This window comes from Manacus candei, unplaced genomic scaffold (assembly GCF_025592945.1).
Source record: "Manacus candei isolate 608988 ecotype Guabito, Panama unplaced genomic scaffold, ASM2559294v1 h1tg000028l, whole genome shotgun sequence".
Taxonomy (NCBI): Eukaryota; Metazoa; Chordata; class Aves; order Passeriformes; family Pipridae; genus Manacus; species Manacus candei.
The window spans coordinates 29589573-29733751 of NW_026138076.1; the positions used below are offsets into that span (position 1 = coordinate 29589573).

At 40.8% G+C, this 144179-nt stretch overlaps 3 protein-coding genes across 10 annotated transcripts; 2 read left to right on the forward strand and 1 right to left on the reverse strand.

The window, feature by feature from the left end:
• Nucleotides 1-206: 206 nt before the first annotated feature.
• SMIM19 (small integral membrane protein 19) lies at nucleotides 207-2743 on the forward strand. The gene is made up of 3 exons (XM_051789715.1): nucleotides 207-405; nucleotides 562-686; nucleotides 1833-2743. The coding sequence occupies exons 1-3, from the start codon at nucleotides 233-235 to the stop codon at nucleotides 1898-1900; spliced, it is 366 nt and encodes a 121-aa protein (XP_051645675.1). The 5' UTR covers nucleotides 207-232; the 3' UTR covers nucleotides 1901-2743.
• A 593-nt stretch (nucleotides 2744-3336) lies between these two features.
• SLC20A2 (solute carrier family 20 member 2) lies at nucleotides 3337-60558 on the forward strand. Of its 8 annotated transcripts, none has more exons than XR_007904846.1 (12): nucleotides 21461-22169; nucleotides 27950-28500; nucleotides 33310-33450; nucleotides 34685-34770; nucleotides 36698-36794; nucleotides 38828-38944; nucleotides 39644-39847; nucleotides 41240-41828; nucleotides 52805-52990; nucleotides 53687-53771; nucleotides 54271-54355; nucleotides 59343-59461. XR_007904846.1 is itself a non-coding variant. In XM_051789648.1 (12 exons), exons 2-11 carry the CDS (start codon nucleotides 28212-28214, stop codon nucleotides 54283-54285), a joined length of 1809 nt encoding a protein of 602 aa, XP_051645608.1. In that variant the 5' UTR covers nucleotides 21461-22169; nucleotides 27950-28211; the 3' UTR covers nucleotides 54286-54322; nucleotides 59343-59425. The 8 variants fall into 8 exon arrangements, 7 of the variants coding, with proteins under 7 accessions (XP_051645603.1, XP_051645608.1, XP_051645606.1 ...); XM_051789648.1 differs by having other exon boundaries at nucleotides 54271-54322; nucleotides 59343-59425; XM_051789645.1 differs by lacking the exon at nucleotides 54271-54355 and adding an exon at nucleotides 22252-22335 and having other exon boundaries at nucleotides 21473-22169; nucleotides 59343-60558.
• Nucleotides 60559-80822: 20264 nt separating this feature from the next.
• On the reverse strand, nucleotides 80823-97387 carry FAM241A (family with sequence similarity 241 member A). The gene is made up of 2 exons (XM_051789716.1): nucleotides 97225-97387; nucleotides 80823-84606 (listed from the first exon to the last, which is right to left on the reverse strand). The coding sequence occupies exons 1-2, from the start codon at nucleotides 97333-97335 to the stop codon at nucleotides 84361-84363; spliced, it is 357 nt and encodes a 118-aa protein (XP_051645676.1). The 5' UTR covers nucleotides 97336-97387; the 3' UTR covers nucleotides 80823-84360.
• Between the last annotated feature and the right edge of the window lie 46792 nt (nucleotides 97388-144179).

The window sequence follows — 144179 nt, forward strand, 5'->3', positions numbered from 1 at the left end:
ATCCCACGAATCAGGCACGCCAACTACCAAAACTTTTTACTATTCATACAATTTTAGCAAACAGAGGCATTGATGTTCACCGGCTGCCAGTTACACAGTTAACGATTAGCATTAATTAGTATTAATTAGCATCGACGGCGCCCCTCGGGGCCCCCCGCGATGGTGCCTCACACCGCCCTGACGTCACTTCCCGGGGCGGCCGCAGGGCCGCCCCTGCCGGCCGCGCTCCCCCATGGCGGCCGTGGCGGGGGCCGGGGGTGCGGGCGGCGGCGGCGGCGGCTCATCGGCTGCGCTGGGCGACGGCGGCGCCATCGACTACTCGGTGCACGAGGCGTGGAATGAGGCCACCAACGTGTACCTGCTGGTGGTGCTGGCCAGCCTCGCCCTGCTTGTCTACGCGCGGCGGTGAGGGGAGGCCCGGGCGGGGCGGGGCGGGGCGGGGCGGGGCGGGGCGGGGGCTCCCTGCGGGCAGCGGGGGCTCCCTGCGGGGGAAGCGGCCGCGCCGGCCCCACGTGCAAGGGGCACAGCTCTCACAGCCTTGCCCCCCAACCCCCGTCGCAGGAACAAGAGGAGAATTATGCGCATCTTCACCCTGCCCCCAGCCGCCGAGACGCCGCCCGAGCCCAACTTTTACGACAGCATGAAGAAGATCCGCCTGCGGCAGCAGCTGGAGATGTACTCCATCGGTAAGTCGGAGGGAAGAGGGGGTTCCCTCGGGCCTGTGGGCGCTACTGGGGTCCGTTCTTAAAGGGCTGGCCTCGAGCTTGCGATGCGGACAGCAGAGCAGAGCCGCGGCACCATGTGGGCAGGGTTTCTGCAGCAGCCAGGGCTGTAAGGACTGAGGTGTGAGGAAGTGTGGAGGGAGAGAGTGGCTGTGCAGTTCTCTGAAAGCAAATGTCAAAACGAATCCCATGTTTAACTGTGAAAGAGCCTGGAATGTCAGAATGTTGTCAAAACGTGGATGGATTTGTAGATGTTGAGAGGACTGTGGAATCATGAGTAACTCAACCACATATATTGAAAATAAATGAGAATTTTACTGTACCAACAAGTGTTGCCACACTCATCTTAATGTTAAAGGTCAGGATGGAGGCAGGAAAGAGCCCCTTGCCCTTCTTATTCCAGAGGCCCAATTCAGAGAAACACGTGGCCTTCCTTTACATCTGCCATATGTGCATACCTAGAGGGAATGTGGGAAAAAACACTTAATGAGCTGAAACCACCTTTTAAATGCAAAGACTGTTTTAAAGATTCTTAGACCAGGCCATTGCATTCTGTAGGAACAAGATAGGATGTTCTTCCTGTGTAGAGATGCCTGCTGTCATTTTTTGATGGTGCTTATACCACTGCACACAACTCTTTCATCTCCCTTTGCTTTGATAACCAGTTTAATTTTGAAGTAAGTGTAATTGTTAGCTTGTGGCCTGTGTATTGTGGAGGAGATGAGCAATGTGGAGGTCAACCGTGTGACTAATGAGTTGTTCAGGTCATTTGTAATAGTATCTCTGAAGCCATAGTCTTTAATTTTACTTATTTTAATGAAAGGACCTGAATGGAATCATAGTTCCCTGCCATTTATTTACTGACATTTTGCTATGACCCTACTGTTCAGCATTTTCAAGGCCAAACACTAAAGGAGAGACGTTCCAAATGGTGACTGAAACTTCCCCATGTGTGGCTGTGGTGAAACTACGTTCTCTGATATTACGTCTCTTTCTATTGTCATATTTACACATATATATTTGCAGATATCTATACATGCATAAACATATATATATACATGTATAAAATAAATTATATAACTGGTGTTGATTGGTGTTTCTTTTTTTCAGCGAGGAAGTATGAACAGCAGCAGCAGCCACCAAAACAGACTGAAAGCGTACAGCTCTCAGTGGAATGAAGCCCACAATTATAGGAACTCAGGATATGTATCCAGTGCTGATTATAAGAGTCAGTGCGGAGCTATATTCAATGCCTCTTGATTGATACATATGTGTAGGCAAGGGGGAAAAGAAGGGGACTCTTCCTAAAACTTTGTTCTTAGTAGCTGTTTGCTGAGTCCTCATGAGGTAAACTGAGTGCCTACTGAAAAATTCAGCATGAAGGTACCCAAAACAGGGCAGACCTGCTCAGAGAAGCCTCTGAGGGTAGAGAAGTGTAGTCTTACCAGTGATTAAATTATTTCTCTCTCTGCTAGCACTGTGGAAATCAGCACCTACCTTCTCTGGCAACAGCACCCTAGAGAAAGCAAGGCAGTATCTATCTGCCTGGAAACCCTTGTGTTCCTTGATAATGGATTGTTGAATTTGTTGAATGCAGTCAGTAAGTGTGAAGACACTGTGGCCTTACTGCTTGAAGGCGAACAGCTTTGAGAGCCCTGAGTGTCGCTGGTGGTAGTGCAAAAAGGTTCTGCTCTCTGTTTATTTGGAGGTTGCGTATGCAATACTGTGAACCTTTCCTGGAGAAACTTCGAGAAGTACACAGAGAGCTACACATCTAGATAACTCTTAAAGCCATTACTATAATGTTAATAGCAAAGGTGATTAGATTAATTTAGTCAAATTGTTTTAAAGAATGGGTTTGTCTGTAAAAATCTGTATAAACAGGTCACAGCTTATCCAGGAGAGACTTCATGCTGCAGTTACTTTTTCTTTCTAGGTAAATCACAAAATCAGTCAATTTAAAGAATGCTGCGGAAATTACTTCTTAATAAAAGCATCTAATCATGATAACTACTTGAAAATGTATCATGCTGTAATTCCTAAGGTTACATGACTTGAGTTGGCCAAATGGTGAACAAACAGCGCAGAGTTGGGAGTGTAAATCCAGACGTTTTTTTCCTATTCCATGCTGAAATAAATATTAAGTGTTGAAGCAGTGGTGAGCAGCACTGAGGTTCCATTTGGATATCAGGAAACTTGGCTTTGTGCACCGAATCTTACTAGACTGAAATTATCTGTACTTTCGTGTCTGTAGGGACTGTAAAACATGAACTGGGCCGAACTGACAGTGGCAGAAGGTGTGCCCCAAGAAAAGGCTCGTTTGGGTGAAGCATGGCCCGCTGTGACAGCTTTCTCACGTATCACCACGGGAAACAGCACCGGCGTCACTCCGCGGTGCCGGGGGGAGGTGGCCAAGGGGAGTGGGGAGGACGCGGGAGCCCCGGGGCTGCCGGTGCCATGTCCTTCCCACGTGCGAAGTCCGGCTCCGCACCTCCTCCCCGTCCCTCGGCGGGGTTTATGAGGCACAGAGAGCTCCCCGGTGCGCTCTGCCCTCGTCCCCATCCACCCCCCGGAAGCGCCGCCGTCTCCTCTCCGCGCGACCTCACTTCCTCCCGCACTTCCGTCTCCGGGACGCGCCGGCTGCTGCAGCTGCATCTGCCGCCGCTGGTGCTGCCGCCGGTGCCGCCGCCGCTGCCGCCGCTGCTGCTCGGAGGCCGGAGGCTCCCGCCGGGCGGTGAGTGGGGCCGCACCGCCCTCGCCGTCCCCCGCGCCCCGTCTGCGCCGAGGGGAGGGGAGGGGGCGCCTCGCCGGGGGCCGGGGCGAGGCGGGAAGGGGCCGCCCGAGGAGAAAGCGCGGTCGGGGGCGGGGAAGGGGTGTCCGAGTCCGTCTTCATCCCCGCGGGCGGGCTGCGAGCCGCCGCGGGGCCGGGCGGACTCTCCCTTGCATCCCCCGCGGGAGCGCTCGCAGCACGTCCCGCGCCCGGGATCGCCCCGAGGGCGCCGTAGCGATGTCCCGGCGCGGGGCTCGTGCCTGTCCGGAGAGCTGAGCCCTCCCTCCTTCCCACCGGCCCTGCCCACCCGGGCGGGCAGGCAGGGAGCGAAGCCTTTCCAATGGCGCATCTCCGCCGGGGCAGTTGCCCGCCCCGCACACCCAGTGCGGCTCCAGTCGCTTTAGTGAAGCAGCATGTCAGAATGGACTCGTGCCTTCTAGTTTACCCAGCCCAGCCGTCTTTCAGGCTGCAGACTATAATTTTACAGTTTGTCTCTCAGCGGCACCGAAAGCACCGTGAAACGCTTGGAAATCTGGAGAGGCATGCAGCTTCGTTTGTATTCATGGACCTGAGGTAGTGGCACGAGCATCTCACAAAATTGCTTGTTCAGATAAAAGGCTTCTAAGGAGGAGCAACAAAAGCAAAAGCTTTTCCAGGTCCCCAGCCTTTTGTGTGTGCCAGGGTGTTCGAAGAATGCTGCTTGAGCCATGAGCGAAGGGCAGATTGTGGTTTGTTTTCCTGGCAATTGCAGCCATTGAAGTTCTGTCCCAGTGAAACTAAACACTGTTCTGCAGGGGGTTTTATATTTCAGTTTTACAGTACAAGTATGCGTTGGGATGGAAGGTGCAGTCAGCTTTCGAAATTTTACCTCAGATTTCTGCAGTGATTTTTACCCAGTAAACCATAATCCTGTGTGTAGTTAAAAATCAGCGCCTAAAATCAAAGGTAGATAGGGTAGAGAGACGACAGATTTTTTTTTTTTTTTTTTTTTTTGCATCCATTCTTAGTAGTCAGGCTTGTAGACGTACACTGGAGCAGATTCTTAAGCTCTCGTGAAACTTTGTTCATACATTAGATGTCTTGGATGGGGAAAGTTTGTGACCTTTAAAAAAATCATGCCAAAGTTATCTTCAGTTTTGTTTATTTTTGAGAATGCTGTACAGGGGGAAGTCTTTCTATCTTACCCAATCCTGTTTAAAAAGCTATTATGATGTGTAGATTTAGTGGTGTCTGATAACATGAAGCATGTGAGGGAACACTTTCTAAGCAGTTAAAACTTTACTTCTATAAGGTACCGCAAAAAAGTGTTAACAAGTTGTTCTCACTTATAACAGATGTTTTTAAGAATCTGACCTCTCTATTGTCTCCATGTGAGCTGCTGAGCAGTCAGATCTTTGTAACTGCAGCCTTCAGATGGAGTTACAACCATGACACTATAATCTTACATGAAAACTATAATCTTCTGTTAAGTGGTGGAAAAGTCATCTCTCCTCATAACCAAAATGTGGCTGGCTAGGGTTTGTGCTCAGTGCTGTACAGAAGATCAAAGCATTTTGGATAGAGCTGTATAAATTCTGTGACGAGGCTCAAGAGCGTCTTAAATTTTTAAACTATGAGTGTGTCTGTGTTTAAAGCTGAAGACATCGTAAACTCTGTGGGCCTTGTAGTGAAAATATCTTCCTCCATGCCACGAGCATTTTGAGTTTCAGTCCAGTGCTACATACCCAGATAGTGTGAACTGGTATGTGCCGGCTGAGCCCAGATGGGAGCATAGCCTGCAGCAGCTGCTGTGGTGCTTTATAGCTAACCATCAGAGTTAGGAATCTCAGCAGTGTGATGTTTGAGTGGTCCTAAACTTGCACTCAAACTTCCCTTCCAAAAGTGCCTGATCCATTGAGAAGACCCGTGGAGGAAGCCTTTGCTATACCACTTGTACTGCTGATGTCAGTAGAAGCTCTGAAAATGGGGAGAAGATCCCAGTGCTTTTGTCTAAGGATATTTTGCAGGGGAAGCTTCTTCAGCACAATACAACATTATTCATTGAGAATATTCTAACCTGTGGTGAATCTTTCTGTAATTTATGTTTTGCGTATATGATTAAGCAGCATTGGCCAAAAGCCTGGTGACAGCACAGGGCTCTGGAATGTCTCCCTGTTGCCTGGGCAGTTTATTCACGTTAGCTTACTTCCGTGAGCATAATCACTCCTTTTAAAGTCCTCCTGAATTCGGGAGTGCCACTGCTATTGAGCAAGCTGAAATTATACACGCTACACAGAGCAAGGTGGATATGTTGCAACTTAACATCTCGTTCGGAGGAATTGAAAAGATTTTGCCCCAGCCCTAATTTCTACATTAAAGAGATTGAAGAAGGCACGTAATGACAGTTTTCAACGGGGAAGCAGCACCTTGTTAGAAAATGTATAATTAAATCCATGATGTCTTTGGCCTGCTATGCCTAAAGAGCAGCAGTGTTTGGAGGAGGCTTGCTGACAAAGTGGAGTCTTCAGTCTTGGTTGCTTATGGTCCAAATTGGAAGTAGTGATCAAAAGGTGTTCCTTTTCCCCTCCAAACACTTAAACTGTGTTTTAGTCATGGTAAGGAACCTGAATGTTGTTTATTAACATAGCCACTCAAACAAAAAGGCAACACTTGATTTTGTCCTTGAGACAGAGCTGCCAGTGAAGAACAGAAGGTTTCAGTGCCTCAGGCCCCCCGAGAATGGAGGTAAGATCCTTTACATTGCAGCCCCGTTTCTGTTGTGGCATAAGAGTTAAGGGCGACAAACCAGTTTTTTGTAGTCTTAACAAGCTCCATCAGAAACTGACATTGCCTGGGTCAGTGGGACTCCCTGCTGGCTGAGGGACAGATACTGAGCGTGAGCAGAGATACCGCATATACTGACTGCTGGCAGAGCACCCCAAAGGCAGCAGAAATGTCTCATGAGAAATCTGACATCAGGGAGTAGAAATCAGTTCTAATTCTTCCATAACAGAGGGCAAGAAGCGAGGAAGATAAAAACCATGCATTGTGTGAAGAGCAAAAGGCTAAGGATTTTTTTCTGGCAAGAAGAATCCGACTTTCATAACTTTTTTCCCAGTTTTCTGGTTAAAAATGGCTGATGAAACTTCTCAGTGCTCAGTTGTATCTGTGAAATCTGTGTTTGCGTTGAAAAGACTAAGAACCTTTTTAAGAATGAAGGTGCTTTGCCTCATTTTTGCAAAGAATGTCTAAGCTTTGGGTGTTACTTTAATAAAAATAATTCCTGATCTTTTTGCGGAATATCTAAACTCTGGGCGTTACTGTAATAAAAATAACTTCAAACTCCAAGATTAACAAAACTGCTAAAAGGAGTTAGTTCTTAATAAGAAAAACAATAAACTGAATTTGGAATTTCTGAACCAAGCCCTCGAAGGCAATTCATGGCAAAACTCCAGAAAAAGAAAAAAAAAATCTCATTTTTGTAAAATAGCTATATATTTTCTTTCTTAGTTATATCTAGACACTGCTTTGAAAAGTGATTCTCTCCTTGCAGAGGCCTAGGAATGAGATTTTTTAGGAGAATTTGGTTTAATTTTAATCTAGCAGTAAAATGAATTAATCCTAAAAAGGAGCTGCTCAGATTTGGCATTTATTGAAATTGGAGACTGAGAAAATACTTTACATTAGCATATCTGAAGAAGAACTTAGATCCTTAGTCTGCGAAGGAGTAGCCCCCTTCAGTTTCTGCCAGGCTGTCAGACTTGCCGGAACTGGTTTTGGTCATCCATGATGTTTAAAAGGCACATGTGGGTCTATAGCTTGCTCTTGAGAAAGACCGTGGTTTTGATAAGATTATAGACATATTTGTCTTTTTTGTAATGGAGTAGAAGGAGTATTTTGAGAAGACTTGGCCAACAGGAGGGCTGTATTACTTTCCGAAGTATCCTCTGGGTCATATTGGAAACATAGTTTGTAACATGCTCTTGACTGACAGTGAAGAGTGTGAGGCATAAATTCCTGAGCAGGAAAGATGTACGTGGGTTGTGCAATGGGAGACTCCATGTGATGTCGTTATTTATGGTGCTTCTCTCAGATGTCTTTCTGGGACTCAAAACAGCTGCTGTGAACTTTACCCAGCACAGAGCACCAGGTGTGCTTGAACGACTTTTTTGCTGTTGCTTGGATCATGGTGTACACTCCGATTAGGCAATACAGAACCAACTGGGTGAATCCTTTTACTGATTGATGAAAAGCTTGCAGGAGAAAAAAACAAAGTAAGAATATAATCTTCTGTAGCTTTACTTGTTTGACATCAAGGAGTGATAGTTGAAGGCAGCCCATTTCTTTATGCTGTAATATGGAAGGAAGGGTGGACTGACAGAAGAGGAAGACTAGCTTTTTCTTTTCAGAGAGAAGATCTGAAGGATAGAGACAGAGGTGCAGGTTTTTCAGTCTTACCTTTTTTCTTCCTGACTCTTTTGTTAAATGGTAGCAACCATTGTTTGTAGGAACTTTTCCTTGCTTTGGTAAAGGGCTGTGGCTGGTCATGCATTTTGATACGTGGCAGTGCCATTGTTAAACATATCCAAATCTACAGTCAGATAAGGCTTGGGATAATTGATGTTTTTAGCTCAACTGAATAACTGAGTTCACATGATCTGTAAATGGCCAGTGGATTTTTTTCTTAGGCAAAGAATGTACTGCTTTTATTGCACATTTATTTTAGGCTAATTTTATCACAACAGATTGAAAATTCTAGCAACCAAAAATGCCTTAGTCGAGTCCGTTAAAAAAATTTTCTTACCCAGATTCTGTTTCTGTGTCCGACAAACAGAAAATATCACATATTTTTGACTTCATAGTCACTAACAACCCAAAAGCGGTGAAAGCATTGCACTCCATGCCTCCGAGATTACTTTTGCCACTGCTTATGGGAGAATTGTTCTGTATCATTACTGTCTTCTCTTTCAACCTCAGCACATTTTGAAATGCCAAAGGCAAACCACTTGATGGCTGATCAGAGGTCCCAGAGATGCTGGTATGGCAGTGTTCTGAAACTTGTGGCTTGGACCACTGTTTTAGCATTGCCTAAGAGCATTGTATAAGTACCCAGCTCAGGATTTTGTCTTTGCACACGTGAGACAGAAGAACAGGAAAGTGTTTATGGCCTCTTAGAAAGTGTCATCGCTCTGAAACAGGATTTCTAAGACTGCTGTAACTATTAAAAAGCATGGACAGGTCCGTGCCAATTTAACTGCCATTTTGAGACCTGTCATTTTATTGACTAATCAGTCTATGATACTCAAATAGAGAAAAAAGTTGCATGTGTTTGTATTACTTAATGAGGTAACTGTTGGCAAAGTGGTACCTATTACCAGTTCTGTTGGTGCTATTTTGATCATTAAAGAGCTTAATTTGTTTATGGACCATAAGCTGGAATAGATGTTTTCTCTTGTCCTCTTGCTTGCCTGAAGATCATTCTGAAGAGGGATGAAGTGGTGTGATTTTCATTTTGGTTGAGGCAAAGAAGTATTCTTTTGCCATAATTCACCAGTTCCAAGCCCATAATCACATTTGTGGTAAAACAGTGATGGCTGTGTGGTATTTCTCACAGATGCTGTTAAAACTCTCTCATCTCCTTGGGGGGCCATCTTCCCATGAGATACTAGCCTTTCTCACTTTCTCTCCTAAAGAGTTTGGGATTAAGAACCTGTGGCCTGGAGTCCAAAGTTTTAGCTCCAGGGACTGGGAGAAGAAAATGCAGCCCAAGTAATAACTGAAAGCAGGACTGTGTTTTGGGGAGATTGAGAGGATCCAGAACTTGAAGTTTGCTTTAAGAGTCTCCCTCTCTTGTCTGCTGCTTGCATACATTTTTTTTTTCGACCAAACTTTTGTTGAATGAAGGTGTGGCTTTATGCCTTGATGCATCTTGCAAATGTATGAGCAGAAACAGCAGTGATTAATCACACTGGAGCTTTAGTAAGTACTTGGCATAATAATCATGGTGAATATATCATGAGCTCATCCATAAGGAAAAAAGTAACAACATAGACTGAAGTTATTGCACAGGGGAACCTGCAGCCCACAGAACATCAGCCCAACAGCAAATTGGTGTCGCATGGTTGGACCATGTTGTTCTTTATTCAGGCATGGAGATGAGAGGGCAGTTCTTTGCTCAGAGGGAGAGAGGTTCCTGTACAGACCTGGAAAAGACAAGAAGCGTGGTATGCTTCTTATCTGTTTTTTCGTAACTAAATTTATGAGAGTCTTGGGCAGGGTTCGAAGAGCACAACATAGGGCAAAGCAGTTTGCTTGTAAGGGTGGCAGCTCTGGAGTGGAAAACACGAGAAGAGTGAGCTTGCAAGATCTAGAAGAGGGTAGGACCTGCTGAAATCCTGATGAAACTGCCAACTTTCCTGCAGATCCCAGAAATTTAGGTTAAAGAAATGTTGCTAGATATGTGATAGAGGTTGCTCAGTTGTTGCCTTAAAGGCCCTCAGATTATGCTCCTGCTCTGTAACAAAGCATATAGCATAGTCTTGGAAGTTTATGGTGCAAGCCAGACTGGAGCTCTTGGAAGGGCAACAGGGGCGGTTAATAGCTGTGCTATTTCCAATAGTGCAAGAACAAAGGGATATTTAAGAGAAATTGAAAATCAGTACATTTGAAACTGGGCATAATTACACCACACAATATTACCGAGGGCAAAAGTTTAGTTCGGTTCCAAGCAGACCTGGGCATTTATATATATTAAAGACAATGTCCAGAGTTGCAGTAAATAGGATTAAAAATAAATTAAGCATATAAACCTTCATGCTAATTGATGAGGTCAGGAAGGAATTTCCCTTTTGGGTGAATTACATCATCGTTCACTACCTGAGCTGTTCTACCTTTTGAAGCATCTGGTCCTGATCACAGGAGGCAGGATTCTCAAACAGATGGACCAGCAATCTGACCTGTTGTGGCAGTGCTTAGCTTATCCTGCCTGGGTAGGATCTTGTGAAAAGGGTTGGAGAAGCATATAGTTTTTTAGGGTTTTCTGAGACCACCTGTGCTGCAATATGTCTACTTTTCCAGTTTCTCACTAGTGAAACAGGTCAACTGTTGTCCAAGTTGTCCTGAGAAGTGCCTGCTGACATGTCCCACTTAGAGATGGAAGATGTAATGGGCACATAAGGCATTGCGGTGTCGCTCCATAGATTCAAAAGTAGTTCTGTGAGTAGCTGCACTAGTGAAGATGAGACTTCCCTGTAGGTTTCTTGGTTTTGGTGGCACTGTGGTGCCTTAAACATCTTTCCTTCTTTTTTTCCTTCCAGTATACAGCAGTACTGTTAGCATCCCTGATTTCCCAACAGTACACAGTGCCTGAGCAGCTTCTCGCTGCCTTATAGTTCTTGGGTATATTTAGTCAAAACATGATGTTTTGACTAAAACATGATGTTTTGACATGTCTCCATGTCATGGAGACATGATTTAGTCTCCATGATGTTTGTGAACCAGACATGTTGCTCAGGGGCTACCTTGGTTACTTATTTTGCAAGTCTGTTGTAGGAATTGAGTACCTGTGAATTTCTGTCCTTTTGCATGAGATTAGGTTGAATTTGGCCTTAAAAATTACATTTTTGTGTATGGGACAGTCATTGTGGTTATATAAACAGTATTTCCTTGGGAAACAAAGAACAATTTCAGTCTTGCGAGCAACTTGCCATAGAATATTTTTTCTCTCAATGCAATTAGGTGCATGAACAGTTACGCCAAATAATTGAGGCATGTGTGCCTTTAAAACATGCACTGTTTAATCTCTTAAGACTTTCCCCAAGGTATAAGGGGAAGGCTTCCTTGCCAAAATACTATAATCGAGTTAACATTCTGGGAGGTGTCTGTGTTTTGTTACTGAGCTACAAAGCTTCAGTTTCTGTTACTGAGCTTCTGCTGGTGTTGGCTGCTAGGAAGATCAAAGTTAGAAATACCAGCCTGACAGTAAATTGTCTCTTCAAAAGAAAACTGAAAATTCCTTGGTTGTTTCAGGTGGCAGTCAGCATCAGATCTTTTTGACAATTATTAATCTTTTTCTGCGGTTCTCTTTCTGCATGCAACAGTGAACAGACTGCATGCCTTGTAATCTGTATGGTGTGTGTGCTGACTGTAGACATCTGATTAATGAGTGAGGATGTAAATAATAAATTGAATTACTTATCCTCAGTTAATTTCTACTACTCTGAGAGAATATGGAGTTATGATGACTATGGAACAGTAAAATTCTGGTTTCTGTTACTTGTATACAGTGATCATCATGATAAAAGATTAAGAATCACTGTGGTATAAAATAATTGGATGGTATATGGACATGTTCTGGGTGTCCTGACAGCAAGACAAGTGTGGCTGCCTCAGCTTTTGTGCTTTTGGAAGCTTGTAAACTCTTGAAATCTGTGGTAGTTTCCTTTCCTGAGTAGGCAGTAGCGTGTCTCAATTGCAGGCATGATCACCGAGGTACAAGCTTTCGGGACTATTTGCCTTCTAAGCACTTTTGTGGGTAAGGATTCAAGAGTTCAGAATTGAGAGAGTATGTATTTTTCTTTGACATGTAATACCAGCATAGCAAATACATTTCTGTCCAGTTACTTAAAAGCTATTGTTTCTGCAATACCCAGAGCACTGTGAAAGGGTTTCTTGCTTTGACTGTCCAAGGCTCAGCTATCTTCTTGATTGCAATGTGCAAGAACCAAAGCCAAGACTTTTTGTACTCCGATGGGACTCTGTCCCTACAGCTGTCCCTCTTTTCTAGTGTAAGAGAGCCAAAATGACCCGTTGTTTCACAGGGAGGAGTTGGTGAAGGACTACACTGTTTTTCTGATTCACTGTCTTTCTGACTCACAGTCTTTGGAGCATGCTGTTGTCAAGTGCTTTTGCAGAAGAAAGGAGGATTTTAGATGGGAGGTGGAATTCTGAGAAGTTTAGATGGTAGCTGATAAGATGTAGGGTCTGCACTGCTTCTCCTACCAAGATGTTTTGATGCTAATGTTTATTTAAAGATGGCCTTAACCCTAAAAGGGAGAGATAAAATTGCTTTCATGCTTCTGTTTCACAGAGAGCTGGCTGGCAGAATAGTTTTGGTGCCTGTTTATCTGTCCTAAAGGCTGCAGAAATAATTTCTCCTGCACCCCCCCATTCAACATTCAGGCAAAACTGTAAGGCAGGCAAATGGTTTAGGCTGCTTATTTGGACGCAAGATGGCTGTGTCTCCATTTTGCAGATGAGTCATTCCTCTGCCTTTTTGTTGTTAGACTCTAAACAGTGCTGCTCTTGGCTTTGGGCCTGTTTGATCCCAAGTTTTGGGTGGCAGAAACAGGTAGGCAAGTGCCCTCCACTGCAGTCCCAAATTTTATGACATGTTGAAAATACCTTTGACCTTCGTCACCTTGTTAAGCTGCTGTAACGCCGAGAAGGCATCTCCTGTGGTACCTGATAAGTGTGTAAAAATGCAAACATACTATGGAGGTTGTGTGGATGAAGGGGCAATGGGAAAAGTGGAGAAGAGACTTACTTACATGTTTGTTTTTCATCTCAGATGTGGGCTAGAGCTCTACTTACTTGGACAAATGGGTCCTGGGTAAAGATAACTGGCATTGTTTTCAGTGGTGGGTAAGTCAGCAGATGGGTCAGCAGTTTCTTTTAGTTGAGCTGCCTGCCGCAGACTAGTTCTGCAAGCTTGGCACCTGATAGTATTTTCCACAGTATGTAAGGCTAGTTGGTACAGGATTTCTCCTGCTCATCATGTCAGAATTAGAGGTACAGATTGGGAAGTTCCATTGGTTACCCCAATTTTGGCATGCAATGTTTTGCCAAGCTAGGTTTGTAAACTTTGCACTTGTGAAAGGAACTCTGATTTCCTAAAAGGAACTTGAATGAAAGTTGGGATTTTATTAAAGACACAGAGGCATATTATTATTCATCTTTCATTGCTTCATCCCTGTGATGTTTCCTGTTTTGCTTCTTGAGATACAGGTGTCATGATGAGGAGCTTCTCAGAAACAGAAGTGGATGATGAGTGGAGATGAAGAAATCATACATTTAAGAAGTTGGCTCAAGTTTCCGTTACAGGCATGGAAAGTTTCTGAGACCAAGCCATGCGAGAAGAACATGAGTAAAGAAGAGGGAGATGTAGACCCAGACTTTCTAGAAGGGATTGCAGGATTTGAGAGGACGCTGCACAGACGTCACGTAGTTTTCTGGTTTATTCATTTGCCTGCGCCCCTGGATTGTAATACTTTGTTTGCATGTCTCTTTCGAAGTTGAAAAATTCCCTCCCATCTGTGTCTTTAATATAATCATGACTTCAAGCTTGTTTTAGGAAGAGCAGAACATCACTGTAGCTTTTATTTGTGGATTAGATAGCTGCTGCTTTGTATTTGAAATCAGTTTTGGTTTTTTTGTAGAAACATACATTGAATATGGAAAAGATCAGACCATGGCCATGACCATTACGATATAGGAAGTCAGGGGTTTTGCTTGCATTTGATAAACAGCCTTTGCATAAAAGGTGTGACAGGTGCATAGGTAAAAGAAAAAAAAGACAGTGCTAGCCCTCTACTTTGAATAACCTTATAATGTATTGTTCTTACGCTGTCCTTAGACAGATGTCAGAATCAAATATTAATCAGTTCAATCTTTTTTATTTGACTGTTGATCATAAAAGTGTTTTAGACAGATTTCTTGTCAGGGCTGTGGGGTTTTAAGTGCATATTACATAGTATATATAGAGAGAGAGTTAGGGGAGAGTTTTTTGGAGAGGTAGTTTTTTAAACATCTTGGCTGTTATGTGAAGTATCTCCAAGGACATACTATCCATGCAGTCCAACAACTTAACGGTGCTGTGAACGGACTTAATTGTAGTAATTCAAAAATTTAAATTTATGCATATTTTCCTTTATTGAACAGTATTGCTCATAGAGACAAAGAACAGCTTTATTTTTCTTACAAACGCCTATCTGGTGTTTTATCCTTAAAAAAAGCTTTGGTTATTTTTGTATACTGACTGAATATTTGGCCTCTAATAGTATATAATTAGATGGAAGAGTAAAAGCAGTTGTTAAAGAACTGTTTTTCTAATGAAAATAGTTTGAAATCATATAATTTTAGTTTCTTCTGAATAGATGTGACTAGTGTGTTGGAAATAATTTTATAGTGGATATAAAGGGAACAACTGAGAGACAGTGGCTGAGAATGTGTCCAGCTATTTTTGTAGCTAACAGTTACATTTTTTCAGTCTTTTTACTTATATATTTCCATATAGTTAAACGGCTAAATCACAGTGGGATACAAAAACTATTTGCACATAGTAATATTTATATTTTAAAATAAGTTTTATTTACCAATTTATAAGTAAATTGCAATGCCTGTGAGAAAATCCTAGCCTATATTATTACTTTGATAGAAAATTGAATATGGGATAGTATTGTCTGTATCATATAAAAATGTTTTTATGGATTTTTAGCTGCTGAAACTGAAATCAATAAACTTTAGCTACTGTTGTTGACTGGAACAAGTAAATCTGCACATTTCTGTTTTCTTCGTGTTACCTCTGCTTCTATGTTCACTTAGTGTTTCTTCCAGCATTACTCCTTTCATGGTATTTGCCTGTAAGGCACACTGAGTGTGGGGTTTTGCATGTTCTTGTGGAAGACTTTCTTCACGGAGAACTGTGCCTCTGAGTTTGTGCAATTACTCTATTTTCTGAATAAACCCTCGAGAATCTCAGTCAAAGTAGAATCCCAGGATTAGAGTAGCCAGTGGATCAGTTTGTAATTTTTTTCATATTTTAAATAGATTTGTCAGTAACTGATGATTGTGCTTAAATTAGATACAGAATAGTCTTCTGCACCCCTGAATTTCACATTAGGTTAACATGCCAGTGTATCCCAGAATAGATGTACATTAGTGAACAATATGGTCCATGTTCTGCATTACTGTAGAGAACAGAAAATACTTTTTGCTTGGTTGAGAAATTTTTAAAATTGGAAAGGATTATTCTTCTTTTAAAAATATAGTACTTCAGATTTGAAAGAAATAAGCTTGTAATATAGCCCAAATTTATTGTAATCTGTTTAGTTATTTGTATTAAATGAAGCGATTAAAAGGTGTTCATGTCTGCTGAAGTTTTAAAGAAAAAATCAAATTGTGGGAGATAACTGGTTAAACACTTGAAGACAGTGTTGATTGAAATATTAAGCCCATTTGGGGAGTAATGTATTCCACTGTTTCAAGGCAACTGTTTTCCTCACATAATTTTATTAATTTGATTTAATTAAATATATGCTTAATTCAAGGCTGAAGAACTGACTGATAGTTGAAGAAATGGCATAATTAATCTTCCCTATTTTAATTTATGTGTAGAAGAGATGGAAGAAAAAACAACTTCTGTGACTTCAGAAGGTCTTGGTGACCAGAAACAACCAGTTGTTTATTAATTATAGACTCCTTGATTACTTCTTTAAAAGAAAAAATATTTTCTATACTTTTTTCCTGAGTATTCAGTGTTCTTTATTTACATGATGATCCATTTGCTCATTTTTTTATGGATAACAGTGAGTAAATTTTCCTTATTAGTATGACAGAGGTAGACCTTAGTGCCTTCCAGGTCTTGCAAGAAGTATGCTCTGCATGTGTTTCCATATTCCAGAGCACTCTCAGATAGTTGTCATGTGTGGCTACCGTAGAAGACTTAATTTTTTTTAGTGTTATTTTCTCTTTTTTTGCTTGATTTTTTTTTTGATACTTGCAGAATTTGCACTCTTCCTTGAAGTGGTGTGGTTCTTCTCTCTCTCAGTGCTGATATGGAGTGGAGACATCTGCGTCAGTGCTGTGCCATTCCCATTGTTGGGTTGGCCATTTTCTACAAGGGAAATGTGTAGGTTCAGAGAAGTCCCAGTTCAAGCTGTGGTGGGCATAGCAGGGTCCTGGCATGACTAGCTCTGATTCTAACACCAGAAGGCAGGGAAGAGGGGAGGGTTCCTCACGGAATCCCCTTTGCTATTCCTGACCTCTCGGCAGCATCCATTCTATCTTTTCTCCACTGAGCAACCATCGAGCTGCTGTGACGCGTCAGGATCATCATCACGGCTTAGCTATAAACATGCTTTTCAGAGGATGAGGCACATTGGGCACTGGCGCTGTTTGCTGTACCACGTACTCAAATATATCCTGCTTCCCTTCTCTGTAGGCTCTTTGTCAAGCAGAGGACTTCTATCTGTTTCAGCTCTTTCTGCAGATAAATATGGTGGTCAGTCCTGTTATCCTGCCCATACCTTTAGGAAGACTCTTTGTGCTCCGCCTGGACATCAGCATTGGACCACTGGGTTTCCTCCCCGGCTAGGAAAAGCCCAGATAAAACATAGAGCCATCTCTCCATAAGCGATAAAACCTAACTTCCCTTGACCTGCTTCACAAGACCACATACCCTTCATAAGTCCTCTTGGATGTGTTTGCTAAGCCAAATACCCAACTACGGGACGTTCTTTGGCATGCTGCATTGACAGTGATTTAATGCCAAGCCGTTGTGACAAGTCTGTTGGCCACTTGTTTGCTTCAGTAGTATCATAAGCCTACAGTGAAGCAACTGGCACGTTAATGCTGCCTTGTGGGTGGAACTCAAGGTTTTTGCTTCGCCATCATGCTCCTCATGTCTGTAGCAGCAAAGGCTCCAGGAGATAGGTGTGGACTATTACATGAACTCAGAAGAACAGAGATCAGCAGCTATTGGACTTTGTGGGGGAAACAGGCCTAGTAGTTGGCAGATGCCATTCTTTGCATGGTCTCCAGGCAGCATTACCAGCCTCTTAGTGTAATATTTGGCTCCTGTTCCTGTGAAATGAAGCCAAGGTCACAGATTTCATTGCTGTTTCCCCTTTCATATCTTTATTACTGCAATCCTCATATGAAAGAAAATACACTGCATTGCCACAGTGTGTTGGCCTCATCTGCTTCCACTTACTCCCATACCCCTGGTTGACACCTCTGAGTGTCATTGTCCCTCCTTTCTTTGGCTATACTCCTGGTCCTTCTTTTGACATTCAGCTAGCTCATTTCAGCAGTGCTTGGTCTTCTGTCCTGCTGGTCACACTGATTTTGAAGTTTGTCAGTGAGAGCCAGCCGGTGTGGTTTGGCATGTTGGTAGCTACTCGCTCACTCCAGCTCTGTTCGAAGAGAGGGGGTTGCTGGACCCAGGGGAGCTCCAGCCATCTCTCTGGCTCAAACAGAAGACTCCACAGTGGTTATGCTCTGAAACCCAAACTGAAATGGAAATGGTAGGCAGTCTGAAGCTGGAGGTGTCAGGTTTCCTTTATTTGAAAAATTTGCATTGTTGACTTTTGGCAACCACGCTCTGGCTTTTTACCAAGGGCATCTCTGCATAAGCCTCTGAATTTGCAAAATGCATATTTTTGGATTGCCACAGGAGTGTTTCATGGGCAGTTGTCAGCAGTAGCCAGGGCTTTTAGAATACTGTGCCCATGCTGATTGTTTTCCTTGGTTAGGGCACTGGGGAGGGGAAGTGACGGATTAAGTCCAGGGTGGCTCAGAGCAGCAGTACACCCCTTTCCTTGGACTTAGTATGGACACAGGTACACTCAGTCTCCGGTCAATCAGCCAGAGTCACAGGTGATACAGGTCCAGTTCCCTGAATTAGCTGGAGCACTGCTTGAATCAGTGTTGGCCAAAGCCTTGTCCTTCAGAATTGGTTTGCTGCCTTCAGACTCCTGACTTGCCAAGGGCTTGTGCTGTGGCAGGGATTGGAGTCAGCATGGCTCTCCCAGGCCACATAAGACCCAGGGCCTGTGTCATCTGTTGTGCCAGCCTTGGCGCCCAGCAATTCCAGTTGTGGGTTTCTGCCTTTCATTTTCCCAGGGCTTACTCACTCAATAGAGAAGTGTGATCTCAAGCAGTCACATGCTGTAACATGGCAACTCTCCCTGCATGCCTGTGCAAGCACAGCTAATTCACCTCAACCATTGGAAGTCTCCTAGTTGGGGTGTTGTCTTTGAGAGCCCACAGGCTTGCTGGAAAAAAAAAACAACATATGGATGACAGGGTGACAGTTCAGAGCCATCAAGAAAGCGCATCCAAGTGATTTGATTCCTCAGAGCAGAGGAGTTGCTCCATCCCTGAATGCTAAATGACTTTTAAATTTTTATGTCTACCACATTAAACTTTCCAGACAGTCTCTGGGATGGTTTTTCTTGCAGTGAAGTGCAGATGCATCCGCTTTGGAGATTATCCTGATAGAACATGTTGGACCTTGCTACCCAATATGCAGAAGCAAAAGTACTTTTATTGGTTGGAGCTGGCTCTTTACAATTTGAACTGTGTTTGCAGCTCTCTGCAGAGCAGATACTCAGAGTTTTGTTGTCATTTGTCAGGCATCATGGAGTTACCAAAGCACCCCGAAGAGCTGCTGTGTTTGTTAGAGCTGTGTTAAATCTGTTAGACTCAAGGACCTCAGGGCTAATTTCCAGGTAATGATTGGCATGTGGTGTCCTGCTTCAAGCCCCCTGTGGTGGAGGTGTTCACAGGGGCCTTCAATGCCAGAAAGAAGAGGGTATTGCAAGAGCTGGATTTCTTCAAGATGCTGTGTGATACCTGTGTAGCCATCTGCTACCGATTTTCATTCCTCCTCATTAATTTTGTTGTCTTTGTTTGTAGATTGAGGGGAAATAAGGGTTCCCAGGCAGGGTTAGGGTCCCCAGTTCCAACTGCTTATGGCTCCCAATTTTAAAGTACCAGCAGGTATATGAAAGCCCAAAAGCTCATGTGGCTGGTCAGTAACCTTATTTAAGCTGGCACAATGTAACTGGAACAACATCCTGAACCTTTTGGATGTTTTTATCGTATTTCTGTTTCTGACTGAGTGCAATTTACAGGCATTCAGGTTCCAATTCTAACAGGTTTTTATGTTAGAAAATTATACTCATCCCCCATTATCTTCTACTCAAAATGTGTGTACTTCAAAATACATATAATCGCTTAAATATGTTGCCTCTGACCTGAATGGCAAAAAAGGCCAGTTACATTCGATATAAAAGTTACATTAAGTTACAAATTCATTTTGTTTTAGTGGTCACTGGGAAATGAGAACCTGGGCATCTTTCAGAAAATAGCTGATGCAGAAATACAAAACCAAGGGTGTTTAAAATTAATTATTTAAATTGGCATGTCCTATTACATTATTTAAGCCAGAATATAAGTCTGCCTAGCACGGTTTTGTTGAATCAAACAGGGTTCTATCAACTGTGGATTTACCAGAATAAATGACAATTAAAACCAAATTATGGTATCTGATTGAGATTGTAATATATGATATTTGTCATTTCTACAGATACTTGATTTGATGGGAACCAAACTGGTGCTTCCATTGCCAAAACCCAATCCTTGCAATTTATTTTGTGGTCTTATAAATTTTCCTTTGCTTGCTTCTTTAGTGGTATCCCAAATTATAACTCTTTTTAATGGTCAGCCTATCTTGGCTTGAATTTTCCCATGCCTGAAGTCCGCAATGCTGATTTAGCAGAACAAAAACTTTGAAGATATTTCCTTTTCTTTGTGCTGTTTATTATATCTTTTGCTTTGCGTGTAGACTGAGCTCTGAAGCTTAGGTCAACAAGAAACCACTGTTGTGGCCAGGCTGGCTCTTGGGAAGTGGCACTCAAATAGTTCCAGTTTGTAGTTCTCCTGCGTCTGAGATGATTCCCACAGGTCAGGCTGGCAGCTTCTGGGGTTTGAAATCGATATAGATACCTCTCAAATAACATATCCTCTCAACTGTCTCTTCACCTACATCTGCACGCTGGTAGTGGTTACGCTAAGCTGGGTTAATGGTTCTTTAAGGAGAACTAGGATGGATTTAGTGCTTATTTGGACTGTTTGGATTTGAGACAGACATCAACAACTTGTCAGCTGTAACAAGAACATGAAATAATATTTTGAAATTTTTTTTTTTTTGCTTTATAAAGTTAAATCAGGTCTCTGAGAAGTTTTTGAGTTTGTTTATTCACTTCCTTAAAACTTTGAAATCCAGATCTATAAATACAGTCTGACTTAATGTTTACAATTATTATCACTCTCACTTGAATTGATTGATGCTACTTGTTAAAAAATAGAAAAGGAAAAAAAAGGTATTAAGATATGTTTAGATGTGCAGGAAAAGATTAATGTTCTTGTTGTTCAAATATGTTGCTTTTGTCCATAAGGGAAGGCCAATGTGAAAGTATGAACCTCTTACTTTTCTAAAACTAGGAGGCCTGTTTGCCAGCTATTACAGAAGTAAAAGGAAAGATATTGCAACCAGACTTGAGATGTAGTTTTCCCCAAAAGTAGCAGCTATATTGCAGACTTAATAATAGCTGGGTATCGACCTTAAATAAAGAGTCGGCATTTCTTAAAAATAATCATGGCCTGATACTTATAATTCTTTTTTTTTTGGGGGGGGGGGGGGATTTTAACGTTATTTCTGCATTGCAGATTTCTAGCTGGAGTTTTGCCCTAATTCTTTTTAGAAGGTGATGTAGGCTTGCTAATCCATGTGAGTTTTCAAGAAGTGTAAACCACTTTACAGTTTTACCAAATTATCCCTGCAGATCTGCAGTTGAATTTAAACAAATCAAAAAACTTTTGACTTCTTGTTAAGAAATATCCTTTATTCAAACTTGAAAAAATAAGTGGGAAAAGGACTATGTTTCCAAGTCTGTGTTTACAAATCTAAATAGATGATTTGATTTTTCTCAAATGGCCAGGATGCAGAAAATTTAGAAATTTAGTTTAATTATGTTGGAATATCATTCCGTGGCTTTGGGTGACTCAGAATGGAGTAAAACCTAGCAGATAAATTTAAAACATCATTTATTTATAAACTAGAAATGTGTCCAAATAAATTTTTTTCTGTCAGATATTTAACAGTGACAATGCAGTTTTGATTTACATTCCTTTTTGCTGAATATGGTAGCTTAACTGCATTATATAGTCTTGAAGCAAATGTTTTATATAAAGCTAAACTGGGTGGTTTTAGGCAAAGATTAGTTTTGCCTTGACTTACATGCAGAAATGTTTCCCACTTAAAGGAAAGTGGTTGAAGGAATCTGGATTGGGTAATTTAGGCTGAACTGTTGAAAGTGAAGTTGCTTGCTTAGGCATTGATCCAGTCAAAACTCGTGCACATCTTTAACTTTCTGCAGTCTGCATAGCCTGTGAGACCTCTACTGACATGGATAAAGTAGCAAACATGCAACATCATTCCCAAATTGGACGTATGTATCCTACCCTCACATGTGCTTGAATTAAAAGTGCATTTAAGTGTGCTTGCAAATAGAAGATCTGTGACTCCTCAGAGAGTACCTGATCTCACCAGAATGCTAAGCTGATGGTCAAAAATGAGATTTCCTTTCTTGTCTATGCTTATGCTTGGGGGGGGCAAAAAAAAAAGGAACGTTTTGTTGCTTTTAACATGAGCTTCATTGGATTGGTTTGTCTCACTAGTGCAGTCGTGACGCAGTGTTGTGTTTTATCAGTGCCCACCCCCAGCAGAATTCTTTGCTTAAGAGGAGGCAGATTTTCACCTACTGAATAAGACTCTGGACTCGCATTGATGCTTCTCGGTGTTGTCTTGTGTACTCTCCTGTGCCGGAGTGAATTTTATGCCCGGACTGCCTGGTGTAAGTTATAGCCCTCTTTCTACCCTCTGGAAATTTGCATGTTCAGATGTGACTGTGCTGAATGATAGGATGTCTATTTTAGACTTCAACCTGTATTTACAATCAGGAGGGAAGGTTGCTGAAAGAACTTGGCTCCTTTTCTTTTGAAACAGCTTTTAAATACTGGGTGAGTTTTAAAGATTTCTCTGCATGGTTTTCTTTTGTAAAACATGTTTTTTGTAACCATGAACTCTTGTTTTCTCTGAATGAATCTTGAAAATCTGTACTGTCGAATCATATAAACTACTTGCTTATAAGAAAGACTTCATTCAGTTACTGAAGGATCAAATTGTGCTTTAATTAGAGAAAAAATATTTATCTGCAAATGCACAGTAACTTGTTGATACTTTACCTATCTTACTTGTCTGTAGAACTGCTCTTTAGTGTCTGCTGTCTTGTCTTTTTAGTGAATGTTTTCAGCAACAAATCTCATACTAAATATTTTATATGCATTTTTGACCTTTCAGTGGTGGGAACAAAGGTTGATAGGGACTAAGAAAAGAAAGCATCCTCTGAAAGTTTTGGGAACTGACAGTGACAGTCCTTCTACAATGTTAAAGTGGATGTGAATCCTTGGAAAGCTATCAACTTCAGTCTTGTTTCCATATCAAGTAGTAGTGTGAAGTATGCTTAAACACATTGTGAATGTGTTAAAATAGGAACTGATTGATACAAAACCTGCTTCTGCAGATATGATAATTAATTTTTTTAATAGTAAGTCGAGAGTGCTTTTTGTGTACTGAAGCATTAAACTTGCATAATGCTTGGCCTTGTGCCAAGTCTGTGCATGTAATTTAGAGCCATATAGGGATGTTCTTAGTCTTGAACCACTTGAATTAATACCACCTTTCTTATCATGAATGTAGCATTGGTAATTTAAAGTAAGTAATTTGTGAGCCTTGTGGCCCGAGCATGAACTGGAAATGATAAAGACTATTGATATGAACAATGTTAGTAGCTTTGGTTATAAATCATGTTTGGTTTCTAAGCAGTGCTGTGTTTAGTACCAATAGACTGGAATGCTAGATCTGGTCTGAGTTTATATATAGCCTGACAGATCGGTTTTACATAAAGAACAACATACAGAAATGAGAGAGGTATGGACTAACCTCCTAGAAGCTGCTGTCTGGTAAGCATTTTAGACAGACTTTTCAGCCACGGGTAACTGGAAGTGAACCTGCCTGTCAGTATAAATTCAGTGCCACTGTTGATCATGAAACGTCTGCTGTGTTGAACACGACAGGGGAAAAGAAATTATCCTCCCTTGTCTGCCTTGCCATAATGCAAAGTGGAGTAGTTGTAAGAGTTATCTTGAGAAATGCTGCACTAGCTGCTGTCTTTTGATTTTTCCTTATACTTGGACAACAACAAATCAGTCAAGAGTGAGACCTTGCAGAATCTCTGTCCTGTCCAGAGCAGAGGAAAATTTTCAGCTGCAGCGTGGGGCAACTTCTGAGAGTAGAAGAGCTGCATACAGCATGATTTATATATGGTGTGAGCTGCATACCTTTCAATGTTTCACAAGTGCAGTAGGTTTCTTCCCCAATTTTCTGCAAAGAGAAGATTAAAAGATATTTATGGGATCTCTGTTTGTTTCCTTTATGTCATACAGTTGGATTGCTGGTGGGTAACGCACTCTGATTGCTTCCCAAGACTTTGAACTTAGTCCAGAGCTTTTATTTATCCATTCATCCCTGCTGTTGGATACTTCTGCATTCTCTTTAGCAGCAATTTGTTTAGTAGACTGCCTCCCTCCCAAAAAAAAACCCCTGTCATCTTTGGTTTGCAAATTTAGTATTACTTTTTTCACTAAAATCTTGTCTAGACTCAGAAGTGTACCATGAATAGCTTCCAGAACAGCTGTCTTAGTAAATGTCCATCTATAAACCTGTCCTAAAATGATCTTGTGATTACCATGAGATCCTAACTTTTTCCTGAGGATTCACTTGTCATTGTGCATGAATCAAGGTGCTTCGTTACCTAGGTTTTTTTCTCATCTCTCCCTTAGGGAAGAAATAGCATTCTGTGTTGACAGAGTTATAACAAGCTGTTTAGTTAGCAACAAAATACAGTCCGAGGGGGGTGTCTGGATCATCTGCCAGCAAGGCAGAGGGACGTGCTTAGCATTTCCAAAATTCAAATTTTTCTCACTGAGATGCAAGTTCTGTAAGTTTCTAAGTCCTCTTAAAAAGCTTTCACTCAGACCTCCTAAGTATGGTACACTGATTATGGATCATAAGAAAACTCTATTAGCTAGAAGTCTTGCATTAATGCAGAATTAGCTTCTTACAACTTGAAATGTCATCTTCCTTCACATTTCCCTTCCTTCTAATAGCCATCAGAGATGCACGCTCCAGCCTCAGATCCTGCAGCTCTCCAGTCCTAACACAGTTCCTCTGCCCTGCTAATGCCCAAGTGTGAATTTGCAGCACAGCCACTGCAGAACAGGCTAGGCTGGATCTGGAAGAGTTATCCAAAGCCTAAATAGGAAAACAAACTTTTCCACCCGGAGTCTGCTGCTGTAGCATAGTGCACCTGACTGCAGAGGGGGTATTGGTCCCACAGATAAACAGAAGGGTTTCCCATCATCTAGCGGGTCAGGTTGAATTGCATTTGCGCTACATAAGGGCACATCGATGAAATATAAATGAGCACAGGAGGGAAAGAGGCTAATGACTTCCAGGTGTCACACATAGAACAGATCATCTGCCATTCCCTACTGCATGGTGATTTTTCCATCCCAGTTTCTTTTTCATCCCAATAACAACATGAAATACCACAGGCTCTTCGGTTAGATTAGGTGATGAGGGGCATAGCTCAGCGTGTCTGAGCATGCCAGATGTATTTTGAGCTTTAGAAAGAAGCATGGTACAAGATTTAGTCTGTATTTAGTTACTGGCCTACTTTGCAGGATATTTTGCATTTCTGAAAACTTTCTCAGAGATGTGCCTTTTTTTCGTTCTGTTTCTTTCTTTATAAGCATTTAAAATCTCTTACCGTTTTTTAAGTTTGAAAGTAGTAACACCTAGCCATTCAAAGGCAGCCCGCATATTAGTTTATAAATGTGTGTTTATTCCTCTTTTCCTTTTGATTTTCATCTCCTTAAAAACAAGACTTGTCTGTTGCTGTGCTCTGTTCCTTGTATCAATGCCATGGACATCAAGTTGAGCCTCCCAAGTTTTGGAGGAAGCTCTGTTTTGAACCATCACCTTGATAAAATGACAGGAGAGGTGACTTCTTACTTAAGACATCCTTTTCTCTCGAGGCCATATATCCCATGTTGCAGGGAGGGTGCTTATGTAGCTGCCTCTCTGAGCTGTTTGCCAAAAGCCCCACTGACTTTTGGATACCCTTTGGCCTTCATGAGGCATTTTAGGAGCACAGATACACACACTTGAAGTCTTAATTTCTTTGGGACCATCTGGAGGATTTCTCTCTACCCTTTCCCAGGGAATCTAATAAAGGCAACCTTGTGACTTAGTGGTTTATTTTGGAAGCTCCAGGAACTTACTGTGGCTGGAGGAGCCAGATTTGACAAACATCGTCCCATGAACTCTGTTGCGGTGGGGGAATGTCACAATCCCCCTGCTCTTCCTTATCCCAGAAATTGGGTCACCACAGTAAATTGGTAGGTTGATTGATAAGTACAGAAAAGACAGATCTCTATTGGGAGTATGGGTGTGCTTTCATCTTGCTTGTCCAAAGGGAATGGGTCTCATATAATCACAGAGTCTGTGGATGCATGCATGGATCTCAGTCAGCTTTGCCCATTTTCAGGAGAAGAAGCTGAGGCACCGAGGCTAACTTGGCAAAGGTACTGTGTAAATCCACGCAGGGTGGAAAATTTAATCATTAATCTCCAGGATCAAGAAAGGACCCTACTCCAGAACTTCATCTCCTAGCAAAAGTCTGACATAATAGAATTTTTTTGATGAATGCATTTAGTGGGGTTTTGTCTTCCTTCACGGGCAAACAAGTGCTGACTATAATTGTTTCTTCCAAATATCTTTAGCCTTTTCTGTCTCTGTCAAGTCATTTTCCACTCAATGGGCTGAGTACTCATGAATTATAAAAAGGCAACAAGTCTTCAAACAGCAAACGTGCCTTTGGTGCTTTGTTTTCTCATGTTATCTCATAGTATAAAAATCCTTATACAAATCTTTTTAGCCGTTAAGACCTTTTGAAATGTTATTTTAGAGTGTAAGGCATTCAAGGATTTATGTCTGCTCCATGTCTGGAAAAGACTGGAGCAACAGTTGTTCAGCCAGTTTGGAGCCTGGAAAAAGAAACAGGGACATCTTTTCTGCTGAATATGTATAGGTGGAGAAAGCATCAATCCTTGACATCAGTTTAAGAGTTTTTTAGGAAACACGCATAAATGTGGTATTTTCCTGTTTGTTGTTCTCAAGTATCCAGCATCTCAGGAATATGCAAAATCTCTTTTAATTTTTAATTTTGCCATTATTTCAGAGGACCCTTACTTTTCACTACCGCAGGACCTATATTGCATTTGGGTCATCAAAAGAAATTAAGCATCATCTTGAAACTCTACATATGGGAATACTGCATGAAATTGAAGCAACTGTGAGGAAACTGAGCAAGCAGGAGGTGGGCTCAGGGCTTTTGATCTGATATCCTCTGATCTCTAGAGGTGCTTCTTAAAACGTGTGGAGTTGTCTGATGCATATTTGCATTCATTTCACCCCTTGCCACGCGATGTCTGTGGTGGCTGTGAAGAGAAGAGAATTAGCCCTTGGAGGAGACAGGTGGTTTGGGAAAATTTGCTTCTAGCTTTTGACCATCTTGATGTCACTGTGGGCCTTATCACTCTGTTTAACAGTCTTTTGGATGGTGAAGGTTTTATTTTTTAAATTCCCTTTCTCTTTGTCAATTTTTTGGTTTGAAAGAGCTCACTCTTTTATCAGATTAGACTAATTCAAAATACGGTCATAAATCTGAAGCTATCAAAAAGAAATACTAAAAGGTATCTTTGACAATGGTTTGAATATAATAACAGTAATTGATAAGTATCTGTAGGAAAGAGCAGGGAGCTCAATGTTTTAGTTGTGCTTTTTTTATAGACTTCTCTAAACCAGTAGGGATACATGGAAATATTGAAATTACTGTGCTGTTTCAGTGACTAAAAAGCTGTAACAAAATGGTGTTCTTACTGCATGGGATGTGATAACAGCAACAGATTAATGCTCTTCAGAGTATTTTCAGTGGTGTTTCCTAGACAGACATATATATAAAATAATTTTTCAAAGGAGTGCATCCATGGCTGCATCTGATAAAATGTTGAGAGCTCTGCTGAGATCAGTGAAGCTAGGTGGTATATATCAGCTGGGACTCAGGCTGTGTGGTATGTCTTATATTCACTGGGTACAAAAAGCCAAGAAGAATCCTCCTGCCAGAAAGAGGGCTTATTGCTCTGCTCAGTAAATGCAGCACAAACAAAACTCCCAAACTTTCTAAATCCTTTTAAATTGCTCAAAAGATTTTCTTGGTCAGTGATATTGCAAGAAAAATATTGCTTTGGAGGTGACCTAATTTGAATCTTTTCTGAATTGCTTTATGATTAGAGCAGTCACATGCTGAGGTAGGACCCCATTAGTGGGTTTAAGTCATTTGTTTACTTCTGAAAACGCGCATTGTTATGGGCTCTGCTGAGTATTCTTTTTTTTTTTTAATTTTCTTTTCTTTTTCTTTTTTTCTTTTTCTTTTTTTTTTCTCTGTTGCAGGACAGAACATCGCAGTTGTACCGGTTTGGGAGCAAAATATGGAATGTGTTTCACTGCTGACCGAAGGCAGCCAAATGAACAGTATTTATAGTAGTTTGAAAATCAGCAGTTAGCAGTTTCTTCACATTCTAACACTACCCAGCACTTTCCAGAGAGAACTCATTGTTTACAAGAAATCTGCTTTCCAAATCCGTTGCGGTGCCCTCCAGCCTTGACTATTAACTATTTGCAAAGGGGAAGCTAATCTACGGTTTGGGGAAAGATGGCAATGGATGAGTACCTGTGGATGGTCATTGTGGGGTTTATCATTGCTTTTATTTTAGCTTTTTCGGTTGGTGCAAATGATGTTGCAAATTCTTTCGGCACGGCTGTGGGCTCTGGTGTCGTTACTTTACGCCAGGCTTGCATTTTGGCTTCAGTTTTTGAAACCACTGGCTCAGTATTACTGGGAGCAAAAGTAGGAGAAACAATTCGGAAAGGTATCATTGATGTTAACCTGTACAACGAGTCTGTCCCACTGCTGATGGCAGGAGAAGTGAGTGCAATGGTTGGTAAGTAACACTTTCCTATTCCGAGTAACATTTGTTGTGTATTTGTCATCCTGTTTGTTGTGAATACTGTTAATTAAGTCTTCCCATCTTCTGGATCTGCACATCTGGTCTTGTATGAATGCAGGGGCCTGTACTCCTACTTAAGTCTCCTATGTTTTTTAAATGCTTCTAATAATTTACATTTTTCAGTGGTTCATAACTAATAGACAAAAAGAAATGTTTACGCAATGGATCCTATCTATGTATAGGATACTGAAAAAAATTATTTTGGAGATTTTTGTGATGGTAAATGGAAAATTGGAAAGCATAGCATTTGTGTCTGTACAGAAGATTCTACAGAAACAGCAGTTTGCAGTGAGTATGTACAAGAAGGAGTTGTTTTGAAAAAAACTACAGAAAATCCAAACACATTTACTTAAACTGATTGTCTAACTGAGTGATTGCAATTAGTTGTACACTTCACTCTTGCTCATGGCAAAACTAAGGGAGCAGTAAAGATAAATAATCACACATTTAAGGTCTCTTTAATTTTTCTGACCCAAACCGACAGCAGGTTACTGTACTTTAGAGTCTGTTCCCCTACTTTTGGTGGTAGTTAACTAAATCTCAGTTTAGAACAAATAGCATATTCTGAGGTAAGTAACATTAAGCCACAGTATTTACTCTTTGTTTATATGCAAGAGGCTTTGTGAGCTTTTAGAGAGCTCCCTCAAGGAGCAAACCTGCTTTTAAAGGTCAGGAGGCAGCAGGAAGGAAACCCTTTCACTGTGGGAGAGGCAACCCAGGCAAGGGACCAGCCCTTCCATCCCACCACCACTTTCTTAGTCTGGCAGGTTCGTGGCATCCCATGAGAGGGTGGCGTGATTTATACAAGCATTGCAGCACCCTCTGTTTGAAAGGGATGTTCCACTTAAAAATATTCTTCCTTAAACCTACTTAAACCTGATCTAAATATTATTTCCACCTACCCCTCTAACCTCCTCACAGTTTTTAGGCAGGACCTGCACATGAGATAGGTGAATCTGTGCAGAGGTCTACTGCATGTGATTATTTTCCTGTTTCTTAGGGGAAACTTTAGCTTTTTTTTTATTATTTTTTATTTTAATGGATCAAAATGGACATTGAGTGACAGTTTCTGGAGTTGTCAGAGGTGGCTTTGTGTGCTTGACTGTGGGGAGGTAGTTCCCTTAGTTCTTTGGCTGCTCCTGAACCTCCTGGAGGTTGGCCACCTTTCCTTGCCCAAGGGGAAGAGGGGTTGGTTAGTGAGAAATCACTGCTGGGACTGCAGCCACTTCCCTAGATGGTCCTTCTGGGACATTGCCACCTTAAACCACATCGAGTGCTCTTGGGCACCCCCCATCAGTTCCTCTTTCCTGATATCTTGCAAGGTCAGCTGCAGGTTCCTGGTCTGTCCCTTGGGCTGTAGGGTGTTTTTTTATTACAGAATCACAGAATATTCTGAGCTGGAAGGGACCCACAAGGATCATCGAATCCAACTCTTTAAGTGAATGGCCATATGGGGATCAAACCCACAACCTTCGCATTATTAGCAACATGCTCTAACTATCTGAGCTAATCTCAGACTTCCACTTGCATCATTTAGCCCTCTTCTTACTGAGATAGCTCACTGTCTGAAATGTGACTTGCACATTCTTGATACTCATGATTCCCATTGACGGAAGGGTCCTTTTTCTTTTCTGTATCTATTTCTGGCATCCTGATCCTGGCAGGGCAAAGTTTTAAGTCTCAGATACCCCCTGCAGAGGCAACTGGTCAGAAGCTCAAAGAAAACAACTTATTTGCATGCGTATTTACATAAGCCTGTGTGAACTTCATGACCAGTTGCATTCCCTTCCTCCAGTAAAGGCATTAAGAAGAAATTCCACATTTTAAATCTCAGAATTAATCACAAGTTACAAAAGGCAGATTTCAATTTTTTTTCCCCTCAAATCCATTTACAGCTCTTCTCTGGATGTATGATATTTTTTCTGTGTTTTCTCTGAGCCTTCTTGGATGTTTTCTTTTCCTCTTTCTGTTTTTGCTCTGCATTTTCACCCATCCTGTTCTCTCTTGCCTCATGATCATGTTTTTGCGAATGGATTTAGCTTCTGAATTTCAATGAAGCTTAAATGAGTCAACAGTCTGGGAGAGACCAAAAGTCACTGTATCCTCTTTCCAGATGTTGATGGAAGATCCTTTGATGCTTGCAGCAAACAGCAGATGGTCATTTTCAGGGCAACCTTCTCTCCTAAGAGAGAAGGATGCAGGGAGCAATGGGATTAAAATTTTAAAATGTAGCATTTTGTAATAAGTCATAGCATATTAAAATGTTGTTTATTAGGCAGATCAGAAGTTAGGGACTGTTGCTTTTGGGAGTAAATTGTAGTGCTTCCTTAGCATTAACTAATTGTCAGGTTATTGTCAGGATTTGTCTGGGTGTTGTTGTAGTGGTCCTGGTGTGAGCAGAAGTCAACAGCTGGTGCGACTGAGGAGATGCCACCAACAGAGAGGACATCCCAGCCAGGATTAGCAAAGCAAAGTACTAATCTAGTCTTGCAGGTGACGTGGTGTTTGATTGGGGATTATGGCTGGCACACAGCACTGGAGCCTCAGGAGAATGGATGTGGTGCCTTCAGCACCAGAGGAGCATGAAACACACCCTGGGCCAAAAGCTGGTGCTGGCAACTCTTGGTCAGGGCAGTCTGCAGCCAGCCCTCTCTCTTTAGGGGGTATTAGAGGAAAGGGTGTGCAGCCATGGTGTCAGCAGGCATGAAGAGTCTGAATTTGGGACTCTGTGACAGGTCTAGTGAGCCTCCTGCTTCCTAGGTTAGTTTTGCAAAGGTAAAAACTGGAAACATACATTTTATGTTAAAGAATAGTTAAAGCTTTGGTGTAGGTAGTTAAGGCACTACAAACACTGGAGGAAAGTCCTGCTCTGGCTTGATTTGTATTTTCTTCTGTTCCTTAATATGCTTCCTTAAACTTGTTTAGATCATGCATTGTCCTTCTCAGACCATCCACTTTTCCTCTTGCTCTCATGTTTGTTTTCAATTGAGCAACCTAATCTAGTGGAAGGTGCCCCTGTCCATGGCAGAGGGGTGAAACTGGATGATCTTTAAGGTCTCTTCCAGCCCAAACCATTCTGTGATTCTCTGATTCTGTTGAGTTGTTTAAACATGAAAGAGTTCCATGATCCCTCTATTTGCCCACCAACAAAAAAACCCAGCCCTCACTACACATTTGCAGTGCAGCTGTGGCTTTGTTGTGTTTCCCTTTTTTTCAGACTGAGTATTTTGTAATTACATACCTATGGCTGGCCTGTCTGTTTATTTGACCCCTTACAGATGTAACCATCTGACTTCTCTTTCACCTCACTTCCACTTGCTGGTATCTAAGTTCATGTCAAAGGTATCAAAGTGTATTTATTTTTATTTTAGTACAGGGGAAAATAAGCCAAAAAATTAAAGGGCAAGAGAAGTAACAGTTGTTTTGGGATAGTAACCCAGGAGAGATCAGTTTTACAAACTGGTTGACTTCCAAATGTAGCTGCATATGATACCAGCAAATCACCATTTTCAGATGTCTCTGTTTCAAGACCTTCAAACCAGCTTCTAGCGTTGGAATTGAGGATGGAGGCTGAAATTTTGGGTAACAGCCTATGTTCAGTGACCTTGCTTTATCACCTGTGTCTGCTGCAGATCTGTTAAGAGAGGTGGCATGATCCAGAAAATTCAGGATCTCATGGCAGTCTGATTGCTGCCATTGGTGCCTCTTAACACATGAAGATTTAGTCTTAAGGCCATGAAGTCATAAGATGAAGAAGAGATCTTTCTAAGAATTTTCTAATATTAGGTGAGGTCCACAGAATGCTCGTGTCACTGTCAAAATTATTTTGGTGTCCTGAGGTTAGTGCCACTGCAAGAGGAGTAGGAAACCTGGGTCCTTGCAAAGTGAAAGTGAGTTGAAGCATGGAGCTGCATGCTCAAGGGCTTGGTGGCCAAATGTGGTCTGATCTAACTACTGAAAGTAGTGCTTGGGGTACTTTTTTTTCTTCCCTGCACTCTTGACCACCATCCTTCCTGGACATCTGTAGGGACATCAGACATTGCATTACTTTATAGACCACTAACCACCATCTCTTAGTTATTTCCTTATGCCCAGGATGTCTTTGGCTACTCCATGACTAAGACAAGACCTTTCTGCAGTTCTGAATTTGTCCAGTGCGACAGTGAACTGCAAATAAAAGCAGTTGAGAGAGTCCTTATTCCCTCCTCAGTCTGTTTTTTCTATAGAGGATTCTGAATGGCTGTGCATCACTGAGAAGAGGCATAAAAACTCTCTGCCCCACAATTTGAGTCTTTCTCTGGTAGTATCCAAATTTAGGAGCATGGGTAGTTCACTAGTGAAATGGTGAATACCTTCTCACACTGATCATGTGGAGGCTTCCAGATCCAGCTCTCAAGAATAAAGTTTTCTAAGCTTGATGCAGGCTGGGACCAGTTTGTGTATTTAATCAGACAGGCTGTAAATACTGAGAGCCTTCAAAAAAAAAAAAGGCAGAACTGTTGTGAAGTGTAAAGAGCTGCTAGTTATAAACAGTCATAAGTAAGATGTAGCATTCAAAGCTGCTATTAAACTGTCTTAGTATCTGCTTTTAGAGACAGAACAGGAACAAAACTCTCTTTAGAAGATCTCTGTTATGCATGTGGAGTGTAGGCAGCACTTTTAAAAGAATGTGGGTATGTGGCAAAGAATTTTCTGTATTACATTATTGTTGTTGTTTATACCATATGGTTGGTTTTTTTCTAGGTTCTGCTGTTTGGCAGCTAATTGCATCATTCTTGAAACTCCCAATATCAGGGACCCATTGCATTGTAGGTGCTACGATTGGATTTTCTCTGGTGGCAATTGGCACGCAGGGTGTCCAGTGGATGCAGCTTGTCAAGATTGGTAAGTGCTGTCTCCTTTTATGTGTGACAGGATATGAAATAGTGTGTGCTGCCTGCAAAAAAACATTCCCAGAAATCTGCTTTGTGCTGATAGCAGTACCTCATTAACTTATTTTCCACTCCAGTTGTGTCATTCATAAGATGCACTGATGCCATGTTTATTAAGGGCTGCAGTGTGTCTGCAGTGGAGAAAGGCGTAAGACAAAAGTTACACTTCCCCAGAGGTAAGCTGAGGACACATTGTCCCCTCAGAGACATGCTTCAAGGTGACATTCCTCCTCTTCTAATTCTTTTTGTGGCAGCTCATACTACCCTGTTCTTGCTCTCTAACAATGTGTATGCCATCATGTGAATGCCCACAGTCATGTTTCTCCACCCACCATCTTCAGGGAGGCAAAATCTGGGCATACAGCACATGTTTAACTCACAACATCCCATTGCCAAGATCAGTACATCCAAGAAGGGATGTGATGGATTTTTTTGTTATTGTTTTGGAAGCCTTGTAACCCGAGGTGCAGCCTAAAGCCTGTATTAAAAGGATTTGATTCTGAAAACATGGTAATATATTTGAACTTTAGCAATGCATATATTCTTTTTAATTCTATTGAAAGTAAAAGAGAGTTTACAGTGATAGCAGAATCAATCTGTTCACCATGCTGCAAACAATAAATCACTCGACGAGATTTCCAGAGTGCTGCCCTAATCCAGTTTTATTGGAATCAGTGGGAGTTATGCCACCTACTTCAGTTAAATCAGTCCTGGACATTTGCAGTGTTGGCCTGCAAAAAATTTACACGCATTATACATTACAGTTGGCGCTTCTATGGCATTTTAGAAATTGAGACTTTTCCCCTGCGAGCAGCATGGCATCCTGCTAAATGCAGTTGCTTTCCACTCGCATGCAACACTTGTGGTTGTGGTGATTAGGAAATTACAGGGTTTGCTTGGTGTACTCTGATTCAAACTACAAGAAACTTTTATGATGAATTTGGTTGCTTAACTTGCAAAATGATCATGAGATGCTTTGGCTGATGTTTCTAATGGTGCCTAGCATTACTTTGACTTTAATGAATGTCAGTGGACACTGAGTTGCACCAGTTGTAAGTAAACATACAGAACATTCGTTCCAGTTGTACAAGAACTGTTTTAAATTTATTGCTCATTAACAACTTACTTAACTATTATGCAAGAATACTGTTTATTTCAAGTTTCCTTCTTTCTTTTCTTCAACACAGTTGCCTCTTGGTTTATTTCCCCACTGTTATCTGGCTTAATGTCTGGAGTCCTCTTTGTGCTGATTAGATTCTTCATTTTAAACAAGGTAAAGAAATCTCCCTATTGTAATGAGTGCTTAGTATGAAGGTTGTATTCTAGCCTCCCATTTGAGTGCTGGCATTTCCAGAGTTGAAAGTTTGTGGCTTGCTTTTTGCACAGGAGACCAGTCATTTTTTTAATAGCCATTTGAACTGTACTTGCTTTTAGCAGTTCTGAAAGCTCAGGGTAAGTAATTAGACAAGTATTTGAGACTTAGAAGGTGCTATGTGATAATTAATATTGTATATTCTATTTAGCAGAAGATGGTACACTGAGATTGCTTCTTTATTAGTACAAGCTTGCTGGCATTAACTTAGCCTCACAATAGCTGTTCTGACTGTTATTCAAACCAAACAGTTCTGTCTTGGAGATACTCTAATTGGCATTTTATAGTTGTGAAATTTTAAGCTTTGGTTTTCCAGCACATCAGACAGGAGATGGGCATCCGCATATTTTGTAGATTCTCAAGAAACCTGAATTAGTGGGTTTTAGGGACCTGATGACATCAGTCCATGTACCTCCAGTGCAAAAGATGCCACCCAGCATGAACTGGAAATCAGAACACTTTTATCTGCTTATTCCATTTCTCTCACACCATTCAGCTTGCTAAAATGGGGAAGTGTAGCGCATGACAATGACCTAAAATAAGGGGCACTATATTAGCTGTTATACAAGGAACTTAAATAGATGAGGGATTAATTCTTTTGCTATAAATAGCACCACCTGTAACCTCAGCTTCATCATTCTTTATTTCTGATCTAAATAAATGTCAGTGATAAAAACAGGTGATAGATTTGATCAGACTCAGCTTTGAATGAAGAAGTACTCAAGTTGCATAAACAATGAGGAAAGGTTCCACTATGGCATTCAAAACCTAGCAACTTAAGAAATTAGTCATCAAAATACATGAACTCTGGTATTAAAGCCACATATTTAAGCATTCAAGAGGCAGAAAAAGTTCAAGTTAAGGACATTGAATTTCTGTTGCCATCTGTGCCATTCACAAAGTAGTAAGATCTGTAGAGCTTCTGCTGTAAGCAGGAAGCGACTTGTGTTGTTTGCATGCATAAAAAAAGAGCAGCTTTCTAGCTGGCGAGTCCGTGGCCTGTTACAGGGCTTCATGCCCTTGTTGGGGGTGTCTGTGAATAGCAGCTGGCCCTGCAAATACAGCCCGTGCTGCATCACGCTTTGGGACCGGGGCACAGCACAGGGCAGCTGCAGCCTTTTCTCAGCTCCCTTTTATAGCTCATGGCAGCAAGAAACAAAACCACATTAGCCAGCCCTCAGCTTCGCCAGGCTCTTTGCAAACACTCAGAGCCCCTCAAAAGGCCAAGGCAGTCTCCTCACAAAGGCTTTGTCCGTGGCTCACATGGTGCATTTCCGCTGCACTGTCAGCTGAGCCTTTCCTTGTGAGTGCTGAGGGCACGAGGCTGCTGTGGGCAGCAGGCACGGCAGCATGCTAAACACTGTGTGCTCGCTTTATGTGTGTTACCTGTTCCATGCAGCCGGACACTTACTATTTCAGGGATTTCTGTTAGCTGGTAGAAAGTGCCAGGCTGTCTCAGTCAAAACCGAGAGGTTAGAAGTAAGGTTTAGAGATGGATGCATTGCATCGATGCTTGTAGCCTTACCCCAAAACATCAAAGCCCTCTCCTTCTTGGCACCCTTCAGTCGTGCTGAGTGAAAGGGGTTCCTCTCTTGGAGACAAAAATGGATAAGGACACAGTTGCAGAAAGAAACCTGCCACCAACTTGCTCAACAGGTCTGCAACCAGCCTGAAAGTACAACCTGTCTCCCTGGTTCCCTTTAACACTGTCAAGCTTCCCAGAAGCACTGACTCGGGAGCACGTGTTTTTCTCATGGTGGTTCATGCTGACATTAATCCAGTGTGAAATCCAACTAATGTTTCCTTTTTCTCCTTGATTTCTATGCAGGAAGACCCTGTGCCCAACGGTCTCCGTGCACTTCCAGTGTTTTATGCTGCTACCATAGCTATTAACGTGTTTTCCATCATGTACACAGGGGCACCAGGTGAGTGAGCTATCCACAGGAGGAGGCACGGGAGGGAGGCTTCCCACAGTGCATAAGGATGCTCTGCCAGTGTGCTGTCAGGTAGCCATCAGCACATGGAGTTATCTCCTATCCTAGGAGTTAACAAGGGCAAGACTAAATCATTCACCTCCCCACATGCTTCTATTTGTGCAGTGTGTTTTTGTGACACCCTCTGTTCACTGTGGTTAGTGGGGAAGAGAACAGCTACAAAAATCCTCCTCTTTAAAGGAAGGGAAATTACTGAGCTGCCAACTTCGGCTTCGCAAATCTGAGTACTTGTTGAGCTCTCAGAGGTGTTCTAGATATGTGCATCAAGGAGAGAAGGTTCAGAGCAGGGCATAAAAGGGGGTAGGCTGTTTGCACTCAGTATAACGCTGTCGCTCCATTGACATCAGCAGAGTCACTGTTCTGGTAGGTCTGGCACGGAGACTGTTATTTAAATTTAGTTAACTTCCCTTTAATGATAAGAAACCCAAGCCTGTTTCTGAAGCCTGTTTCTTCATTAAATGCATCTTCTTTCTTTGGTGTTGTGTTTTCATTGCAACTCAGTAGAAGGAAATGAAGTTGAAGGACTTAATTTATATTTTTTTATATTTATATATTTTATGTGCACTTAAATGTTCGTGTTTATTCATATTTTTATTTATATTTGAATTAATATTTTTATATTATTTGAATTTATATATTTTATATTTGTATGTTTATATTCACACGTTTTATGGCTATGTATTTCATTTATATTTTTATAGTTAACTTTACTTAAGCAGAGTACATTTAAACATGGACTTGTAGCAAAAGAGTTCAGAAAAAAAATGTTCAGTGATCTCAACTACTTTGTTGAAGACTGGTCATTAAATGTTGTCTTTAGATTAGATTATTGCCCCAGTACCATGAACGAGCAAGCAGCTGAAGACAGACCCCTGAACGTGGCCCCTAATTCAGACAGTAGGCTTAGAAAGTGACCTTTTTTGAATGAAAATTTGTTTTCTCTAAAACCTGACACACTAGAGGTACAAGATAAAAGGAGTTGGTAGACTCTACTCCATAGCATAGCATTACTGAAATTAATAAAAAGACATTCCTAATTTGAGGGTAACATAACTATTCCTTTTTCTTAAGTCTAATTGGCTATATATGCAAGATGTTTCACAGTAAATCAACTGTATAACCAATTTTTCTTCATTAGTTGTACTGCAGAAGTAGGTCAGGCTCTTTGCAGTGACTCATTAAGCAAAATAAATAAAATAAGAATCTTAATGTCCCTTCTGTTTCAGCTTAACAGTCTCTAAAGTGTGTGAATAAAAAGGTGGAACTCCGTTTTTTATACTCGGGAAATACATATTTACTCTCCAAGGCCTCTATCCTGGCAACATTTACTCTCAAGGATGAATTAATCACATAGGTTTCAAGATAGGCAATGTATATATGGGTTTGAAAGATCATAGTCCAAGCTCTTTCTTCATTAAGGGTTGGATCGCTTCATTGAACAAGTGCAAGGAGCTCTGTTGGGGGAATACTTGCAGGAACATGAGTTATTGACAGGGCTCTGCATTGCAGGACTGAAACCTCAGCTCTTGAGTCCAGCATTAAGCTAATATCCTAAGCAAATAATGGCTTAGATTAAGGTAAGCATTAGGCTTTATTGACCAGTGCAAAGGTCAGGTAAATATTTACCCTAAGGGGCAACACGGTTTAACATGCATTAATGTATAAAATCACTGCAAACCTGTCTTAGCAGCCCTGATGTGGGGGTCTTACCTTTGTCTTATTTGGAAATAAGGCCATAGTGGAGTAACAGAAAATTGGAAGACTAAACCTGCAAATGTTTCCATGTCAACTAGGCCTTTAAATACTGTGGTAGTGGTCATATTAAAAGTCACCAGCTCATTCATGTTGGTTTTGAATACATTGTGAACACTGGCTTTTCTGCAATAAATCGCTTTCCACTGGATGAGATAATTAAGTCATGTTAAGTTGTGATTTTCTTAGGTTTTATTTCTTTGTCTTCACAGTACTGGGACTGATACTGCCAGTGTGGGCCATTGCTCTAATATCAATTGGTGTGTCCTTAGTTTTTGCTGTCTTAGTCTGGATTTTTGTGTGTCCCTGGATGAAGAGAAAAATAGAAAGTAAGTAGTTGTTTGATGAAGTGTGAGTGATGTAAAATTATGTAAAATTACATTTCAGAGGGGGAATTACCCTTGAGAGGTCAAGTCCAGTCCTTGAGAGGACCTAGTCCAGTCCCCACCCACAGGGAAGATGTGCTTAAACTATTCCTCGTGTATTTTTGTAATTGCTTAAAAATCTGCAGTGGTAGAAATTCAATCCATTGCAGTGCTCACTTCTTCTAGAGTCTAAACAGAAACAGGACAATAAAACCTGGAATATAATCTGGTTAATATTTTGGTAAGGAAATGTTAAAGAGGAAAAACCTGTCGGAATGATCATCTTTTAGTGACTTCTTTAACTTTACAGTAAGTTGAGCTGATCTCAGCTTTTAGCTTTATAGTCTTTTGCTTATTTTCTTTGCTACTTTCAAGAAATGCAGTGTTTAAAATGCAGTTTCAGATTTCACTAATAGATGAACAACTCAGTGTTTTACTTCAGTTGTCTACTTTGGTGAATTTTATAGGAAAAAACAAAGATGCTCTAGAATTTTCCCACATGAACTTAGTAAAGATAAGTATTAGAAATAAATAAAGAATGTGTATGACATGCAGCCACGTTATTGTATCCACGTTAAACTATGCTGTTGATGCAAACAGTGAAAACGTAAGTAAAAAGTGGTATAGGTTGGGTTTAAAATTATGGTGCTATTATTTCCTTAGGCCGGTTAAAGAAAGATGCTGCACTGTCAAGGATATCAGATGAAAGTCTTGATAAAATTCAAGATGAAGAAACACCAGTCTTTAAAGAGCTTCCTGGTGCCAAAGCATCTGATGAGAGCACGATTCCCCTTACTGGCTCAGTAACAGAAGCTGCTGGGGCATCAGATACTATTGCAAATGGAAACCATCCACGTGTACCGTATGGTAAGAAACTAATACAACACAGAGGGTTTGTGTTTTTCTTGTTTCAGTGAGGTTTCTTAACTGCGAGTAGGTCTCTCTTGTAAATAGTAAGTTAGCGTTTGGGATTTCCATCTCTAATCCCTTTTCAGCACATGTTTGGAAGGATGCTCATTTATAAGCGTTGTTTTCTAGAGAGGACATAATTACATTTTCTTTGGCTGTATTTCAACTTTAGAAACAGCGGGAAAAAAAATTACTTGCCTCTTTGCTTTACTTTGTATCCTTAATGGTGTTTCCATCCTTTCGAACAGTGGAAAAATACAGAGAACACAGATTACTGATGTATGAAGGTTAAATTCAGCATAAAAATGATTAACATACTACAACAGGAGATGAAAAGATTTGGACTTTAGTTGACAAACCTATGACCATTTGGACCGTGTCCACTAGAAAAATCTCATGCATTGTTTTCTGAATATACATTTATAAGAAGTAGGCTTGTGTGCATAAAGCTCTTTTTGTTCTCCCTTGTGGTGGGATCACCCCCCTCCACTTAGCGGTCTGCTGACTTTGATATCACTTTGCTAACATCTACACAACTCTGTAATTTGGTTAATAAATGTCTAAAATATTCAACTGTTTCTTGCAAAATCAAATAAGTCATGGCGTGGAGCCCTTTGAGTGTGTACCTCCAGTTTATAAATAGGTAAACCAAATTCTGAATGTTGCGTAGTGGAAATCTGGGAAGTCAGGAAGCAAAAACGTTTCTTCAGAAGTATTGCCTGTGATACATTTTGATGTGTGTCCTACAGCGTATGCTAACATTAAATATATGCAGTGGGAACAATTATCAGCATGTTCATAGAAATAAGATTTAGAAAATGTTGCAATAGCTGAGGAAATACTTCTGCAGAACATCAACTTTTTACTGTTTTATAAAATTATTTTTAAAAGCTATGTAAATGTCTCTTTAACACAGGTGATCTTCTATTTGGTATGAAATAGCAGTAACCCACCTTTCAGAAATCCTAATTATTCCTATTCAATATCTCAGAAAAAGTAGAGCTTGCTTTACAAGAAAGAAATTTTATGGAAATCATTTTTTTCAGAGAACCTGAGCATTTAACCATCAAGTATCACGTTCTTATAGCTGATCCTGAGTGACTTGCTGCAGGTCATACAGCATGTCTGGGGAGACACAACACTGGAACAAACCTCTTTTTGCACAGCATATGTGAGACTTTATTTTGCAGTGAACTGAATCTTGGCTTATTCGCTGCATGTAGTGGAAATTGGTCTCCTTTGTCCTGTATTCTCAGATGGCAGCCGCATTATTTTCTTGTGAAGTTGGAGGAACGGGGCTCTTGTATTGCATTTTGTATAAATAAAAATTCTGAATCTGTGCCTTTTTAGGAAGGGCATTTTCGGTGACGCACACCTCGGTGAAATCACCTGTTTCCAATGGCACCTTCAGCTTCGATGGCCACGTGAGGAGTGATGGCCACGTTTATCACACTGTGCACAAGGACTCAGGTTTATACAAAGACTTGCTCCACAAAATACACCTTGACAGGGCCAATGACGAAAGGCCCACTCCAGAAAATAACTACAAACTGTTACGACGCAACAACAGTTATACTTGTTACACTGCTGCTATTTGTGGCATGCCCGTGCATTCCTCCTTTAAGGCAGCAGATACGTCAACTCCAGAGGACAGTGAAAAGTTAGTGGGAGACACTGTTTCCTACTCCAAGAAGCGAGTCCGCTACGACAGCTACTCCAGCTATTGCAACGCAGTGGCTGAGGCAGAGATCGAGGCGGAGGAAGGTGGGGTGGAAATGAAGTTGGCCTCTGAACTTGCAGAACCTAACCGGCCCCCGGTTGATCCTGTGGAAGAGGATAAGGAAGAGAAAGACACGTCTCAGGTCCACCTACTTTTCCACTTCCTCCAGATCTTAACAGCCTGCTTTGGATCCTTTGCCCATGGAGGTAATGATGTCAGGTAAGAGGATGAGATCTCTGCAGTTTTAAGGTTTAAATACTTGGAGCAAGGTTTGCCAGCTTGACTGGTTGGAAAGCGCATTCATGTCTGCAGGTAGATGATCATCAGGGCTCTGTTTTGCAAAGCGTGTGGCATCGATGTCTCAGGTGCTTTCCAGGAGTTATGCTACCTAGTCCATGGTTCATTTTCTTCTCAAGGGTAAAATCTTTTTTATTTACTGCTAAATAATTGTTTAGTGATTAGTTTAATTTAGGTTTAATTTTGGCAGTCTTTGAGGCATTGAGACTACCCCCAACATGCCAATCACTGTAAAAAAAACCAGGACAGTCCCACTCCTGCAGAATTTGCAGTCTGTTTGAACTGCAAAATCAGCAACCTTCAACAAGTAAGAGGTTTTAGACTACTTTTGTCATTAGATGAATTTCATCTCTTGTCACGCTGCGAAAAGAGATGTGTGAAGAATGTCTTCATTTTTATTGCTGCATCCCTTACAGACTTCACTTAATTGAATCTTTTGCTTGGGGTTTTCCTGGAGTCTAGGACCATGTGAAGCAGTGTATCACTAAAAAGTCTTTTTAGTGAAAGTTAAAGTTAAAAAAAAGTCTAAAGTTTAAGCATTAAAGTCCTACTGCAGTTCATAACCTGTACATAAAACTTCTCTAGCTGCTGCAGTTCTCTTACCAAAATAAAGGGAGCTACCCCCAAGGAGCCCTGGGCATGTGTCCGTGCCCCATGCAGAGAGAGGACACAGGCTATGGCTCATCTCTTAACACTCATTTAATAAGCTTCACGTTTCCCAGCATAGTTCTGGTATGCAGTATTCCCTAACAGGAGTTTTATCCAGAGGCACTACCACCGAGTTGTCCTTGAGTTTGGAAGAAGACGGTGAGTTCATCCTTCAGTCATTTGGCTTAAGTGTGCCTGTCCTTAAATCTTACAGCATTAATGACATTTCCCAGGAATAAAGGAAAAGCATCATCTTTCAGGAGTCTTTTTCTCCTGTTCATATTGACTCAGGCAGCTGACGATCTTGAAGTTGGTCTCAGAAAATGTTTATCTGCACTTCTTTGGCCTCCATCATCTGGTCAGATCCCTGCAAAATAGTGTCTCTTTACTCACTCGTTTGCCAACCTCTTTCATTTTGAAGGTTTGGCTCTGTTTTATTCCACAAAGTACAAGACTTTTGTCTGTAGGACACAGGCTCAGGATGAAGCATTTTATACCTTCCTGGTCTGCACTTACATTGCCCATCTGCCTGTAACACTGTGGGGGTCTATTGCACCTCATCATCTTGATGGCTTGTGACTGGAGAGCAATTTGGGTGGTTTTGCTCTGTCCCTGGGAGAACTGCATGTTTTTCCTTAAGGATTTGGCTGGACTGCCTCTCCCCTAGGCCTGGAGCGATCCATTTGGTATTTAATAAGCACTTTTTCCAGTATCATGATAAGGTCCCCTGAGAAATTCACTCAAGCTGCTTGTTGAAGCAGCTGTCCTTATTTGGGTTGTAGCTGGGGCTGTACTGAGTCCCCTTCCCACTGAACCCTTTCTGTGTTAGCTGTGCCCTGGCACTGTTGGTTTCAGTGTTTGTAATGGGACTTTAAAGCATTCATGATTTTCATCGCCCTCCTTAGGCATTTGGGCAAACACTGTCCAACTCAGCAAGAACAGTTATTCGTTGCTCTTGTCAGCCACCCAATTTAACTCACTGCTCATCTTGAAAACACTTAAAAACATGTTTCTTCCCATCCAGTCAGTGTCCAGGGAATTCAGAATAGGGCTTTCTGAAGAGCCTTCTTGTACTCCCTTCGTATCTGCAGGGATTTGGCTCCAGGAAGGAGTCCAGGGTCCCCTCATCCTCTGGATCAGAGGTGCGACTTTCTTTCCTCTTGGATGGTCTCTGTTGTTAAGGACCTCTGCTCTGAGCATGCTGGCTGGCCAAGAGCAAAGACCCATGGGGGCTAGTAGCACGTGCTGAAGGGAACATAGGAATAAGGACAAACACCACTGATCTTTCTTGTAATGTACCCTGGGAAATACCATTGCAGAAAGCTCACAGCCTACCTCAGTAGGTACCCCAGCCCTGCAGGTGATGCTTATACATACTCCTGAAGGACTCACATGTTATGCAAGCATCACTTGCCTGTTCTATAGGAGGCAGGGGTAGTAGTTTGGTAGAAGTGATCTGTAAGGATGCAATCAGTTCAGATATCAGATTTGGTGTTGACAGGAGTGGCCAGGATGAAATATAAAGTTCAGACTCTGTGCAGTATGCTTTGTTGCATCTTACAGCCTAATTCCCCTAGAATTTTTTAATTAGACTGGCTTGTTACCTTGGCAATATCCTTTCCTGAAAATTCATATTTTTTTAGTATTTTTCAGATCTCTGCTCCTGCAGGTGATCCTACCAAATTTACCAGGAAACATGTATTTTTATTAAATACTATTTGTTCCAAAATCTCTTCTTAAGCTGAATTCATAAGTTGCAAAACTAAAGAACAAGTTGGCTTCATTTTGTCAAAGCTAGTAGAAAAGCAAGAAGATGGTCATGGGTGTAGGACTGGATGGGAACCCATCCTTGTGATTGTACTGAGTTCCAGCTAAACAACAAAAATTAAAGACCCCTTTCTATACCTAAAAAATATAGTAGGTAAAACACACCAGGAATGCAGATATCTATCCAGTGGACTGTGTAGCAGAGACATTTTTCCAGTCTTCATCTAGCAGAGCAGAAGACTTCTTACTGGGCTCTTGGCTCCTCCACATGTTGCATGAAGATCTGCAGAGCTTGAAAGGCAACACATTATTTTAAAAATAAGGCAGTAGAATCTAGCTAGGAGCACGGCTTTCTGTTCACACTTCTGTAAGAAAGTAAGCCCTGGCAGTCCATCTTCCACTGATGACTGCTCTCTTTTCATCTCCCTCCTTTGTTTACTTTCCTTCTGCTCATTCTGGATGCTGCTTCTCTACTTTTTTTCCTCAGCCTTGAATCCTGTTATTAAAATCCAGCTTTCCTCTGCATTTGGTTTAAAGCTCCTCACTCATATTTAGGGCGGCACCTCCACTGTCCACATCTTTTTCTTTGGACTTGTCTCCTACATTTTCTTTTGCTGTCTTGGAACTTACTCTTGTGCCATGTTTTCCATTTATTTTCCATCAGGCTGTTTTTTGGTATTCCTTGAAGGGACAGGAGCAGATAAGAGGAGCAAAGAGAGAAAAATCAAAAGCTAATAGGAAACTTAAAAACTGCAGGTAATTGCGAAGCAAATAATTGACCTGTTTTAGAGCATATTTGAGCATGAGGCATACAGTTCAGATTGAACCCTGAGGGAGCTCAGAAAAACTTCATGGATCAAAAGTGCCCCATATACTTTGGACAGCACTTTACTGGACAAAACATCATATGGACATCTCTCATTTCATTGTCCAGGATTGCCCATGGACCTGGAAGAGTTAAATCAGTATTTTGCCCTCGACTGCAGAACTAACTCGTAACTAACTCATGGGAGAGTTAGATCCCAGTTTCTTCCAAGATGGTGCTTTTTAGTGTCATAACGATACCAGCCATCTTTGCTGTAGGAGCTGATGAGCAGTCAGGGCTCATGCTTAGGCTGACATCAGCAGGGATCCTGACTGGGGCAGCTGTGTGTTAAAAGAAACAGGGAGTCATGGCAACTCCTTATTTGGGTGACTGTTTTGTTCAGCCCATCCCCTCCTGCCCCCCTGCCACCAAGCTCATATGCGCTGTGTCAAGGGTGCTGGAGCTCTTCCAGGGCTGGGACTAGCTGAGCCGGGCCGAGAGCCTTGTGACACCATCATGCACATGGACTGAATGAAATCTAAAGAATTTAAAATCCCGACTAAATGTGTTGGGACAGAACTGCTGAAAAAAATGTTTTTGTTTAACTTAATTAGAGGCACCAAGTGAGCAGCTCCACTGGCTCAGCACCCGAGCACAAAGGGAGCACGTCAGGTCATTGCAAGGGCAATGGGAGAATAAAAAGGCCAGGATGGAAAAAAGACCTGGGCCAGGAGCGTGACACAAGGAGAACTGCCAGCTTCCTAAATGCTTGTTCAGAGCCAGCTTTCCAGAGAGGCCAGGAGGCTGGACTTTGTTGGCCAGTGGGGATTATATGCACCTATGGTTGAATTGGACTGAGCTTATTTTTCTAACATGGGCTAGCTCAGCAGGAATTGTGATGGCCCAGGGCTCAGCACTGCAGACGGAGCAGCCTACCTGTATAACGACAAATAACAGGAGAGTTGCTGAAATTGTAAGGTTTATGCTGCGTTTCAAAGTCTGGAAATATTTCTGAAGTAACTAGTTCTCAAAAACAAGGGCAGTTAGGCAGGCTGTTTTGGACATGGCTAGAGAGGGCTGCTAACCCCACAGCTATCTCTGGTGCTCAGCACAGCGGTGGCTGTGGCTGCTTTGTTACTGGGTTGGGAATGAGAAAGCAATGAGCAAAGAGTGCATCGGACCCACAGCCCCATCCTAGCAAATGGGAAGACACTTTTGTTGACTCAGTCAATCTCTGTAGCTTGTTATTCCTTGAATAAGGATTTTTCTTGCAATCATCAAAGCAGGATGACCCACAGAAAGATGCTGTAGGTCAGTGTGAGGTTTGTTGATTAAAATCTGCTGTTTATGCTCTGAAAAAAGCCTGTACCTCGTGTTCCTAAACACCTGTCCCTGCATGTGTTTAGTCTTTTCTCGTACAGATTCTTTCCCCTATAAATGGGTAGCCTCTTCTGTCCCCTCCTACCCTCCCTTCTCTGCCTTGGGCCATCATTCTTGCTGTCACAGGAGAAACCCCGGGGATGTCAGAAGGAACTGCATGCCCTGACTTGTGTGAGCAGGCATCTACCTGTGCTCATGGATTCTGGCCGTGGAGGAAGGTTGATTTATTATCGTGATGGTGGCAGGAGGCATGATGCTCCAGCTGAACAGGGTGACTGTGGCCCATGCTGCCCACCCCTTCTGTGCGTGCCAAGGTGCAGTTGGTGCTGAGGTTTGGCTGCTACATGCTGTAGGGAGGAGAAACCTCCCTGCAGACGTTTCACGGTGGATCTCAGTTTTCCTGAGTTCCTGTTGCATAAATGGTTTGAATGTGTCTGCTCTAATTAAATTTCACTTGGAGGATTTCAAGACTACCCTTGCGTATTCATGCTTAGATATTAGGATAAAAGGGTCATTTGTGTTAGAGTTTCCAGGTCATGCCTTATAGATTTATGGCACAAATTTGACAAAGAATGGCTCTCATTATCTAAATGGTACAGACTGCATTACTGATGACAGGATTTAAAACTATTTCAGAACTATAGTAAAAATGTTTAGTGTTTTTAAAATATTTCTACACATTGTCTCACTGGTTTTAGGGAAGCTGAACTGCTACCAGACAGGGAATTAATTGTTTAAGCAAAGCATTTTGAGTGAAACTAGGAAATACCTACTTGCTCAAAATACAGGCAGGGGAAACTCCTCTCACCTCCGGATTTTTAGGTCAGAGCACACAAACAGCAGTAGGATTCACCTTTTTCCCCTCTTCCTGAAGTAAATGTAATGGGATTAAAGGAGGGAAGAGCTGGAACCTTACCAGTATCTCACTGCACACAGAGAGCTTAGTGGGATTCAGCCTCCTGGCTAAATAAGGAGTCTAAAGGAGCTATAATAAGGCTGGATTACAAAATGAGTATTTCTTATTTCCTCCTTGAGAGCTGCAGTCGAGATCACTTAGAATATTTAGGAAGCTAATCTGTCAGTTACGATTAGTGAGAGCAGCCTGATATCTTATTTCTTCCCTTTTTAACAGAAGTCCATCCTGTGAATCCAGCCTGTATCTCAAGTAGATATGAATCTTCACTTGTGTCCTTAGTTGTGTAGGGATGTGTCATTTTTGTTGTGCCATGCAGGCAAGCCAGAGGAGAGCAGCAAGAAACGGAGCTCCAGTGGGCGCAGGAATCCCTCCCCATCCTGCTGTGAGCAGGGCCCATGAGTGGGTTTGCCAGGAAAAAAGCTGATGCTGGTGGGTATGAGGGAGGATGGACCCAACTCTCCAGGATCCAGTGAGTTGGGGTTTCAGGGGCAGTATTTGGAGTGCACAGAAATGAGCTGCAAGAATAAAAACGTATCCTCCCTGACTCATTAACGCACCCAAAGCTTGCACTTTGTGCACTTCACAGGGCACATCTGTGGCACGCTTTTATTGTTCTATGGTATATGCACTATTTCAGAACTGTCTGGTTATTGGAATTAGGATTAAACTCTCTTGATAATCTGAGATCTCTGGAGATCAGGACATATTTTTTTCCTCTTGCTACCTATAGGCGTATCTTTCTTGCATCCTTACTCAACTGGGTGATGTCATGGCATAACTACAGCCTACTCAGAAATATCCATCCCACTGATTTTCCCAGTGGAAGGTTTGTTTGTGAAACCCTGGCTTGAGAAATTGGCAAAAGGCTGGGGATTTTGCAATTGTATTTGTAATATTGGATGCCTAATAAAGATTTCTCAGATGGCTGTTTTGCTAGTCATTCAGTTTTAATTGGTGAAAATGTACATTTCAAGGTTCTTTCACTCCACTAGAAAAAGTGGCTAAAACACAATCTCTTTTTTCAGGTAGCAGAGCATCAAAGCATGGTCATCAAGGAGTCTGTAGATTATTAACAAAGTGTATTTAGAGTGTAGATTTCAAATACAGTTAGATTTTCTTTTTGAGCAACTCACTACTCCCCCCAAATAATAGTGAGGTAGCAGCAATGTTGCTACTTCACAAAATGTTATGACAAGTTTGATGGGATTTGGCAATAGAGCATTCAACTGATGGCATTCTTCCATTACTGGGAAAAAAACCCTAATTTTTTAATAAAAATATAATTTAAGAAAAGTTTTAGTCCTTGTGCCTCCAGAGAAGGGCTTGGACTTGTGACCCAAAGGTACCAGAAATTTCTGCTTGTGTGTGTGCACATGGGAAACTGTAATTTCTAAGCCTGTCTCCTGATAGCTGAATGTGGGGTGGGTTTTTTTTTTTTGTTGGTAATACTATCTGTCTCACAGGGGAGAGGAGAAGCCAACTCTATTTATAGTTCAGATTCACTGTCAAATGCTATCTTTCACAACAGTTTTATAAATGGTGCGTGACAGATTCTCAACTGGCACAAGCAAGCAGAAAAAGAGAAGTTGTGCCAATTCATGTTAGTCGAGAGAGAAACCATCATGAGGGTCAGGCAGCACTTCAGAAACACTGAGCAGCACTTTGCTGAACCACTGTGACACGTGTCTGCAAGTACAAGTATTACTATAGATGGCATTTAATCCTGTGTTGCACCTCTGGAGAAGGCAAACAGCCCCTATGCACTGCCCCTGCTGCAAAGTCCCGTGCCCTGTGAGTAACTGTGGCTGGTGGAGCCCAGCAGAGATGGTGAAAAGTACTGGATGTGGAAAGTACACTTTTACAACAGGTAGACTCAGGAGGTAGGCTTCTTACTCCATTTCATAAATTCATCCTAAAATTAGCTTGTAATGGCTATCCTCTTGTGCTCAGTGGAAAAGTGTGTATTAGGCATACAAAATTAAAGTAATACCATGGCAGGAGCTTTTTAAACCCAATAACTAAATAATACAGCAACATCCTCTAAAGCACTTCAGTTTCATAGGAACCTAAGAGCAGTTTTAGGTATACATAGATGTGGATAGGGGTTCAGAGCCCCTGGGTGACATCTCAGGCTTTTTTCTTCTCCTCTAAGCTGCCATAAATAAGACTTGGAGCTCCAACACGAAGGAGAGTTAGTTAAGGCAAATAAAAACCTGCATGGGAGAATGAGAGAAAGTCACTTGAAAATAGACTTGTGAAATGAGTCTTAGCCAAATGCATGGAAGATTTAAGGTCTGCTTTCTTGCTAGTTATGTCTTGAGTCAAATGAGATAAAACTGGTGGGAAATACTGTGAAAGCCACATCCCAGTCTAGCCAGCATTTTTGTGGTTCGTCTGGTTAGTCACTCAGCTGTAGGAGACATCTGAGAAGGTCTCAAAGCAAACTCTCTTATCTAACAATGCCTTTTTTTTTTTCATGTGTGTTGTTTCTCTCTTACTCGCTCTTACTGTCCTGTTGGGACTGGTTCTCTTCTATTTCTATACAGAACCAAAGTCATTCTTTCCAGTGCCTGACTCAGACCCATTCATTGTGAGCTTTTGGTAGTTTTGTGGTGGAACAGGCCTAACAGCTTCTTCTAGAGTTGTTCTCCATTGACATTGGAAGCATTGATACCATAGGCCCCTCGGACCGGACCTCCTGAACAAATCTAGAAGCCGAAGGAGCCCCTTGGAGAGCCATGATGGTGGTAGATTGGAGCCACTGGTTTGGTGGCTGTTGGTAGCCACTTTCAGATGCTCAGGCTGGGAGATGTCACTGTCCCTAGGAGCTGAACATTTAAGTCACATTGAATATGATTTACAGGGAGAGGAGAAATATCCTTCTGGTAAAGATAACCAGTGATGCAGATACCCACAAATAAAAATGTGGTTAATTACCTTTTTGCCTTTCCAAACGTATATGGATCCAGTGCTCTTCTGCTTTCCTTTCTTATAGGGAAGGTATCAGCAATGCTGATTCTGTGGGCATCAGCGCCATCTCTTATGATCTATTGGGCAGAATCAGCCACTCAGATCCTCTGAGGCTGAGCATAAGCCAGCAGAGTTTTGCCTTGTCTTCCATTGCTGCAAATAAGAAAATAACCTTTTCTTCAAAGATTAAGCTTAGTTGATTCACAGAGGTGTAGCATTTGCAAATAATTAAAACTGGATTTTGATGCAGAAGAGCATAGTTTGCTGCTGCAGTTTTTGAAGCCTTTTCTGTCTTTCCATTTACATTGGGACTTAGAAATATCCATCCATAATCTCTTTAGAACCGTCAGGAATCAATGCCTGGACTTGCTTCAAATGTGCCTGTTATTTTCAACAGGGAGGTTGTTTCCATGTTATACAGCAAAGTAAGAAGGGATGATCAGTTTTCCCTTTATTCATCTGATCAGTCTTTTATTTGCCTTTATCCATCCTTCTGTAGCCATCAGTTGAAGGTACATTGAATTACCTTTTTTTTCTGTGCAGAAGAAGGCATTTAAATGTGCAAGGAACTTAATCCACACCTGAACACACTGGAAAAGAAGTTGCAGGTCAACTTATATTAGAAATATTAGAAATGTTTTGATCAAGAATCTCTTCTTCCTTGGAGGAAAAATAATTCTTGCATTTAGGCCCTAAGGACTTTTTACATACTGTGATTCCATTCACACAAAAAATCAACAAATCAAATGCTTACTCAGGCACAGTATCAGATCAGAATTTTAAAGTATTTTTGCTAGTGGAAATCAGTCTTTATTTAATGTATATTTAGCTCTTCACTGTATAACCCATAGTCTTCAAACCCACTGGATTTTATTATCCTTATTAGCTCACTAATTTATTTTCAGTAATTTTCTCAAAATCTGTAAGAATTATAAATTCTTTCTTATATCAAAGAACATTTTTAAATATTTTCATTTGCCTTGCAGCTTCAATGTTGTGTGTGTTTACAAGGGAAAACTCCTTCCTAGTTACTTTGCTCTAGGACCACTTCCAAGAGTTCAGAGCTGGTTTTCTCAAGGACCAGACGAAAGAAGGAGGGTCTTGTATTCCTTAGATGTGCCAAGCTTTGCAATGCTGAGGACCCTCGTCTCTTGGCAATCTCCACTCAGCTCCTAGTGCCTTGCATTTGGTAAAGATGGGATTCAAGTAAATTATTAACTGGCAGATACGGTGGCTTGGTTTGCATAACATTTGACATTAAAACTGGCCCTTACTCCATCTGTGTGTTTTGGAGCGGAACCAGGAATTAAATTTAGCTGGTCCTGGCTCCAGGGTGAGCATGGCCATGGGTCCTGCCTGCAGTGCTCGCTGTGACCCGCTTTCCTTATTGATTTACAAGGAGCGGTGCTTCCTGATGGTTTTCACATGTTTTGAATGACATTAGTCAGGTTTGCTCTGCTCTTTTTGTGATTCTTTAGACATAAATGTAGTGCTGTTTCACTAAGTATGCTTTTTTGGAGTGGATAAATACTGCTCAACCAGGCAAGCAGCTACTCAGTTTAGTAAAAAAGCTGAAAAAAAAGGGACATTGAAATTCTTATCTGCTTTTTAGTATTTAAGCCTCTAAAGTAACTGGATACCAGCTTTCAAGTTTTTCTTCTAACTCTCATGCTTTTTTAGAATAAACAATGTCAGAAGTATGACTCCAGGCACTGGAGACTCCAGTGACCAATTTTGGATGACCTGCATTAGGAGTGGGGACTTCGGTGTGGCTGACTTTCAGTGTTTTTCTAGATAGCAGCAGCAGGGTAGCAAAAAGGGCTTACACCAGCTCTGTGTCACCAAAGAGTCCTCTCTGATCCAGTCCAACTAGCTCTACAACATGTTTGAAGAGGACTAAGTCACCTTCCTAGCTGCACTCTGATCATATCCCAAACTTCACTGGCTGTCAAACTAGATTATATTTCTATGTTCTTGTCTGCAATGGTAATTTTGTTCATTATTTTCCCTATTTGACAGGAAGAGCTAATTTGATACTTGAATTTTGAAGATGGAGAGCTCTTGAATTGGTAAATTTTGAGATAGTTTCAGTGCAGTCTGAAAATACTGATTTTTGTCACAGAACAGACTTAATGAGGTACTTCTGACTGACATTTTAGGAAACAATTTGTAAAAGAGAAATTCCTTTCAGGATTCACTCTAGTTATCAGTGATGAAGTGACAGCTGAAAAAGCAACATGATGAGAGTCTCCTGCCTCAGCCTTTCCAAGCAAGAAAGGGTGTTGCCTGTAGGGTCAAGTCAGAGCAGTGCTGCATGCATAGTGAATTAAAATAACACAGAAAATAAGAGACTTCTGTCAAGGCAATTATCCACATTTCTATAACTCATGTGATGTATTTCTGTTTCTCCAGCAACGCAATCGGTCCCCTCGTCGCGCTCTGGCTTATCTACGAGCAAGGTGGCGTAATGCAAGAAGCATCGACTCCCGTCTGGCTGCTGTTTTATGGAGGTGTTGGGATCTGTGTGGGTCTCTGGGTCTGGGGTAGAAGAGTTATCCAGACCATGGGTAAAGACCTCACTCCAATCACACCATCAAGGTAGGTCCACAGGTGTCATTACGGCTTTGTGAACTTCGTGTGTGAACCAATCTGAGAAATTGCTGCTCCAGTATTTTGTTTGTAATGCATTTTGCTGGATCTGCTGTGCTTTGATATTAATGATAACCTTGCTTCGACTTCTCCATCTTTCTAAAAAATGAAAGAAATAAAAGGAAGAGGAGAGAAAGAAAGAATGAGAAAGAGTGAAAGGAAAAAAGATAACCCTGTAAACTAATACTGAATGTGTTTGAGGCATAGAGGTCTGCGTGAACAGTCTTCTGCTGATGACCTAATTAATATAGCAGAAGGTGCATTTGGAAATGGCAAGATTACAGTGGCTTTCCCAGTGCGCTTCTGACTATTAAATGTATTTATTACAGTAATTTTCATCCTTAATGCATATTCGACCTCTGCTGGTGCTTAACCGAATTACTAATTAGGCATGATTCACTGCAGCGTCGAGTAGTAAAAGTCCCTGACGCAATGAGCCATGCAGCCAGGTTACTACAGATGACTAGCCTGTGCCGTTCCCATTATTCAACCCTTCCTTGTTCTCTTAACTTATTTGTATGACAAAAATCACTTGGAGATAACACAGTCAAAAGAAGAAACGGGTAAGACTTTGGCACGCTGCATGGTATCAGTCCGAGCTGATGCAAAGAGTGATTGTGAAGTGTTTTCTTATGCTTCCTGCAGTGGATTCACTATTGAGTTGGCTTCGGCGTTCACAGTTGTGGTAGCTTCCAATGTTGGACTTCCTGTCAGTACTACACACTGCAAGGTATGCCTTTGCCCAGCGACTGCAGTCAAGGCAGTCTGGACTATTCATCTTAAAATTGTGCCGCTCGAGCCAGGGATAATGGCATGGCAAGGGGAAAACAGCCGCTGACAGAGGATGGTTAGGCAGAGGTGCATCAGCGCATCTCGGTTATGCCAGTGACATTGGAAAATAATCGGGCTTCAAAAAAATGCATTGGAGTTGTCACAGTAAAGTCACTGGAATTGGACACAGTGTGAACTCCATAGCTGTTGGTAAAGAAAAACAGCACTTACAAAAACATGACATCAATTTTAAAGCAAATGATTACAAGGAAGAACCTGGTTTCCTCTGACAGTGCCATTTGAACCTGGTCGGGTAACATTTCTCCCTTGTTCAGAGGCTGCGCACCATTCATCATTTATACTTCACTTTCTTGATAAGTGCATGGCATGGGATTTCCTGCATATAACTCTTTTACTACAGGTTTTCCATCTGTCTTTTTTTTTTTATTTCTTCACAGTGGATTTTGCATTGAAGTAATGTGTGCGCTAACGGTACTTGTAGCCTCAAATGTGGGTATTCCAATAAGCTCCACCCATTGCAAGGTATTGGGGTTTGCAGTGATCCTCTCAGTAAATCACATCACTAGGACAAACCATAACAAACCACAAGAGATACCAATTGTTGCAGATTGCCTTCACTATGTGGTGCACCGTGCAGACTGTGATCGCAAAATAACGAGGTTCACTTTTAAAACTGGTACAGATAAAAGCAAAGTCAGCATTATAACTAATTGCACAAAAGTCTGGACCATTTTTCACCCTTATATGATTGTTCTGAACTAATATAGACATATTAAAATAACATAGATCTGTAGTTTGTGTGAACCCAGTTACATGTGTTTTAAAGCAACCTGTATGAAAAACACTGCTACATCATTAAGCTAATATTTTAATGTCTCTCTTCTTTTAAACCAACTTGTCCTCACTTTTGTGCATTATAATACAGAATCTGGCCCTTATAATCAGTTCTTTGAACAAGGTTGTTGGCTTTCTTATTATTTTCTAAAAAAGACCACTTTGGAGTATAGATATCGGCTGGGTAATGAGCAGAATTTAATTGTGTCATATGGTAGGCTGTGTGAAAAGACATTTATATTGCTTGTAGACATAGGGAGTATGTGCACATTTACACTGCTGGAAGAACATAATGGGAATTTAAAATTCTGTTCCCTGGGAAATTTGCAAGTCAAATATCCCATCTTTCTTTCCTTTGCTTCCTTATGGACTCCCAAGGTCTTAGACATGCAGAGCTGTTTGTTTCTCTCATCCTCTGGCAGGATGTGGGGAAGCCCCTCCAAAATCAGAGACCCCAGAGTGGCAAAGTCCCTCAGTGGCGTGATATGCCACCAAGACCAAGCCCTAAAATAAGACAGCTCCTGTAGGATTCACTACTGCAGCCTGGAGACCTTGGAGCCCTTCCAGCCCGGGCTGGGGCTGGGGCAGGCAGGCAGATTTCCGGGGCTAACTGCTCCACGGCATGGCAGGCGGGCTGGCAAAAAACCTGGCATCCTTGCCTGTGACATTGACCTGGTTTCCAGTGAAAGAGTCAATTGGCCTTTTTCTAGTGAAAACCATTTCTTCAGAAAGCCTTCCTCTGTTGCAAAATCATTTCTTTCTTCTGCCCTGGTGCCTCTTTGAGAAGCAGCCAAGAATGGGCTGCTCTGAAAGGCTGTTCAGATTTCCTGGCATTGACAGAACTCTGGTTCCTCTGAATCAAGCAGGGAGGGGAAAAATAATAACAACGTGATTCACTTCTAAAAATGCTAGCCTGAAACCACCTCCCTTTAAGATGGCTGGTATATCAAATGCATGATGAAGAATTTGCCAGGGAGAATAATACAGCTTTGATTATCCCTGTGTGCCTGAAGCACTTCTAGCCAACTGTTGTAAAAGAGAAAACACACTTTGGTGCAGATAAATAAACTGAATTTAAAAAGAAAATGTCTTGGAAGCCATAAGCTAATGAGGGGGTGGCATGAGGAGGTATTCATTCCCTCAACGCAGTTAAAAGCTTGGTCTTTTCTAACTGCAGAGCAAAATAGTTCCTTTTAAAAAATACTTTCATAAAAGCAGTTGATGTGGTTAGTCTGTGTCTGCTCCCTGTAGTTTGCTGTATCTCATTAGATGGATTATTCTTAATGGAAAGATCCACTTTGCAATAGGATTAGAGTCTTCCAGGACAACATGTCATTGTAACTGACTCAATGTTTCAGCAGAGATCCTGAGCTGAAAGATCATAAGGGATCAACACAAGATAAAGCAAACACTTGTAACAGATTAATTCCTTGTTTTCTTTGAGGGCCCAGAGAAGGAATAAAAGAACTGTTATATATCCTTTGCTCCATGTAAAAATTCCTCTCTGAAAGCACTGTCAGCCACTGAGTCAAAAATGCTGTCTTAAAAATCAGCAGGAAAATTATTTTGCCCTAGAATTCAGAAAGAAAAGAGATTCGAGGTTAGTCTGATATCGAGGCTCAAGCATCAGGGAGTGGAAATTATTCCTTTACCCAATATTTGTTTTTGCTCCACTGCAAAATAGAATTTGCGGAAGTGGGAGCCCTACCAAGGGGTATCAGTCAATTGAACATGCGGTAACTAGATAAACTGATGGCAAAGAAGGAGCAACATGAAACAACAGAGGTGGAATGAGACCTTTTTAAGGTGAAACAATAGTCTGTAATGAAAAATGGAGACTAAGTATGAAGGAAAGCTCTGAGCAGCAGTTTTCAGGTCTTGGAGCAGATGTGGTGGCAAACTGGTAGCAGGAAGAGAAGCATTAGCTTCTGAGAAAGATTCGTCAGTCCCTCTCAGATCAGGAGCTGCCTTTGGTCCTAAATCAGAGGCTTTGGTCTACATGAGGTGGTCACTGCTCAATGTGCCTGTCCTAAATCTAGAGCCAAGCAGCTTTTTCACGCTCAGTGCCTGCTGATGGCCTGAACTGCACCTTCACGTTTGCCATGAGTCAAAGGGGAGAAGAAAATCCCTCTGAAAGCCTCCAAGTCAAGGAAGCCTGAAGGAAAGACCTCATCTTTTGAGCCTCCAAAGGAATTTGTGAATCTGAACGTGGTAGCCACATCGCTCTGCCTGCACCAGTTCAACCTCCCTTAGGATTTAGCACCGAAAAGCTGGTATGGTGTAAATGCATACCTTGCCTTTCTATTGCCCAGGTATTGAATGTTACACATAGCACCTGTTATTTATTCTAAGATTTGAGATGTAGAAATAAATAGACATTTCTCAGCTGTAACAGATTGTGTTCATGTACAGATAAAATTACAGTGCAGGAGTTAAATGCTTTTCCTCTGCAAAAGTGACTTTGCTGAGGTCATACTGTCAGCTCCGTTTTGCCATTATGATTTTGGGGTTTTGAAAAATATTCTCTGTGCTGCTATGATTGAATTATCCTGTTCTGTGTGTTCTTATGATACACCATTGCACAGGAACAAGAGCCAAGAGCATTTCTGTAATGCTTTAAGCAGAGCATACTGAAGGCAAACTGCACTGATTTCAAACCAATCTCAAAGTAGATATCATCTGAAATTCTGCAGGTGGTGTAGTGTGCCTACACCCAAGTTTTAGTTACTCTCCTAACCTCTAGTCCATCAAAATCACTATTAATAAACTAAACTTTAACAATGTTTGAAACAGATTGCCAATGCCATCATTGCTGATACCTTTTAAATTTCAGGAAGGACTCGGAGACTAGCGTACGTAGACTGCAGGCTTACTCAATAAGCAATGCTTCTTGTTGCAAGCATGACAGATGGATGCTAAGGACATGGAAAATGGAAAGCTGAGCCTCACAGCTGAGCTGCTGGAAAACCAAACGCTGTTTCCTTGAATTAAGGCTTTGATATAGGCAGAAATGTGGGGTTCCTCTTCACTGGGCTCCTCCTAAATACAGAATAGCATACTATCCACTCAAGCAGTATTCAGATGAAATATTATCCAAACGATTTCCTTATTGGATCAAGCTTTAGACAGAGGCCTTACTGGTCATAGAATATCAGATTTAGTTTTCCCTTGTTCCATCACAGGCACCCTAGAGTTACAGGGTCTTCCACAAATAACTGTTCTCCAAAAAGAAACATTAAGCAATAGTTAGAAGCTAAGTAGATATTAACAAAAAATATGGATTTGATATCTCCATCCCGTCTTTCCCTGATTCCTTGTCCTCCTAGCATTTATCATTTTCCTGGCTCTGTACATGGGGAGCAGCCTGTCTTTTGATCTGTAGGCAGGGACTGATACTCCCATTAAGAAAATAAGCGGGTAGGCAGGGATGGCACATGCTCAGCTGTGTCTTGGAGTTTCCTTACCTTCAAAACAGGATATTCCTTCCACATTTCTTGCTGCTTTACCATGCACTTTGAATAGACATGCACATGTTTTTGCTAGCAGCATGGAAAGCCACTTCCAGGGCAGAAAGAAAATAGAGAGTTTCTGAAGTTTTTGTATAATTTTTCACTGAAAATGGTTTTTTCAGCCCAGTTTTTTCTTAAGAACTAATATGCTGGGTTTATACCTGAGCTTACGGACTGAAAACACAGTCAAAGGAAGAAAAGGTTTCAGCTTTGCCGTGCTACAATGTGTTTTGTCTACAAGACCACTGACCTACCCCGCTGCCCTAGTAGCTGTGACTTTGAAGGATATTTTGGTGGTTCATCCACTTCCCCACCATCGTCTTGGTGTCCGTGCAGTTTGTGTGCCCCAAAGCATCAGGCTGATGTCTTTGTCTGCACAGAGGATTTTAGTTCTGGATGCTTTGCTTGGCTAGCTGGTCCAAAAGGGCTGGTTTTCCTCAGAGGGCTTGGACTGATGAGTTTGATGTACTGCATCCTAACCTTGCACTGTCTATCTGTCCCCTCCCAAGTCACCCTCACTGTCACAGGGTGGGCTCAGCTGCTTACCTTGCCGTTGCTGTCCTGTTTATAGCCCACAGTATTAAAATACAGATATGCTGTTTTGAGTCACCTCTCTAAGCTGGGCTCTAAGCTGCAGAGGTTCCGCAGCTGCTGGGTTTGGGCAGGACATCCCAAACCAGCAAGAGGGCAGGCAAGTGGGACATACTAGTTCTCCTGACCTGCCCCATGCTAAGCTCTCTAGCAGAGCCCTAAAAACAACTCTCCTGGTTTTTTCGTAATTTAGACTGCAGTCTGGCCAGACTTGGTGGACACTTGCCCTGCACCCTGTGGACTGAGAGTAAGGTGGAGGGCTGCCTCAGTGCCACTGATGGCTGATGCAGGAGTTAGCAGGACAGAGAAAAACCTACAAACATATTTATTTGCCTTTGGCCAACCCCAAGACTCATGAAAAACAGATAGTTGAAAAATAAAGGTTAAAGCACCCTGGAAGTGTCGCCCTCCTGTCACCACACCCAAACAGAGCCATTGTCATCCTCAGGGGCTGCTTTATCTCAGAGCATCGCTTGGTATCAGCTGGCTGGCATTGGTGTGGTTGTGGGCATATTACAGGCGCTCAGACCTACCCCTCACACTTTGTCTCCCTCTCTCCTCCCCACACTCCCAAGGTTGGCTCCGTGGTGGCCGTTGGCTGGATCCGCTCCAAGAAAGCTGTTGACTGGCGCCTTTTCCGCAACATCTTCCTGGCGTGGTTTGTGACTGTGCCAGTGGCTGGCTTGTTCAGTGCTGGGGTTATGGCACTGCTGAGGTATGGGATCTTGCCTTACATCTGAAGAGCTTCCTCTGCTGGGAAAAGGGGAAATGGCCAAGCTACTACCGAGGGGAGAAGCGTTCCCGTGAAAGAAGCAGTCGGAGAGGATCCATCTTCCATATCTAACTTCTTATCTACTGTACATAACAATGTGTCATATTGGTGACATGGTGATGTGGTGCCATTTCTTATATATTACAGAAATATATATGCATATAGTAGGTAACAATACCTAAGTTATATTATCAGTGGGGTGAAAATAATTACCTAGAATTTAATATTTAGTAAAATTTGTACATAGTGTATCATTTTGGTGGCTATTTTTTAATCTTTTGAAGAAGAGTATGGATTAGGAAATGTTTCTTGTCCATTTGATATAAGAAGCGAGGTACAGGACTGCATAACACATGAATTTTTTAAAGCTATTAAGATACTGGAACAAAATAAAATGTGCAGAAGTGCTTTTCATAAAATAACTTTGTTCATATCACATTGATCTTTGTGTATCATAGCGTGATGGTTATGGCTGTGTAAATACTTACAACAGTAACTTTTAAATGGTGCATTTCCCTTATATATTTTGGATAAGAAAGTTTAGGAAGTACCAAAGAAGCAGGGGAATAGCTTGCCAATATTATGTTGTTGTCTACACGTGTGAGCGTGTGTTGTGTTTCCCAACCTCTAATTCAGCATTTTCACCAAGCTCCAGCCAGTGAGGCTGGGATAGTACTGTTCATGTCTTAATGTAACTTTAAAAAAAAAAGAAGCGCACACAAAAAAGTTAGCTCTTGTGACTTAGTAGGCAGACCATGGTTCTCCACATTAGCTGATAGTAGACTGACTTCATTTTGTGGGTTGATACTTCAGTATCTCACTGCTCACCTTCTACCTTTCCCCTTCAAGTCACAGCTCCCAGTTGCCCTCCTATCAATTCCTGTGGGAGAACAGACCGTCAGCCTCCCCTTTTCCTGTCCATCCAGCCACAAGCACACACTCTCAGGTACAGGAGCGGGACCGTGGCATGCACGGCACCCCCGCGTACAGAAGCGAAGGGCAGCAGCTGTTAGGAAACGGGCCTAGCCCTGGTTTTGTGGTTGAAGGTAATGGGCGCCCATGGGAGTGCTGATCCACGCAGGGGATAGCGTGAGAAACAACGGGGAGGATGTGAGCAGATGCTGCCTCCCCCGTGGCAAGTCCCATCCGATGCCACAACCAGCCAACCTCTTGCTGTGCTGCTAACAGCAAGGAGGGGATGGGAGCCTGGCCCTGCATGGATGGAGGTTGTATGGTAACCAGCATTTGGGATGAGATTTTTTTCAAGGCAGCTCAGGGGAAAATGTCTAGCTGCATCCCCTGCGTGCCTTTGGAAAGCACATTTGAGTGAAGGTTACTGTTTTGTGGGTGGGAGGCAAAGGGCAAAGGGTGCCTGGAGGAGGCTGGGAATCTATTACTGTTTAAATGCTGCTAAAATTTTGATAAAATGTTCTTGGTACTCCATTGTGACTTTTCCATTGGTCATTCATACTAAATTTATAATAAAAAGATAAACAGCCCCTATAATTGCCTCTTGCGTTTTTCAAGTGTTACTCAGCCGTAATGGGAAGGCTCCCTGGGCAGTTAAAACCTACTCCTTGGCATCTGCTGACTGTTGTTCTTTGTCTGCTGTGGCCAGTGGGGATTAAACCACGCTTTGTGTGGCACTGACAAAACCTCCCTTTTCTTCCTGCTGTCTGGGCAGCCCCAGTGCCCAGCCCTTGCTCTGTCCAGGCTTGGCTCACAGGCGTCTCCCCGTCAAGGTCTGGGAGCTTGGGGGCTGTTTCAGATGCATTCCCTGGGCACTTGCTGCCTCCAACTGCTGCCCTAACTCCAACCCTCCTTTCTGTGCCTCTGTAAGCATTCCTGTTGCTGTGGCACTGTGGAGCTCGGTTTCCAACCCCTCTGAAACCCTAGAGCTGGGGTATAAATAGTGCTGGCAAATGAGTGGGACTGGTGGGCAGTGGCTGAGTGACCAGAGTAGCCAGTAAGTGCACGAGACAATTTGGGACCTGTGGATAAGGGTGGAAGGACTCACCATGTCTCAGCACTTGCATAAACACTTACCTGCCCAGTGGCCCAGCAGCTTGCCACCTTATTTTATCTACAGAGACAAACCACACTTCTCTTTCTGCAGCGGCAGGGACCCAGCTGCAGCCCTGCCAGACATGGGCAGCATGTGGAGGGCTGTGCCAGCTCTGGGGGTATGTGATAATCCCCCAGCACATGCAGCTGGGTGTCTGTCAACACACACATTTAAAAATAAAGGTGTTATGAGGGAAATGGCTGGCAAGGAGGCATCTCCAAAATATCCCTGCCTGCCCCAGATACACTAACCTTTAATCTGGAGGAAGATGATGGAAAGCCCAAAGTGACTCTCCACAGCACGGAGGTGTCCTTTGCCACCCCAGAGAAGCAGAATCACTGCAGGGGAGGCATAGTTAAAATGCCCTTGGCTCAGGCAACAATCAAAATAGGTCTATTTTCAGCTCAAGAAATGGTGAGGGGTTTGCATTTTTTCAGCAGTGTGGGGGCTCAGTGGGGCCCGAGAGCTGAGCTTTGTTTAGCCAAGCAGATGCTGATGGATCCTGACAGGGACATGGGGTGCTGTGCATCTTGCAAGGCTGCCCCATCCCCTGGCAGAGGTCTTCCCACCAGGATTCACGGTCATCAGGGCTGCAGCCCTCCTGGGCAGGACACAGGATTTCATGGTTGTCATCAGGCAGACCTTGCTGCATGCTGGGGAGAAGTGTGCACAGAATGCTGGGGGCTACAGCAAAGGTAAGCACAAGAAACAGGTTAGAAGGTAAGAAAGACAGAAGCCTGATGAAAGTATTTATTACAAGTAAAAACACCTCTGGCTGCAGAAATGTGGGTCTGAATTTCAGAAAACAAAGTGTCTATAAAGTGGCTCATGGACAAATGGTAAAATCCTTGACTCAAATTAGCCTGAGGAGAGCCAGTTGGCAGTGTGTGAAGGTGCTAATAGACTCTAATTACCCTCATCAACCTCTCCTGGTGCCTCCAGCCTTCACCCCACTGCCAGATTTCTTAGCTTGCCTTGGGACTTACCTTGTCTTTGCATGTCTGATGATTGCTGGGCTGACTCTGGGACTTGTTATTGCCACCAGCTCTGCTCTGCTTATGCTGCTTGGTACCGTGCCCCATGCTGGTGAAGTTGCTGTGGCATGGTAAGCCGTGCATCCTGGCTTGTCCTCCCCAACAGAGCAGTGCTGTTCTTCCAGCACCCTGCTGCTGGTGTCCTGCTTCCAAGGTAAGTATCCTGTGTGCTAGTGACTGGTCAGACTGGCTGAGCACCCCTTGGGCAGGAGGTCTGCCCGTGCCACAGGTACTGAGGCTTGTTCTGGTGTTGGTCACTGAATGTTCCTTGCAGGGCTATGAGTGGTGTGAGAGCCCAGGAAATGCAGCTGGGAAATGTGTGGGGCAGGGCAACCCAGAGGCATAAGGCCCTTAGTTTGTTTGTGGTAGAGAAACCTGGGTTGTTTTGTGAGAGCTTCTAGCCCAAAGTTGGGGACCTAGGTGCCCCTGGACTGCAAGATGATGCTGGAAAGGACTTGGACAGATATGTGTTTTTGGAGGGAAGAAGACTGCTTGAATGAGTGTCTTGTGCTGTTGCTTCTCTAGAGAAGGCAACTGATGAGAAAAATGGGTTTGTTTTTGTTTTGGTTTTTTTTGGTTTTTTTTTTGGTTGGTTGGTTTTTTTAAAGTTTAGGGACCTTTGGTTTTGTGTTCTTCCTTTTGTAGACCTTGCTTTAGTTACACTAATGATATGGCCTGATGGATCTGATGGAGCATTGATTCCACCTCCTGGTTGCCAAAAAGAAGTCTGAACTGGAGTAAGATTTTATTACCATTGTGAATGTTTGTAAGCCTTCATTTTCTAAGCAGTAAAGCAGAACAGAAAAGAACTATATGTAACAAAAACATGAACTGTGCTCTGTCCAGAATTCTGATTTCTTAGATTCTAGGAGAAAAATTTCTTCCTGTTACATGGAATTAAATTACGTTTTCATACTAACTGACACAAGCAGACTTTGCTTCTACTTGTCTTGCAGAAGTAACTATTATCTGACTTGAGTTCTTAAAACTAGGCTGCTGAACTTCTGGAGTGATGCTATTTTAGCACTGTATTGATGAGCACACACTCTGTCCTGAGGTAGCATTGGTCTGATAGATTTTATATGCATATTGCATCACTTGTTCAACTAATTGCAGTTTTCAAAAGGGCATTATTTTTCCTAAGTGAATCAGTTTTTTTAACTTGTACAAATATGCTGTGCTTTTATCAGCTTTAAGGTGCAGAAGTTTTTGAGAGAGTGAATGCAAACAACAAAAGCTTATTTCCTTCCTTAAATATAATCAGCTTTAAAACAAAGTTGGTACCTGGAAACCAAGCACAAACAGTGCCTGAGTTGCATGGCTCCTCACATCTGTCCCAGCTGACACCAAATATCCAAATTCAGAAAGCTAGCTTCTCATCCGATAAACCCTAAATTCAGGGATGTGACATACGCTCCTGCTTGGCAACGGTGCTGCAGTGCCCGTATTTACTGTAGATAATTATTCATTGCTGTGCTTCAGAAAGAGGAAGTGGAGTGATAGGTGTCCAGCTGATGGCCAGTCCTCTTCATTGCAAAGCTACAGTCAGCCCCTGGACCCACAGGATGGTGCAGTGTGTGCCAGTTCCTTTCCTGCGAGCAGCTCATGCAGCTTACAGAATTTGAGTTGCTACTGAAGAACATGATCCTTGTTTCTGATCTCTCATTGTAATCTGAGGTTCTGTCTCTGAAAGCTGACTCTACTAACTAGGAAGATTAATCTGCAAATGTTACCTTGCTATCTTGATGTACTTCGTAATGGATGTTCTTGATTTGATAAGACAATTTTGAGAATCCCCTTCGTTCCTATGGAAAGCAGGAATACCTTTAACAGCCCAAGGTTTCTGTTCTGAATAATTTCTTGCATGCCCGAATCTTCCACTCATTCTTGCTTCTCGTGGAATCCTGGTGATCTCTGTAATGGAAATTGCATGTGACATGTCTTTCACACTCATGGGCTTATCAAAGTAAAGCTGACAAGTTCTCTCTTCTCAGCCTCTGGCTGTGCATGACAACCTGTAGTAAGTCCTGGCTGCTTCCTGACAGACGACTACTTCTGTTTCCCACAAGACCAGAGATGCTTTGTTACACTGATAAAGTGCCTGTCAGAGTACTGGGGTCAAGTGCTGCTCAAAATACACCAAAAGCAATGGGGAACTGGCACAAGAAATTATGAAAGGGAGAAAGGGGCTTGGGGCTAGACCCAAGGACCATGAAGAGCTTGGTCACTTTATGGGGAGAAAGGCACAAATTCAATTCTGTGAACAAGCTTTGGGTGGTAGACAAAGGTGAATGCCTCCAGATTTCTTAGGTTACAGCCATGTACTGTGTTTTCCTGCTTTCCAAAGTTTTAGATACTTTTTTTCTAAGCACTGTGAACAATTTGGATACAGAAATCTGTGCCCAGAATCTTTGAGACAGCATTCAAGAGCTATGTTAAGTAAGCTTGGCTAAAAACCTTTCTACTTACTTGGGTTATTGTTTCTAAGCACTGCAGAAAGAGGTTAATAGGCTTTATCAACTTGCAGGCTGTTTTCTTCCATAAAAACCTGTCCTTCTTATCCCATCTTTATCACAAATAATGTTCATTAAGGCAGAGTTCCCCTTCCTTTATAAAGGCTGAGGTAAATGCTCTTAGATATCATTTGAAGAAAATCTCCTGAATTCATTGAGTATTTATGACAAAGACTTCGTACTTTTTTGCTTCATTCTTTCATTTTGGGTAGTTTACATCAAATGAGTTTAAAGATATTTCCTTTGTTACAAAAAATTACTCCAGTTCCCCTTCACACAGGAACATATAGAGACAAACAGTTCTAATTTGTAAGACCTGTTAACAAATGTGAGAAGTTTGCAGATGGTGTTGATAAAAAGCACATTACCAAGATAAACAGGGTAGAAATAAATGAGGTGGAAAGGACATACTAACAATACCAAAATAGCCTTCAGAGATCAAGAGGTTGCAGCTGAGACAGACAAACAATGGCAGAAGCACAAGCTGCTGATGCAAAACTAGAAGAAAAACAACAGCTACAGAGATGCCAATGGCCTTCCTCAAAATTCACCAGCTTAGGTGCCTCTGTTAGAGTAGATTCAATTTCCAATCTGTTGCTTTTATTCTCATACCAACATTAGCTCTAGGGCAGAGGTGGCCTCTAACTTTTCAGATGGAGACACAGAGACAGTGGTCACAGAGCCAAGCAAGCATCTTTCTCCTGCCCTCCAACCCACCAAGGTACTGTCCTCCAACCCACCAAGGCAGTGACTCTTACTCTGTACAGCCAGTTTCAGAAGTAGTCCTCAAGGACTAAATTTCCACTTAATGTAATTGAGAAAAGGGATGTAGGGCTTTACTGCTAACATTGTTTAGCAGCTATTTTTGCTGAAGCTACAATTATCGCTTACAAAGCAATTCAGTGGGTAATGGAGGAATGCTTCAAAACCTCTCAGGTGCTACCTATCCACAACACTTGGAGAGGCTCCCACTCTGAAACATTCAAGTTCAGATCTTGTCCGTTTACATTTTCCATTAAGATTCTGCATATAAAGAGCTAATAAATGTTTTAATACATTCTTCATGAAGGCATAGAATCCAGCAGACTAGCAAGTTGTTTCCACCTGTGGTCTGTAACCACCTGCAGCATTCATTGATGTATTTATAACCATCTAGATATAAACAGCAAATGTGATAACTTAGATGATCTTTAAAGTCCCTTCCAACCCAAACTATTCTATGATAACACTTCATACTCTTATAGCCCACTGGAGAATGGGCTTTGATATGAAGTTGGATGATAATTATATTACTTAGAGGGCATAAATTAATTTCCATTTACAGTTTAGTAATACATGTGATAGACAAATCTGCTACAGGCCTTCTGACAGAAAATACTGGGCAAGGAAAATTTGTCATCCTTGGAAGAAAGTCTCAGTAAGGCAATGGCAAGTTTTTTATCAAACTTACTGAAAAAAATGAAAAAATAATTAATTATCCAGGTACTATCTGGGATAAAAATTGCAAAATACAGGGCTTTCTTGGTGTAATTATTTGGTATGCCCTGCTTATTCCTACTCAATATTCCATGTTAGATCCCTTTAATCAATTAAGCAGGTACAATTATGATGCAGGAGAAACTAAGTGGAACATCCTTGGACATGATGTGCTTGTTGATTTGTTCTGCCTTCAGCCCGTACTGTACTAATGCAAGTGTGCCATCAGGTGGTACAGAATGAAAGAACTCGATAAAAAACTGATGCTCTAACTTAAGCCTATTAGAGGAGACTGAGTGTCCCCTAAAATGCCACCTTTAAAGCTGTCAATAACAAGGGACAGCTACTGATAATGCCACCATAACACTAGGTGGGAAAGAGCTCTACAGCTGGGGTTACTGGGCATGTAGATACAGGGGCAAATGAGTTCAGCAGGCTTTGAGGCTCTTAGAACAGGCTTATATAAAAGTTTAACCTTTTTAGAGTCTGCCAAAGGATCAAATTACCCCAGAGCAAGGTGTATATCCCACCTGACAGAACCAATCCTTGTCAGGGATTTCTGAGGGACCTACACTGCTTCCATCACCAACCTCCCTCGGTATCTCAAACCTGAATGCATCAATCTCTATGTTACTATGAGGAATGCTTAACTGCTACATCCAGGTAACTTGAGTGTGTGCAAGGGAAATATGCTTCAAGAGCTGCTAAGGCATCCACGGTGAGCAGCACAGAGCTGTTTGAATCAGGACCACAATTGTTTATTTCCTAAACTCCTCCCCAAAGCAGCTTGTTCTTGCTGTCAAAAGCTCTGTGAAACATCCAGATTTCCTCTTTTTCACTGATTGTGAAGACTTGCACTCAGTACATCTCTCTATGGTCAGCTGAGCTTGGGATATGTCTGTATTTGTGTTCTTACCAACAGCCCACCTCTCCTGGCAAAAAACTCACAGGAGCATAAAGGGGTCCCTCATTTACTCCCTGTGGAGTATCTGTAATACTGGGATGCTGAAACAGCCACATGTTTTATTCTCTGTCATCAGTATTTACATGGAATGAGAGACGAAACGGGTGGGGGGGGGGGGGGGGGGGAGGACAGGGCAATACACTCGGTCAAACAGAGGAGCAATGCTTCCAATAGTTAAATGGCTAGAGGAAAAATGAGACTTTGCAAACATTGTGAGTGACCATATTTGTATGGTGTATAATATGTGGTCCAGGAAAACTGGGGGAAAAAAACAAGGGCATTTTGGTATTAGTATCATAAAACGAAGTAAAACATAGTGCATGCCAGCAGACTTTCTAAATTGCCAAGGAAGTGCAAATGACAGGGAAAAGTTCTTTGGAAGACAATGGCAAATAATGAAAGGTGATTTAGTAGGAGATGTGTACCAATTACATGGGAAAGCAAGGAAAGGAGGGAGGGAAGGAGCGCTTTGTTCACTAAAAATAAATGCACATCTGAAAGTGTTTGTTATTAAAATTGCTGTTACTGTCTCCTCGCTTCCAGTGTTGTTAGAAAAGGAAACCTGCTGGTATGTGAAACCGTGATTTGGAGGCTTGGAAAAATGTAACACGTGAAAAGCAGAGGCTGTGCTTTAAAGTGGTGACTTTGTCCTTTCCTCTTTAAAAAGCAAACCCTAAATGGGCTTTTCCATTCCCCCCAGTGTGGATAATGTGATGCTCGGGCCTGTACAGACAGACTGTACGAGTCAGTCTGATGTTTGCTGCTAATGGAGCTGCGTCAAATAAGGGTCATCAAAGCTGAAGGCAGCATTGGAGGCAGAAAACAGAAATCCCAGTGGCAGAGCAGCAGCAGGATGGACACTGCCCACCTCTCTTCACTGTGTTAAAAATGATGAATTTGGCTTAGATGAGGTTTTAATTGAATTTACCATTTCCTTTCATCTGCCTTTCAGGCTTTTTATTGCAACTTGTAAGGCTTCTCCAGCTTCCAAACTGAACAGGTTTAGGGCTTAGAAGCAGTTAAGTCCTGCATTTTGTTGGGGGGAGGTTGTTGAAAAACAAAATGAAGTCCTGTGTTTTGGGAATTTGAAACTAGGCTCATCTGGGCAGTTTAAGGTTTTGAAAACTGAGATGAAGTCCTGTGTTTTACTGCTTGAAAACCAACACTGAAGTCCTGCATTGTTGGGGCTTGGAAACAGGCTCATTTGGGCAGTTTTAGGGTTTGCAAATTGGAGACCAAGTCCTGCATTGTTGGGCTTGGAAACAGACACCAAGATATGTGTTTTTTGGAGGCTTGGAACTAGGCTCATTTGGCCAGCTCAGAGGCCAAGAAACTGAGGCTAAATCCTGTGGTTTGAGGATGTAGAAACAGGGACAAAGTGGTGCATTTTTGGGGCTTGAAACAATGCTCACATGGTCAAATCTAGGGCTTGGAACACAGGAGATCAAGTCCTGGGTTGCTGTGCTCAGAAACATAGACAGAGTCCAGTGCTTTGGGGCCTGGAACTGGGACCACGCTGCTGTTCATGGGCTGGCAGCAAAGTCCCAGCTCCATGCTTTTGGGCTCAGCCCAGAAGCCCCCTGGCTTTTCCTGAGGAGGGTGCAGGGAGGCAAAAAGCGCTTCCTGATGTTACTGAACAAATTATATTTCTTTAAAAAGGAGTTTATGCAGCAGTGGGACAAGATGTTGGAAAAATTCTTTTAACCTTAGCACAATACTGTTTGATCCCTGCATTTGTAAATGCTTAGTTTTGTACCATATAGTGCTTAGTAAATGACATAACTTTCCTAATAACTTTTCTAATTAAAAGTTTTAATTAACCTTTCTAATTAATTGCTTTAATTAATCATAAGCAGTGTAATTTTCCACTCTGTCATATGCCAGCATTAAGCAAGGTTTGTCATAAACTGCTATTGTGGGAACACTGTTTGGAAAAATTACTGAAACTATTAAGTTTTGCTAAAACAACTGTAATCAACCTTGATATACTTCAATGATCTTACACATAGAAGGAGGTTAACAAAGCCTGTGAGAGAGACATATTGCTGAAAACGGACACAGGGAATGCAGCATTTATGGACCACAAAGGTATTTTGGAGAACCCCAACATAAAGAAGAAACTAACAAAGACAATTCTACAATTGTACTGAAACCTTCCCTATCTGGGAAAAGGATAACAAAAATAACTGAAAATTAGCATAAGAAGCAAGAAATCAATAACCAATAGAAGACAAAACACTAATTAATGAAGAGAATTATGTAATTTATAGCTAATGAACATTTATTTCTTTGTCTGCTAAAATGTATAAATAGTGAAAAGTTTTGAAAGTGGGTGCACATGTCAGGTGGAGCTATCCCCATGCACCCAGTGGGGAGCTCCCCTCTTTCTTTTGGCCTCTCTGCTGCCGGTTGGATTGGAATCACAGAGGCTGGTGGTTAAATGCTGGTGCCTTATTCGTGGGTCACTGGCATGTCAGGGCACTTGCCCTCCACTGGGAGCCTCTGGCTTTAAGCAGTGTGTTGCCTCCCTCCCCACAGGACTGAGGTACCACACAGACAGGTCACTGGGCAGCACAGCCCTGCCAGAAAAGTGTATTTCGGGGGAAAAAACCAAACAAACCAGCCCTTACAAAATTTGAGCTAGGACCAATATGTTTTTTATGCCTGGGATTTTTATGAACAACTTTAAATGAGGTAAAGATTTTTTTCAATGGAACAGGAAATTACTTGTCTTAACACCCTTTCCAGTTAGTAAATAGCAAACACTAGGAAATAAATATTCTGTTAGAAATAGCTTGACAACATGTGTCTCATTTCAAAACAGCCATAGAAATGCAAATTTGAGAGTGTGTTTAATTTTTGTCCTGCCTGATTCACTTTGAAGGCAAAAAGAAATCCTCCCAGCCATACTCATTACTCAGTTGTCTCTTCTGCAGCATTCGCTGGGAGGCAGCAGTGATGGCAGATGTGATTCACAAAGATGGTGTCAATTAGTTTTACCTCTATAGGAAGAAATGGTCAAATTAGGTGAAGCCCTCAAGCTTCTGGAAAGGTCTCTATGCTATTTCTATCACAGCATCTGGACTTCCCTGTAAAGGTTACATGGCACAAAGCACAGTGCTGCAGCCACAGTTGTCATGACTTTTTAACAAAACACAAAAGTGTGACAAATGAACTTCTGCTGTATTTAATCAGGCAGTAGAGATTACCTGTTTCTTCAGTTGGTTTTGGCAGACTTCTTTTTACTTCATGCTACATTCCCCAGCAGCATTTCTTCATTTATTTCAGTCACATCCCACTGGCTGGTGCTTTGAGGGTGTATAGCTTTACCTAATAGTGGATCTCAAAATTCAAGCTTGTTTTTTTGAGCAAGAACTGTGTATTTGAATGAGGCTCCCACGTGAATGATAATGACTTTTCCATTAGTGCACTAAAACACTTGAATATAATTTCTAGGTACTCTCACCAGACAACCTGAAACAGAGGACTGCATGGGATGTAAATGCTGTTGGATGCTCGTGACCACCTTTCTGCAGATCTCCTGGCATCCTGCCGACAGCTGCCCAGGCAGGCAGAGTTCAGGCTTTGTGTGCCCTGCATGTTCAGCAACCCAAGCAGGTGTTTCTAATGGGATTGTCAGGGAAAATCCACACCAGTAGAAATATTTACTTTTCTTACTGGAACTAAGACAAATAATTTGTTACTGAGCTGAGTTCAGACAGTTACTGATACTTTTAGATTCTGAAATGAGTGCCTGAAGCGTGGACCTCCGGCAAAAGTGAGAGGTGGGAAACTAACACAGGGAAGAGTGAGACTGGGCCTCCACAGGGCCATGTTCAGCTCCCAGCTCTCCTGTAAACTCTCCTGATCTCAGGCAAATCTCAGCTACCAAATACAATCACTCTCTATCTCCCCAAGAAAATTACTGTTTTCAACCCTCTTCTGTTTTTCATTTCCTTAGGTGTGAGCCTTTAGAAACAGATAAGACTTCTTACAACAGGAGTTTGCAGCATCAGATGCATAGAGGTTTGCAGGTACTAATGGAAACTAAATAATACCATGTGCTGTCTTTGTGGTAATGAACTCTGCAACGTGGGAGACCACTGATCCTATGCTGGCATCTGATAACTTATTGAATAAGTGTGATATTTTGATGTAAATTTCTTAAATGACATCTTTTAAGTTGTTCTCTTCAGCCATAAAGACGGTATGTATATGTTTTTAAAGAGAGCATGCATACACATTTTAACCACACCTACCAGCAGGCTTGAAGCACAGGTCTGCATTGCTGTGGTGGGTTTTCCAGGGAACTCTGCACTCAGAAGAAGCAATGTCATCCCACTTAACTTTGATGTTCCCTTAAATGGCCTGTTTTATTTACACCCTCCTTCCTTTCACCTTTACAAAAGGGGAGATAAAGCCTTCAAGGGAGGCAAGAAAGAATTAATCCAAGTTATATGAAAAATTTAACCAAAGTTGTAATCTTTGGGCTACCCCTCCTTTAAAGCTGAATTCAGGTTCCGTGCTTCCCTAAGCCTCTTTTTTTTGGCTCGCTGGATGATGACATACATCAAATAATGCCACCTGTGACGGTTGCTTTGTGGATTACTGCCTTCCTGACTGGGTTTGAGCAATTTAGTCCAAATGCAGAAGCCCTACAGTAATCCCTAAGGTGGTGGCAGTTGTGGTTTTCCTGGTGGCTTGGGTTAGCTCTGAATTGTTAGCCAGAACTGAAAAGGTTTCCCTCATGCCATGACTCTTGTGAAAGGCATCCATGTGCTGCTGAACTGTACGTGGAAGGGGAGGAAGGTTCTGTAACTGTTGAGCAATTTCTGTTAACACTGGAAAGGGAAGTTTTGCTCACATCACTGGCCATGAGATTATCAGCTTTTATGGTCACAAGTAATTGAATGTCCAGCCCAGAATGCTGGGGGCACATTACTACAATGTACAGTTTATTGAGCAAATCAAATGCAAGAGAGCAGAATTTGGCAATAATTTTAGAGCCTAATCACTTAACTCCTTTCTTTCTTCCACTGCAGTGGGGCTAACACAGACCATATCAGCTTGGTTATTCCACAGGAATATCACTCCTGCCTCCAAGCTAGATAAATCAGATATTTGGAAACCAAGAACAGTATTAAGTAAATATAAACTGTGTTATCTCAGAAAAGAATCTTTCAGTTAAACCAGCCAAAGTTGGAGCAAAGATGCGGTTAGATAATCTCTGTGAGTGATATACAATACTGAAACATGTTGACAACCAAAACAGGGGAAATGAGCAAAAAAGCAATCTCTGCAGACTACTTAAAAGTGGGCCCCTTGCACTCATGTCTCTAGAAGAACACAAGCAACTCAGCTTTTAGTTGTAGCTGTACCAGAGAACTGGAAAAAATCAGCTTCAGAGCCAGAGTCTGGTCTTTCCCTCTTGCAGGCAATCATCCCACAGCACCTCTTTTGGAAACAACCAAGCTTTATCCTAAAAGCCGTTTCCAGTTCTTGTTGTCACTGATGTCACTCCTTCAGAATCTTTCTCAAATGAGGGTTTGAAATTTTGCCTAATATTTCGACTAAAGTTACTAACAGCTGTTACCTAAATACCCTGCAGCCAACAGCCTTTCACTTACTTTTCCTATACTTTGTCCCACGACTTCATTTTCCATTTACAATCAAGCCAGCTTCCATAAGATTTTAATGAAAATGTTTGAAAGATTAAAAAACTTAGTGCAATGCTATGACTTATTACATGTCTAGTGAAAATATATTGTCTGAAACATCCTAGGATTATTTTTTTGACAGCCACATCTTACTCTTGGCTCCTGTTTCCCAGCATGCAGCTAAAATTCCAGCTATCCTCCTTTATCAGTTTCAAAAGATGAGCTCTTAGAGTGCCTTTTTATGAATTTAGATCTCTATGATGATCTTGCACACTATACTATGAAATTTAGTTTCCCCCTGTTTTCATAGCATCAGGCCTTAATGCTGAGGCATTTTGCATAATCCTTCCTATTGTTTCTCTAAGTTTATTACACGTCTAATTCTTGTGCTGCCATCACTATTCCAAATAAAAACAAAGTAGGTGTACAGACCCCACTGTGAAGAATTCTCCTGCAAGACTTCTTCCAGTCTGACAGCTTTTCTTCATTTCCCTTGTCTCAGCTGGAGTTTTATCATGCTTTTCTTCCTGTATTCTATAAATACTGATTTACAGGTCAGCTAGGTCTGTTACATTTATCCTACATATCCTGGCTATGAAATGAGTTATCAAAAGTATATGGCTCTAAGAAATAAATTCACATTTTATTTTATCTAATTTTGTGCATAAGTTTTTTGTTATGGAAATAACACCTAGAATGCTCACGTGGGAAGTGTCAAGTAAGCAATATTAGAAAAGCACAGCAGTTTCCTGCTAACTCTATGGAGTCTGGGCTTCAGGTGTTCTGTTCAATAATTTCACTGTTCAAAAGGCAAAATAGGAAATGCAAGCAAAACTTCCTGGAAAAGCCAAATGCAGGAAAAGGCTTAAAGCTATTTTTATTTCATTTCTTAAAGGAGAAGGCTCATCCATGAAAGTATCAAAGGCTCAAAAAAAGCCGAGCTTGCTGAAGATCAGCTCAAGAGTGAGCCATGAGGCACATAAATAATTTACATTCCTTTTTTTCCCTCTACACCAGCTAATGCTACTGCAGAGCATGGTTCCTGCTTTGCACTTAATCATAAACAAGCAGGAAGCCCCACTGAAGAACAGAAATAGCATGCTAAAGCAGAAACATGCTTTAGCATGTTAAGAGTCCAAAAGTATTCAAAAAAAAGCTCTGAAGTAATTAATTTCTAGAGAAAACAATGATTGAACTGATGCAGAGAGGGCACAGACTGCTACAAAAGATTCTCTCTACACCAGGACAGATTTGCAGTTTGGCTTGCACATGTCCAAGCTGTGTGTTGCCGAGAAGAGTTGGAGATCTTTGAGCAAACACAAACCAAATAAAAGGTCAATTTAGTTACAAAACCAGTAGCTCTTCAGGTCACTCAAAACTCAGTAGTCAGTCCAGTCCTATTTGAAGTTGTCTACAGCTAATAACTGAACTGGCAATTAACATGCTCATATAAGTTGTACCTATTGGCTTTCTGATGTTAATGCTGAACGCTCCTCTTTGTGATCCTTAAACTAATTTGATAATTCTTTCCCATCTTCATGTGATTCTAGTTTTGTGTCTGTGAGATGCTTTTCAAGAACAGTATATTATATGACTAATAAAGACAGAAGTGCACAACCCCATAGTTATGGGGGGGGTGGGGACTGGAATGGGAGTCAGGGAAATGCCAGGCACAGCTCAAGGAAGGAGAAGGCCCCTTTGCAGATGCTTGAGATGAAAAAGACCCATATTTCAAGAAATAAGATCCTACATAAGATATTATGTGCAGTATCTTTTAAAAAAGTCTTTGTGAAGACATTTCAAACTGGGTAGCACCAACCTTCTAAATAATACAATAGTTTCCATTTGTGTGTATGTTATTAGTAGCAAAATATGAAGAAGACACTCCCAAAAGAAATGACATTTAATAATTTTTTTACTGCGTCCAGAAGGGAAGGTAACACATATTGCATGTCTGTGAACTGCAATTCTAGAATGGCTTTGCAAATTTCTGCTGTTAATAAAGCCATTGAAGCAGGAAGAGATGAATAAAGATAATCATCCCAATGTATGGCACTGTGAATTTTTTCCGTGGAGCGCTTCAGTGATTTTTTTACAGTGATAATGGCATGGACCCTTGTGCCTGTGTACATTTTTGATAGAGTAAGCTCCATTTCTCCTCCTCAAGATAAAGCACTTTTGAGCTCAGCAACAAAACGATGTTGATTCAGGAACACACAGAAAATACCCACATGCATTCAGCTGGCATCATGTGGTAGCTGCTGAAACACAGCCACCACAAGGAAACAGGCTGTGGTACAGCTCTTCAGGCAACTGCTAGGACATATGGAAACCCCAGGATGCCCTGGGAGGTGAAATGAGAAGTGTTATTTAAAGACTCGCTGTGTTTTCATTTTACAAGAGTAGTTCAAATGCCACTTCTATTTGAGAAATAAACTATTCTATGTATTCCTTATAAAAAGCCCCAAAGGAGAAAATCATAAATCTACGCTTAGTTGGTTTTTAAAGTTCAGAGCCTGTTCTATTTTAGTCTATGCATCTACACACTTGGCAAAGCATTCCACCTAAACAAACTGTCAGCCAGAAATCTAGGCAAAGGCTTTACAATCCCATAAAGGCCAGAATTACCCTTGCCCACGCACCAGCACAGAGACAGAGGAGAGGCAACATGTGCCTGCCCTGTTTAAGGTCACTGGAGATGCAGGTGACTTCTGTCATGAAAGACATTAGCCTTCAGAGCAGCACTGTCATGAGACTGTCCTGATGGCTTTCTTCCTGGGGTGTCAAAAAGCCAGGATGCAGATTTGCTTCAAATCCACCACGGCATAAGCCCTGCTGTAAACACAACTTGGACTCCAGGACACAGGGCAACAGAAGGACATTTTACTGAGCAGGATGACTGCCCTCTGTCCTGTGTCAACAGCAGCATTTAACGAGCTTTCAGCTGCTTAGTGGATTGAATGACAATGGATTGAATAAAAACATAATACAATTGAATAAAAACATAATACAAAAATGTCAAGATGGAAAATATTAGAGCTCAACACTACTCAGGAGATAGAAATTTAACTCTAATGTTCATTGACTACAAGTGTGGGGAAAAAAAAAATCCAACAACCCACCAGGCACGTAGCAAATAAATCATTAACAGCGCTGAAAGTGAAGAGAATGTAATATTTCACTACTTCAGTGTTTTATGGGAAACTCCAAAAAAACCCCTTTGTATCTTACCAGTTCCCATGATAATTAAGCATCTTATTTCTGACACGCTTCTTCATGACTTTGTGTTACAGGGAAGGTTATTGCAGGCTGAAAACTCCCTTTGAATCTTCACAGTGATTTTTGTGGCTTTCAGATAAAGTCCCCAGGGTCAAATTCAAGTCGCAATGGAAGGCCCATATCCCACCCCCAACACTGCTCTTGATCTTGTTCTAACTGGTCTTGTCCTCTTAGTTTTCTTTAGGAATTCTTCCCAAACCCCTTCTCTGCAAAATCATCATGAAGATTCAAAGGGAGTTTTCATCAGCAGTCTCAATTAAGCTCAGTCAGAAACCTGCTTTAAAATGCTACTCCTCAAAGCAAGCAAAAGGAAATGACACATACAATGACAGAAGCAGAGCTGATTCTGAGTTAAATAGTTTCTGAGTTTCCCCAGGAGAACTCTGAAGCACTTAGGGAGGAAAAATCAGCACACTACCACTACACTGGAAGCAAGTGCATTCTATCTGGGAATAGCTACACTTTTCTCTCCCTCTACTTTCTGTATTACACAGTAATTTGAAGTGGAAAAATAAAGGTGGCAATCAGCAAGCTTTCAGAAATGATGGGAGAAGGGTAACATCAAAAAGGACCTGCGCTACCAGTTTCAAAATTTAAGTGGAGGATATAGAAATGCACTGAATTTTTTTTTCTTTAGCTCAGTTTCTCGAGTTCCTTGCAAAACACTGTCATTACAACACAACTGTCTCCCAGGAAACTGCAACAAAGCTCTCGCTGCACAAGTAACTAATAATCTCAAGCCTTAACTACAGTTTAAACCCTACCTGCTTCTTAGCACAGAACCCCTCACACCCTACAGATGGTGAAGCCCAGGTGACAAGACAGGCAAGTCTCAATAATGACAAAACCCCTGCCAAATGCAGGGTCATAACACTAAATAGTCCAACAGTCTTATCACCACTGAGGTATATCCATGGCAAGGAACAGACTCTCCCCAAAACATGTCTGGCTTTCTTTAAAAAAAAATAATAATAAAAAAATAAATCTAAGCTGATGCATCAGAACAAGAAAAAACAGACTGAACATAAAAAATACAGCAATTCTTATGTACCTGCTGAAGATCTTGGGATAAGACTAACTAAGAGCCAAGTTAACTCTACTGATAACAGAGCTCAAACAAATACTCTTTTATCTCTCTAATCACAGATGGAATGAAGAAACTGGATATCAAAATGGAAAAAAAATAATATTCAAATAGTTGCATGCCTTTGGTTCTCTTATCTACTAAGCATCAAAAATGGGCAGTAGGAACAGGAAGCTTCACAGAGAGGCACATAAATGTTTGTTCTGTCCAGAAAATTGTATGATCACACTTTTCCTAATCTTATTAGGACGAGGACATGACCCCATGTGCGAGACAGTATTTCCACTCTCAGCAGGAAGGGAAGGACAGTTATGTGAGTGCCCAGCTGTGTACAGATGGGCAGAGTGAGTCTGTTCAGCAGCATAAAGTCCCAAGCTCAGAGAGCTGAAATGCCCAAGGAAATCAGGTACTTGGCTAATGTGAGCTCTTGTTCAGCACCTAACAAGATACATACAGAAAGTGACAGCAAAGAAAATGCTGAAAACCTGCTTTAAGGCTTTGTGACACCAGCCAGGTAGCACTGAAGACACACCAGTCTCCCTGTGACCTGCCATTCCACATGCATGGGCTACTTACAGCCCTACTAGTAACAGCTATTGACAGTGAAGTGGCTTTCAAGAATTTTGGACTGATATTAACAACTTTTAGAAAGAACATGAATGAAAGAATGATTTAAAACAATAACCAGATAAAATATTCAAGATAAAGAATTAATAACCCCAAACACTGAAGAACTCAAATTTCATTCAAGTCAAGAAGAGACTTCCCGTTACAGACCAGGATTTTGGTTGACCAAGGGTTTTCCTTAATTAATAATTCATTTCCTTGCTATCGACTTCTTGTACCCAGGAAGTATGTTCCAGCTACTTAAGGAAGATAGCTACATTTAAAAACAGATAATTAATTTGTGAACTAGGGCAGAAAAATGGTCACTTTCTACCACCCATTCTGGACAGTATGCAAACCCATGTCTCTCGTACATTCATTACCCACACATCAGTTAGCAGCTTTATCCTCTAAAAGGAAGCCCTCATCAGTGTGCCAGTGACTAATTTGGCTCCCTTCTCACATATATTAATTAAACCCTCATCCAAATGCCGACTGGAAGATGAGCCCTTTTGCCTTGTAATGCTTTAAAATGCAATTAATGCTAAATGGTACATATAAAATATGCCTACAGACACAGATGGGTTCCAGAAGCAGAACCGTTTGCCGCAAGCAACATTCATTCTGAACACGAGGTGATGCACCAGGACAAGCCAAGAAACAATGGGGCTTAATTAAATTTCATTTAATGAACATAAACTCTAGATACGGTACTCTGTAACAGCTTTGTCTGAAACACTGTCTGATCAGATCCCTTGGACTGTGGTATATAACAGTCCTTCTCCTTCCATGCCACTTGAACTCCAGATATTTCAACAGTGCCTGGGACTGGGCAAGATGTTTCCCTAGCACTCCGGTAGCCTGCTGCAGGTGCTACCTGGGAGGGAGATGGTGCCCCTGAGGCTGCACCAAGAACAGCTCCTGTCATCAGAAGGGCTTCATCCAGTCACATCCCTCCTGCCACCTGAGAAGGGACGTGTAGTTTTCAATAAATTGCCTGGGAAAAAGCATTTATTATCACAGCTGCTTCATTTCCGTATTAATTGGAAAACACACATATAGGCTGGGGGGCATAAAAGAATTGTGACAACTGCATACAAGACACAAACTACAAGACTAATTTGAAAAGACCACAAGCTTGCATGCAAGTTAAAAAATGCTAAGTCCAATTCCCCTTTCCCATTCTCATCCTCTTTGGCTCCTCTGTGTAAAACTGAGCTGACGAAAGCTCAGTTTTCTTCAGTATGTAAAAGGAATACTGATGATTTTATATGCATTTGGAGACATTCCCAGAAATAACTGAGGCGTTGGCAGGAGCTAAGGGAAGTTAGAAGTCTACCTGCCTGTTTAAGCTTGAAACAACCCTGAGCCACACACTGCTTGTCCCATCGATTTTCAAAATCCTGATGCCAACCTATCAACAGCTCCTTACCCTACACATTTGCAGCACTCTCTTAGACCTTTGGCAACAGCACATTGCAGTTTGGAAACCACCACCTAAACCAGCAGATAAGCACTGCAAGAAATGAAGTGACTAACCAGCTTATGAATATTTTTTAAAAATCCTCTCTCTAATTTCCTCCCTTCTGTTGTTAAGCAGGCACACAGTGAAACAAACAAAATACCCATCTGAAAATAGGTTTTCTGTCTAGGTAGCTTTTGAGAAGACTGAATGATGAAAAAGCCTGAACCTTTGGCACAGAGAGAGACTGTTCAAAGTGAACACCCCTAGAGAAGGCAACACTACAGAGTGAAAGGAGGAACGTATAAAGGGGATGAAGCTGTCAGTTCTGGCAGAGGGGAGAGGCTAAGAAATAAAGTTCCCAAAACCTAGAGTAAAGCCCAGAATGGAAAGAATCAGAGATTGTTTTTGAATTTGCATGCACCCTATAAAAGGTCTGACAAGGATACTTCAACTGAGATAAAACTTTAAGGCTTGAATTTATTCAGGAATAAGCCTTACTTCTTCTGTGCACATCCACCAATGAGAGTCTGAAGGACCAAAATTCAACTTTGCTACTTTAAAAAAACCCTAAACTGGTTAACTAACTGTGCATCCTGAACAACACAGATACATTTAAGTATCTGTTGGATATGAATGGTTCATTCTGGCAGAATGAACACCTTTCAGACTTGCAGAAAAAAGCAATAACAACAGGTAAAAGTAGATTTGTTTTGAATCATTTACTGTTCTATACATATTTAAAAAAACCAATAAAAATCCTCAAACCTTTCTGTGGCACACCAATTGTCACTTCAAAGGATTTTTCGCATCCTTGACTACATCCGGTTCCTTCAGAGGCTGCTCTAGATGCAAAACAGATATGCTGTGAACTAAAATCTACTTTACAACGTAATGTTACCATTATTTGTTAACATCTTGCTCTACTATTTATTGTTTTTTGGTTCAGCATAATTTGCTGCACACAACCATACAGACCTGACGCAGTTTATTCAGCTCCTGCACTGCAGTTTTTTCTCCTCTAGCTGCAAGTGAACTGATTTCAGCAGCTATCTGAACATTGACCCATTTCATCTGGGCCTAACATGAAATTTTGAAAGGAGCCATGTAACATTGAACAAATCACCATAAAGAATTCACAGGTTCATTGATGGCAATACTTTTTATTAGAAAGAGTAACAAAGTGCTTTCCATAGAATTCACTTAATACAGAGTTTCTAAGAAATATGATTTTTCCTTTTCATATGGACAGTTTTGATGTGGTGATTTTTCAGTGCAAACAGGGTTCTCCAAGATTCTCCTGCGCGTGGGAGTTTCTTCTCTATACACAGTAGCTCAAACATTTATGCATTTGGTAGGTGTGAAATAGTACTGAAGAGTCCATCCTTTAAAAAAACGAGGTTATGTAAAACGCTTTCCATGTCACGCTAACCAACAGAAACTGCATCGTTTGTTGTTGAACACAGATTTAAGGGACATAATTCCTTCATACAGTCCTACACACAGATGCATAAAGGTGCTTTCAGTTCTATCAAGAACAATAACATTTAACACCATAAATAACATTATCAATTTTTACTATATAGGCAACAGTAAAATTGACTTTTTTTTTTTTAATTAACCTTCTGCTTTTTAGCTAGGGACATCCTTTGAGCACTTGGTGCTTCCTCTGCCTTGCAGCTACATCTGGATGGAATGAAGAATATAAGGCAATGACTGTTCACCCATTTCCTCTTTGTTTTGACACACATTTATGACCAGATTTTTTTGGACACGTATATGCATCGTTTCACCGCATTCCATTTTGCACTCTTTATGTCTGATTCTAACTCAGTCCCCCTTTTTCCTTAGCCCCTCTTTCCTTTCCTGCAAATGAGAGGGAGATAATATAGTAATTGCACAAAATTAGGACAGACAATTCAGTATAAGTTCTTATATATGAGGGAATGTATGAACAGGAGAGGGGGATTTTCCATGCAATACATTATTTTTCTTTTTCCGCTTTCAGTCAACCTAACACTATTAGGAGGATTATTTTTTCAGATTTTTAAAAATTAAAAACTTCCATGAAGGACAAGACATAGCAAGTTACCCTTAAGAGAAACCACACAAGACATTCACAATACACCATCTCAGTCCAAAAGCTACTTTTCCCTAGAGTACATGTATAACATGAACAGCGAACAACCAACTGAAATGAATTCATGAGCGCAACAGTCACAGTTATGCACATATTAAAAGGTTACACACATATAAACAATGTCCTCACTGAAGCTGTTGGTCACACTCACGATTCACCGTTCCCCATTCCATATGTACAGAGCAAGATCACCACCTCAAGGAAATACCACATGCCATCTCACAGCACAGCCTCTATACACAAGAGTACTACTGCAACAAGAGTATCACAGAGACACTTTTTCCTACAGGATGAAAGGAATTAGATGAGACCCTCTGAACAGTAACTGGATTGTGGGAAGAAAGAAAGAACTTTTTTTTTTTTTTACTTTTAACGACAGGATGCTTTTGTAGTACAGCCCTTACACAGGAGAAGAATACACATAAACCCACCATTCTATCTATACAAATTACGCAGAGGTGTAAACAGATGTTCTGCTTCGAGGGGACTTGAAACAAACTCAAAGTTTACCCCTAGGCACTTTAGAGCACAGAGCTCCTGCCTCTGAGCTCAGCCTGTACTTGCTGTTTGCTTTGGGTCTTCCAGATGAGAACAACAAATCCCTGCATCCAGAAACACCTTCTGTTGTCCAGCATTTCCCTGCTACAAGTGTAACTATTTAACTATGTGCCAATCAACACGGGTTGCCATCTGACCACAGAGCTGGGGCCTCAGTCCCACTTCCCTGCAGTCCTGATGGTTCAGCAAAGCCTCTCAGATCCACAGTCAAGGTCATCTGAAGATCCAGACAGGCAACCTGGCTCCTCAGAAGGTAACTACATGTTCATTAGAAAAGCACAGAGACATGTCTGCAGATGGCATTTCAGTACATAAAGACTTTAAAGGAGCTGGGCCTTCATGTTTACTGCCCTAAATAACAATTATTTCCCTAACAGGAAAGTCCATAAGGACTGGGGCCAGAGGCCCTGGAAATAGAGCCTAGCAGTCAACATGGTCCATGCAGGCATAAAGCTGGCCTTGAAAATCCAGTTGCAGGACTGGGACCATACAGAAACTTCCCCTAACTTCAAAAATCTCTGAATAAGACAGCATTTTCAACTAATTGATTGTTGATCTAATTTATTGTTCTTTAGGAAAAAGTCACCGCAAAAGTTTAAGTAATTTTCTGTGAATTTCACATCTCCTATTACATTTATTTCAGTAAATATATAATTTCACTGGACCATAGATTAAGTCAATTTTGCAATTTAAGTTTCTTAGTAAAAGTAATGTACACCAACTATTAAATTGGCAGCCTATTTAGTAGTAGTATTAAAGCAGAAGTACTAAAGATTCTGTTTCATTTTACTGTTTTTCTTCAAACCTGGAAATATTCAGTACACCCCTGGTGTGGCCCCTGGGGAGTCAGAGTGAAGTATATACCCTATTCCCTAATTTGTGTGGCCCATGACATATATCTATAGGTAGGCATTTTTTGTTGCCCAGTGTGGAAATGAATCAGTTAAGACTACTAAATAAAATGACCACCTGGATTCAACTACATTCTTGCCCTGCATGAGGAAACAGATCTGGTTTGCTGACGTGAGCAAGGCTTTAGCTGATGTGAGCCCACACTGCAAAACCAGGGAAGCATTAAGAGATCTAGTCTGATATCTGGTTGTTCAGACACTTCACACACCACCCAGAGGAAGCAGACAACATCCTAGCACTGCTGTCTGGAATGGCAACTCTCCAACACTGCAGCTGAAACTACCTACAAACTCCATGAATTATCCAAATATTTATGTTAAGAAGGAGGGCTGGGGGAAAGAGCAAGTACAAAAAATAAAGAAAGAAAAATAGCAGCAGGAGCTGAGTACATTTCAAAAAAACAAGGCAGAGCTGCATTAGACCATTTGGCCAATGTAGGACTGCAATTTCTCCTTAACAACAGCTGAAGCCTTGTGTGCCGTCACTAATATTAGTATAAGAGCATTTTGCTGGTATAGCTTGTTTCTTAGGGGAAAGCTTACTATAAACTATACAAACAAAAGATGTTTTTGTGAATATTTGTCATTGTAGTTTGTTACTAAACCTCCCTTGTGCAGACGCAGCTTTTCAGCAGAACACTAACAAATTATGCAGATTCAGGGAACAAACAGAACATAAGCCTCCCACAACAGTGAAACAGGACACTCACATCGAGTATCCTCTTAAAATCAGCAGGAAATTTTCACTATACAAAGCAAGAAGATGGGGAGATGGGAGTGAACAACAAAAAGCCAGTGTTTGGGCTAAGGCCCCAAGAGTGCAGAAAACAGTACATTTGACACCATTATATTACAAACATCTCCTTTCCCCATACCCCCCAAAGATGTAAGAGGGCACTGCTGATTTGGCTTAAAATGCATAATTTTAGTCCCTCTCACCTCAAATGTTGGAATTTCAGCAATTTGAAGCATTGCAGCTTTTGATATGCTGCCCATTTACTTTAAACACATAAATCCACTGACATAGAGATGGTGTAGAAATACATAATCTGAACAGTATCTATATAAAATTTTACTGTTGTACATAAATAATGACAAGGCACAGAACAGCAACCAGTCCAAGAGCTTGTAGGCCAAGAAACCAGAGCATAACCCAGAAGAATATAATTATTACAGGTTCTACTATCCGTTCTCCAAAGTACATCCTTGTGAAGCCTATTCTGATAAGGCTTTTGTTTAGTTCGCCGAAGAGAGTCCCCATCTTTTTATAGTCATCTATTACAGGTTCTGTGGTGTGGTTCCTTTGCTCTTGCTGGACCTGTGGACAGAAGACAAAATAAGGAAATATGTTGTACAATCTTATTGCTGTCATTATGAACAAGTCTCATCTATTTCTGTTTGAATGCATAAAACTAAGATACACGTGCAATAAATTTATTCCTTAAATCAAGATATTGAAAACGCTACGTAGCTTGTGACTTTGGCACAATGTTAACGATGTCACTTTTCCAAACTGGGACACTAAAGTACTTCTACAAACATATGATAACCTGTCTCCCCTCAAGACACCAGTCTAGAGGGGTAAAGCTCTCCTGCAGGTCACACATCTTACCTGTCTGTGCAACCTGTCTGTGGTTGTCAGGATAAACAAAGTGGAATGAAATGCCAGTAATTTCAGGGAGGGGATTTAGTTGAAGTAGATTTGTTATAAATTATTTCCAGAATATCTTCAGAACCACAAGAATGATACAAAACTATTAAACATGAACTATGAAGTATTTCACACTGAAGCACAAGGGAACTGAAGGGCTACTATCACTGCTGAAAGAAGGGCATAGGACTCAACTAGCAAGGTGACAAACATCTATCCCAATGTTGATGTAAGAAGCCATGCAAGTCAGGCAAAGGAAGACAGACCAAAGGCCTGCACAGATGCAAAGCAGTGGTACAAAAAAGCAAAGGGGAGGGGAAATAAGTGCTGGACTTTTTGCAAAGTGAACAGTGGTGGAACAAACACATAGGAAGGCAGAAGACCATCTTTAGATGAAGATATCACAGAGTTAAATATCACTTCAGAAAACGTGAATGTTTCTACATGTAAATTGCAACTAGATAAGAGGTTGAGATCTCTCATTTCCCAGTGTCCAGAGATCCTTTGCACAAAACCTTATTGTCTTTTGTTTGCATATGACAGGACGAACGTGATTTAAAGATGATGAACGTAAGTCTCCTAATGTTTCCATTAGGCAGCAATGAAAGCACATGAAGTAGGTACTCATCAATATTTCAGTCGACTGATCAATGGGTCCTACAAATTGCCTGCAAACTCTATGGGCAATTAGCCTACTCCCAGATTCAAAGCAAACATGTTCTGTCTTCAAGGATGAAAGCTATTCTGCATCCCTTGTTACATGGCATGGCCTTGGTAGAGAAACAGAAATTCCCTCCCACAGCAGTGCCAGGGTCTCCATTAGAGAGGAAGTAACAAAGTGAATTCCTATTCCCACAGAAGAACATCCAGCAAAGACCAAAGGAAGACTACTGTTTTTCTAGGCCAGACTTTAGGCCACAATGCAGAACCTGCCTGCTGAGTGAAGGCTGGGTGAAGCTCCACAGCTGCTACTGAAAAAAACCCCCAACAAAACCCAAACAGTCCATCAGTTGAGAGTGCTTGGATATTTTTTTATGTGTTTATCCATAAAGAGTCTGGTTTAAGCTTCAGTACAGAATCCCAGAAAGGGAGGGGTGCAGGAAGCCTAAATAGTAACATGTTCATAACTAATTCATAACTAACATTGTGTTCACTCTTTCTGCGGTTCTACACAAGAGCCTGAGTGTGGAGAACTGCAGGACTGGAGGTTAGTACAGCCAGACACCCCCTCGTCTCCTTTCAGTCTGCTTCTCAAACCCTGATCATTTTCTCCTCCTTACTGGGTGTGGAAACTCCAGTTTTCAGCATTTTGGCTTTAACTGTGCTTTATTTAATTCAAATAAATGTTGACTTATTAATTCCAGTGTTTCAAGATTAGTCTCTTCCGGAAAGGCAGAGCCTCTTGTGAGCTCCTGCAGACTAGGCAGGGCTGGGAACACAATGTTACTACAGGAACTCTCATCTCTCCATTCCCAAAAAGCACAGGGAGCCAAACAAGCTAAGTGGTATTTTGATCAAAACAACTAGGGAAAAGAGAAAGGATGCGCCAGGAAGGGAAAATATATTTATCTGCATCTTGCACGCAGAGACCAGAGGGAGCATACGCCTGTGGGACGAGGGCAGAGGGGATCAGAGCACAGCTCCCAGCTCGTGTCAAGTGCTGCAGGGATCACTTCTGAGAGAAACAGTCTGCAGGAGAAATCACTACATTTTCTAGCAAAGTAGCCAGTGAGAGGGAAACAAATGCATCACCTCCTTGCCTCTGGATTGCTAGTGGTACTAACAAAGGCTCCTGGGAGCCTTTGCAAAGAGCAAGCCCAGTGCAGCACTGGCCAGGAGGCCACCAGCAGGAATGTGTCTGCAAGCTCCTCTGCAAGCTCCATCTCACTGGGCCAAGCATGATTAACTCTACGTGACCACGCTGACAACATCTCTCCTGGTACGAGGCAACTGTAGGACATGGGATTTCGCTTGCAGCCCCTCCTGCTTTGATAAGGTAACAGCAAGGACTGCACGCAGTCTCTTAAGCAGGGTACAGAGTGAATTCCACCTCACTTAGGCAGTCCAGGTCTTTTTGATTTTTTATTTACCTCACCCTCGCCTTCTCAAACAAGGGTAGATTCATTAATTCCTAAAGCGATTATGCAAAGGCAGCTTCCAGGTGCAGAGACTGACAAGTATGTGTTTAATTACGGAACAAGTGTCAAATTTTCCCAAATATTTTCAATAGCTTACAAAACCTTTCAAAATGATCGTGAAGATTCTCAAGACTTCAAAGTCTGCTTCAGTTAATTCAGGTTGAATACATCTTGCTTCAGGCAACTCAGCAAAAAGCAAGCGAAGCTGAAAACATGATCAGCCGTGAAACACTGATGGCATGTTCTTCTTTGCTATTGCATAATAATTTACATGCTGAGCAAATACCTTTCTTCTGAGGTGTAGCTAAAATAGAGCTATTAGGGCAAATACTCCAGATCACTAAAGATTGTTAAATAAGCTTAACACCGCAGCTAGAATTTTTCTCACTAATTTTCAGGGTAACAGTAAAATGGCACGCAATCCCATATATGTGCCAGTAGCTCTCAAACCATAGCCTCAGAACCAAATACTTTTTTTCTCCCAAAAGTACTTTTCTAAACATTTTTAGAAATTGACCATCTTTAGCAAACAAGCAGTTCCCAGCTGACTCTTAATTTTTACAGAACTATTTTCACAGGGCTATTTTCATACTAAATCTTGCTGAATCAATCAGCCTGAAGCCAGACAGACACTACCATAAAGAAAAAATGCGGAGAGAGAAATGTACCCATTCCGAGCAGTTGCAGCCCCCCCACACCCCTACAAAACTTCCTCATTTAAAAGCACAAGAAGTTTCTGTTTCAAAGTTGCTAGTTTTAAAAATCAACAACCCAGCCTTGGCTTCATAACTTCTAAGAATCATTTCTGTGAGGGAACTTCTTTGCCTGCAAGTGCTCCAGAGAAAGTATGCTTTTTCCAGGCCTTCCCAGCAGCTCTTCTCCTTATAGCTAACGTGTACTTTGCAGGGGACACCCCCAGACTTCATCTGCCACAATGCAGGAGGAAATGTAAGAGAGAGACACTTCAACTGCACTAGTTTGTTTGCCTTTCCTCACTCTTTGAACACAGGAGCAGCAAAGAAATGCAAAGGGACTGCGGAACAGAAGTGCAGCCAGAGATATAGATGGATATAGATTAATGCATGCCCAAAATATCTCCTGAAAAGAGCAGTACTGTCTCCCCAACTTCTCTCTCCTCCTTCCTCCAGCTGGCTGAAAGACACTAAATACACACATATAGTATTATTCCTGAAGGATAAAGGAGAATGGGGCTTTCCTGAGCAAATAAATCTAAATAAGAATGTATTAGAAATGCTGATTGCATTTGTTTCCTAACCTAATGTTTCTTATCAAATTACTGTAATGAATTACTTCTTACTGTAATTTAAATAAATTTTACATCAAAGATTTTATTTTAGACTTACTGGGATCACCTAGTCTGAATCTACTCTCTGCCAGTTTGAAGTCATTCCCCCTTGTCCTATCCCCACGTGCCCTTGTAAAAAGTCCCTCTCCAAATCTCTTTTAGCCTCCCTTAGCTATAAGGTCTTGCTGGAGCCTTCTCTTCTCCAGGCTGAACAGCCCCAGCTCTCTCAGCCTGTCTGCACGAGAGAGGTGCTCCAGCCCTCGAAGCATCTTCATGGTCCTCCTCTGGACTCACTCCAGCAGGTCCATGTCTTTCCTGTGCTGGGGGCTCCAGAGCTGGATGCAGTACTCCATACTCAATTTCATATTTGGTTTCTGTTTTTTTACTTTACTTAAAAACAGAGTTATCATATGGAACAGAAGGGGAAGAATCTGATCTGCCCTACTGCTTAGCATACACAATGTCCTTTGCAAGCCCGCTGCTACACGAAGGTGCCCATCAAGCCCCCCATTTCCTCTTGTCTTTTCAGATATTTGGTATTATAAAATTTCCCTCCGTATTCAAAATGGCACATTTTCATCAGCAAAGCCATTGTCTGCTGTCTTCCACTGTTTACTGGCAGAAAGTCAGAACTTGAAGGTCCAAACTCCAAAAAACTTTATACAGGAACTTGGTAACTAAATTTTCCTAGGTTTTATGGCCAAATGGCTTAGGGGCTTTGATACTTTAGGGAGAAACATAACGTGCCCTCTCAGATTTGATGCAGGATGCCATAAAATCACCTTCTTTTCAGAATTAAACTCTTTAAGGATGTCAGAGAGGAGATACTAAGCCCAAGTTCTGTCTGCTTCCAGCACAGCTGATGTTCCTACATCCCTGAAGTGCTTCTGAAAAAATCCCCCATGTAATTGAATGTTTTCCTTGGCTAGCTTTAAAACAACAGAGAAGGTAAAGTCAAGTCATCCTGCTGAACCCAACTAACATCCAGTTGTGGCTTTACCAGTTATGTTTGTCATCAACACAACACACAAAATTCCCTGTGTTCTGACCACTAACTACCCTTGCTTATGGCAAACTTCCACCACATTCACTCAAACTCACTGCTTCCTAAATTCAGGAAAGCACATGGTATGTCATGAGCAGAGGCCACTTCACACCAGTCTGACAGGAGGATCCTTTTCTTGCTTATTCCCTTCCTATCAAGGGGTGTTTTGATCACGCAGAGACACATGAGATCCCATTGGAACATCATCCCCCTGGAAAGAGGCCATCTTTTCAAGGAGTCATATGCTACTCAGTGGGAGAGAAGGATAAAGTTAGGCACTGAACTTTTCACAATGGCTTAAGACTGATCCCTGTCTGCATCTCCTAAGTGTAATGTAGCCAATGCAAGGTCTTTTCCTCTCAAATTGCTGGGAGCACACAGTTCCTGCCTCAGACCATTTGCAGATCACACCAAGGCAAGTAAGTCTGCCAAGCTCTTGGAGGATGCAGAACACAAATGGATCTGAAGGGGACAAGAGCCTCACTTGGGAAGTTACTTTCCTGTGGCTAGATCAAAAAGAGCATGGAAGCCCAGATTTAGCATTTATTTTTTTCTGCTGGGAGGACCGAACAGCTGTAAAGTAACCACAAGGAGTCTCAGTCCTGTAACCTCATCACTGCACTAGCTGTGGGGAGAACAGGTATGGTTATGATCTTTCGGGTATTTCACCTGATGAAGCAGCAGGTCCACAGTTTTCCACACTCAGCCTAAGGATCTTGTGATGGCATGTTTAGTTTGGGATTTTTTTGTGTGTGTGGAAAAAAAACCCCAAGTAACTGATTTGAGTGAAATAATTGGATAAAGTTCAACTGCTTTTGTTCTGTGGGAGGAAGTAGATGAACACAAGAAACCTGTGCCACTTGACGATTCAGGGTATTTTGTCAGAAAAAGAAAATAAAAATCCATTCAACTCCTCTGAAGGTATAAGATCCATCAAACCAAACCAAATAGCATTCTTCTATTTTTCATGACTAATGAATTGAAGAAACCTCAACAATCTTCTCTTGCTCAGACAACTTGAAAAATTCCCACCCCACACTCAACAATAGCACCAAGCTGAGTACAAGTCCATCATTTTCTCTTTTCTTGCATCATCTCCCTGAAACAGGATTAGACAAATGTGAACTCCAACAATGGGGGAGAAATGTCCAATGGATTGGGAAAATAATTACTCTCCATGTAAAAACATTATTTTACAGTCAAAAAGTGCTGCTGGGCAAAGAAGGTAAAGAGAGAAGACACAAAGGTATAAACAATATCCATCTTCCCCCACAAAAAAGCAGCAGCATCTCCAAATTGTTTGATGTACCTCAGATCACAATTCATCACATGTACAGTTATAAAAGAAAGAAAAAGGAATGGCACATTTAAGAGACTTATTTCCACATCAGATAGAAAAGAAACCCCTTTTGAGTTTTGTAGTAAACGTGTTTAACGTCATCTAAATGAAATCTTAAAGAAAAAACTGCAATAAAGAAAACACGGGGATATCACATTTACATACCCACATGCACATTTCACCTTTTTTTTTTCAAGTAAAAGGTTTCCTCTGCACGATTTAACTGCTCACTATCTATTTTACTCCAGTTGTGGTTATTTTTACTCCAGGGAACAGGTGGTGTGTCTGCTAGCTGAAGCCCACAGACACTTAAATGTCAAAAAAGCCAGTGAGATACGACTTAATGGACATGCTAACTTACTGGAAAATACTCGTATATTTTTGAAAGCTGGGACATTAATGTTCAGAAGCGAGTGCATCACAGAGTCATCTGTTTTTAGAGGATGCAAACTAAAACTGAAAGCACTTTAGGACCAACCTTAAGGAAAATACAAGACATAAGTGAGCACGAGAGAGACCAGGATGGATGAAATCACAAGCTCCCTCCCCTCCAAAACAAAGAGACCAAGTTCTGCTGGGTGCAGATGGGGATACGTATCAGCCAACACACAGTTACAAGTATTTGATAATTAAATAACCAGCCATTTTAGTCCTGGAGGAACGAATCACTCGGTACTAAAATCTTGCTGGTACTCAGCCATCTGACTGTCCAGTGTATTGCCACGGACAGGCTTTGGAGATCTGCAGTGAACAGCAAATTCCCAGGTCACGACCTCCTCTTTCTCCGAACCACCGCCTCATCCCATCGCAGGGCACCAGCACAAAACCCTGCCAACGCACTGGTTGGGTGGGTGCAGGCTTTCTGCTTCCTACTCCTCCACATATGCAAAAGAGACAGTTTCGTTACTAGTAACACCTGGCATGTGATCAGGATTTCACCCTGCTTTCCTACACTTAAAAGGTAACTTATGTTCAATTAAAAGAAAGTGAAATTTGCCCAAGAAGGGCAAATAATTTTATTGGAAAAGTTTCTGATTTTCTTCCTCTTCCACTACAGCAGGAAAAAAAACAGTATCCCTTTGTATCCTTTGCTAGCATAAAACTAACAATTAGTATTTAACCTTGGAAATGTAAGCAGTAAAAAGATCTTGATATTCGGCCAACAGACTATTAAGACAACAAAATCAATTTCAACTGTCTGGAGGAAAAAAACAACAAACAAGGTTCATTTCTCTGGGCTAATTTTAATCTGATATTTAAGTATGAAAAGATTAATAGATTAGGAAATGAGAAAAAAAACATACCTCACTTCCAAATGAAAAACAAGATAGAAAAAAACTAAGTTTAACTTGTTCCTCTGAGAAAAAGAAACAAATGCAAGAAAAGTAGCAAAAAATCTTTATACCAAAAGCACTGTACAGCAGCTACCAATAAAAGTGACATACTTAGAAGAAGTTTAAATAGAAAGATTCCAAACTGAAGATTGGGTTAACATTCATTTTACAGCAGGAATCTAGACATCATTTATAAAATTGAGACAAGATGTTTCTATAGAAACAAGCAATAACATAAGAAAAGCAACAGCACTGGATTCCCCTTAGTCAGCCTTTACAGCAACTCAAGTTTAGAATCAACAGTTGCTGGAACAAACTTCAAAATACCAGGAGAGGTTTTGTGCACAGGAGATGAAAAGGCTTTTCCAGATACTTAACTTGTGCATGGGTGGAGCAGAGATGGCTTCAAGAGGAAAAGAGGTTTCTCTTGATAAACACAAAAATAAGTGTTGGGGTCCCATAATTTTGGGAGTAAATTTCCCCACCAAGAGAGCACCAGATAAGAAAGTGTAAAGACGGGAACCTAGCACAGGAGGGTTGTGGGAGAGGAAACCTGCCTGCCTCCATGTTAAGATTTACTGTCTCTCTTCTCCATTTTTGGGTGCTGTTTATGCTCCTCCTTATGCTCCTACTACTGCCCCTGTAACTTGATCCCATCCATGCTGCAATTTTACATAGAGACTAGATCAAATGCAGTACTAATTCATCTTTTCCTTACACCTGCAACACTAAATTTCCATAGGATTTTGTTTATTAGGGTTCTCCCACTAAAACTGGTCAGCTTGACCCAGCAAAAGGCTTTCAATCCCTGTATGTTCAGCATGGTTTCAATGCACTGGTTTGCTAAAATGAAACAGCTGTTAATTCTGTCTTATAAAGAAAGGATTTCTATTTGCTTCTATCTCCAGAATACTTTTTTCTTTAAGAAAATGGGATCTTCACATCATTTAAGCAGAGCATGTTATCCTGCTTACTGTAGGCGCTGTAATTATGTTTGAAACGTTGGATTATTTTTTTTCTTCAAATGCTGTCAAGCCTCAGAAAACCCACTAATGCTTTTTAGAAAGTTACTATCACCTATTATTTTGTAGATATGAACCTCTGCAGCAGACTTAAATTATTTGTAGAGCCTGAACAAATTTGGGATTAAGCCTTCCCTGTCTGGTATGACTATTTTCAGAAACAAATCCCAAATGGCAAGCAGGAAAAAACTTCAATTTTCAGATTATCTCATTGTAGAATAAATCAGGAATAGGTTTCTAGCCTTAGGCATCAGTTTCCACATATACAAGTGCACTTCAAAACATTCTCGGCCGCTACTGATTTATGACAAACTATACCATTCTGTGCAACACAGCATACATCCATTCTACAGTCTGATGAACAATTAGGCATTTACACAAGGGATACCACAAATATGTTGATACTATCCTCTATTTCTGTTTCTGGTCATTCTTCCCATGCTGGAGAAATACTAGTGATACTCGAGACTTATACAAAAAGTTCAGGACTCGAACTTAGTTAAGACACCCAAACCTCCTCACAAAATTCTCAACAGGAAACACCCAAGCCCTTTTGTAATAGCACCTCTAAATCTGATGTCATCTATTAGAAGATAAAATACTCCGCTTATAGAGATAAAACACTGTTAAAAATAATAATAAAACATACCAAAGAGTTACAAACTCAGGTTAATGAAAAGGTGATCATCTAAGCTAATTTAATCTCCTTTTGAATACATGTATCACATATTAACTCTGCACTTAGACATTTTCTAAAAGCATTGGGTTTACACTTTAACAGCACTTTGGATTCTATGTATGCAAATCCAGTGTGAGGTGGAGATCCCAACCTCACTGAAGCAACTGGGGATTTTGCCATTGCCTTCAACTTTGATTATGAGAAACTAAATCCCATTACTTCCCAGACAGACAGTTTTCAGTCCTGAAGGAAGTCACAGTGCCACAGCTTTCAGGAACTCTGCTGTGACACAGTTTGGCTTCAAATTGCCTATGGACAGAGCAGGTGCTGTGTCTGCTGCTAACACCACCTCATCCCTTGCTGTATGGCATGTGCAAGACGCAGAAGACACAAAAAGGAGTTTTGCATCACCTTTTATTATTACAACACATACTTTTCTATTCTTATTTCATGGTTTAATTTATAGGTGTTGATGAGATTTAGACTGCACTAATGTGACAGTGGCTAACCTATTTTAGAAAGTGGGTTAGGGAAGGAGATTTGATCCTTATCTGTAGTGATGTTGAGAATACAGGACAATGTGTGTGTCTGACTAATAACTATTAACAGTTAGGAAAAAACTGTGAACTTGCAGGGCGAAGCAGCGACCTGCTCCCACAGCATCAGCAACAGCTAAATCTTTTGGTGCTTTCATGTACCACTTGCGAAGCCCAGCAGTGCAATAAAGGAGAGGTGGAAGAAACTACCCAGGTTCTGCAGTGCTTTGAAGACTACAGTAAGTGTAATTATTTTCATCTTTGCATGCAAACCTACAAAGGATATTAATCAAATTAGCATCCAGTTCAGCTCTCAAATCTAATCACTGAAGTAATTCTAGTCTATTCAAATAATGAATTCCAAAGGCTATGTATAAAATTTAGTTACATATCCTCCCATTTTTTTAAAAAAGTGCACGTGAGTAATTTCACTAAGCATGTCCTTGCTGACACAATAAATAAAAAATTAAACCCAGAGGGTTTGGCATTAAATAAGTAGACATTTCCTACAGAGTACTCTCTCTTAGAAAATATTATAGGGTGTATACATTATTATTTAGGTCCTGCTTGTCAGGAAGGTATTCTTTTAGCATTATGCTACAAGATATGATCTTACACAAACTGAGCTTATTTTGCAGGAAACAGGAAAAACAAATCATACCCAGGTTTGTAGCCTCAGATCCTCACCTAAAAAATCCTCTCAAATAAGGCCAAAGGATTTGCTCTCACGCAGGCTTTACTTCACACCAGCTGAGAGAAGTAAGAATTTACACCACCATCAGAGCAGACTTTGACTCCTTTCTTTTGCACTGCACATACCACTAAGGTGGCGCACGCATTTATACTTCAGGAGAGAATGTGAAACAGGAAAACATGAGTTGAGGATCAGAGTCTGTTAACAGTGCAAACACCCTTAGCAAACACAGCGACACTGCTGGGCCTCCATGAGGTACTCTAGTAAGGACTCAGCCTGGAAACAGGATTCCTGCCTGCTGGAACAGCGGTGTTCAGCAACAGCCCTTCCATGAGAGCACAAAAGGGCAGGGGCTACTGATTATTTTGAGAGAAATATCAACACATTCATGAAAGCAATAGAAGTACAGCACGTGACTAGCCTTGGTGACGCAGGAGACCTCCAAGTCAAGCTACATGTCTGTTCTTTTCTTGAACAAGAGAATCTGGGACTTTCTGTCAAAGTCTGCAGCAAGTGAACGCACCACCAACTCCTCACCTAGCTTTGCTCTTCCCCACACATAAAAATAAAATACTCCTATTTATTTATCAAATTATGATTAGTTTTTACTGCTATTTTATACAACATTCACGTTTTCTATGCATATTAAATAAAGGCAACTCATATTCCTTATTTCTAAATCTAGTTTATTATTTGCCCAGCTGCTGGCACCTCAGTACGCAGAAAAACTATTCCATGCTACAACAGTGAAATATTTCCAGTAAACAGGAAGGATTTTCTCCTCCGTCCTTGTGGCCTATTTAAAATTTCTGCCTTGATATCCTATTGTTATGCCCCAACTTGTCAGAAAGGGCCAGGATCACTACCTGGATCTGAGAAAAGCCAATAGAGAGTTTCTCAACCACATGTGCCTGTGTACAACCAAGCAGTACCTTTATACCAACTTTATTTTAAAATGTGTTTAGGGAACGTTGGAAGGCAGTTCTTCAGCATGCACCATCCCCTAGAAACACCATCACACTGGTCACTAAGAAGCAGCGGTAACCTGCAGGGAGCAATCTCCTCAGCAAAGAGTTACAACCAGTTTGAGAGAAAGAACAGATGAGATGATCTAATGCAACTTTTTAAAGTCTTTTTCCAGAGAAGACAGCAACAAGAACCAGCAAGTATTCCTGACTCTCCTGCGATATCCTGCAGGAGGGCTTAAGGACGCAGAGACAGGAACTGCTGAGCCTCTCTTGGGTGAGTTTGTCCTTACACTACATTCAGGTATGTGCCCTGCTCTGCACTATTTTTCTAGAGAAAGGGACAAGAAGATGCACTGACTTACGTAAATGGTGACCCAGCGAATTCTCAAGTACCAGCATATTTCACTGGCCCACTTCTAGATGTAATGTCTGGCAAGTACTACCAGACACTTCCAAATATTAAGCTATTTTATCTGTGAAAGGGCTCACTCATGGTTAAGGAGAGAGCATCTTATAAGAATCTTCAACAAAAAATGTTCTTCTTTTCTTTAAATAAAACATCAGTAAAGGTGCATTTAGAGCACTGCCTTTGTCTAAACACCGGGACGATGCTGTCTGCAAAACAAAGGGTACATGGAAAGCCAGTTTACAGTTAACAATAGGGAAACGGTCCTTTCATTCCCCAAGCAAAAAACCCATTTCCGTGCAATAAAGACATAAATTCTGAAGAAAGCAGACAAAAACCAACCAAGCAAAAGAGAGTTGGTGGTTTTCTCCAATTACAATTTATTAAATTTCAGGAGCAATAAAGAGACTAAAAGCTTAAAATATTCAAGTGAAGGAACACAAGAGCTAAACTACTGGGGAATTCCGGGGATGACAAGAGCACCCCGGTTATGTCCAGCGAGATACACGTGGATGCCGTGCGGGAACCATCTGCTCCCACCCTCTCCCAGCCGAACTAAGCGTCCCGAAGGGAAGAAGGAGGTTCAGGCGGGCCCACCGGGGGGATCCTCCAGCATCACGCGTGGGCAGCCCCACGCAGCTCGGCTGGGTTGCATAAGCCCCGCCGCAATGGAGCGTTACCCGGGAGCGATTCCCCCGCGTGGGCTGCACCGGGAACGCCACGGGAGAGGAACCAAGAGGCGTTCACGGGTTCCCGCCGCCCGACGGCGGGGCAGCCCCGGGGCCGCCCTCCCAGCCCCCCCTCCGGCTGACACCCACCTGCTCCTCCGGGCGCCGCCGGTGCCGGGCGGCCGCCGCCCCCGCTTCCCGCTCGCATTCCCCGGGCGGCGGCGGTGGTGGCGGCGGCAGCAGCTCCGCCGCCGAGCCCATGGCTCCTCCGGCCGAACGCAGCCCGCGCTCCCGCCGCTGCCGGGGCGGGACGGGGCCGTCACGGGGCGCGGGGAGCGGCGGGAGGGCGGCGCCGCGGGGAGCGAGGGGCGGCCCCTGGCACGGCCCCGCACCGGGACTGGGGGGGCCCGGGGCGGGGAACCTCCTGCTGCCGGGTCCCGAGTGGGACCGGAGAGCTGCTTGCTGCTAGTTCAAGCTGAAAAAAGCCCAACCCTACCGAAACCTAAACACCCACTTTCCCAAGCTTTTGTTAAAACCAGGAAGCGCCAGGTGTTAATAAAGCGTTAATTTTAGCACCACTCCCTGTTGGTATGTCCCTGGGGAGGAACGGCTGCCTCTTGGCAGTGCGAGGTGTGGCATTTGCTGTTCCTCCCTCGGGAAAGAGGAAACATTGGCCTCGCTCTTCCGAAGGTGTCTGGATCAGGTCCTCTTTCTTTAGAAGGAACTAACACACGCTAGGAAGAAGGAAACACAACAGCTAACCCAGAAGATGAGACTTGGTGTATGGAGGATTAGATTTAGATTAGGGGATGTTTAGATTGGATATTAGGGAAAAATTCGTCACTGAAAGGGTGGTCAGGCATTGAAACGGGCTGCTCAGGGAAGTGATGGAGTCACTGTCCCTGGAGGTATTTAAAAGATGCATAGATGTGGCACTTGGGGACATGGTTTAGTGGTGAACTTGGCAGTGCTGGGTTAACGGACTCGATGGTCTTAAAGATCTTTTCCAATCTAAATGATCCTCTGATTCTACATCAATAAAGTGCCACTGCACAGGGGTGTATTCAGTTCCTGCTCCAAGCACAACTGTACCTCTACAGAGAGGCCTCATTCCTGCCAGCCCTGCACATCTTATCCATGCTGTCAACCCCAGCACAGCACAGGAAGGACGGAGCCTGAAAGTGCAGCTGGATCTCAGTGCATGGCATTCCCAAACTCTAGTGGGACCACTGTCATCACCTTTACGCATCTTTTCTCCTCATCCAGAAGCCAGTTCATGCATTACGGGTGGCAGGTCTGCTTGGCTCAGTTTTCTTTGCACAAGCAATTACTGGAGGTGCTAACAGGTTGCAAGATAGTAGGATTCTGTGCAAATCAGACAGATTAATATTATATGGCTTTTTGGTGACTGTGTGTAGGTCCCACTGTCATTTGGAGTGAATTCTACCTGCTCTTTGCTTTTTCTGTCATTATTGTTTCCAACAATCAGCAATAGTTGTACCAAACCTAAAACCATAAAAAAGAACCGCTCAGGGTACTATGATATAGTCACACCTTCAGGCTACAAGCAAGTATTCTTCATAAGTGTTGAACAATAAACAAGCCACAGCACTTGCCAGGCCCTCAGTTTGGCTGCAGGGGCTGAGGGCCAACGTGGGACAGCTGGGACTGCGCACTTGGGGAAGGGGCCACTGCTCTGCCCTCAGTGCTCCACTTGACTGTGGCTCCTCATCCTAATGGAGCAGCTGACCTGGCTGCTCCATGAGGTGCAGGGTGGCCAAAAGGAATTTGCCCTGAAGACCTGACTAACTGCTTGCCCATTTATTTCTTAGTAGTGTTTCTTAGGAACAGGGATAAGCTTGATGAAGTATCAAGCTGTTGAAACAGTGGCCATACGCCACTGCAGTCTTGTTGGCATGCAAAATTACTGGACACCAGAAAAAAATCCTATGGACTTCACCACCAAGGGCTGTGGTGATATATATCTGTGCACGATGTGACTGCTCAGCAGCCGCGTTGTAAAACATCCCCGAGGTTCTCTGCTCTGTGGGCGATTTGTGAAGAAATGAAGTGTCACACATAGTAGTGACATTCAGTAAATGCCTTCTGAAAAAAAAGTCTTAATTGAAGTACTGATTAGGTGTCCCTTTCAGTGAGCTTTTTAGTACACTTAAACCTTTGCTGATTTGTGAATCACAAAAAAGTGCATTAGAAATTTTTTTTAGGGAAAGTTTATGCTGAGGCCACCACTGTTCTTCACAGTACAGCCTCTGATCCCTGCTGCCTCTTGGACATCAGCAACCATTCTGCCAGGAGTACTACAATGGGTAGTGTCTGGCTTGGTGCTATGGTTTCATCCTCACTTATCTGCAGTCCCACTGGTTGGATGTTGATCTCCCTGCAGATGAAGATTCTTCCAGAGCTTCTTTAGTGAAGGAAAGCTTAGCATATTTCTTAGTAAGTCACAATCCTCCCTACTGCAGCTGTTGGCCTTTGACTGCTTTTTCACACACTGAGCAACTCAGTGCACTGGAACTGCCTCTGGGTCCCTGGCACTCTCTATGTGGGGAAGCACCCCTGGGGCAATAGCCTCAGCAACCAGGGGAAGAACAGGGACCCAGAAGTCCTCACTGAGATTTCTTAGGATGCATTCACCTGTGCAACTTCAGTAACCTCAAAGAAACCTATTCCCCTTCATAGCAAACACTCATAGTAAAGGCAATGCCACAATCACATCACAACATCTAGCTCTTCTTATGATGAACTTTTTGAGGCTTCATGTGCTCTGCACACTGGTCTCTGAGTCTGTGAATGTAGCTGACCTGCTGTGAACTTCTCTGAGTGAGTGATGTATCTCCTTTGTCTTACTGAAATCAGGATTATTTCCTAACATTCATAACTGTGTGGTAGCTTCATAAGGATCTAATCACAAGAACAAGCTCAAGGATCTATATCACCAAAAGAGATCACCACAACTTAGCAACCTTCCTTTCAAGATCACTGTCTGAGTGAAGTTTCCCACTCTCAAAGCCCTCAGGACATGGCTGACCTGCTGATGGTGTCTTCTCCCAGTAGCAATACTCTCAGAAAATGCCAGCATAAACCCCAGCATGACTTAAGTGACAGGCAAAAAAACCATATGCCAAAAAATTTTGCAAAAATGCAAGTTTAAGGGCAGATTTCTGCACAATAACTGTTTCACGAGGCAACTTGTAGTCCATTTGTAATACATGTACAGACAAAATATCTCCCAAGGAATAAAGAGAGGTTGCCTTGCAAGACTCTGTTATTTGGGGGTCACTAAAGAGAGTCAGAACTTCATGCAAAAATCTGTAATTAATGGGTTTTTGGGGAAAAGAACTACTTGCAGCAGAAGGAAGATTAAATGCTGTAGCTTTGCTCAGAGCCAGGACAGGCTGAGCCCACTGGCCTTGCTGAAACAAAGTGCTGAAACAAGACTGCAAAACGTAGACACAACTGGAGTGAGTGGGACTAAACTCCCTCTAGGTGGGTATCTGTGCTCTAACCAAAGCCAATAGTAGGTACTGGGGAAAGGGTAATAGATGCTGCAGTGAAACTTCTTAATATTTCTTGAGATTATTCTTGTGGCTTCTGGTAGTCTGAAGTTCAAAGACTTCCTGAGCCTAGGCTCCAGGTTGGATAGTGAGAACAGTATTTCAAAGGCAGCAGAGGAAGGCCCTCTACCACAGGGATCACATGCAGCCAAGTCACACAGAATGCTTATACTGGTCTTGTTGCCCAGAGGAATGTATCCCATTCATCCTGCAATTTTATTTTCATGTCCCCGGCCTTCATTAATGCCTCCTTAGGCTACTGGTATGGCTGGGGCAGTGAGCCCCCTCTCCAAGGATGTCAGCTGCTCCTGCTCTCAGGACTTCCCCATCTCAGCTACCTGCCTGAGGGCACGAAGGCAAAACTGAAGCCTGCCAGAGTGCAGGCTTTGGTATGACCATACAATAAAACCAGGTTTTGGCTGTTTAATTCCAGATTGAAAAGGCCATCGCTGTGTAGCACACACACACCTTCCTGTGTCTGTTCAAACAGGTCAAACATTTTTGATGGATTAGCACTGTGTATACAGGTCTTAGCTAGAGCAGGTATTGTGTCTTCTCCCCTACCTGACAGAAAGCTGGCATGAACACCCACCATCAACCTAAAATGGGGCACCATGTACTATCCAATCCAACAGATACACAACTGTATGCCTGCATCTGCTCCAGACCAAGCCTTCAGGGTTATTCCCAACACAAAATTTGTTCTTGTGGGGACTCAGAAGGGGCAGAAATAAGTTCCAATGGATGTCCAGAGTTCTCACCTGTTTGCTACCTGCCACTTCCTATCAGTGGCAACTCCGCTAACTTCCTTTAATAAGTATGTGGTTAAAGACTTCAGGCAAAAAAAACCCAACCAACCTCTTCCCCCCCCCCCCTCTTTATGTGCATCTAATAGCTGTAACTGACTTCAGTATCAGATTCACTCAGATTGCTGACTGCACAGTTTAATCCTGAACCTTTTCAATCTCTAGAGTTCATCTAAATATTAAAAGGCTTGGAAAAAACAGAGGTTCTTTAAACCTCTGTTAATGGAAACTTTTGTCCTAACTGGAAAGAGGTCAATGTGGTTTTATATAGGATAATGGATTTACTGACGAATGGAACATTTCTAACTCTCTGATGGGTTTTATCTACTTTATATTCCAGATGTTAATATAAGTAAATTCTCTAAACTCTCAGACAATTTGCCCAGTATGACCATGCAGCTTATGATGGTCATTGTAGCTCTTACATGGATTTTTGAAGTAAAGCTGTTAAATTCTGTAATTTTCTTAGATCCTTCAAGCATATTAAGAAATACATGATATGGCTTTTCCAACACTGGATACAAAGTGAACTGGAAGAAATTGGAATTCAAACCATGAAAATATATTAAAGTATACTGAATAAAAATGAAATGAAACAATTAATTTGGTTCCTTTTTCTTCTATGTATAATGACAAAAGGACATTGAAGATCACCTCGCATTAGCAATATCTATTCTCCAATAGTTGATATGTATCATGCAATCTCATTTAAGGGTCAAAGCAAAATATACATGGTCTCATATACACGGGCTTAGAAAGGGAGAAACAAAACAGTCATGGAGAAGTTCTATTAAAAAAGGTCACCTGGAGCAGTACTAGGCATTGCAAGGTAGTTTTCTGTAGTACCTTTTCTAATGCGTTTACCAGTCTAATTTTTTTTTTTTAACATTTCAATTGCATTCTGCCATTTCCTTAGAAATTATTTCACATTATAAAATAATTTGACAAGAGGCTCTTCCCTGGATATCAAATCTAAATTATCCCTTTTTTTGTTTAATTCTATTTTTAGGTTAGGTTAATTTACCATCCTTGATGAGAGCTTGATTTTCTGCACAGCCTCTTTGCATGATCAATATTTACCTCTAACCCCATTAGGATTAGCAAGCTTTCAAAACAAAACCTTAATTTTGCTTACTTCAATTGCTCTGATCTTTCTTAATTTATGACCTTTCTTCTTGGCTATCACCTGAGAAGTGAGTTTTATATTTTTATTTTGCCATGAGCCTTTTATAAGCATTTACTCCATGGTATATAACCTCAGAGCAGGCAAAAAAGTACTTTGACAATGTATAGACAGTCCAAATTCACAGCAGTGTATTTATTTATTTGTTTATTACTTCAGGATGATGGAAGTGTGGGTCCAGTTTGCTGCTTGCTGCCACTCATAAAGGTCTTGTGCTTCCAGCAGTTCTCTACAGGATTAGAGCCTTTTCTTTTTGCAGTGTCAAATAGCAATGGTTCATATGTAAGTTGAAATAAGTCTGATGGGTTACTAATATGATGTTTTGTCTTTACAGTATCATGCCAGTTTCAGAGGTCCCTCCCGGCCTCTCCCTTCCTCATCCATCCTGTTGGCCCATTGCCCTCCCACAGCTGCAGGTGCCTAGAGGACCCTGATGTGGGCCTGGAGAGAAACATATGGGACAAGTATGACAAAGAGTTTATGATCATTCCTAGCCCAGTCTCACAAACAGTTTTTGTGCCACTAAGCCAGGATGGTGCTTTGAGTCACAGGAACAGAAAAAACAGCTTGAAGCATGAGAAAGAGAAGGGAGAGGAAACTCCTTAATAAAGCACTGATGCTGAACACTTTATACTGTGGATCTGTGACCTCATGCCCAACATTTAATTATGCTTCCTCTCCTCCACTGAAAATCTCTTTGTGTTTACATGAAAAAAATGCCTTTTTTTTGTTGGTTTTTGTTTTGAGGACAAGAATATTCAAACAATGGGCACTTTAAGAAGTATGGGCTAATAATGTAAAATTTGTTAGGCTAAAATAAACCCCAAACTTTCCTTAATGTGCTGTCATTTGTCCAAGTGCAAGTAAGGGCAGACCAGAATAGTATGTTGCTGTTTGGGGGGCTTGTGTGTGCATGTGTTTTAAGCTATCTACATTTCAGTATGACTGAACCAGGCTCTTCCTAAGGGCCAAATTATAACACTTAGTTCTTGGACAAGAAGAAATGATTACAGATCAAGCCTTTAATAATTTAAACTACAGAGAGTAATAAAATCTGAGATTTCTCTTTTGGATTGAAAAAACAACACAAAGCAATGCAACAGAGACCTGATGTGATGACAGGCTATACTTAAACTAAATGGCAAGACTTAATTAACTCTGCCCCAGCCTGGGTTCAGAATAAACTAAAGCCTACTATATGATTAAGTCCCCTGTGCTTTAGTAAGAGAAAGGGTGATTGCAAATGGAAGCATCTGGTGCCTCTCAGAACTTAATTAAAGAAATGCAAAGTAGCTACTATTGCTACTACAATTTCTCCTTGGGGCAACAAAAGACAAACATAGTAAGTGGGAAAGGAGAAACTGACATACGAAGGAACCGTCCCCAAACAAATCCCAAATAACTGAGTTTTTCGTGGCTGTCAAGCCTTCTGTTCCTTATTTCCTGAGAAAATTGGCTTAAATATTACCTACTAAGATACTGAGAATACTGAATGAATTCTGCTTTGAAATTACTAAGATGTTTTTTAACTTTGCTCTCCCTTCCACATCAGTGTTGGAGAGCAACCATAAATGATTATTATGAACCTACTTTAAAATAGAAGCTGTTGAGTCTTTAAAGCTGCTCAGGGATCATGATTTGGCTTCAATGAAGGTTGTAGTTAGACTCAATAGAAAGATTTATCCTGCCTAGTTGACTTATTGTCTAATTATGAAGAGCTGGTGTAGTTAATAAAAAATTAACTGGAGTTTTTAGCTTTTAAAATATCCTAGAATTTTTTCCCTTATCAGATTATTTTTGTACTTCAGGGAGACATCCAAACAGAAGGAAGCAAATTAATTGCTACCAAAGAATTGTAAGTCTGTTCCAGTGCTGCACGTCTGTTTTGCTTGTTAAGAAAAAGGAAAGAAAATGACTAATTCCAGGGGGAAAAACAATGGAAAAGGAAGTTACTGAAAACCTTCTCTTAAAGCTATTTCATGTTTTTATTTATGTCCTCATTCCCCCATAATAGTACTCGAGTGAAGCTATTTTATTTATTTTTAATGGAGTTTCCACTCTGGACAGTTGTCCTGGAACATTCATAGCAGGACAGCTTAATCCAGTCAATCTCACGGAGACCAGCCTGTCAGACATGCTCTGCTGATCTAACAGGTGCTAAAATAGCCATTCAATTTAGACAAACTGAGGGCAGTGATTTTGAGAGACGCTCATTAAATTAGGACAGTCAAAAAAGAGGCAAGCTGTTGAACCTATGCCCGTTTTGAACCCAAAGTTTTGTTTAAAGTGTATGATGACCCTCTTGGACACATCCTGTAGCCTTTCTTTCTAAGTGCAGTTCCAGTACGACCAGAGATCCAGCTGCCAGGAAGAACCGTGCTGCTCATGCTCGATGTGGCTGTGGCAACAGCAATCAGAGGGATGGTTGGCAACAGCACTGTATTTTGGGGCTTGAAGGAAATGTTTGATGTGTGTTTGTTAGAAAAGAGAACTGACAACTAAAAGCTAAGTGCATCACACAAGTCTGATGTGACATTACAGTGCCTTTGACACTGCAACTCGCAGTTTGAACAGTCCTACTTTACCTGCAGTACTACACGTGGAACCTCAACCTGAATTCACTGACTGTAGAAATTCCCAGTTTCATCACTATCATATGAGTGAGGGTATGATCAAGCGAAAGAATAATGAGAACTTGTGTTGTTCCAAAGCAGCAAAGCCTGATTGTGTAAAGCAAAAAATCCTTTATTTTGGAAGAATTTTTGTAGAGAGAAAATGTGAGAAATTTTAAGAAATGGTTATGCTGAAATGGTCCTAAATGTATTACCTAATAAAGCTTCTGATCTGTACATTTGGAAATGCAAGCTCTGTGGAATTAAACTAAACCCCATTCAAATTCAAATTATTTGTGTAATTCAATGCCTTTCCCACTTATTTTCTTCATTTTGAATTTCTTATCAAGTTATATGGTCCTTAGTTTTTCAAATAGAATTCCTTGTCCTTCCTGTCTGATTGGCTTCTTCTGTCTTGATATCAGCTGAGAGGTTTCGACGAACTTTATAGAGAGGTGCTTCCGCAAACTACAGTATAAAATTATGAGGTTGTGTGCTAAAAAGCTGCACCGAATTTTGACTATGGTCTTCATTGTTTTATGCAATTATTTAGTGATGGCTGTGGTATACATGTGAGCACATTCTTATCCCTGGCCTTTTTTTTTTCACTTTCCTCTTTAGAACAATCATAAAACTCTCAGCCTTTTAACTTCTTTTCTTTTTTATGGCTCAGAGATTGGTATTTTGCAGTTCATCAGACCCCTGTTTGGGAACCAAGTTCTTTAGCCTATCAGAAGCAGAGGCTGAAAAATAAAAAAAAAAAAAAAAAAGGTTACTGTCCTAGTTTTGGTTACCATGGCAACAATGATAAAGTATAGTCTTATTCTCAGTTTTGGAGTACCTTTCCTGTAGTACTTTTTTGAATTAACTTGGTAAAGGTAAGAAATTTCCCTCTCTAATTTCTTTTGTAAAGCTTTCCAATATTAATTCTGGGTTGAGGGAGAAGTAGAAGTACCGTGGAACTAACAGGAAAGGAGGTAGGAAGGGAGGTAGAGATGACAGCAAAGAGAAGGTTAGAAATTTTTCCTTTGCAGAAAGGTTTGACGTTAGAAGATGTTCCTCTGAGATGTAAAATGAAGATCTGTGCAGAGGCCCTCAAACACTTCCAATGTGGCTGGATAATTAGAATAATACAACTACATCTTGAGGTTCTAAGGCATAGCAGACAGAGCAAATTTTAAAAGAAGAAGCTTATCTCTGTAGGCAAGACAGAAGTGTCAGTTTTCATTTCAGTATTTGTCTTCAACAACTCAGCTAAAACTCATAATGAGAACACTAGCAACGTGTTTCAGATCCAAAATAGCAACAGCATGATTCCAGGATGCTGTTATGTTTCTGGGAATTGCTTATTACTGGAGCAGCTTGTTTCTACAATTGTAAACTAATTGGACCTATCATTTCCAGTTCAGTGTCTTCTTCCAGTGGTGGTATGCGGTCAGCCAGATTCCTACTGCATGGTGTAGATTAGCACACAATTGCACTTCCTAGAAAAGTTGATCTAAGCAAATGCCCTGGAAACAGTTTTCCTTAGCAGAAACAAATTGGTCGTAGCAAATGGGACTTCTAAGCAAATTCTGTGCATTGACAGTCTTTTATTGTTTCTAAGAAAGAGAACTACATACTTCATATATTGTTTTCTTGTAAGTGCTCTTAAAATCATTACTTGTCCTTTTCCCAGCTCACTTACAAGCTGTTGAAGTGAAAACCTGCTTTTAAGCGAAACAACACTAGACAGGGTTCAGGAAATGTTCAATAGTTGTACATGTACTGCATTAAGGAGACAGGAACTTCCTTTATTTTAACAAGAAGTAATGTATACTGAGGCACTTTCAGCAGTCCCTGAGAAGCCTGGAAAGTAAATGGAGTAGCAAAACACAAATGGTTCTAGATGACCCTTGATGGAAAATGAACAAATATAAGAAACATAAGGCCAAAATATGAATTGGTTAGTCAGGAAATGAAAGGTCTTCACTAGTTCTATGTCATCAATACCATATTCCTTCATCAGCAACTGAGACAGTGTCAGAGACCTGTCCTAACACAAAAGCCTTGGGAGTTCCTCTCTATGATCTCCCTGTGTTGCTTCTGGGAAAGTTCTTACTGTCAGAGAGCTGCTACAGAAAGCAAGGAAAGGACTGAAATGGTCTGGAGGTAAGGCCTGAAGTTGTCCAGGATTGTATTGATTGGGGGTACTGGGGTGCACTGGCTGCTGCCACATGAGGTGGATCTCTTCCACTGAGGAAGGAGTTTCAGCTTCCATCAGTATATTGCATGTCACATACACCTAACACTTCTACATTAACTAAACATACTCATATGTAATCATGCAAACTGCAGAATAGAATAAAACATTTTTTAAAAACATTTAGCTAAGGTTGTTGTGCAGATGACTTGTAAAAGGACAGTTTCAAACTCCAGCTGTGCTGCTCCACCACAGATAATTTTTTTTCTTATTTACACTGTACAAATGTCTTTACAGTATACCAGTGTCTGCAGCCTAACTTCCAGCTGGTATGGTGTAAAAGGTACCTCAGGCAATGTGTGTGTTGGATTAAAACTGCACGAAAAAAAGTTTATGAATTCTGTAGTTGGGTGTTTTCCATCGGTGCAGGAAACTATTGCAGAATGAACTGTACTGCCTGTTTGGCTTATTCATCATCCAAAACTCTGAGTTTGTGCCGCTCAGTGACTGTCACATTTTCCACTTCCCTTCTCTATTGAATTAGATACAATTCACTCACCATCACTCATATAGCTCTTCTAACAACCAGAGAGAATAAAAATATTCTGTCCTGCACACTGCAAAGAGATTCTATTTCCCTAATGCTTCCACCTAGTTGAGGCTAAGTCACTTTTCTTTTAAGTCAATGACAGAAATCCCATTTCCTTTATTAAGATCAAAATGACCTCTCCAGAAAAGATCTAGGTAGATTACATTTACAGAAACAGACAGATCCTTGCTCAGTAATACCTTACACCTCGTATAATCATAACCTGAAGTTTATTTTTGCCTTCAGGTGACTTTTTAAACCTAGAAGCCCGATGCCCCAGTGCCACCTTGTGGACAAAATGACTTTTTTAATCTGTCCTCACCTGTGTACTAAAATTTCTCCTTCCAACAAGACCTGAGTAACAGAAGCCTCTAGGGAAGAGACCTAGATCAATTAATTTTAAAATTATCTCTATAGATCTAGCTCTATATATAGATATGTTGATTTTAAAAAAAATATAGACATTGTCAATGTGCACATCTCTTGCTCCTTGCCACCATAATTCCTGCCCTCACAAAGAGGGCTGACAATTGTAGCAGGAGCAGCTTCTGTGGCAGGCATATAGAATGCCAAGAATTAAAAGCCATTTAGTGCAAGCAGCTGGAAACTCATTTTCCTGAGGAGGAATCCTTTCCTCCAACTAGCTGTTGTCACTGTTAGCTGCAGAAGTAGTTTTTACTAGTAGTTTTCCTCTAAGCTCCTGGAAGAGCCCAGTTTTTTGCCAAGTCATATATTCCTGCTAGGATCCCCAGTATGGGGTTTGGATGAAATGGGAAAATATGGAACTCCTGAATGATTGACCTGTTCAAGCTAAATACAATAATGGGCTTTATTTTATGATCTTAGCCAGGTACAGGAATTACAACAATGAATGAGAAATAGATGCCTGAAGACTTAATGTATGTGGTTGTGTTCAACTGAGCAAGATAAATTATTCACCACCAAGCCCATGCATGTTTGGGCCACAAGAGTTTGCAGGAAGATGCAAGAGACTCTTCATGGGACATTTTTAATACAATCTTCCCCAAGAATGTTTCTTTCTAATAATAACAATTGAGAGATATCTCAAATGTCATGGCTGAAGTCCTTCACTAAAGCTCATCTTGAAAGTAATTCTATCTCAAACTGTAACTATGTTAAAATGGAGGTCCTCTTGACAGTAAGATGGCACTCAACCACTAGTAGTGCTCAACATGAATATTATTGTCCTTGAACATGGAAATTTCTCTCCTCTTCACTATGTCTGGCAGCGCTGTTACTGTCTGGACATATAATATATGTAAAATAGTTTCTAAAAATGGACGAAAATAATATAACATACACAACTACTATATACCCATCCATAGTGGAGTTGCACAACAATTCATTTAGATCTTAGCCACTAGGTGGTAGTATAAGATTAGGTCATATAAAAATATCAGTTAGTTTTGTATTAATTTTGTAGCAAACTTCGAAACACGTGCCAGTACCATAAGAAATACTGTAGAACATTTTCCTTTTTCCTTATCAAATCAGCAAGATACTGAACAAAAATATGTCTCACAATATTCACTTACTAATGGTTCAAATGTGTTTTTTGAAGCTGATGAACCACAAAGACAAAAGGTACATATAACTTACCCATCTTTTTCCTTCACCTTGTCTGTTTGTGATCAGCAAAGTTCATTAAATACAGTTTAGTCATTGTTGAATCTTATTTAGAATAAAAAAAAAAACTACAATATGATCAAATTCTTCACACTCTGCCATCAATCTTACACTGATGCTGAATTAGGTGAACTAGCTATAGGAAAAGTTCCTATTTTCACAGAATCACAGAATGGCTGAGGTTGAAAGATACCTCTGGAGGTCATCCAGTCCATGCCCCTTGCTCAAGCAGGGCTGCTTAGAGCTGGCTGCCCAGGATCATGTCCATCTGGATTATGAGTATCTTCAAGGATGGAAACTTTACAGCCTCTCTGGATAACCTGTGCCAGTGTTTGACCACCTGCAGAGTAAAAAAGGAATTCCTTGTTTATAGATTTTCTGGGTTTTATTCTGTCCCCATTGCCTCTTGTTCTGTCAGTAAGCATGGCTGAAGAGAGCCTGGCTCCCTCTTTTTTCCCTCTCATTAGGTGTTTATACACCTCGATACAATTTAGTTTAATTTTTGCTAGTGTTTAAGATGAATATGGAAATCTCAATTTGGGTCTCGCGTGACGAATTGATTTTATAGGTTTAGAACCATAAAAAGGAAGATTCCGTGACTACAGAGTAAAATACTGACTAAATTTTGGGAAGCTCTCAGATGTAATAAAATAATTCAGCCTGGTTCACCACATCTGCTGTGTTTGTTTGACTTCAGCAGTGCATGTGATAATGTAGTTGATTGCCTTCACCGATTGCTAAAAATGCCAAAATTAATTTGGGTAAGTAACAAAAAGACCAGGTATGCAGCATTTTGGCTCTTTTTCACAAAAATGAAACAATCAGATGGTTCTTCAGTACTACCTGGGAGTACCTTCAGTACTACCTGAATTCATGTTTTTTTGAGATCTTCATCTAATATTCTTTTGTTTTACCAGATACCTATAGTTCCTTCTAAAATAGCTGAGGCTACTGTTTATCATAGCACTGTACTGGAATCTCTCTCTTGGATTTATTTTTTGTTGATAGAGGAACACAAGAAGACAATCGGGAAAAATACCTTCTTTAGATTTTCATAATTTAAGACTATTTTCTCTGCTGAGAAGAGGAATGTAGTACATTATTAGGAAAACTAAAAAGTTTTTTTCAATTTATCCTTGTTTTGCTAAGAAAAAACTAAGTTTCCTTTACAGCATATATTTTAAGAGGTTTTTTTTTTAACTGGTTTCCAACATCCTTATTAATGGACATTCTGTACAGTGCTGTGTGGATTCAGAATACTGTAAAATGAATTTTAAACCAAAACTGGACATAAGCCATAAAGTCCAAAGTGAAACAGTAAGGTGTTTTAATCTCAGGGTTTGTTTTAGCCTGTTATACAGAGAGGAGCCAAAAGCTACATGAGATTGTGGGCTCACCCTTTTTGAAGAATATATGCTATAAATATTCTCATTTAGTTGGAATTCTGCCCTTTAAATGCAAACAAATTCATGAAAGTTAATGCTGTTTAATTCTGAAGTCTATATATTGGTATGCATAAACTAATGAGCATGAAAACTGTAATCATACTCCCACTAAACCTACCTTAGTTTTACAAAACCTTTCCCACAGATACTGATTTCTACTAGCTTATTTTCAACCTAAATTTGAACCATCCTTGATGAATGTTTGCCAAACCAACCAGTGTTATGTCCATTTTTTATTTTTGCACAGTAATTTTGAATTGTGGGACCTGATCCCTCAAGGAAAATGGAAAGTCTCCCAGCACCTCTAATAGTTCAGGATGAGGTCATACAAGCTGATATGTAAAAGAATTTTTTTCATCTCCTTTCATCCATTTAAAGCCTGATGCAAGTCATGAATCCTCAAGACCCATTTCCTTTTTCTTTTCTATTATTTTTGGAGGACCTTCATCCCATGTAACTCCCTTCTCTGTTGAACTGTAACACGAAGATGGATACTGTGGGGGGAGGGGATGTTTTACAAAAAAAAAAAAGCTATCCTGTGCTTTTTCTTATGAAGAAATTTCAGCTTGCATAGGCCATGGTGTGAATAACAAATATGTGATGCTGCAGTTCCTCTTGCCATGTGATAGTAGAGCTATTTCCTGGGTTTGTAGGTATTGATATATTACATGAAAAGGCTTGTGGTTCTTTCCATAATATAATAATATTAAACCCTCGCATCTTAATATATTACCTTGAAAATTCAAAGAGTTAATAGTTATTTTAGGAGGCTATCCAAAGGTTAACCAGATAAATTTAAAATTATGGTCATAAATAATCCAAACAATGACCAGCCGTAGAAACAGATGGTGCTTCTGGAAGGGTCCAAACCATTTCCACCCTTAATTCAATGTAAACCTTCTGTTCGGAGCTCTGTAGCTGAGGTCCTTTGTGCTTGCCTTTAAATGCATAATTTTTTCAAAGGTGAGATTTGTGACACAATGTGTGAAGCTTTTTTAATCAGAAACAATGCAAAGCCCCTGGTATGCATGATTGACAGAAGAACTGAGATAGTTATCCCAAAATTAGAGAGACTGGTTATGGAGCTACACAAATTGCAACTGAAAATAACAAGCCCATTCAGCCTTAGTTTCCACTGCTGTTTTAGCAAGGATCAGTTCCTGTTAATGGTGTTGAATTGTCAGTCTAACTTGTTATTACAGATTACTCCATGCCTGAAAACAATAAATTTTGATACCCACTTTTGATATTTCTATAGTTTTTTTTCAGCTCCATTTCCTTTGGTTCCTGGAGTTGTCAGGATCAGATGCTTTGGATTTGAAAGGCACCAAGTTACTGAGGTGAATGCTCTGAAACAGTCACCTGAGTGAAATAACTCAACACAGCTCTTCAGGAGCAGGGCTTTTAAACAGCATGAGAGTTACCTGAATGATGATGAACTCAGTAAAGGAGCATGCAGATCAGGTCATAGTGGTGTCTTCCAGCAGACCCATTCCCAGCTATGGGGCTTTTTTTTTCTTTACCAGTTCCTGTCAGGAAAAAAAAAAGGGTGTAGGTTTAATGCTAGGATGTATTCACTAGGCAAGTTCTTGCCAAAAGCCCTCTTTATGGAACAAAAAAATCATTACATCATAATAATTTTAAAGAATTATGTGAAATAAGTGCAGGATATGCTCGCTCCATGTAATTTATTAGTTCCTGTTCTTCATCAATCTTTCAGTCTCTTCTAAAACAGCTTATTTTTTACTTCCATGGTACTGAGATCTGCCATTCCAAAACAAGGTAAAGTTATCCAAAGTGGGAAAAAATGTCTGGGAATTTATGAACTAGATACATGGAGACATAAAACATCATTAAAATCCAAGGAAGTGGTACAGTAATTACAACGTGGGTAGCATAAGGTAGGACTTAAAAGCACTTCCTCTTCTTTAACAAATATATTGGAACAAAAATTCAAGAGTTAGTTGCATAAACCTAAAGTGGTTGATTACAGTTGTCTTTTGCTTCATTCAAGAGCCAGCAATCAGCTGTATTTATTTATTTGATTGGCTTGTACCTATTCAGCATATTTATGACCCTTGATAAAACATGCAGATCAGTGGATAGACATATTTCATACAGAATAATGTCTAATGAGTCACTGAAAAAGAGGGAAAAATCCTTTTTGCAACCGCTTACAGAATCAAGGCAGCATAGCAACATTTGCAGCTCCAAAGACTGGATGATGTTTTATTCATGTAACTATGGAGTTTAGGGGCCGTCTGTTGAAAAAGTTGAAAATACATACCTTTCAGGATAAAGAAGTTAATATGTTTTACAGAACATGGGAAGGGGGGACAAACAGAGAAAGAGAGAGAAAGAAAGCATATGTGAAGAAAATAAATCTGTCTAGACCCCTGGACTACTCCAGAAAAGTTAAGTTTTAAAAGCTTGCATAAGAACAGCTTCCAAATATTTGTGTAAAAGGCCTGTGTCACTAAGGCACCTGAACTTTAAAACAATACTAAATAAATATACCTTCACAATATTTTAAAAGAGAAGGAACCGAGCTACAGGGACAGTGAAAGCCTGATTTCCATTTCCCTTCAAGTAGGCTGGTACCATTTCAGAGGCATGGATGTGAGAGAAAGCACTTCATGTTTCCAGCATGAGTGAAATGGGAGATATGAGTGGCCCCAAGCTGGTGCCTGGTTCCCAGTTCTCTTGGGGGGCAGCTGAGAGTGTCAGAAACAGGACCCAGCATTGTGTACATGTAAAGCAGTGTGCAACTAACATTTCTGTTCCCCCCCACATGCTTATCAGTTTGTATTGGCCAAATATTATCCATCGCTGTTGTAGTCCTTGTCACTTATGTCACTGTTTATTATTATCATGTTATGAGTTAGTGATGCAGAATTACATTCCAGCATACAGCATGAAATACTTGCTGTCCCTTTGAAGCAACATCTCTAGATGAAAACTGGACTGATCTGATGGCTGTGTGGACAGAGAGTTCCTCTGAGAATTGAACGAGGTGGATTTTCTCTACAAGAATTATTAACTCCCAAACGCTTCAAGGCAAAATGCGATTACTGTGTCTTACTGCACATCTCAGAGCTTAACGGAGCATTTGGTGTTCAGAGGATGAGTAATTTCTGTTACAGGAGTGACTTTCCTGAGGGCTCTCTAAACTGATGTGAGTTTTCCTAAGCAGTCGGTATGCTATTACTAAGTTTGCCTTAGAGTCTTGCACAGTAGGGCTTTATCTTGAGTTGTGCTCCTGTGCACTACTAAAATATAAATATTTCCTAACAATGTAGTGGTAAGTCAGAATGACACAGAGCATTGGTGGCATCTTGAGAAAGGGCCAGGCACTCCAGCATCTTCTCTGTCTGTATCCTGGGAGCTGGTCCTGAGATAGCACTTGGCCTGCTTTGCCTGAGTTGCCTTCAAAGAGTCTGTGAATTCTTCTACGCTTTGGGGTTCTCTCATTCCTGGTGGGTACTCAGTAGAGTTGATCCAGAGAACTGAATTTTAGTTACTGATGATGGCTTTCTTTTGCAAGGTTATTTATACATAGATATGTTTATACGTAGATTTAAACACATATCACAGGATCATAGAATGTTTAAATTTGGAAGGAATCCACAGAGGGTCATCTGGTCCAACCCCCCTGCTCAAGCAGGGTCATCCTAGAGAACATTGCACAGGGTTCCATTCAGAAGGTTCTTGAGTATCTCCAGTGAGGGAGACTCCACAACCTCACTGGGCAATCTGTTCCAGTGCTTGGTCAGCTGCCCAGTAATGAAACTCTTTCTCATATTCAAGTGGAACTTCCTGTGCATCAGTTAATTCCTGTTGCCTCTTGTCCTATTGCTTGGTACCACCAAGAAGAGCCTGGCTCCGTCCTCTTGACACCCTCCCTCCAGATACTTACAGACATTGATGAAGTCCCCTCTCAGTCAACTCTTCTCAAGGCTGAACAAGCCCAGCTCCCTCAGCCTTTACTCATAAGAGAGATGCTCCAGTCCCCTCATCATCTTCATAGATCCTCCACCGGACCCACTCCAGGATCTCCATGTTTCTCTTGTACTGAGGAGCCCAGAACTGGACACAGCACTCTAGATGTGGCCTCACTAGAGCTGAGTAGAGGGACAGGATCACCTCCCTTGACCTGCTGGCAATGCTCTTCCTAGTGCACCCCAGGATACCACTGGCCTTCTCAGCTGGCCAAGGTGCATATGTAGAAATATAGATTGATATCTGTTTCTCCAATGGACAAAGGAAAAAGAGGAGGAATAGGAAGAAGAAATAATGAAAGAAGTAGAAATATTTTAATAAATGATGAAAGATCAGATTCTGGCTTACTGAAGGTCAACTCTATCTTCACAATACTGAAGACTTCGCAGCATCAGGAAACATCAGGCTTTTGTTTCACTGAATCAGTGCAAAGATTTTAAACAGCACATTTTCCTTGATATTCTTCCAATACAAGATAAGCCCAACAAACAGGCTAGTGAGTGTTTAGCTTTTCTATACAGGAAGAGAACTGTGTGTGTACTTTGACCTTATCTTTCCACTATCCACTCTCTAAGCAGAATCATCTTAGAGAGTTTTCAGTATCAGTATATCATTCCTGCATCTCCCTAGCTGTTAGTATTACTAAAAATATTGAATTGTTACTGCTACGTCCACACAAGATGTAGAAACGACTGTTCTAAGATGTAGAAACGACTGTTCTTTTCTTTAAAATGGAAAAAAATTGAACAAAGACCAAGCAGGGAGGGTTCCTGTCCTGCCAAGTAGGAGAGCTTAAAATGTGTCAAGCAGACTTGTTTGCAAAATATTATTCCAGTTTTAATCAAGAACAAGTTTCAGTGATGTTTTCATAAACACTCGGGCCAGCACTCTCACAAAGAATCTTACGCATCAATCCTATTTTCTGACAAACGATGACCATAGGGCTATCTCCAAGGTATTTGAGTTCTCCTCCTGTCTATAAATATTTTGATCACCTAAACAAGGTGATGATACAGGTGTTAAATTAGCATGAGCATTTACAGATGGAACCAGTACAGCCATCCACAATTATCTTTGGGTAAAAATATATAAGAAAAACCCAGCTGAAAATCAGACCAGAAAAGAATTTTCTTCCAGTGTAGCTTCATTAATTCAATGGAATTACATTGAAATTAATAAATTCAGCACAATCCTCATACAATTAAAACAGAAATCAAAGTTCCCACACTTCTGCTGGTGTCAGAGTTACAGCTGAAACAATTACTGCATGAGATGATTTTTAAGTTCCATGAAAGCTGTGCTTACTGATTCAGCACTACATTTTAAGTTTACAAATCCAGTGTCAGAAATCAATGGCATAATGTTCTTATAGTAATCTAGGGAAAAGCCTTTCCTAAACCTAATGTACATTGTATTTATTCCTAAAAATCTCATCAGCTAATCCCTTGGAAATAAACTCTTGTTCTATAGATGTCATGTACTTCCCTGTCTGTGTTTTCAATTCAAATGAATGCTTCCTTTTTTGAATTCTCCCACAGTATATCTTCTACCTCTCTAGAGCCAAAGAAAAATAGTTAATCTTCCAGGAAGATGGAAGACTCCTACACACAGTTCATAATGAAAACTATGTATGCATGCATTGCACACCTTCAGCTGTCTATATGTTGCACACAGGTCATGTAAGTTGTTCTCAACTGACTTACACTGGGGAGCCACTATGCTACAGAAAGTCCAGCTGTGTATGATGTTTGTAAGCAATGATACAAAATTATTCGGGCATGGATTCTGTTTGTAGAGTTCAATGGAGTTTGGATTTGTTTCTACAAGATTTGACATATAATCTTAATTAAAAAATAGACATATCTTCTTTATTTCACTGTTCCTGAGCATTAACATTTCACTGTTAATAAGCATTAACTCTAGAATAATTTTAACCCAAATCACTGACAATATCTTTTTTACATGTCCATAAATTTTCTATTGTGAACACTTGTCACTTATTTTTTGTGCTGGAGATTGCTGCAACCTATCACCACAAGGGACCTAATTTTTCCTAATGCAACCACATCTCAGACACCTGTTTATTTCATAGAACAGTCTGGGACAATTAAAATTGCACAACTCAGACAAAGAACAGGTTTACAGATGGATTAATTTCCACAAAAATAATCTGAAGGTATTTAAAAAAATAAGTATGTTCACGCATACACAGAGAGTCATGCAAACCTTTAATTTTTGGTCTCTGTAAGAAACTCCCAGCAATCCTCAGGGATGATGCTGTTTGCACACCTTGCCAAGCTGGACCTTCCAGCTGGACTTTTGGTAGTGCAAGCACTTACCCTGGCTGTTAAGCTACTGTGGCTCTCAAGAAGACAGTATCTACCACAAGATATCAGATGATATTTCCATCAAAGCTGGTATTTTTCACTAGCAAATAGTAAATAATAAATGCCCCACAGAAAAGTTGAAAATCCCATCAGACTAATATGGTATAGAAATAGAAGAACATACCAGGCTGATGCTGAAATTCGACTACCTTTCTGAATATGCTAAACTCTGTGATTACAGGCAATTGAACACATCAGTTCTTTTTAAAATTTAGTTGTATACTTCCCTTGAGAACAATCTCATGGAGATTTTCTCAAAAATGGCACAGATGATCTACCATTCCCTTTGTCACCTATTAAATGCAGAAACAAATTTAGATTCAATGCTAAAACTTTATTCTCTGCTTAACAGTCATTCAAATCCAGAATCTTGGTTTGGGCGCATCTCTAAATGGAAAAGTTAGTCACACAACTAGGACCCCTCTGAAGAGTGATCAGTGCAATAACTGTCAAGTAATGGTGCTTCACAGAGGTGCTGCTTTGCTGTCCACCATCAGCTGTGAGACCTTGTCTTTAAAAATGACTTTGCATCACTGCTACAAAACACTACAGGAACCAATGGAAATTGAAGATTTAGTGCAAGAAATCTTATTCTTCATTGTTTGACAGTAAAAGGGCACTTAGCTCTAATAATTTTCCTAATGGCTTAACTTGGAAGTTGTAGCATGTTTCAAAACTAAACTACTCAGAGTGATTGCCAAAATTAATAAACTATGACATCAGTAATTTTTGAGAGAGAGAACTGAAACTCCACTTGCAGTAGAAGTCCAAACAGTTAAAATGTGTATTCCGTATAGGACCACAATATTAGCACTGCATCTTTGTGCTAGCTCAGAAGAGTATCTTTTAAAATAAGTTACGTATCCATCACAGGAGTCAGTTCTGAACCTTGTTCCATTTTTAAATTCCTCTCTATCAGGCAGCTTAGAATTCCTCTCTGTCAGGCAAGCTGAATGCTTGCACTTCAGATTTGGCCAAAAATAATGAAAATACAACAGATAAAATAAAGCTTAGTGATATATTTGAGTAAAAAAGGGCCTCATATAAAATGAGGTTAGCTTGGCTTATGTTATACTCAGAGCATAAGTGAACATGCTAAACCTTTTTAGTTGTTCTTTTTGCATGCTGTTCTTCCTATAGTATGAAAGGCATTTATGATATATATTATCATTTCAAGTATTCTTGCCAAGCAGTTTCTGAGTCTTTTCATAAATTTAAAGGAACTACATAACAGCTCATCACATTAAATAAACATACTTTATATGGAAATAACTTTTCAGATAGCAGTAAGATACATTTTGTCGCAAGAAGTTCTGCTATAGCTTTGCAAAAGCAAGTTAATCATAATCTGATTTAATACCTTATGCTAATGATAACTTAAATACAAATGCAGGCATAAATTAGATGCACTGATAGTCTCTTACTGTACTTTAAAGACTGCAGATAAATCTGGAATGCGCTCAAAGACAATGTTTTAGTAAGAACAGAGAAATATTAAAAAAAAAAATCTAAATTTGTAGCAGTGATGGGCTAAAAGTGTACTATGTTGCCATGGGACACAGAATATGGAATGATTTAGACAAAGAAGTGAAATATGGCAGTGGAGTAGGGGAAAAAGAAATACATTAACTTCAATTCTCAGCTTGCAACAGATCTCTTGATCTGATTTTGGTGAAAAGAAATGTGCCATATTCTATGTTTGCCATAGAATTCCCAGGAAATTAACTTCACCCAGTTTGCAGTGGGTGAGATAGCTCAGCTACAATGCAAGAAGGTCTGACAGAGTGAGCAGCCATGGTAAGGTCTCACATCATGCTGGCTGTCTTCTCCTCAAAGCCCTTTGCAGCAATGCTTGTACAGGGAATGATTTTCCAGCACTGCCTCTCCCACAGCAAGACTGAAGGTCTCTCCCTGTGGCTTCTGTGACCCCAGAGCTGCCTCCCCATAGGATGCTTTTTTAAGGGGATCATTCACAACATGGGACAGAAGCTATGAAATGGCAGCAGAAGGAGCAGAGCTGCTTATTCCAGATTGACTGTTGCCAGGAAAGGATCAGAGAACATGTAAACAACAAAGATTTGTAGTTGTCCTCTTCTTTATCAATAAAGGCAATGATTATTTATTATTTACATGATAGGCCAAAGTATACTGGGCATTGTATCCTGGGATGTGCCACATTTTTACATCTTCCTTTAATCTGCTGCAATTTATTTTTAAGTGTCATGCTCAAGTATTGCTGTATGTTTTGCCTCCCGCCTTGTTGCATTCCCAAGGCTTGATTAAGCAGGTTATAATCCTTCAGAAGATGTCTGCTTAAGGCTTAGTAATGCCAGAACGTCTTGCTTTCTTATGTACTCAGGCAATGCTGGCAGATTTCTAATATTTATTTTCTAATCCTGAGCAAAAAGTATTAAGTGTTTTTTCTGGATGAGTCTTCATCCCACCACTTTTCTTCCAGACCTTTTGTAAAAATCTCATTACAAGAGGGTACCGGGCATTCATCCAGGTTTAGCTATACTTTGTGAACTGAATAAAAGGGATGTGAGGGCTTTACAGTATGCACCACTGCAAAACATTCTGGTTTGTTGTTTTGATACACATTAATTAATCAACCCTCTTAGTCAGAAATTACGCAAAATCTAAAGGTTACTGAGAATATACTACTTCCCTAGGGATTTGTATCGTGCTGCAAATAGGAAATCGCCTTGTTCAATTTTTACGAAGACCTCCCACCAGATGTCCCCCTTTCCCCATCAAAATGATAACAAAAGACTGTCAATTTAAACCCTTTTGTAGAGATTCAATTCTTCATTATGCTATATATCCTATAAAATTAATTATCATACTTTCACTTTGACAAATAGCAGCTGCTTTTATGCACGATGCCATAATAGCCTCAGCCTTTGGGAAGAGCACGTAATCTCAAAGTGCACTTTACACTTAGAGTGCCTGAGCCAGGCAGAGCAGATACCTCCCTGCCTACCTCACAGTGCATGAGAAACAATGGAATATCTCAGGTGTCTGTTTTCCAGCACTGGCAATTACATGCAAACTCACTGGGACTGATTTTAGTTACCTATTTTTACAGAAATGAAAGAAATACAAAAGGTATATTTGAATCTTTTGACCTACTCATTAGGAAGTTTTGGCACAACAAAGCCAAAATATTTCAGAGGCTTCAGAAAGTAATAATGTGCAACTGAAATGGGCACTGCCATGAAGAGAGAATTTTTGAAGTGCCCTTTTATTAACATGTTTGCTGGCACAATGGTCATTAGTCATGAAGGTGCACAAAAGAGCCTGAAAAATTTTGGTTGCACTTCTCAGCCAGATTTAATTTCAACCATGGCTGCAACAATCAAAATCACTCTTTCAGATATAGCCATCTTTCTTTCTCTGCATACACCTGTTTCCACTCATTCTGACAGTTTAGTACTTAATGTGGAAAGGGCAGCAGGGCCTGACCATAAGATCATGCTTACATTCCACAGTCCAAGACCAACAGGAGAAATAAGTCCATGGCACTTATTTAATAATGAACACGGAATAATAGGATATTTCTGGTGGTTGAGTTCTAGACATTGACAATTAAATGTGCACTCTCTTAAGCAGAAGTGTGCTTATTTGATATTTTGTCAAGTGAACTGTGAGGCAAGGTGCAGAGAATTTATTCTCTGGCACTGCTAGTCACAATGTGAGCCAAACCCAGAACATTAGTATCACATGGGGTAAATTGGTTTAAGGGAGTTGAGAGCCCACGATGAACCTAGCCAGTTTTTAGACATGGTTGGGAACAGAATAGTATGTACAAGCCACAGATTGTGGATTAATCCATTTTTCCTATAATCTGGAACCTCTGTGTACCAGGTGGGATCAGAACTGTTAATATCACCCTCCGACGCCTCCTCACGCCCTAAAACCCCCCCAAACACCAAACCCACCCAACAAACAAACAAAAAAAACACCCTCCAAAAACCCAACTGCAAAAAATTAGGAGTATGAAGACAATGAATTACCTTTACTTTCTCTGTATCACAGCTACTTATGCATATAGCAGAATTAAGAATATTTCTTTCTTCCCACCTTTTGTGATGTTAATACTGTCCTTGTACATCCCTTAACACTGAGAGGTTTCCATCTGATAAACACATTGGATGGTTCAAGTGATAGTAATAACAAACAGTGGGGACAGCTTGACTGACATAATCTATTTACAAACTCAGGGTGTAAGGAGCGATCTTGCAGGGTGCTTATCAGCTAAATCAATGGTCAATGGTACTGGGCACAGATAGTATTTTACAGGCTTAACCTCATAGTTCCCTTCTCATTTTCTTCATTAAACTCAAAAGGTTACATGACGAATAAAAAGGGGAAAACTAGTTTATGAAAGGATTTACTTCAGCTATTAAAAACAAATAAATTCCCAAATGTCCACTGCAATTGAAACAGACATTTCAAATATTTTAAGATAGGCAACTACTCAGTTGTAGTTCTAATGATTATGATATGAGCTTATGATTTGTACAAAAAGTGCCATAATTACTGTGAATATCCTACTGGATTTTGCAATAAGGAAAGAAGGTATTTTCATGCTTTCTAGGTTTAGGATAAACATAATTGATTTATGATTAGCATGAAGGTCTAGGCTTATCTTCCAAATACATGGTATTTCACAGAGAAATGAGAATAAAGGCATTTTTTTCATTTTTATTGAAACAGGGTATTAACAAGGCAGAACAAGCAGGAGCAATGCTGATGAGAGCTCCTACTAGATGAAGACTTGTCATCATTCATGCTAGATTCCAGTCCATCTGTTGTATGGCAGAAGAAAGATGAATGGAAGGTCAAAAGTCTAAAGAATAACATGAATAAGGTTTTTAAAGGACACAATTTAGAAAGTAACACAATTAGGAGACACCAGGTCCACATCTTCCTGTCAGTTCACTACAAATTGATTAAGCAACACTGATCACTAGGCATTTCTTGGGAACTAATGGGAGTCAGAGGTTAATAGTGCAAATTTGTGCCCCAGACCACCAGTTCTTGCCAGCTTCTCGTGCTATTGAAGTGCTCCAGACCAAGGCTCTCACTGTAGTTTGGATTAAAAAAAAAGGGTGCAAATATAGTCTAAATTTTTGAAAGCTGTATCAATAATGGAACAATAGTTATTTCTAAAGGGAGGTAGATCTGTTCCTGAGGCCCAACAATTTCCATCAATCCCACTGGAACTCTGTTCCTCAGCAGCTGATAAAGCCTCTGGCAAGTCTCACTGAACTCATACCCTCAATTTCATGACTTTGGTAGTCCAATTCAGATAGTAACACAGAAGATAACTACATCTTCAGGCATTTCAGGCATCCTCAGTCTCCACGAATACTGCACTCCAATCAAAGCAGTGGGTCAAATTTGGCACTGCTCTCATCTCCAGAAACTCTAGCGTTACACACAACCCTTGCCGTAAAAAGGTCTTTTGCAAGGCTAAGCAAAATCGTATTGCTTCAGAGAAAGTAAAGAAAAAGTTCCAGTGCCCTGGTAAGTGCTGGAAAAGACCTATCCCCTCATTAAACCTGGTGGCTTACATTTTAAACATCTCTCTGGAGTACTGAATAATTTTGCAGTATCCTGCCTTGTTCAACAGCAAAGATGATTCCCTGCAGGACTAAGATATATGAAAAAATATGTGTGAATCCACTGCTAGGGAAGGACAAATGTGGTTCTGACCATCCCATGTGACAGGATGAAAAAAGCAAATAGTTGTCATCTCTGTGCACATTCGAGCCCTTACTCCCTCCAAAGGTTGAACATGGCATCCACAGCAGGATAGCCAGCCATTCCATGTCTGTATTGCTGGCTGAAGTGCCAGTCAGCTACAGAGCAACCTGGCATTAAGGATTTGTGTTCAGGGGTATCTGAATTCCAGATATTAGCTTAACCCTGATTAAACTGCCAGTCTGAGTCTCATCGTCACAGATGACAGCATTGGCTATGGCTCATTTCTTTAAGACTTCCTCTGAAGCTTCTCTGCTCCCCTCCCACCCCAGGTTTATTTCTGGCAGTGTATAGAAACCAGCAATTTCATGAGGTTGTTTTAAACACTAGTCCTTATATCTAAAAATCTCTCTCTTGTTAGCTTTGCTTAAACACATGGCACTCAAGTCCTAGGTGCTTTCTAAATGGCTATCAGTGGACTCTGTGCTTAAAGGGCAAATGTAAAAAGGAACAAACTGAACACATACATCACATACCTTTTAGGGCTGAGACATTAAAAAGCAGAAGCCTAATCTTTGGAATTTTTCAGTATAAATAACTGAGCTTGTTTATTCAACTCCAGAAAATGTCTTCCACACTGTTCTCTGGCTAGTGCTCTGAGGAGAAAAACTTCTCAACTTTCTACACTATCATTTTCTCTGTTTTCAATCTATCAAAAGCAAATGTAGCCTATTAAGAAAAGTTATTCCACTGTATTGATCTGTTTTAAAAACAATGAGAAATACAAGACACTGTGAGAGAACATCCTGCTTTCTTGAAAAATTAATTATTCGATACAATTCACCTTGTCCATAGTTGTTACTTTTATTAATAATGACCTTCTTGACTGCTCCAGTTTGAATAAAAAAATCAAGACAGTAGCAACAAAATAACACAGAGGTGGTGGTAGCCTGTTCTGTCTGCTCTGAAGGATTGAAATTATAGCCACTGAATAAAGATAAAGAGGCATATGTAATGCACTTTACTGAATGCTGATCTCTGCTTATTTTTCAGATGTTGCTACACAATGCTTGCACAGTGTTTAAGAGTGCAAAGTATGATTTGAAAAGTTGATAGTATTTATTAAGTGTTAAGACATTCTCTAGGCTAATATAGAACGAGATGGAGAAACTTCTTTTGAAGAGTTGTACATGTGTTCAGTTTAGCAGTAGAGCAGACAATTTAAAATACATGTGGTTACTTAAACATTTCTAGTTAATGCTGTTGCCATGCAGGATATCAGGGAAGGACACTTTATAAGCTGCAAGATACAGCCAGTCAACTGCATGTACTTTGTACTTTACAGCCTCTCTCTTTATTGATTAATAAGATGCATAGACCTTAACATACATTCTTACAGCCAACCTCAAATGAGGATGGAGAGCACCAAGAGAGATGACTTTTGTGGACATCTCTCCCATCACATAGTCCAGTGGGAAGAATTACAGATAGCTGTACTCCCAGCTGAAGTGAGCTTCATGCAAATGTGATTTTTGGAGAATTGGATATTTCATTATGAAGTATGCATCTATTAGTAAAACTTGGTAGAAAAAAGAACAAAACCTCTTAAAATATAAAAATAGAATTGGTCAGATTGGTTTTTCCTTCTGCTTACACGGTTAATATAAGCTAAACAGTAATATTATGGTGTCCAGCTTAATAAATGCACTTACATGCAAAGTCTTTATAAGATGAATGTGTGAGATGTTCTCAAATGCATCAAGTTCTTTAAAGCTTCCACTGATACTCTAAGATTTTGCTCTGGAAAAGAAGATGTGAAGTAGCAAGAGAAATAAGGGATGATTTCGGGCTTGCAATAATCCTGTAAATTCTAACACCAGTGGGTGTTATGCTTTGCTCTTCTACTCATACTCCTGGAAAAACTCTTTGTTATTCAAAATATTGTGCCATGGCTTAGCATAAGTGATAGACTTGTTACTTATTCCTCACTTCATCTTTTTTTTTTTTTTGAATGAAATTCAAATTCTTCCCTTATTATTAGAAAGTGGGGTCAGGAATCTGAGGAAGCACTGGTACCCAGCAACTGAATTAGAATTAGGATTCTGTGCTTATGACTTCTTTCCTCTTCTCTCTATGCCTTTAGGGAAATCTCTACTTTATTTTCCCTATGCATAAAAGCCTACATATCTGCCAATTTTAATTAGATGGAGTACAACACCTTCTGGATTGTAAGTGCCAAGCATTATTATAATCTGTGACCTTCAGCTAATGAAGGAGTGCCCTGCTTTCACATAAAGCATGTTAGGTATTAGACTGTGATACTGTTTGAGCACTCTGTCCTTCTGACACAAGCTGTGCATAACCTGGTGTGTTGGTAAATCCTTGCTCACACACCCGCACAATGCTGTTGAAGTTTGCAAACATATAGTGTTTGGTGCAAGTCAAGGGTGTGTGTGTTGTGATGTTTATATTCAGCTTATGCAAAGTCAAAGCCTTTTACAAAATGCACTGTGACAGATTTCAAAGTAAAGGAGCATGATAACCTCTCATTTAACATATCTCAAATTACAAGATCAAATGCAGATTCAGACATGTTGGAAGAGAAGTTCTGCTCTGCTGGTGAAAGTTAAAGAATTTAAATAATGTGCTCTGATATGGCCTTGGGACCTCTTGCAAGTTCCATGAAAAGCTACTAATTCTTCTTTATTTCTATCACTTTTTCAGAGTTAGAAGATTTTTTTTTTCCTTCTCCCCTAAAGCTTATAATGTGGTAAAGAAGCTGCCAGGAGCAGTTAAATCAGTGTAAATCCCCATGAGAAAGAGTCCATCACACATTTTGCATATCTCAGGGGTTCAAGGACAGTGGGCAGGAATATGATCTGGTTTACAATAATTTAAACTATGACTAATTTGAGTGAACTCACCGGCATTCCTCCAGATGTCAGTTAAAATAACAGAGAGCAGAGTGTGGCTCAGGAAGTGAAAAATAAAACAGAAGATCTGTGTCTTTCACCACTGATGCTGTGACAGAAACCTTCTCTGAAGCAGCAATGTGCTGGTGTTCCAACCATGCTGAATTCATTTACTTTGGCAGTTTCTTGACTGTTCCACTGTCTATTTGAAATGGAAACCAAGTCATGTTGCCTGCTCCTTCTCCCGGCATATGATTACACAATACATCTTCCATTTTTTGCAATCAATCACTCCCAGTGCTATTTTCCCATTGTGCACCACATTACCTGGCTTTTGGAGAGGTTTCCATTTGAACATGAGTGTAAAGGAAAAACTTAAAAATAAGAGAAAGTGTATATGCATTTGCAAAGTGCAAGGAATGTCTAAGTTGTTCCCTGCATTTGCTTGGTCACTTACTGACAGCTGATTTGGAACATATGCTTCTCAGACATTCAGTGTTCTTCTCACTTTTGGGTGTAAAAGCCAGAGATTTTACTGTCAGATATGCAAAGCTTGTTTTTCAAAAAGTCAGGACCTGTCAGCTTTATAGACAACTCCTAGTTGGCTAGGCACAACTCCTGTAATGTGGCTGTTCAATATCAGAGACAGATAAGCCACATGTTTCATATTCTCTGGATTCTATTCAAATTGTTCTGTGGTCAAATGAAGGAAAAACTACAATGAGGTAGATAAGTGACAACGCACATCTAATGAATTGTATGCAACACTTGTTAAAATGGATTTCAAATGGAAAGAAAATGCATTAGAAGAATGTTTTTATTGTTATAAAGGTAACATAGTATAATTAAAATGTTTTCTGTCTTCTAAGTTCAGAGCTCCCACATATTAGTGGATAGAGCATCCTTGGACAAGTTGTTTTAGGCTTAATGTAAAGATGTACAAACTGAGGTATTTATATAAAAAAAGAGTGTCCAAGACCAAACAGCAGGCCAGTGGAACAGCAAGGAATAAAGTTTGAGAGATGGGAATAAAACTGAATAAGGCCATATTTGAAACAAAGAAAGGTCTCAGAGAAACAGGTGGCCACTGACTTCATCCAAATGCTGACAAAGTTTCTTTCCCTGTTGAGGCACAGTTATGTGTGCCAATATCTAAGGAAAGGCATGGATTCTGTCAGGAATTGATTTACCTTGGGTTAGTGCTTCATCCATCTATAGAAAAGCTGCAGTAAAGCTCCCTAATTGATCAACTAATTCCTCAGGAAAAGTGCTTCTGTCACCAAGAGTCTGTCATTCTCAAAGGGTTGGGATTTCCTCTCCTACTCCACTAAACAGACCTTCTTTGTCTCCTAGATGGCTGGTGTGCCTCCCCACTGTCCATGCTGACATTTTGGTCTTTTCTTGACACAATTTTTGCTAGCGTCCCTCACCTGTCACCTTCTTCTTGTGCCTCTTTGTTGTCTGGACTCTAGTCACTGACTCAAGCTGCTGTTACTGTCTCCTCCTGCTTGACCTGTTTGGTAGCAAAGAAACTGACCCTATGTTCAGCACCATTAGCTTTTCCCACATTTTTCTTGGTCCCTCTATACCTTCACCTGTTTTGCTGATAAAGAATTGATGCCTTAAGGGAGGAGTGCTGCCTGATTTCAAGGATCTTGGGGACTGTCACTGTATGGAGGCACCGTTCAGTGCCTCAGGCAGGGGTGATGGAGGGTTCTTGCATCATTCATCTCTGTGTACAGTGGCCACAATCTGGTCTCTGGCTGCAGAACTGTCAAACCTTCATAAGCAACCACAAATTACTGAAGAGCTAATTTTTCTAAAGCTGGGCCCACATCCAACAACTCTCTTCTTTGACAGTTAAAATTGCAGAGATTGCACATGCACACCTATTCTAACCATGGCCATAAAAGGCGCCTCAGACAGAACAAGTAAGATAATTTTTCTGGAGAAGACTACAAATGCTATTTGTACAAATGCTAGACTTAAATGGAGCAACATGGAGACAACTGACACATGCATAGGGCTCCTCAGGCTTAGAAGAAAAGAGCTGCAGCTTTGTTGTCTGACTTCCTGAAAATGAAGGGACAGAGCCTGGGGAAATGTAACTTGGGATAGTGTTGCAATGGTGAGACCTATATTATCACACTTCCCAGAAGAGATAGTTTTACGTCTTACTGCAGTGTTAAACCAGGTGAGCAAGTCAAATGAATAAAATGAGAACTTTAAATGGAAAATTAACCAACCAAGGGGAGGAATTATTTGAAAATGTGTTTGTGGTTAATCCCTTCTGTGCTATTATCAGGGAAGACTGCCACAGCTGCAGGGTATGTACATCTCAACCTGCTGACATGCTTAACTGGAAGTGAAAAAGCAAGGGGTGAAACATTGACTGAACTGGCATCTAAATTGCACCTTATTAAACAGAAAGGTGACATTTGGAGCATATGAGTTGGGACTTGCTTTTTTCAGCATCTGAACATTCATTTGTAAAACTGGTTCTCTTGTTATTGTGTCAAAATCAGAGATTCCCAGCCAGGTAGTTGACAGGTTAGACAAAGAGTCCTGTTCAGTAATAAAACAGTCATTCAGGTGTTCTCTAGTTTTCCCTCCAGCATTTGCACAAAATATATGAAGTGTGCTTGGGCCTGATACACTCTTTCCCTTATCTACAATTTGATAATTATTGCTCGAGAAGTGGAGAAGAGATGTTTGGACTAGCACTAGAGTATGTGAAAGAAAGTAAGAGTGTCAATAATATTTTGCCTCTCAGGAAGGCTGGTGACATGTTCATTTTATCCATATGATTTGTTGCATTAAATTAAATTAAATGAGTGTTGCCCATACTGGTCTAGAATAGTGTGGCGCAGCTCAAGTGTGAGTTCACACTCTGTGGTTACCTGACAACTGCAAAACAGTCCATCACTAAAGATGCAAAGTGCACTGTTTATCAAACCATTGATGTGATCTCATACTTTGGGGAAGCTTACTATCCTCCTCTGCTTTCATCCAAATGTTTATTTTTAGACATTAGCAAATAGTTCACTCCTTTCTCCTCACCTTTTGGATGACTATGCATCCCTTACAGGCTTAGAATGATTCCTTCTTTCCTCTGTCTCACTCCCTCTTATCCCCAGCCCTCCAGTGGCCCTGAAATTATGCCATTAATACTCAGCCAAGCAAGACCTACACTGACTACTAAGACCACAAAAAAACCTCAGCCAGAGCAAATAATCACAATGTAGTAACTAGGAATTAAAAGCTGCAAGCTTTTTAGCTTCTGCAGTGACCTGTCCTCATCAGGCCAATATATGGACAAGAGCCTGGCCACGTAACTTTGGTTCAGATACAAGACTGTAGACACTGAAAGTAAAGCAACTCTCTGGGAAGACCTTTGTATCTCATGTGTTTTGAATTTCATTGCTTTTGGTGTTACTCTGCTGAAGATGCAGTTCTGCAAAAAAAAGGACTGCCTACTGACACAGCAAGAGGACAGGCAGCCTACCAGTAATACAGTAGATACCAAAAGGTGACTTTATAATAATGTCACATTCTTTTAAGAAATGTTGATTATGATGCTTTAGAAAGCGCTCTTCGATTACAACACTACCCAATGATTTTTTTTTACCTGATACCACTTCTGTCTAAAAAAAAAGTCTGTTATTTGTTATGAAAAAGCTACTCATAATGGCACAGACATTCCCACATACAGTTTGAAGTGGAAATAGGAAGAAATTGCTCATTCGTTCTTTCAAAACCTGTATTTATGTTACATTTATATTTGCAACCCTATCAACTCAGGTTGCAAGAAACAACTCTCCTTGCAACACAATATCTGCAGGGGAATACTTATCTGTATTTGATGATCACAGGGTTGGTAATGCCAACACTTACTCTCTCAAATGCCAAAACTCTTTAACTGTCAGCAAAACAAATAAAATAAATCATACATGTTGTACTGAAGAAGTGGTATGTAAGGGAGAAACGGATATAGTGATTAGAGTTCATAGTGGAAACAATGGTAAATCTGGATGGGTGACGAACAGAATTTGTGAAAACATTTCTAAAGTAATCTTTATTACATCCATTCCCCAGCATACAAGGCCAACTAGCCAAGAGGAAAAATGGGGAATAAACAGTGTAGAAGAGACAGGAAAATACCTTGATATATACTAGAGAATTTTTGGTGCTCCATCTAACCAAAGTGAGACCTGCATCTGACATAATTGGCAACATTGGGAACTATGTAACCAGCAGCCAGGAGAACACCAAGATATAGTGAACAAAGACATTTGTTAGGTACTAATAGGGCTGCCATAATTTAAGAGGCAGTAATAAAAGTTCATGCAGAAGGTACAAAAGCCCAGGGGAAGGAGCAGTCGATCAAGTACTACAGTATAGTAGCCACCAATATGTCTTATGTAAGTCCACATCACAGTGTACAAAGGACAAGCTGCAATAATTTTAACATAAATGAGTCTAAAGAATCTAAAGGATTTAATGAAGCCCTAGACAAGTCACAAAGCAAAAAGTTACGAAAGTAAATGGTGATGGCTGAAAGAAAAATCTAAGACAGAAACAGAAATTTTCCACATTGCAAAACACCAAGCAATGGGATGTATCAAGGATTTAATTTGATGAATTTAGTGAGGATTTACTTTCCATTTCTGCGAACACAAAATATTGTAAAGAATCCTAGGGCCTGTTTAGATGCCCAGTTAAACATTAGGCTAGAAAACACAATCATACAGACATCTGGTAGGAAATTTTTGAGTACTTAGTAATGGTTTAAACACTGTGTAACTATTGCTGATCTTTGACCAAAATGAAACAAGCCAGCTCTGAAGACTTCTAAACTGGCATCAATCTAACCCACAGTTATCATAACCACTGCCCCCTTGCCCCCTGCAACTCTCCTCCATAAAAGTGTTGGTACACAATTAGAGACTAGTTATGACCAAGCTGAAACATCAGAACCTAGTTATATTTCCATAACTTGCAGCTAAAGAAATATAGAATTATTTAAATACTTAAATTGCTCTCCAAAATAATAGTTACTCAAAGATAAATAATACCATCACTGACAACATACTGTATACCTTTTTCAAGGACATTTATCGCATATTTTAGGAATTAAATGCCTCTGTGTTTTTAAATATTTTTTCCACATTGGGCTATAAGACAAAACTTTTTAGGGGCATAAACCATAGCTTTGATGTAAAATTAATTTATTAATGAAATTCAGGTATGGTTTATTATTGCAGCTGAAATGTCTGCCTAAAGGAAAATTAATATATTAAATATTTTTTCCATAGAATAGTCTCCATAAACTAAAATTGTTTGAAATAAGCCTGATCCTAAGGAGATGCGAAGGAGATGTTATTTTTAACATGAGAAGCAAATCATAGCTTCCAGTGTTTGACTTCCCAAATCCCTTTAAGTTTCTCATTTAGTTTCAGACTGCTCTGTTTACTAGATCTTTTTCTCTAGTAAACCTGTATTTTATATATTTGGTGGGTTTGTGACATGACTTTTTGATCTTTCTTAATTCCAGTCCAAATCAGTGAGGCATTCTGGCAACCTGAAAGTGAATTTAAATGATCCTTGCCTTCATTTATATGAGTATTGTAAATAAATATTTATGCCTCGATAAAACAAGGCACTTAAATAAATGTATAATTTAATCACATCCCTATTTCCAGAAATATAAACTCTTAACTACATGGAAAGGATCTGAGACTGTTTTCCCAACTCGTTTTTACCTTCTTCTTTTCTTACTTTTAAATTTACGTACGTACTGGAAAAGATTCACTAAGAAGTTCAAGACATGAACTTCACAGAGTGACAGCATACTGCTGCTATGGCCACCTTGGAGAGACAAGCCTACTGCATTTGCACAGCTCCAAACAGAGATGGGAGGAGATTACTGAAGATAATGGCACAGCTCCCCAGGCTACAGAGTTCCAACCAAGCCCTGGGCCTGAATTTAGCTGCATACAGAAGTACCTGAGTTTTTTCCCCACTGGTTGTCTATTGTCAAGGTTGAGTTACAAGCCCATTTCCTCTCTGCAGTATTAGCTCATGAGTTTCCTTTTATGTTTGTGGTGCCTTGCTAGGGAGCACCTGTCTGTACCGCTTTCCTCATTTCCTTTAAAATGAGATTAATAGATAGCAGCCTGCATCTGAGGTGCGCTGCAGGACGTTCTTCTTTGTACAATGCTTAGATCTTGCAAAAGCCTGATTTAATGCCGTCAGACCCAACGGAACCCATTCCCGCTAACATTTGGGGTGTCTTGGAGCATATGACAGAAAAAGTCCTGCTCTCAGCCCCACCAGGGCCAACTAGTTAAGAGCAGGAAACAAGAGGATTAGTTTGTTGTATGAGCTTCCACTTCCATTTCCAGAACTCATGGGAGTGTGATGTGGCCAAATGTTTCTTTAAGAAAAATCTAGTGCTCCAGGGTTCCAAAATTTAACAAAAAATGTGACAATTTCCAGTGTGATAAAGCACTCAAATCTCTGACAGTAGTTTAGTCATGTCCAGTTTTTGGTACCTTCCAACACAGATGCCTTAAGAGGTCTGTATCTGATCTAATACAATATTTGGAGGCTACAATATGCTGGCAAAGAAGCAATTTTCTGCTAAGATTGATGCCAGACTATCAAATACTTAGATTATTCATCATTTTAGAAGTATACAACATTACATATGCATCTGCTGTCAGAACTAAAGCAGAAGTTGTACAAAGCACAATAGTTTTGAAAATATGTTGCCTGTTATTAAGAAAAAGAACAACCCTACACCATTTCAGAGACCTTTTTTCTACAAACATTGAAAAAAAAATTCTGGACAAATCGCCAAGTTTACAAATATGCACACACATTCCACATATGGATATGCTTTAGTAATCATCTTTACAAACCTTTTAGGCTACACATGGCTCTAATAAATAACCCATTCACAAACAATATATTATCATCTAAAAAAAAAAGGAAAAAAACCTAAACCCTTTTCATATACAGCCCAACAGTTCTAGTGTTCACTTTCAACTCCCAGCTCCATGATCAATCATTACGTCAGTGCTCATTTTTCATGGTTTGGTGTTGAACAATAAATGGAAAAGAAAATGACTGAAAAAATTAATATTGTCTCTGACAATGAGCAAAGCTCAAGAAAGAGCTCACAGGCGACAGCTGAGGACAGTCTGCCCTCTGTAAGTTGCAAATGTAATAAAATCTGAACTTTTTTCCTCCTTTCTTTTTGAACAGAGTTCACATGGGCCAAACTGCATGACGGGAAGGCTCACATGTCAGTCCCTTTGTGTAAATAGTAAACAGCTGCAGTTAAATGTTTTAGCCCTTAAAGGACAATACTTATTAGCTCAAGGTTAAGAGCCTTGCAGAAGGTCAGCCTAGCTACTGCAGAGCTGTGAAATATCATCCTTTGGCTATCTGCTGACAGACAGTCTAGGGCTGAGTTATGCGATATGGGCAATGCAAGCCTCACCACTCAGTTGTGTTCCCCAATCCCCAAATTATTGGAGCAGTATCTGCTTCTGAGAGGCAAGACCCTTTCTCAGCCTTGATCCCATGAGTTTTCTTTACTCCTGAGTCTCATTAGATTCAGTCACTTCTATCCCAAATGTATGCTTCTTCTGTCCATGCAGGCCAGGCTAAGAACTTTTGACTATGCAGAGTGTTTTGTGCAGGGGTGGATGCAGAGCAGGAGGAGTACCAGGAAAGTCCAGGAGAAAATATGATCCAGTGGCTAAAGGTGTTCTCTGCCTGTGTGTGAGATCCTGCATATCAATCCATAGACAGGTAGGTCTCACAATAGGGAAAGACAGTAGTGCTAATGGTAGCTGGGTAATTTTGCCTTTCTGGATGCTTTTTCTGAAACTTGGGTGCCCCTATGGGAGGGACTGACAAAGCCTTTCCATACTGTGGATGTGGAGCTGAAGCAGGAGACACTTGGCAGTGTGGTGCTGGGACAGAGAGAGGTGAGGGTTGTCGGAGAGCAAGTGCTGAGGACCAGTTGTCTGATCTGGGAGGTAATTGTGTGATCTTGACTGTGCTGTCTGCATTTTCCCCAGTGTGATGATGCACATGGTAGAGAAAGAGTGATAACTCATTCCTTCACCTTTCCCCATTTAAATCTGTGCCTGATATGTCTAGCCACAGTGCAATATATTATATTTACTCATGGACTGTGTTAATACTCCTTCTTCTACTAAATGGCACATTAAAATAGTAGGAATGCATGATCTGGCTAATATTTTTTCCTCATTGTTATTTTTTTCTTACATTTAATGAGGATTCAAGTCTTACTTCTCAGAGTTAGCAAGAATATTCACCTTTTTCTTTGTCATGTAGGACTCAAACTTCTCATCTGGGTCTAAACATGCCCAATTTTTGTTTTCTTCTAGTACCAACACATCAGCCATCCAGCTTATCCTGAGATATGGAAGAGGTATTTACCTTGGCAAGGAAATAATTTTGAGCCTGATTGATGCCAGACCCTAGGCAGTACTGATTATTTCTCTTTTTGGTGGTATGAAAAAGTCTTTCATCAAAATCAAGGCGCAGGGCATTCAAATCCTGATATTTTTTAGCTGAATGTGATCACGCTTATGTTTCTGGCACACTGAGCAGCTTTTGTCACAAACAAAATGTTTTGTGCAGCTCTATTTTCAGTCTGTATCATCATTATTTATCTAGTGCCTAACATCAGAGTATACCGCCTATGAAGGTCAGTACACTTGAGGTACAGAGATCATTCTGGCTTTCTACATCTTGTTGCAAACTACTACAGTACTCATTTCATGTACAAATGCCATTTGTTTGATTGATGAAATATACCTCTGAAAGCATAAACAATGAAAATAATTAACTAATAAAATCTTTAAAAAACCATCTCCATCATAAATTTTACTATTTCAGATTGGACTGCACAACACTATTTCACAGACAGAAGAGAAAGTAAAAAGGTGTCTGAGTTGCGAAGAGGTTTCACTTCCCTTGGACTGACACCATTCTTATGCCACTTTTTGAAGAACATCTTGGGTTTAGACTGGGGTCCTGAGTGCTGCAGCTGAACTCATCTTTCTCCCAACAAAAAGTAGTGTCTAATGTAAACTGACTTCTTGAAAGTGCCTCAAAACACAAAGGATGAGTTTTTGTTAATGAATGAGTAGTACTGACCCCTTGCATAAGTTTGACAGGAAGGACAAAGGACCTCCCTACTGGCAGCAGTTACACAGGTTCTCCTTTTCCTCCACAAAAAGAGGTTTTAAGGGTCTGGTCTCAAGTCCTGATTTTCATAAGTGGCATTGCAGTAACTGTAGATAGTCTCCTATTAACGGTCCCTTGCGGACCTCAGCAAACCCAGGAGCACAAAGCACTGTAGCACTTAAGTGGAGTAGGGCTAGAAAGGAGTGGGACCCTCTGCCTTTTGTCTGCAGTCCCTGAGCTCACCACAGTTTGGAGACATAGGATGACACGCTCCCCGCAGCTAACAGCATTGAGCAGGTGTGGGCAGCCACGTGTCGCACTAGCCTACATTTCCAAGTGACCTTCACTAGCAGTCCCCTGCACAACATATTGCATTAATCCTTTCTGGAGGTCACAAAACCACAGCTAAGTGGGCTGCAGTGCAGATCCAAGAGAAACAGTTGCAAATGCCTAGCCAGACGCAGATGGAAAAATGTGCTTTTCATGTAGCCAGTTCAGAAGGCTGAATAATTTATTAGTGCATCACATGCTATTTTTCAAAACTATGCCACTTTGAAGGAAATCATATATTTCAAATTATAAGCAGGTCCTGCTAACAAAATGGATCACAAATGCCAAAGCAGACAAACCGCTGTGTGTCCGCCAATTCCATGCCAAGTGACTTTGATTACATCACTGACAATGGAGATCTTAGAGAGAAACAAGCACATCACAGAAATGAAACAATTACTGCTGCTTACTTCAAGCACAACTTGGTGCGCTCAAACCTCAATCCAAAGGCCAAAGTACCTTCACCCAGCCTCTCAGTAACAGGCTATCAAAGGCTGCATCGTGGATTAATTCCAGTGGCTTTTCTGGAGCTGAGCGAGGCTGACAAATGAAATACAGTTTGCCTGTCTCAGTGTGGGTATTGTTTTCTGCACAGTAATGCAGCACAGGTGTTGCAGGCCAGGAAGGAGATGCACTGGCAGAAGTGTGATAAGGGAACTCATGAAGGAAACCGTGCCACAGAAAGTTGGGGAGAGGAGGTGAGGCAACGGGCCGCCTTGGCCCCTGAGGGTGCTGCTGGGCCCTTGGCATTCCCCCAAGACTCACAGCATATCTCTAGGTACCATATGGTTTGAGGATGAACTTCCTGTACTTCTAAAGGGTGGAAGAGAAGGAGGAAGTGTCTATGAATGGAGAGAATAATTGCTTCCCTCTTCCGCTCCTTCTCCCCCTGTTGATGCCCCAAGCATCAACTTTACACTACCATAAGAACGAGGTGAGGTCTGATCTGTAAGGAGGCATTTGTAGATAAAACCTTGAATGAAATGCACGGGAGAGCAGAGAGGAAAAAAGAAGACAGGATAGCACCCTAGAAGCACATGGTGTATCTTTCAACAGCTACAGCCTTACTGGCATTTCATGGGAAAATAGAGAGCGAGTTCAGAGGGCCACAGATCATTAGAATCAGTTTTTTTCTGGTTTCAAGAAGCATCTGTCCTATGTTTGCACCACAGTGGTTTTGTAGTCATGCAGGAGTCTGTGTTTTTGTGGCTGTAAAAGCAATGACAGATTTGTTACTATCCACAGATCAGACTGCCTTATCATATAGCTTTTATTGCACAGAACCATCTCAGAAAATCTGTCATTCCTCACCAAAAAGTATTTCGGTACATCATAAGTATCATTTGCAATTGAAGTACAATGAGAAAAATGGAAACAATTTTGTTGTGATGCAGCACATTTCACAGAATACAAAAAACGTCTCAGTCATTTCTATTAAGTTAATTAGAATTCAATTAGTATCAGTAGTCAGAATAGGGCACTGAATCAAAAAAAAAAAAAGAAGATGAAAGGGCTTGAAGTCTGCACTAGTCTATGAAAACTCCACCTAGAGGTAGATTTTCACACACATCTGTCAAAATAAGCAGCACAATATAGGCTAATTTGTGGCAGTGGCATGGGTAACAAAGCCTCTCAGTAAGTGTACAGGTTGATACATTGCTCCCTACCCTCATTATACCCACAGTCTCCAGATTACTTATGTGACTCCAGACAATATTTTTTCATTACCAATCTGGATATGGTTACACAGAGAGCTTTAGCCATGTGCTAATGAAAAACAAAGAAACCCTGCTGGTGGCCAAAAGTAAACTGGTTCTCAGGAAATTAGAAATTATATGCAGCACTGTCTGTGTCACATGCTTGTCTAACTTCTCCAAAGAAACTTCTTATTGACAAGCACAGGTGTAGTTCTCTCTTGTGTTGTCCTTTTTTTTTTTTTTTGATACCAGGGTCAGAATCATACTCAGGAGGTTGTCATTAGTCTCTAGCCTGGGCTGAACTGGAAGGATTTGGCCCTTATTCTAGGATAAGCATCCCTATTTGAAGTGAAGATCATTCACTCCTTTATTTCTGCAGGTTACCTGAAACGTGGAATGACAATTTAAAAATCCTATCTCGATGAATACATTTAATCAAGTTACCTTACACTTTAAAACTAATAAAAATATCTTTATCAAATAGTACCTTGTAAAAAAGGTTATATCATTTTACATAATTTGATACAGAATTAGCAATTCAATCTCAAAGTTTGAACTCATCTTTTCACAAAAGTTGCAGTAGGATAGCTCAGCTGTCTTGGTGTGCTTGCAATGTCAATGGAGGTGATCTTTTTGGGTCAGATTTTTAGAGCTGTTCGAATGCTTAATTTCTAATGAAACCAACCTTTAAAAAGCTGGCCCACTTCTTTCCAAATTAAGGTGGGAAATAAAAAAGAGAAGCTGATTTGGGGTGTTTAAATGTCAACTGAAACATGGTAATGTAGACTATAGATCTTTTCTTCTCTTCAACTGCTCTACTTCAGCATTCTACCCTGGATGACAACCTTAGCCTTTGGGCTGCTCTGCTCTTTCTCTGAGCAGGATTACCTGCTGCAGCTTTCACCAGTGTGTTGTGTTGCACTCACACCGTTTGTCTCCCCCTCCAATTAAAAAGCTGGTTTGGGATTTTACATTAACAAAGGTGTGACTCCAAGCGTTCTGTGCGGCATACTTATTTATACATGTCCCAGTTAGTCTTCTGCTTTGCTTTTATGTTAATGTAAGTCAGAGGATTTCTTTGAAGCCCCACCAGAGTCAGTCAAGAGTAAGAAAAATGAAGCTCCTCATCCATACATGGTAAAACCCAGGTTTTATATCAGACCAGGAAAAACAGACTCATAGGAAAGACAGTGCAGTAAATCCACACCACGTTTTCAGTTTTAGTTTTGATTTTCCTCTTTTTTTTCCTTATTTCAGCTCCTCTAAGAGCCATACCAAGCCCCTTCCATTGACACCTGTGGAACTTATTGCAGAAATCAAAGTAAATCTACAGCCCACAAGGACAAATATAATCTGAAGGGCATTTTCCAGCATACCGCAATTAAAATATGAGTGAACTGTGAAGTTCCAAACTGATCAAAGAAATTCCTCTTCTTACTTTATTTTCTAAATATTTCTGTGCAAATAATTTTATGACAAGGAAGCATTTCTAAGCTAGATGCACATAAGCATTAGGCACAAGGAATTAAAAAATTAACACTGTCAGATTCTGACAAAATACAGCTGATTTCTAGATTGATTTGCTATGTATTTTTCTTTCTCCTCACTTTCTTTGTCCTCCTGTTTGCCTCAATATTTGGTTGACTGAACATAAAGGATTTTATAGAATCATTAGGTATGTCACAGATTCACTGTGTTATTGGCAAAGGCCATATTGAAAAGGACTTTGAAAAATAACTTCTTTCCAGTGGATTCAGCTTTCCAGATTCCAAATGTTCACATCTCTATTTACTGTTACTTTAAATAGCTTCATTTTTGTGGATGGCTGATGAGCTTCCCAGATGGAATATTAAACTTTATGTAGCTCTTGAGGTGCTCCTTTTGCTCCTTATGAAGAATAAAGGAAGAAAAATAGCTCTCAACTGGTAGGATTTTATGAAAAATAACTGCTCAGTAAATGGAAATATTTTCAGACAAAATGACCAGCTGAAGATTGTTGGCTGTAAAATATTTGGTTTGCTTTGATGAAAGTTTTTAACTAAAGATCAGACTATTTCTGTGCACAAAGGAAAGCAGCAACATGACAGTACCTGATGGATTAAATGAGTGCACAGTACACTTTGTTGTTTCTCTGCTTTTTCTTACATCACTTAAAGCACAGCTGCTGCATGCCTAAGAATTGTGAGGAACATGTTCTACCCTTGCAAACATATTATTTTCATTCTTAAACAGCAAGGAAAAAAAAAGTCATGTTTCTCCTCTATTCAAACAGCTTTTGACTAAAGAGTTAGAAAAATAATTTGTCATTGCAGCTTTGGCTATGAACTAAGCATTGAAGTCAATGGAAACACTCGCATAAGTCCATCCTGTGATTCCACCCCCCCATTATAAGGGCCTTCCTTTTACAAATTGAGTTTTTGGGTAGATTTTCTTTGGAGAGTTCTAAAGATTTCCTTAAAGAAAAAACTTATAATTCTTAAAGAAAAACTGGATGTGAGAAGTAAAGAACTGTATCGAGGTGGAGTGTTTGTCTTTTAGTTCAGATAGAGCAACTAAGTCAGAAAGATGTCATCTGGCTAAAAGATGTGTTTCAGAGTCATGGTTAAGGGGCTTGCTCAAAAGACCACTGAAGTGAAAAAGACCCCAAATAACTCTTAGTGTCTTTCATGCATTTTGGAACAGGACACAAGCATGAGGAAAAAACACTAGGGTTGCAGACTAATCTTCTGTTCACATTTGGAATTAAACTCTGCTCCATATGAGACTGCTAAGGTCCATAATAAATAGTTTGAGGCTACCACAAAGATGGAAGAGCAAGGGAGATTAGGGACACTCATTTTTATTTCATTTGTTCATAGCATAGTCTGCAAGACAACAACAGAAAGGGGAAACAACTTTGTATTTATTATTATGGCTGAGCGGCATGTAATAAATTATGAAAGAAAAAAAGGCTGAGGGATAATTGACTGAAAAAACAAATGTCAGTTAAAGTAAACACAGCAGTTTCCACTGAACCTATTTGTAAAAATGTCAAAGGAGTTGAGTTGTTTTCCTTCACAATATTTGTGCTGGTATAAAGGGACTGTGGTTTAATTAAATTTCCCCATAGAGACTAGGTATTCCACTAGATGTCACTTTGAGACTTTGCTAAGATGAAGGACAGCATCTTGATGAACGGATGCAGCATCCCCTACTGCAAAGAGGATGAGCTGAGAGCTGTCTTGCAGCAGGAGCCTCTAGTCAGGATCTAATACTGGGGTATATTAAACACAATGAGGCTGCTTACAGATACATAACCACCTGTCAAGAGAAGAGCTGCCATCTAGACATGTGTACTAGCAAAGATTATCCAGCCACTAGAAACTTTTTGACTACTCTCAAGGGAAGGAGTGAGGAGACCACTGTCTTTGCCAACAATCCATCCTGTCCTTCCTGCAGTGACAGAGTGGGAACAGGGTCAGGCATAGTAAGAAGGGGAATGGCTCTTGTGTAGCCACAGGAGATTTGATGGAGCCAAGCAAAGTGCTGATCCAGCAACTGCTCCAAACATCTCTCATCGCTCAGCAACAGGAACAAGGTACTAGTCCTGATGTGGGCATTTCTTCCCAGAGCACCTTGCAGGCAATACAAAGCAAATTAAAACCATCTCCAAAAAAGGGAAGTAGATGACTTGAACCTTGTTTTGGAGCTGCCCTGTTCTTTTGGCAATCAATCATTTATTTAATACAGCAAACAAAGGATGTCAAGGTTTCTCTAAATATCCTATGCTGAATATTGAATAACAATAGGGAAAGTAAAATATAGCATACCTTTTAAAGGCAGGTGAAAAGTGAATGACATGTCCCTGTTCCCTGTAAAGCAATAAAAGAGTCATCACAGTGGCAGAATGCTGCCTTTTTATCCCAGTCTAAAGAGGCTTAATATTAATCAAAGAAAGTGAGAGTAAACCTAGACAAAACCCAGTTCATACCCTTTAACAATGCTGGCACACAGATGTCTCTGCATGGAGCAGGACATTGTGTTTGCACCTACACTCAGCTGTGATAATCACACAGAATAGGCTGCTGGGACACAAAGATCCAGGAAATGTTAAGGAAAGGAAAAAAAAAGAAAAAGGCAAAAAGCACAAAGAAATATGTCTGCACATTAAATACACTCTACAACATCTACTGCCAAGGGTGCCTGTCCAAAGCTCCAGCAAGCTGCATACTGTTTGTGTTGTCAACAAGCAGCAGCTTTTGTACCTATGCACGTTTGTTTACTAAATATATGAAAACAATAGAGCTCAATTAAAAGTAGATTAGCCACACATGTACCAAAGGAATGTGTACTTAACCGAGTATGGTGAATCTGGCTCCTATTCAATCCCCTGGAGAAGCTGCTCTGGCATGTCTGCTGAGGCCTTATTGGTATCCCATCTAGGCACAGTGGTGGTTATGGCTCCTCGAGAATATATTAAATGGATTGTATAATAACCATTGGGCAGATGCTGGAATAGCAGAAGTTTGATTCAAAGGCACAGATGGGGTGGCAGATTATCCTGGGAAGGGAACCATGAGTTGATGGATTCATTTCCATTATTGCTTGGCAACACACGGCATGCGTCACCAGACAGGCTGGAAAACCCCTTACAAGGAACCAAAATGAACGCTTGCACCAGGGAGATGATTTATAAAGGAATACTGTCAGCTGTGCAAGCCTATGGACAGAATGGCTGAGGGAGTTTCTACTTCTGACTTTATTAATAATAAGAAGAGAGGATGCAAGCAAGCAAAACAGCAGGCTATGAAAGCATATCTGAAAAAATATAGAATCAAATACATCTCCTGTCAAAGCCTTCAGGTCCTCAGTAACTGAGTCCTTCAAAGCAATAATCTGAATTAGAGCTGTGTCCAACCCAGTCCTTTTGATCTAAGCAATTTCTTCAATCAGAATATTTTAAATTAAAGATTTTCAAATAAATTTAAGCTTTATGCTGACTTTGGTCAAAATCTTTCAGTAGCTGTTTATGGAAGTCTGATTTAGGATTAGCAGCTACTAGTTTGAGATAGACAAAAACTACTTCAGAGATTTTTTTCCCCAGTTTCTATTGTGAAGGGCTCAGAGAAGAGTTATATTCTATTTTCTTTTTTAAAAAAATTCAAACATATGAAAGAGTGAGTTTAGACTTATTTTACTCACCAACCCACAACTTTTATTACTTAGAAATATATGATTGGGATAATAATTTCAGTGACACATTGATATAAAAATTACAGAAACTGTATATGAGTTAGATAATCATCTCATAAAAGGTTTTGGCTTTTTTTTTTTTTTTTTGTTACAGAAAGAAAGATTTCTTGAGGAAATGGCTTCACATGGGAAAACATTTTATCAGCCATAATTACTTGCTTTGTTGTTTCTGCTGGTGAGCACAGCCTCCTAAATGACCATGAGGCCACAGATTTGTGTAGCACTGCAGAAGTATTTCTAGTATGTGACAGCTGCTTTGTTGGGGAACCAATCCCTTTTCTTGACAATATTAAACCACATATCTGCAACACTGTATTCGAAGCACTCTGCACAGAATTAACTAACCAGTTTAGCAACTCTACCACAATGGTTTTTGTTTGCCCACCCAATTAACACAGATGAGTCAAGGAGAGGCCAGGGGATACACCCCAAAAGGACAATTCAGTGGTAGTTAGATGTATAATCAGAAACTCATACTACTGGTATCCTTTTCTAATGACAAATATGAATTATGTTTTCTTATTGATGTAATATAACTAAACTCTAATACTCTAACTTAACTAAACTTCAATGAACTCCAATAATTATCCAATTATTTTTTTAATAAAAGTTAATCTGACTCTGTCATTACCTTTGGTAAAAGTCCTGAAGGCTCTAAATAGAAAGAAATAAAATAATATAAAAACCAACAACCAAAAAACCAACCAAACCACAAACCCAACCTTTCAAAGAAATGCTCAGTTATCCTATCAATATAGTTACAGAAGTACTTTCATCCCCTAAAATTCAATTGCTTTGGTTAGCATTTCTATAATATGGCAAGAAAATGACAAGAAGGAAATCCCGGCTCCATTTAAATCAATGGAAATTTACAGGCTTCAGTGGAGTCCGGATTTTACCATACTAGGTTTTGGAATGACATCTCTAGGCATGTATTAAATTTGCATACAGATTGTTGGATCCACATCCTGTACCTTCTATAGTATTTACTTTCCTACAAAACACACGGTTTCTTTGGCTTTTGGCACAAAAAGTAGATACAATATTTTGAGGTGTGGGGTGTGTGGGAAATACAGCATGTTTGTTTAGGAAGTTATACAAACATTTTCCTATTTTCAGATTAGAAATAATTCCATTAATTTGATAGGATTGGCTATGTATATGGATAGAGATGGTGAAATTAGAACCTTTATGAACTGAAGTAAAATGTTTCTTTCTGGATTGGTGGTTTTAGAGAAGCAGTGAATGTATCTTTTGTGTTATACTTTGTGTTCTCAGTTACTGAGTTTTTTTATCTATCTTATGTCTGATTGGTGGAGAAAGAAGGATGTTTCATGTATAGAAAAGAAGGATACTTCATGCATACCTCTACACACACAGAGAAGCAGATCAGGTAGATCTATTTAATTTGCAAACACACATACAGAATAACAGTGATCTGATCAGCAGGATTAATAGAAGATAATTGTAAAGACAATAGACTGTATTTTAAAATGGCAAACACACCAATCTTTGACAGACTAATATATTCAGTTTAGTTTATAATTGTAGAAATGATTATATTATCCA

What these genes read in the sequence shown, in the direction of transcription:
- FAM241A (XM_051789716.1), bottom strand. Translation starts at nt 97,335, where the DNA reads ATGGGCTCGGCGGCGGAGCTGCTGCCGCCGCCACCACCGCCGCCGCCC. An exon ending in GGCGGCGCCCGGAGGAGCAG is followed by an intron (nt 84,607 to 97,224) that starts GTGGGTGTCAGC and finishes TTCTGTCCACAG; the next exon opens with GTCCAGCAAGAGCAAAGGAA.
- SMIM19 (XM_051789715.1), top strand. Translation starts at nt 233, where the DNA reads ATGGCGGCCGTGGCGGGGGCCGGGGGTGCGGGCGGCGGCGGCGGCGGC. An exon ending in CTGCTTGTCTACGCGCGGCG is followed by an intron (nt 406 to 561) that starts GTGAGGGGAGGC and finishes CCCCCGTCGCAG; the next exon opens with GAACAAGAGGAGAATTATGC. An exon ending in GCTGGAGATGTACTCCATCG is followed by an intron (nt 687 to 1,832) that starts GTAAGTCGGAGG and finishes TCTTTTTTTCAG; the next exon opens with CGAGGAAGTATGAACAGCAG.
- SLC20A2 (XM_051789643.1), top strand. Translation starts at nt 28,212, where the DNA reads ATGGCAATGGATGAGTACCTGTGGATGGTCATTGTGGGGTTTATCATT. An exon ending in GATTCTTCATTTTAAACAAG is followed by an intron (nt 34,771 to 36,697) that starts GTAAAGAAATCT and finishes ATTTCTATGCAG; the next exon opens with GAAGACCCTGTGCCCAACGG. An exon ending in TCAGTACTACACACTGCAAG is followed by an intron (nt 53,772 to 59,342) that starts GTATGCCTTTGC and finishes CACACTCCCAAG; the next exon opens with GTTGGCTCCGTGGTGGCCGT.